Source organism: Pelmatolapia mariae, linkage group LG23 (genome assembly GCF_036321145.2).
Source record: "Pelmatolapia mariae isolate MD_Pm_ZW linkage group LG23, Pm_UMD_F_2, whole genome shotgun sequence".
Taxonomy (NCBI): domain Eukaryota; kingdom Metazoa; phylum Chordata; class Actinopteri; order Cichliformes; family Cichlidae; genus Pelmatolapia; species Pelmatolapia mariae.
This window is the reverse complement of record NC_086246.1, coordinates 31346344-31487480: the sequence shown is the minus strand read 5'-3', so window position 1 is coordinate 31487480 and position 141137 is coordinate 31346344. Positions and strand designations below refer to the sequence as shown.

At 41.0% G+C, this 141137-nt stretch overlaps 8 protein-coding genes across 13 annotated transcripts in view; 2 read left to right on the top strand and 6 right to left on the bottom strand.

Annotated features, from left to right (window-relative positions):
- The first annotated feature begins 4458 nt into the window (after nucleotides 1-4458).
- prozb (protein Z, vitamin K-dependent plasma glycoprotein b) lies at nucleotides 4459-13088 on the top strand. Its single transcript, XM_063466534.1, has 8 exons — nucleotides 4459-4540; nucleotides 6177-6340; nucleotides 6724-6748; nucleotides 7012-7188; nucleotides 7309-7440; nucleotides 7527-7597; nucleotides 7677-7809; nucleotides 12108-13088. Exons 1-8 carry the CDS (start codon nucleotides 4459-4461, stop codon nucleotides 12941-12943), a joined length of 1620 nt encoding a protein of 539 aa, XP_063322604.1. The 3' UTR covers nucleotides 12944-13088.
- A 257-nt stretch (nucleotides 13089-13345) lies between these two features.
- Nucleotides 13346-17721, bottom strand: pcid2 (PCI domain containing 2). The gene is made up of 15 exons (XM_063466542.1): nucleotides 17627-17721; nucleotides 16436-16502; nucleotides 16264-16353; nucleotides 16087-16160; nucleotides 15936-16001; nucleotides 15797-15838; nucleotides 15660-15714; nucleotides 15132-15235; nucleotides 14939-15014; nucleotides 14702-14843; nucleotides 14497-14597; nucleotides 14259-14332; nucleotides 14056-14181; nucleotides 13640-13763; nucleotides 13346-13546 (listed from the first exon to the last, which is right to left on the bottom strand). The coding sequence occupies exons 2-15, from the start codon at nucleotides 16469-16471 to the stop codon at nucleotides 13457-13459; spliced, it is 1200 nt and encodes a 399-aa protein (XP_063322612.1). The 5' UTR covers nucleotides 16472-16502; nucleotides 17627-17721; the 3' UTR covers nucleotides 13346-13456.
- Nucleotides 17722-20057: 2336 nt separating this feature from the next.
- Nucleotides 20058-34388, bottom strand: LOC134620390 (T-box transcription factor TBX19-like). Its single transcript, XM_063466552.1, has 8 exons — nucleotides 34117-34388; nucleotides 30077-30353; nucleotides 24970-25104; nucleotides 24080-24141; nucleotides 22119-22177; nucleotides 21703-21861; nucleotides 20305-20452; nucleotides 20058-20226 (listed from the first exon to the last, which is right to left on the bottom strand). Exons 1-8 carry the CDS (start codon nucleotides 34386-34388, stop codon nucleotides 20058-20060), a joined length of 1281 nt encoding a protein of 426 aa, XP_063322622.1.
- Nucleotides 34389-40828: 6440 nt separating this feature from the next.
- sft2d2b (SFT2 domain containing 2b) lies at nucleotides 40829-49895 on the bottom strand. 2 transcript variants are annotated; one of them, XM_063466583.1, is made up of 8 exons: nucleotides 49692-49895; nucleotides 47810-47899; nucleotides 47637-47722; nucleotides 47413-47494; nucleotides 46152-46187; nucleotides 46004-46062; nucleotides 45894-45923; nucleotides 40829-43479 (listed from the first exon to the last, which is right to left on the bottom strand). In XM_063466583.1, exons 1-8 carry the CDS (start codon nucleotides 49758-49760, stop codon nucleotides 43443-43445), a joined length of 489 nt encoding a protein of 162 aa, XP_063322653.1. In that variant the 5' UTR covers nucleotides 49761-49895; the 3' UTR covers nucleotides 40829-43442. The 2 variants fall into 2 exon arrangements, with proteins under 2 accessions (XP_063322653.1, XP_063322654.1); XM_063466584.1 differs by lacking the exon at nucleotides 46152-46187.
- Nucleotides 49896-49947: 52 nt separating this feature from the next.
- si:ch211-207l14.1 (uncharacterized) lies at nucleotides 49948-55488 on the bottom strand. The gene is made up of 4 exons (XM_063466567.1): nucleotides 54681-55488; nucleotides 51783-52007; nucleotides 51596-51694; nucleotides 49948-51162 (listed from the first exon to the last, which is right to left on the bottom strand). The coding sequence occupies exons 1-4, from the start codon at nucleotides 55089-55091 to the stop codon at nucleotides 51055-51057; spliced, it is 843 nt and encodes a 280-aa protein (XP_063322637.1). The 5' UTR covers nucleotides 55092-55488; the 3' UTR covers nucleotides 49948-51054.
- A 698-nt stretch (nucleotides 55489-56186) lies between these two features.
- On the top strand, nucleotides 56187-68638 carry LOC134620352 (zinc finger protein ZFMSA12A-like). 5 transcript variants are annotated; one of them, XM_063466493.1, is made up of 12 exons: nucleotides 56187-56294; nucleotides 57369-57571; nucleotides 58432-58500; nucleotides 61200-61292; nucleotides 61384-61482; nucleotides 61565-61688; nucleotides 61778-62078; nucleotides 62170-62216; nucleotides 63112-63224; nucleotides 63426-63939; nucleotides 65008-65463; nucleotides 65574-68638. In XM_063466493.1, exons 1-12 carry the CDS (start codon nucleotides 56291-56293, stop codon nucleotides 65786-65788), a joined length of 2238 nt encoding a protein of 745 aa, XP_063322563.1. In that variant the 5' UTR covers nucleotides 56187-56290; the 3' UTR covers nucleotides 65789-68638. The 5 variants fall into 5 exon arrangements, with proteins under 5 accessions (XP_063322563.1, XP_063322562.1, XP_063322561.1 ...); XM_063466492.1 differs by having other exon boundaries at nucleotides 61197-61292; XM_063466491.1 differs by having other exon boundaries at nucleotides 58432-58512; nucleotides 61197-61292.
- Nucleotides 68639-68784: 146 nt separating this feature from the next.
- On the bottom strand, nucleotides 68785-109192 carry LOC134620373 (prothrombin-like). Its single transcript, XM_063466531.1, has 15 exons — nucleotides 109120-109192; nucleotides 108352-108432; nucleotides 107723-107814; nucleotides 107610-107634; nucleotides 106641-106706; nucleotides 106458-106572; nucleotides 105716-105852; nucleotides 101422-101715; nucleotides 101217-101333; nucleotides 100931-101054; nucleotides 72573-72740; nucleotides 72323-72496; nucleotides 71557-71735; nucleotides 71250-71320; nucleotides 68785-68940 (listed from the first exon to the last, which is right to left on the bottom strand). The coding sequence occupies exons 1-15, from the start codon at nucleotides 109190-109192 to the stop codon at nucleotides 68785-68787; spliced, it is 1872 nt and encodes a 623-aa protein (XP_063322601.1).
- A 31589-nt stretch (nucleotides 109193-140781) lies between these two features.
- The window catches only part of LOC134620372 (prothrombin-like), a 9616-nt gene continuing 9260 nt past the window's right edge, over nucleotides 140782-141137 (bottom strand). Inside the window, exon 15 of the mRNA XM_063466530.1 lies at nucleotides 140782-140937. Coding sequence (XP_063322600.1) covers nucleotides 140782-140937 — 156 coding nt within the window. The remainder of the gene's footprint in view (nucleotides 140938-141137) is intronic.

Below are 141137 nucleotides of genomic sequence, written 5' to 3'. Positions count from 1 at the left end.
TGATTCCATTAAAGGGACAAACTGTCACTAACATGGCATATCCATTGAAACTTGATTTAATAATTTTGTTGGTCAGTATGATTAAAGTGAGAATGGAAAGCATGTCTGTGTCTATGTATTCTTTACAAGTTGCTGACAGAAATTAGCCTTTGAGCTGAATTTTAAAAAACTTTCAGCAATATAACAATAATATAGCAATAGTTTGAAGCGTGATGTCCTTTTAAAATCACACTTTTTGTTTCCTTTTGTTTTTCTGAGTAAAGCAAACAAAATGGATCTAGCTCTCCTACCTAATTATAGGCTAATCTCCAACCTTCCTTTCATCGCAAAACATCTTGAAAGAGTTGTTGTAAAACAGCACAAACAATCTTCTGTAGAGGAATGGTTTATCTGAAGCGTTTCAGTCAGGTTTCAGAGTAAAGAAACAGCTTTAGTGACGTGTTACAAAACTCTATGGCCTCTGATAGTGGACTCATCTCATCCAATTTTTTCATGTAAATGGAGAGTCCTCTTAACACACTGAGGATAATTATGGAGTTCCACAGGGTTCCGTGCTAGGACCAGTTCTTTTCACATTATACATGCTCCCTATTAGGAAATAGCATAGCATAGCATACATTTTCACTGCTATGCAGATGATACAACTATCCATGAAGCCAGATAACACACAAAAATTAGTTACTTTGTCTTAAAGACCTGAATGACCTCATTTTTCTGCTTCTAAATTCAAATGAAACTGAGGTAATTGTATAAATATTAGAAATGTGATGTCTCCTCAGATGCTTACTCTGGATGGAATTACCTTGGCCTCCAGTTACACTGTGAGGAATCTTGGAGTTGTTTTTGATCGGGATATGTTCTTAAAAGCACATATTAAATAAAAATGTCGGGCTGCTTTCTTTCATTTGCACAACATCTCTAAAATTAAAAACATCCTGTCTCAGAGTAATGCTGAAAAACTTGATCATCTTGATCCATGCTCAATCATCCAGGTAAGTAAATCTCCAAAAGTTGATTCTGTTCATCTGGACGTAGCGTTTTTCAGTGGGAGAAACGTTTCGTCACTCATCCAAGTGACTTCTTTAGTCTCAGCCGGCTGCAGGTTTCCCCAATCTTATAAACAGTACATTTGCATAATGACTGAAACCAGCCCACTGAGGGAACAATGGGCTTGGAGGTCAGTTCCTTCATCATAATTATGCAAATTCTCATGACCATTGATCAACAACCACTGATCAAAGGCCAGTGATCAATGGCCATGAGTACCATTCACAGAAAGTTGGGGAATGGCTGCAATCACAGCATTGTAAGATGGTGAAAAAAAAAAGGGAAAGACCATCTCTGAATTGAGGAGGGGGCCTAAGGGTACATCTTTCACCATCTTACAATGCTGTGATTGCAGCCATTCCCCAACTTTCTGTGAATGGTACTCATGGCCAATGTTCCCTCTAATTTTTCATGTGTCTGAGCGAACACACAAACTCCCTGAGCGATCCCTTGGACCACTGTGAGCAACAGCAGACGTGTGCAATAATCAAATTACAGCATTTACATTTATGTTAGACTACTTTTAATTAACTGCTTTAACCCACTTACAATGAAAATTAAAAAAATCTTGTTCATGACCTGTGTAGTATGTTAACACTATTGGAAGGAAAAATAACTTGAACTCCAATTTTGAAAACACACTTTTTCTTTTCTTTTTTTTTATAAAGCTCTGACTTGTATTACGAGTCTGTGGTCTGGGAGAGAGTCTGTAACTCTCTGTCTGCAACATACAGTATATAATGACCAATGTTGGGCAATTAATTATATAGTTACTTCTTCAAAAAAGTAACTGAGTTATGCAAACAACAACGGTTTTTGCAGCTGTTTACCTAAAAATGCAGCCAAGGCGTTTTTAAATAAACATTTCAAACTATTTACAGAACAATCAGCTGTTCTGCATCAAATTTGATGCCACACAAATTATTTGTGCCACTCCAAAAAATAATTTCTGTCCACTATGAGATAAAGGAGAACAACAGCCCTGATATTTGCAGGCCTGACAACAGGAGATGTATCACTGCTGTAACACCTGTAACATTCAGCAGTCGCCTCATTGTTCTGACACACCAACAAAACTATTGACTACACTACACACTAACTACACAAGATTTGCGCTAAACGTCTCAAATCTCTCACATCTCAAACACCGCCGTCACTCCTAAAACTTCCCGCCGTTTCTTAACAACTAGATGCCACATTGCCATATAATTTTTTGATTGGTCCACATGGTACTTTTTTCGACCAATAGGAAAGGGTGGGGTTTTCTGGTTTTGTCTTTGCTCACAGGCTTTCGAGCCTTTTTTCTTATAAAACGCCGTTTTTACCGTTTCTTCCCGCAGTAAATATAAACAACGACAGTATTCAGGAAGAAAACCAAACATTGCAGATATTTTTATCATAACTCTGGTTTTATGTGGCCTATCAACACAATTTAAAAACTGGTATAAAGTCCACACTTTTTCCGCCAATTGTTCCGTCTGTCCTGCTCACCTCTCCAATGGTTGGACACGTTGTCATTAACGTGGCTTCCACATCAGCCACGCCACTTTGCTAGCTAAAACACCGGTGTCGGCACATAAGAACGCTGTCATAGCCTGTCAATGACGTTGATTAGCTGCGTATATACGAATGTGAATCGCATCATTGGCTGGACTATGGGATAAGATGACATCGTTGTAATCCCATACAGAAGCAGCCAGTCACTTACTGACTAACACTGCAAAACAGAATTGTTAAAGTTTTAATTTTAATTTCAATTCAGGTTAGATTTTTTTTGTGCGCAACGCAGATTTTCTGTGCGCAGAGACCGTGCCAGCAGTGCGCAATTGCGCACGTGCGCAGCTTAGAGGGAACATTGCTCATGGCCCATTGTTCCCTCAGTGGGCTGGTTTCAGACATTATGCAAATATACTGTTTATAAGATTGGGGAAACCTGCAGTCAGCTCAGACTGAAGAAGTCACTTGGATAAGTGATGAAACGTTTCTCCCACTGAAAACACTACATCCAGATGAACAGAATCAACTTTTGGAGAACTAGCTGATCAGTTCAGGCCCCATCTTATCGTAATTACCTCATAGCACCCTATCACTCCATTAAAGCACCTTGATAGCAGACTGCGTGCTTACTTGTGGTCCCTAGGATATTTAAAAATATAATAGGAGGCAGAATCTTCAGTTTTTAGGCCCCTCTTCGGTGGAACAAGCTTCCAGTTTGGATTCAGGAGACAGACACTATCTCTATTTTAAAGATTAGGCTTAAAACTTTCCTTTTTGACAAAGGTTATGGTTAGGGTTGGATCAGGTGACCCTGAATCAGCTGGGGCCTTCCTATGATGCACTGTTTTTTCTTCACTCATCATTTTCACTCATTTTGTACATTATACACTTTGCATTTAATCATTAGTTATTATTAAACTCTGGCTTTCTTCCTTAGTGTTTCTTTTTGTCCTGTCTCCCTCCCCTCATGCCCAACTGGTTAAGCAGATGTTTTTTTCGGTTAAAGGGAGATTTTCCTTTCCACTGTTGCCAAGTGTTTGCTTAAAGGAGGTTGTTGAAATGTTGGGTTTTCTCTGTGTGATTGTAGGGTCTGGTCTTTACCTTACTAGCACCTTGACTGTTGTGATTTTGCACTATAAAGATAAACAGAATTGAACTGAATATGATACATGTTTTTACATTTCAAGTAATCACTACTCTAACAGAACAAGCATTACTAGATGGTAAGTAACAAGATCAAATTGCTTAAACTTAACTGTTATGTCCTAAATAGAAATTTAGAGTAAAGATTTCTCCAGTGACTCTGCTGGAGGGAAATGAAGTTGCAAATGTCATAAAAAGCTAGTTTATTTTGGATAACATTGGTGTTTCTGCTGAGAAAAACAGTCATTTTCTTGCATCAAAATTTTAAGTTGTAAACCCTGATAAATCTACTACCAGATGTACCAGATATACTAGATGATAAACATTTGTGATGAAATCTATCCTCGTTTACCCCAGACAAACAGACCTGCAGACTGTTGATCGTTCAGAGGTCGGACCTTTTGTTTGTTTTGTGTGGTTTGAACAGAAAGGCCAGAGTCCACCTCAAGAACAGAGCGTTTAGTGAAACTTGTGCCGTCTTTTAACTCTTTATAGAATCATGTGAATAAAATGTCAAAAAACAAATAGTTTTATAAGGATTGGATGTTTATATGAACATAAAAATGCACACCAGTAAAATGACCTGGGACCAGAACGACATCTTAGTTTATTTCAGGCCAGATATAAATGAACTCCATTTAACAGACTGTTAAAAACATGATACAATTTCTGTGAGGTTTGTGCTGCTGTTGTGAGTCACTAGTGTGTATATATGTGTGTGCGGACATGTGTGTGTGTGTGTGTGTGTGTGTCAGTAGTGCAGTCAGTGTCATGGCAGTCAGCATCATGTCAGCGTCTCTTCTACTGTTCTGCCTTCTTCAATGTTTCCTTCAGATCTTCAGTCAAGGAAAAGGTAAGAGAGTGACCTTTGACCTTTTGCTGTGTTATTGTTGTTCCTTAGTTGATTGACAAAAACATTCAAGTGGTATAAAAATACTCCAAGTAGGCACAGAATTTAACTACATTTTTACTGTCAGTACAGTTATGATATCTATTATGTATCCAATGTTACAGGTGTTACTAATACACAATAATTACCTCTAATTGTGTCCCAATGACAGCTTGCTACAATATTATTATAACTTTGGTTACTTAATGGTTAAAGATATAAAATATAAGTACTACCTTAAACAATATAAAAGAATCTATTAATATTGTGACTTTTACAATTATAACAATAACATTTATTCTTCAGCACAGTCTGAACTCTCTTAGGCAACTTTCTTGTCCTTCCTTTAAGTAGTCTTCCGGAATAGTTCTCCAGTTTTCTTTAAGGACATTCAAAGCTCTTCTTTGGATGTTTCTGCCTTTTGTTCTTATCTCTGTTGACATGATCCCACACTGCTTCAATAATGTTGAGGTCCGGGCTCTGGGGAGGCCAAACCCTGACTGATTCTGGTACACTGTTTATATTCAGATGCATCTCTCAGATTTGGTGTCAGGCTTTTGTTAGAAGTTTTTCCTATTTCTTACGGACATGACCTGACAATTTTCTTATTTTTTGTTCTCCCCTGAAACTCTATTAGATATTAGCTGAAGTGTACAGGTAATAGCCTTTGGAAATCACATTTTCATCAACTTTTATGCTCATCAAACTGTTTTACCCTCAGCTAAAGAAACTGAGACTGTCAGGGCTCTGTGTGCGGGCAGGCAAGGATGAGGACCTAAATGCAGGACTCGTGGAGACAAAATGGCAAACGCAAAAACCTCAGCTTTATTGCTGGCATGAAACAGAAACATAAACCAAACCATGAAAGCTATAACTGGACCACGCAGGCAAATCTGAGGGTACGGCACGACAGAGAGCAAAGGAAAACACAGGGCCTATATACACAGAGGAGTAATCAGGGAACAGGAAACAGGAGGGAGACACAGCTGGGAGCAATCAGGGCCAACGAGACAGGGGGAAGCAAAACTAGACTCACTGCACATAAGACATGGACCTTCAAAGTAAAACAGGAAACAAGAGACAAATCACCAAGATGCAAACTTGACACTGAACAACACCTATAATAATAATCAAAACAGCACAACTAAAGAATCAGAACATAAATCATAATACAGAAGAATACCAACACATAAGAAACTGAAAATGCTGGGTCAAAATGACCCAGAACCGTGACAGAGACAGCTACTGAGTTTTTTTGACACTGTAAAGATACAGTAGGTTCTTGGCTAGTAGATGCAAAACTGGTTCATTGCCTGAGTTAGGTGGCTTTTTATTCAAAGAAACATTTTTGATTGACCTTCAGAAAGCCAGGAAAACAACTGCTAAAGGCCAATTGAAGACTTTTCCAAGACTTAGTACTGTAGACAAAAATGGTCAAAGTAACTATGACATCCATAATCATCACATAGTTTCTAAATTATTTATTTTTTCCCTGTTAATGTCACTGTTTTTTGTTTCAGCAACAGACACCTTATTATTTATCACATGGTAACCTAACATATCGGAGCCCCCAGCCTTTTCAGTGCTCTTGTGTTTTCAGTGTTTCGTTCAGCTCCTGAGGCTCACGCCGTGTTCCTGCGCCCTAAACGGGCCAACTCGTTCATTTTAGAGGAGATCCTACAGGGCAACTTGGAGCGGGAGTGCTACGAGGAGCAGTGCAACTTTGAAGAGGCTCGCGAGTACTTTGAAGACACCCCAAGGACGGTTGGTTTAATTAAAAGAGGGAGCTTTTGCGCTCATTTCTACACCTGTTTTTTTACTTTTAGATTCCAGTATACACAGACTAAAACAATGTGTTTTAGGTTCTGATTCTTTAGGGTTCTGGCTCATTAAAAGACCACCTAACCATTTTTGATTTGCATTTTTTTTATGTTTGTGTTACATTTGATGTTCTCTATTTCTTTTTAATTGCCCCTTGGGATGCACCCAGAGCTGCAGTCTTAATCCTGAGCCTGTTTATGTCATATTTGAAAATTTGAGCATGTTTAATGATCGTCTTTAAACATACATAGAAAAAAGAGAAAAAACAAAACAAAAAGAGCATTGCTTAATTCCTCTCGGATTCTAACTTTTTTGTTTGTGTGCAGATCACTTTCTGGGCTGTTTACTCTAGTGAGTATCTACTTTAAGCTAAACTACATGTGATTAATTAATGAAAAAAAAAATTAAAAAAACATTTACTTTCCTAGAAACTAGAAACTGCAGTTTGATAATTAAAATGTGTTTAGAATGTATTTTAATTATTTTTTTGTTGATTTACTGTCATCAAATTTATTATTTTAAATGTAAATATTTGATTTAATAGTTTCACAGCAAAAATATAAACATTTATTAGTTTACTAAACACTAGCAGTTTCTGTTTTTGGTCTTTGGAGGTGGAAACCACTGCTTGCGGGGTCCCTGTCTGAATGGAGGGAACTGCACTCACAGTGTGCGGGGGTTTACCTGCTCCTGCAATGCCCCTTACTACGGTCCACTCTGTGAATTGAAAGTACAGGATGAGGCATTACAGACAATAACGTCATCCACAGCACAGCAAACCAAAACAGCAGGTCTGACCACACCTCCATAAAAGGACGGGAGATCAAAACTCATGGTGCATTAATGGGAATTAAGAAATATCAGACCATCACGTATAAAAGATGGTTCTTTGTTTTCCAAATCTGTCTTAGAGATATCTAAGTGTCCGACTGAGAGTCCGACTGCTTGTCATCAGCTGTGCACAGTAACCTACGAGTCCTTCCGATGCTCCTGCATGTCTGGATTCAAGCTGCACAGCGACGGACGGAGCTGTCTGCCAGAAGGTTGGATGCTCCGAAAAACCACTAGACTTTATGAGACCAGTTCAAACTGGTGAGATGAAGTTTTATTGTTGTCTTTGTCTCCACAGTCGAGTTTCCCTGTGGAAGACTTCCTGAGGAAACTCTTTCCATGTGTCACCATGGTAACTGTCCCTGGCAGGTAAGATCTTCTGGTACAGTAAGGTGTCAGTCTAAATAAATCCAGAATAATAAATAAAGTGTCTGTTTTCTGCCACCAGGTGTCTCTGCTGAACAGCACACTGCAGAAGTTGTGCAGTGGTGTGGTGCTGGGTCAGCGGTCCATCCTTACCTCTGCCCGCTGCCTCTATCAGGACTCAGAACCAAAACCCTCCAACCTTTATGTGCTTGCTGGTAGGAAAATGCTATCACAATTATTGTTATCACACCATGATAACACTGTAATAACTACTACTAAATTAAAATATAGAAAGGGCGATGTATAGACATCAATTTCTCATCCATTCAGAATAAAAATCTAAAAAAGTGACATCATTTCATTTTAAATTTTACTGTTTTTAAATTTGCTTCCATTACTCAGAGTTTGCAAAAGAGCAGACATCCTGTACTTAAGTAGAAGTACAAACACTAGTGTTGAAAAATACTCATGTAAAAGTAGAAGTACTGATTCAACTTCTTTAATCAAGTAAAAGTGAAAAAGGGGCGGCTCTGAAATGTACTCTAAGAAAAAAAGTAAAAGTAGCTCTTTGGAGGACGTTCTTTTGTGCAAAGCTAACTGAACCATGTGCTTTAATAAAGTATTAATAAAATATTGTCAGTAGGGCAAGAAAAACTTTATTATAGTCTAAATTTTAATTCTAATAAATGTATTCAGCCTGAATTGCTTAAGTACAACATCAGCAGAGGAAAATGTAAAAATACATATTTCTATTTTCTGTTGCATATATTACAGAGGGTGACTTTGGCTTTAAAAGGAAAGTATGGTCAGGGGTTAAACTCAGATTAACCAGGTGAGGAAAATCAGTTGTAATTGGCTCAGTGTGGGGAAAAGAATCGCACTTTAACTCCTGACACATCAGTTTGATGTTAAAATTGTAGGGAGTAAAAGTAAAAGTAAAAAATTGTCAGAAAAACGTATTTGACATATTTGAACTGTATATATATTTCAGGCTGCAAACAGGATGTGCTCACAGACAATTTGCCCAATTTTTAAACAAAACAAAAATAAAAACATGGATTAAATTCTATCAAATGTTCAAATCACTGAGGACAATATTAAACCCAAACCAAAAAGTGGAAAAACTAGCCCTTACACACATTAAACCCTGAATAAGCAATTGTATGGGCTCAAAATGTGGTCATAAATATTTTGTACTTGTAAATCAGTTTTGTACTTGTAAATCAGGATTTGTATGTGTAAAAAGAATTTGTGTGTGCGTAAAAAAGATTTGTGTGTGGACTTAGCCAAAAAAAACCCCTGCAAGTTACAAGTACGAATTTTGACCCTATTTTTCTTCCTTTCATCTGATTGGTCAATGTCATGTCAATCACAAATGTAATAATCCAATCAGAGAACAGATGGGTTTGGCTGTCGGAGGGGCGCTTTTTTTGAACTGCAGGTCCTTGAAGGGAATAAATGCCCTTTTACATGCCAACCCAGCGTTTTCCTTCATCACCACGAAGGAAAACAGTCTGTGGTCGTCCGAGTTTGGTGATTTTTGTGTCACAGGTCTACGTGCTTAATACAGGGACTTCCACAGCCTTTTCAACAGCGCTGCGGACCGCGGGGGCGGGCAGTGTTTTGGAAATGACAGTCTTCATTACAAAGCTTTCTTTGTTATGAATTAGCATACATGTTTTTATTGAACATTTGAAGAACTAGCAAAAAAAAACAGAAACTCTTGTAGAGGACATAAAGTCAGAGATAGAAACAACAAGGAGCAGGTGCATCTAGTACAGGTAGAGCTGCTGCAAAAACCCACAGAGCCCAGCAGCCAGCGCAACAAATTCTGGATCCTTTGCTTTTAGTTAGCATTAGCAGCACATCCTGCGTCTGATTTGAAAGGACTTTTATGCTGCGCACTGTGACTCACAGCAATAGTCCCGGGTCAGCCCTGACTTTGTGTTTAGTAATGGGATTTCCGGCTCTTTTTAGAGAACCGGCTCTTTCAGCTCGGCTCACTAAAAAGAGCCGGCTCTTTCGGCTCCAAACCGGCTCTTCGGGTTGTTTTGTTGCTTTAATTAATTTATTATTAACAATAATATAAAATTATGCACAAAAGGAATTACTAATGTAAAAAAAAGTGGTTTTATTTATATATGTTTATATATAAATATATACGGTTGCCCCTAGAGACAAAGCACGTACAAATTCCAAAGCACATTTCTAGCTTTAACTGAACTTCCAAAACAGAGCTACCTAGATCACTTAAATTACACAGTTGAAAGCATATGTGTATTGTTTGTGTATTTATACACAAGCACTCATATATATTCAAATAATTTAAAAAAAAATGTTCATTTACCTGTTACTACCACACACTAAATCCGGTCGTTGGTACTTGCTGGCTTGTGTAGCCACTAGGTAACAAAAGCTCAACACTGCACCTAGCATCCTGGAGCACTTCTGTTGTGTTTTGTACATGTTTTGGAGATTTTACGTGCTTTTGAGTTTTTACGTGTTTTGGAGTTTGTACGTGCTTTATCTCTAGGGGCCACCGTAAATATACTTTTATTTATTCACTCCACATAAAATGTAATAAATAAATCATATAATACAAAAACCAACTAGTCACAGTTCAACTTTTAACTATTTAAATTTTCAGCTTTTTCCTTTTAAACAAATTTAAAATGAAACAACACAAAACACTGCCAACCACAACACAATAAAATATATTACAATATGAAAACAAAAAGAAGATGCATATTCTCTGTCATATGGGCCTGCATGAATAAACTTTCTGAATCCTTTATCATCCACAACTGAAAATAGTTGTGGATGATTACTATACCTTTCTAATGTGACGTTGTTGTCCCTGGCTCCCTTTCTCTGTCTCTCCCTCCCGCTCTGTTCCTGTGCTACTGCAAGTGTAACCACCGCCCCTCCCCCCTCTGCCCAGTGCAAAGCACAAGGCTCGCATGCGGAGTGAAGCGGAAAAAAAGTGCGAGAGAGAGGGTGAGAGAAGGAAAAAAAAAAAAACCCACGGCTCGCGATAAGGAGCCGGCTCGCGTCGTTCACGTCAAAGATCCGGCTCTAAGAGCCATTTCGTTCGCAACTGACACATCACTATTTGTGTTAAACTAATCCTAAAGTAATGATGGTATTTCTAACCACTGACATACCACAACTTTATCCTTTCAACAGCTGCTGAAAGTTAGCGACCTAGCTGCTATCGGATATTTATATAGAGATCCTCCAGCTTCAAACTGTATTACCCTTCAAGGACCTGCAGTCCAAAAAAGCGCCCCTCCGACAGCCAAACCCATCTGTTCTCTGATTGGATTGTTACATTTGTGATTGACATGACATTGACCAATCAGATGAAAGGAAGAAAAATAGGGTCAAAATTCGTACTTGTAACTTGCAGGGGTTTTTTTTGGCTAAGTCCACACACAAATCTTTTTTACGCACACACAAATTCTTTTTACACATACAAATCTTTTTTACACACACACAAATCTTTTTTACACACACACAAATCTTTTTACACATACAAATCTTTTTTACGCACACACAAATTCTTTTTACACATACAAATCTTTTTTACACACACACAAATCTTTTTTACGCACACACAAATTCTTTTTACACATACAAATCTTTTTTACACACACACAAATCTTTTTTACACACACACAAATTCTTTTTACACATACAAATCCTGATTTACAAGTACAAAACTGATTTACAAGTACAAAATATTTATGACCACATTTTGAGCCCATACAATTGACATACTGACAAATTAATGCAGAGTATGGACAGGTTTTGCACCTGTGTTTCACTCTAGAAACTATATTTCAGATCAGATGAAGACAAATTGATTCAAAAGGTTTCAAAAGCCAAAGCTGTCCATCAGAAATTGATGGTTGACTACCAGCTATCCCAGCTACCATAGGGCGAAAGGCAGGGTACACTCTGAAAGGGTCGCCAGTCTGTCGCAGGGTTAACACAGTGAGCCACACAAGCATTCACACTAACATTCACACCTTTGGGCAATTTTGAATAATCAATTAACCTAACCCCACTAGCTGCATGTCTTTGGACTGTGGGAGGAACCCGGAGCACCTGGAGAGACCCCACACAAACTCCACACAGAAGGGCCCGGCCAGTCGAACTCGGGACTTTTTTGCTGGGATGCAAAAGTGCTAACCATCATGCCACCTGCATTCATTCATATAAAAATCTTTGGCTGTGGCTGTACTTTGAGAGGTTTATCCGTTAATAATTCATTTTTTGAGCTGCAGAGCGCTGTGTGCACACTGCTGAGTAAAAGGCACTGGTGCGCTCTACACTTTTCATTTACATCATGCAGTTCTTTCTCTATCCATTAAAATTAAGTTATTGCAAAATTATTATTTTCTTGATAAGTGAGCAAAGTTACAAAGTTACAAATTCAACAGGGGACCAAATATTTATTTCCCACAGTGTGGATCAATTCATTTCTTAACTAATTTCCTTTGTCTCACAGAGAAACAGAGGACGCTCTTCCCAGTCAAAGCGATGTACCTTCACAATGGTTATCATAAAGATCACCATGAAAATGACCTCGTCCTCATCGAGCTAGCTGACTCCATAACCTTTAGCCCCAGCCTCATCCACCTCTGTTTGCCCACCAAAGACTTCAGCGAGAATGTCCTGATGCATTCTGGGAGGACTGGGATTACAGAGAGTTGGGAGATCAGCAAGAACCAGAAACTGGTCTATATGACGCTAGACGATTGTCGCCGTGAGCTGAACATCCCGCATCCACTAAGCAACAAAATGTTCTGCATGAGGAAGCAAAATGAACCATTAAAGTACCGAAATGAAACACAAGAGAGCCCAGGAGCTCAGAGACACCCTAATGTACACCTTGAGATTCCAAAGAGAGGCCACAGGCATCAAAACAGACCTTTAGGGAACCAGATTGGAGTCCAGGGAAGGCTTCATGGGCGCACGGTGAATAGGCTCCAGAATCAAACCCAAAACACTAACCACAGGCTGCTGAATAAAACAGCAAGCTACAATCACACTTCAAAAGCTCTGAATTTTGAGTCCTCGCATGGGGTCAGCAGGTCAAATTCGGAGCCCAGGAACAGGCCATGTGGCGGGCTGATGCCAGGGTCGCCTGTAGCCACAGTAGAGCAAGGCACAGTGTTCCTGACCGGGCTGCTAATCTCATCACCCTCTGAGTGCGAGGCCAGCGGCGGTGGTTTGGTGTTCAGCAAACTGTCTCGTTACCTGAGCTGGATCCGAATGAGGCTGGAGGTGATCGAGAAGTTAGCCATGACTCCCCAAGTTAGACAATATCCAGAAGCTCGCTAACAGATCGCCACCATATTTAAAACTCTAAAACCGACCCACCTGTTCTTGGTCACTTGTAATGTTTTTTGTTTTCTTCTTTAGGTACGGCAGCTCCCTAAAGAAACTTTCCTCCCTGAAAACTTTGAACATAAAACAGTTTTGCTATGAGTCTCTTGTCCTACATTCAGTTTTTTTTTCCAAATGGTCACAACAAAAGCACAAAATTGAAACTTTCTGCTGCTGCACTTCACAAACATTAAGTCATGAATAATATTTGTATTTGAAATGTGTAAATTAAAATGCTTTTGAAAAAACAAATTCCAGTCTCTTAATCTCGCGGTGATAAAAGTTCAGTTCTGCTTAAAATAAAACCTTTGACACCCACAATTCATAGCAACAAATGTAATAACCAGATACAAGCTCTACAAACCAACATCTGGTTTATTCGACATGTTTTTAAAGTACAAAATAAAGAAAATATGAATTGAGTGAGTAAAGTTTCCAGGAAAGCAGCCCTGTAGGATGTCTCATAGACTATGAGACAGAGGACAGAGGAGGGAAGGGATTCTGTTTGCTGACCACGAGCTTCTGGTGCTGGTGGGAGATGTAGCCTTTGATGTGACCCTGGAACACGACAGGAAACACAGAAGAAGAGCTCAGCGTTTATTTGCCAGTTCACCTGAATCTAAGTGGCTCTTTATGTTCCAGTTTCCTCACCATGTAAATGAGGTTGGCCAGGATACATTGTACCTCGTCGATGTCGACATCCTCCACCTTCATCATCCTCAGAGCCACCAGGAAGGCATCCAGAGGCAGCTGGTGAGTCCTCAGCAGCAGGTACCTGCAGACAGAAATCAGTCAGGGTATGGTTCATGTTTGCAGAGATTATAGAGAACATTATTTGCTATTAGCCATTTTGTGATTGAGATTACAGAATAAAACTATAAAATCTGAATAATCCACAAACAAGGCAAAACTCCTAAACGAGGTGCTAAGTTTGAGGTTTGCTCTCAAAAATGAAGGGACCAATCTTCATAAACAAAAAAACATCAAAATAAGTAATACGTCAAACGAATTTGATTACATTTCAGTTTGTGTGTGTGTGTTGGTAAAACAGCTACTGAACCACTCACACTTTCTTGAAGAGGTTCCTGTAGGTGATGATCTTCAGCTTCTCCAGGATGAGGAAGATCCCGCAGCGGATGAAGAAGGTCTCGTGTTTGGACAAAGCCTCATTCAGCAACAGTAAGTTCCCTTCACTGACACAAACATTTACCTGTGAGCCCACATGACGTGATGTCACTTCCTGTGATAATGCCCCTGCCCCTCTCCTTACCTCACAGCTTTGGTAACATCAGAAAACTGCATGAGGTCATACTTCCTAAGGAGTTGATGAGTTGGCATGTGACCCTGAAACACCAGCAACAACCAGTTACCCTGGGAACCATTACACTGCTCCCATGATGCAACAGTCCTGACAGTCCTGAGTGTAAACTGGTCTGGACTTTCTAATCAGGATCTAAACTGGTGTAAACCCATTTTACCAAATCCAAAAAGGTTCTAAAGTTTCTTACCAGCAACATCTTGACAGGCAGCAGGTAAATGAGGATCATCCTCTTGTTCTTCTGGCTGGATCGATGACAGTGATCAAAGGCATATGACAAGAACTCCTCGGCTACAGAAACAAAAAATGATTTTAACTGTAGCCCAAACCTGAATCATTTAACAATTTCAAATAATGTTTAAGTCGACACTGCGCCATATCTGTAGCAGTGTTACCCAGTTTGAAGTCACTGTCGAACATGGCTTTGCGGCCCACGTAGTATTTGTAGGTGACCTTCTGAGCTGGACTGTAGTCATTCTTCAGGTTGGAACTATCAATGGCTCTAATCAGAGGTTTGCACAGGTGCAGCTTATTGATCTGCAACACATAAACCTGCAGCTATAACCAATCACCAAATCTCCATCGGTGATTCATAAACTGAGTGTTTCAGTCACTAATTATTGAGTTTAGACCTTGAAATAAATCTTGAAGAGCTGGTTGCTCAGAAACATCATCCCCCACTTCTTTGAGTCCTCAATACCTGCACGACTACCAACATTGAAAATGTCAATATTAACAAAGACGTCCATTAAACATGAAATATAATAGTGCATAAAATGGGAAATCTAATAAACGCATACACAGAGGAAGCGTATATTTACTGACTTGTCACTGGCACAAACTCTGAAGCAGCTCATCAGCTGCTCTGCTGCTTTCTCCAACATCTCGCTAGGCTGACCTTTACCCTTCTTCTGTAGCTGCTGCTCTGCCTGGACACAATAAAATTAAAACCCACTTTCAATAGCTTTCAATCACACCTGAAGGTTTTCACCTGTAATTTCCTGGTCCTGTCTCTATACAAATTTCTTTACGTTAGCTGTTTTATTTGCATTTTTAAAGGAAAGTGGTTACATTTTTTATTTTCTTACTATAAATATAAATATAATACTGAGTACTCCTCATTTCTTTATATATTTTGCTGGGAAACCAGTGCAAGCGTACATGGAAATATAGCATATAAGGCAATCACAGGGTTGTTACAAATCTAACAAGGTTGAAAGTCAATATTTGCAAAATCTAAAGAAATGAGTTGAGGCTCAAGACTTTTGTGCAGGACTGTAAATAAACACACATATATGGATGAATTTGACTACTGAACAGATCAAAGAAAAGCCAGGTTGAAATGTTAGTTACGTTGTTGGCGAATATCCGGAGGTCCAGAGTGACAGCAAACATCACGGGCAGAGCCCTGAAACAGAGGGCAGTGATGGTGCGTTCAAAGGCAGCACATTAGAATCAGCTTCAGTCTGCTACTTTGAAACTGAACTCACCAGTTCTCCTCTTTGTGGGACTGAAAGGCCTTCAAGAAGGACGTGAGGAGTCAAGGAGCTGATCAGACTGATTAGTGATTATTTACTGAAGGTGAGATTGTGTGATTAAGAGACCAAAAAGTCACTTTATGAAGGATATTGAACAACGAGCGTCTGGAACTTGTAGGCTTCAACAAAGTCATGGTTGGCTACAGCGTAGGTACACCTGAAACACACACACAGCCATTTTCTTTCACCTTTATGTCCTCACAACACCACTAAAGCATCACCGTCTGATCCGTCGATCCCACCTGAGGTGAGCTGCGACCATCTCATCGTACGGTGGCTCCAGAACCTGCTGACACTTATCCTCTGGACTCGCCAGCTGTAACACACACACACACACACACACACACACACACACACACACACAGGTGAGGCTGTGTCCTAGCAACATTCAGAGTTTATGCGAGGCAGCAGTGGCTGACCTGGAGACGGGGGTTGGCAACGTGCGGGTGTTTGAAGGACAGCAGCTCAGCACAGAAGGAGCCCTCGCGGTTGTCGATGGCCTCGTAAACCTTCAGGAGGAAAATGAGACAGATTCCAACCAAATTACATAAAAAATGTACATTTCAGACACAGTTAAAGGTCAGAGGTTACCTGCTGCAGGTACTGGTTGATGGTGATGTGAGCCATGAAGGCCTGCTGACCCAGCAGCTGTCTGAACCTGAAGAGAAAAACCAGTTTAACTTCACTTCAGTTTTCACTGTTATTCATGTTATGAAACAAACACACGTGATGATCTCAAAGCTCCAGCACAAATGAAACATTATTGCTGCACAGTTTGGCTGCTTGAAGGGTCAACTTCAACTTCAGCACAGTAAGAGTCACCACAGCAGATCATCGTCCTTTGTCGCACCAGCCCTCTGCATCCTCCTTCACTACATCCAAGACTCTCCTCTGAGGTCTTCCTCTTCTTCATATTCAACAATCTTTCCTAATATATTCCCATCATGATTGACCTCTGGCGCTCCTGGTAGCCTTTCCACTTACTCACTTGTACACACATTTTATCAAACTCCCTTCTCTCAGATCTCTCCCTTTACCTGGACTAATCTGTTATGGAAATCTCATTCCTTATTATCTTTATGATGTTTGCTGATCAAGATTTTTACTCCTAGTGCCTGGGACCAGCACTAGGAGTAAAGTGACTTGAATTACTTTGTTTGCATTAATTTAAATCAGGAATAATTCAGTTTTATTTTTTTCTGTGGAATCGTTTGATAAATAAACACAAGAATTATTATTTTTTATTTTTATAAATAATTGTTTGATTTATTGATTTTATAACACGTGTTTTAAGTTCAGGTGGGTCTAAATAAGTTTAAATATAGAGCGCATAAGATTATTCAATTAAATTTTCAATTCAAGTCAATTTTATTTATATAGCACCAAATCACACCAACAGTCGCCTTGATTTGTGACCATTATATGGTCACTATTTTCTTTTAGTTCATATTAGCTTATGATAACTCCTCTTTACAACCTGCATCCACAAACACTTTTAAATTTAATATCGGAGGCGGATTTTTATATTAAAAAAAAAGAAATAATGAAGACACAGAAACAGAAAGTCTACGATCTTATTTTATTAAGCTCTTAATAAAATAAATAAAAGCGGATTTCTCGCCGGGTTTCTCTGTGAAACTGACTCCAACCAGGCAGCAGCTCTCTTTTCGCTTTAATTCCTTTGTTTCCGGTTAAAATCCAACGTTTAATCGCAGCTTCCGGTTGATAACAGAGAACAAGTAACAACACAAACATAAAAACGAACAACAGACAACTACCTACCTTCAAAACAAAGATTTAATCTGAAAATAAGTCCCAAATCCACTATTTGCGTCCATTCAACTGATGCACACCAGAACAACGTCCGGGTCTTTGGGGGGTCATACTTCCGCTACATTTCCACAATAAAAGGCTATGATTCAAAATAAAAGCATTACACTATACCAGCTATCACGACGTATGGTCAAAAAAACAACCAAATATATGTTTTTACATATATTTTGACATGCATTTTACAAACATTTTGACATGAACCTTCTTCTTTATGAAATTGATAAAATAAATGTTTAAAAGTGGGCTCAAGAACCAACACCTGGTCTGTAGATCAATATATTATCAAGTCTCAGTGACGACTTCCTCTTTTTCTACTTTTAAAAAACTGACATAAAATGACACTCTCTCTTAAGTCTTTATTGACACACAGCTGAATCACAACCTCTCTCTTTCTGCAGCAGAAAACAAACAAAAAGCAACAATGAGAGCAGAACAATTATTTGGTGTTTTTGCTGACTGTATGTTTTAATTTAATTAATTTAATCTTGAAATTATCTTTTACTTCTGCTTAGCAGCAACAGATCCGGAGAAACAACAATGAGAAAGCAACATCATCAACAACAAAGACATGAATATTTTACCTCTGACTCCAGAGGGCACCATAACACCACAGAGTTTGCAAGACTTAACATTGATTTGATTTCTTTTAACACTTTGATTCAGCAAATGATATAATGTTGATTTACATGTGACTTGATGAGCAAGTGACAGCCACTAAAAGTCCCTGCTAGAGACCTTTAATATCTGCAAGAAAAGGAAGCCAAATTTACTGTCAGGTAAAGGGGAATAATTTTAATTTCATTCTCTATATTATATACTGCAACTCTTCAAAAGTCCTAAATAATGCTCCGGCTCTTTAAGGCCCTCCTCCATATGAAAGCTCACTTCTGTTTGATTTCCCAAAATCTGGAAGAGAGCTGAGGGGCAACACCTAGAGCCTGTGAGCAGTGATGCTGGAGACAGAGGATTCAGAGCAGTGTGAAGTCTCAAAAGAAATACTTTTACATAAGTTTACTTCATTATTTTTAACTTTAGACAGGTTTAATATGAACATCTGACACTGTGACATTAAATACATGACAACAAATCATGAAAAGCATAATACATCTCATTTAAAGTCTTAGCATGATTTGCTTTTGAAAATAAACCACATTTATCTTATACTTATCTTATCTTATTCAGCCCATCAGTTCACCTGCTGAAATAACCTGTTTTAGCTCCTGTCTCTTTAAGGCCCCCCCTCCCTAAATGCCCTCTTCCTTTTGATTGGCGAACTTCTGGAAGCCTGCAGAAAATTTGAAATTTCATAAATTTTAAATTGAGTATAAAGAAGAATCTGAAGCCCAGGCTTTTGGCTAACATTTCATTTACATATGTTCATCTCACTGTTTTACATTTTTATTACCAATAAATAGGGGGGGAAACCCAACAGTATTGGTTTAGTTTAAGTAACCAAAAGAAAATTTGGCTGTCAGTAGATGCTTACTAGAAGACATTAGCAAATATTTACCTATTAGATTTTAAAAGTGGCCCCCAGTGCTCATTAGATTGCATCAACAACCAGCAGGTACATGTAACCATTTTATTTACAGGTATTTACTGGTTAGCTGCTAACTAAAATGGTTGCCACTAACTCAAATAACACCATCACTCATATGTAGCTGCCAGTTGCTAACCAGTATCTGCTACTTACATGCAACAAAGGCCAGCAGTGATTACCTTTATCTACTAATAGCAGCCACTAGCAGCTGTTAGGTCACAAAGTCTGTCATAAAGAAGGTGCTGCACTAGAAAACCTCCATAAGACTGTTTTGGTCACTAACAGACTGCTATGTGTATAAGAGGCTCCAACTTTTACTAGTAGGTGACCGATCTCTGTTTCCAATTTCACTAGTGGGTTATGAACTCTCGATGAGTATTTGCAGATAAGTTGGCTTATTACATGAAAACTGTTAGTCACTGCGGCAATCTGGTACCCGCCAAAGCAACTTTTAGGAGGTGTTTTGTGCAGCACCCTCTTTGTGATTAATTTCACAAAGCAACTGCCAGAAACCACTCGCCAACTGGTTGAAGACTACATATTTTTGGGGTTGGGGATCTCTATCCCTATGTGATTGTAGCCACAAGCAGATACAAGTAACCATTCATTTTGAAATGATATCTATACAAATAGTCATAAATAGTTACAAATAGTGTTTAAAATATATATTTTTTATCAACTGCATGATATGAGTAGCCATGAAAGCTTACAGTACTCTATGTACAAATAACCAGCAGCTGTCACCGAGGTTACTAACAAATAATCATACTGAACGGTTACCACCAGGCTTCTAGTGTGTAGTGCGTTATCACTGATTAATTTGGCCAATCACATCACATTTCAGAAAGAGTGTGTGGGACCAGGCGGCCATCCAGCCCCGCCCATCCGAGTGTGACTAGGAGGCTGCATGAGTCCCTCGCTGCTGATTGGTCCATGGTGGAGCCCAGCGCAGGGTGAGTGGGAGGGGCTGAGCTCGCTGCATCCAACTGTCCACAGACAAGGGTACTGACTGAAAACACACACAGACAGCTCATTTAATCTGAAAAACCAGTACATTTACCATTTAAAGCTGTGAGATGGGTTTCACCTGGAGCTGTGAGGAGGAGGAGGCTGTGATGAAGGGGCGCTGCTACTCAAGGGAATGGAGGCAGAGGAGGGTGAGGAGGAAGATGAGGTGGGACGAGGGGAGGTGCTCCATCCATCAGATATCACCTGAACACCTTCAGAGAGACACACTGAGAGCACACAAAGAATCCAGAATTTAGAAACTGCTGTTCATTCAATATTGAGTAAAATATTGAATAAAAAACAAAAGACTTAAACAAAAGATAGCATTTTGAACACAAAACAAAAATCTGTAAAATGTACTTTTTTGCTAAATAAGAGTAAATATATACATATATATATATATATACATATATCTATATATATATATATATATATATATATATATATATGTATATAGATATATATATGTATATATATATATCTATATACATATATATATGTATATATATATATCTATATACATATATATATATATATATGTATATATATATATATATATATATATATACGTATATATATATATATATATATATACATATATATATATATATATATATATACATATATATATATATATATATATATGTATATATATATATATATACATATATATATATATATATATATATGTATATATATATATATATACACACACACACACACACACACATACATATATATATATATATATATATATATATATATGTGTGTGTGTGTGTGTGTGTGTGTGTGTGTGTGTGTGTGTGTGTGCATATTTCTATATTCATGTAGATGTCTGCAGGCAAAAGTTTGTATATAAATATTTAAAATTAGCATATAAGTAAATCAAAATAATTTACATTGTGTACTAGTGTATATAAAGGTATATATGTATATAAGTAGTTATAGAAAGTAAATGTTCACTGAATATTCAGAAAAAAAACCCCATATAAAATATTTACGTAAATGCTTATTTGTTTATCTGTTTAATACAGTTCATTAATCGTTAAGAATTATGTTTTTAAATCATAGTAGACATGAAGCAAATTTGTATATTCATGACAAAAAGAGATGTCTACATGCAAATGTATGTATATAAAAATTGTAAATGCTTTATATTGTAAACATTTAGCAAATAAATAAATCATGATTTTTTTATATAGTTATAAATGAACATGAAACTACATGTTTATACAGCACATGTTTGTACATATAGTATAATGTATAATGTAGTATAATGTCAGTGTAAAATGTCATCATTATTTCAATATAGTGAAAATGTTCTGCTGTACAGTTTTACATTAAAATTGAAAAAAGTAAAAACAAATATCTGTGATAATTGTAGCCAATATGAAATCCCTCTGTAATGTTAAACATGATAAGAATTACAAAACTTTATTTTTGGACTTTCTACAAACATTCACAAAAACTCTGTTACCTGAGGAGTGCGAGCGGTGGGGCAGGTAGGCAGTGGGGTAAGGCGTGTGTCTCCCAGGGTACCCATGGTGTTTATAACCATGGTGATGATGTGATGTCAGCGGGAGGCTGCTGCCATAAGGAAAAGCACCTCCTCCTCCAGCTGAGCACAGCGACCAACCTTACACACCAAAGCACACACGCAAATATCTGTTTACCTAAAATGTATCGATAGTTTGGTTTTTTGTGTCAAGAATAGCAAGAAATATATACGTACACAAAAAATAAAAGCGCAAGAAAAGTAAATGCTCAGAAAAACTGTTTATAAAAAAAGGAATAAAACATGCTGTTAAAATCAAACACATTCATAGATTCATAAATTTCATACCATGGAAATAAGATTTTAAATTTTGAGGCTATATAAAGCTGTGAACTCACAGGACTGAATCCCAACACGGCCCTCTGATGACTCAGGCAAACTCCGCCCACCTGGGATCCTGAGGAGGATAAATCAAACACAGCCATCAAGACAATGTGAGTTTGTGTGTCTGTGTTCAGATGTGTGTGTGGTTTATATTGTATAGAGTCTCTCACTTGACACCCTCTCTCCAAATGAGTGAGACGGTGGAGTTCATAATGACTCTCTAATCGCCTGCTAACGCTAACTTCCTCTGTTATCCTGGTGAGAAATGCTAAGCGTTAAGTGTAAAGTGTCAGCAGTCATTGCAGGCACATGGCTGTGGTGTAAAATATCTCTGGATGGGACAGAAATCTGACTCATCCACAACTACACACTCATTATATATGACATACTAGATCTCACAGCTATTGCATTTAATCACAAGTTGATTTTACAACATCATTTGTTTTTGTGGAGATTTTGCAGTGATGTTTGGGTCCCCTGATCACAGTTTTCTATCTCAGTGAGTAAAATATAAGCTTAAAGTGAAGTATGTCTTTATTTCCACCTTTTACTTATTCAAAATAACAAAAAATGAAAAGAACTGTCTACAGATTTATCACGATGTTTAGTTTGGGAGCTGAGAGCCTGACCTCTTGAGGTCAACCACTTTGGATACTGAGGTGTGTTTATCACCACTCCAAAGTCAGCTGAACCACCCTGAAGCTCTTCGGTAGTCAAATGCCCTTTTACTCTTGCTAACAATCCTTCCAGCAGTTCTCCCGCAACCTTTTCTTGGTACTGAAAACTAAAAGGCACAGAACATTTAAGATGGTGCATTACCTCTCTTGTCATAAATACTACCTACATTTTAATTTCTATGCAGATGATGTCCAACTTTATTTATCTATGGTGCCAAAATTATTAGTTAAACTAGAGCCATGACTTAAGGACATAAAGGCCTGGATAACCTTTGAATGCACCCCAAACTGAGGTTGATGCACCTGGGCCTAAAAACGTTATGTCTAACCAGCAACTTACTCTGAATGACCACATACTTTACATATGTCTCAGAGCTATACTGAAAGGCTAGTCGACTTTGCAGAGGTGAGAGCACATTTTTGTTTTCTTTTAAAGACCACTTTGCACCACCAACCACATGAACAGGTGCCCTGCTGGTCCAATTCAGTTTTAACTCCCTGCTAGTGAAGACAAAACCCAACCATGATGGATAAGCTATAGTTGGATCTATTTTTAATGTTATGTGTAGTGCAGTGAAAGCCTTCTGCCATGTGCTACCAGCATGCAGGAACTTTGATCAAACAACTTGGCCAGCGTGACATTTCAGGAGCTGTTCTACTTCTGTAGAAGTTATCTGGTGCTTTTAACGTGAAGCATCTGAGTTTTGAAAATTGCCGTACAAATAACTCTTGCTTTCTTCATGATAATTACTTGAAATGCTCTGAAAATCTAATATGAGAAACAGGACATTTTTAACCCTTGTGCAACCCAGCTATCTTAGCAACTAAAAAGGAAAATTACAGTGAAGTCATCATAGTCATCCGTTGTTACTTACATGGTCTGTTTCTAACTCAATCTGAAAAAAAAAAAAATATCTGATTGGCAGAAGCGTAATACTTCAAAGATTTTGTGTAGAAATGCACAAAATATTTAGATTACTGAAATATCTAAACACTGTCATAATGAGATACCTAATTATTGAATATATACCAGCAAAAGGGCTAATAAATAAAAGCCTACTGTGTTAAAAATGTTCATATTTCACAGCTTTCCATTCTCCGTGGCACATTAATGTGGAAAATCCTGTAAAAATCTATGAAAAGTTTAGGAGGCTAGATTTATGTTTTTATAATTTAAAATATCACAAAAGAACATAGAAATACACTATATGGCTACTGGGTCTCTTAAAAGATATAACCAGTTTGAAAGTCAGATTAAAATGATCGGATGCTGTTGTTGTGTTGCTGTGCAGTGTTACCTCTCTTTGGCATCCAGAAAGGCTTTAGCGAACGGGTTGTATTTGATCTTTAGGGCTGTGATCTGCACAGAAAACACAGAAACATCCACATCCTGTTACGTTATTTTACACTCGAGAATAAACAGAGCATCTCAGCTGTGAAATGTTAAATGACTTGTATGCATAACAATCCATTTATTGGACAGAGGCTTCATCTTTCATTGATCTGTTCATTTCCAAGTAATTTCTCAATCAGGCTTCTAGATGAATATCCATTTTCATGTCCACTTATTGTATTATTTCACAGTTCTGTTTTCATTTGAATAATTAGTGTGTGTTCCCAATCTGTTTTTATTAACTGTGATCTCAATAAAATGAGAGAATAGATTATTAATAACCTGAACGTGACCAACTAAGTAAGGGTTTGCTGTTGTAACATTAAAAATGGAATATATTATACCCTTAAAAACTGATTCATCTCATTAAATTAAACAGATTCAGCTGGTAAAAGAACTCTGAGCTTTACCTTTTTTTTTTAACTAAATCAGACGTCTGAGTTTTACCTTTATAAAAAATTTCATACATTTGTATTCAAATGTTTTTTCCAATTAAAAGATGTTGTGTTGTGTTTCTAATTCCGAGTCTGCGTCCCACAAATCCATATTTATTAAAAAGGTAATTGAAAAAAGAAACACTGTCCAATATTTCATGACACTTAACCAGCATTAAATCTGGTTAACTGGAATATTTTAGCAATTTTAGCTTGCTGGTGTTAGCTTTAACTTTGATATATCAAAATCACCTCCAATTTTTCAAGAATTAGAACTAGTATAGCTGTGAAACTAGTTCTAGTTCACACCAAAACACAAATGAAACACCAAATGATATTGAAAAAGGAACATGTTTTGTACCTCTTCATTCTGGTAGGCAGTGACGGCGATGAACTGTGTTTCTTTGAAGGAAACGTTAGAAACCAGTCGATGGCGAGAGCCAACACACACGATGTGGAGCTGAGGTTCATACTTATGGAGAGAATTCAACATAATCTGGGAAAATGAAGACAATTATTTCTACATTTTCACATTCATTTATAATTATTTAGACCAAGATTATTGTACATTTTTTCTGCACCTAAATGCTTTTATCTAACGTTCATAAACACTCAAATGATGCACCAGATACAACTCTGACATGGCTGGAATCAGACCCACAGACCTGACTGAAAGTTGACCTGCTCCATCTCCTGGGCCACAGCTTTTCAACCCTCTGTATATGTTTTCATACCCATCTATCAGGGTGGCTCTGGTTCAGGAGGGGTCATCTACTAATTGGAAACTCAGTGATTCAATCCCCTGACTCCTCTAGGTTGCCTGTAAAAGTATACCAGAGTTTCCCTGACCCATCTAGTGGTTTTTCATTCAATATTGAGTAAAATATTGAATAAAAAACAAAAGACTTAAACAAAAGATAGCATTTTGACTTAAGTCAAAATTTCTTTTGACTTTATTCTTTGTATAGAAAAAAAAATATGCTTGTACAGATGCATGGGGGGCTTCTATAGAGAAAGCACTCTGAATGCTCGAATACAGTGGAAAAGCACTATGTAAGTACCAGTCAGTTTATGGACATTTGTACCCAGCCATGTGTTTTTATACACTGCTCAAAAAAAAGGTCTAATGAGATAGGCAGTTGTTCTATGAAAGCTGGACAGGACCATAGAAGATCCTTAACCCATCTGGTATCTACTCCTTTGTGTGAGGAGCAGGGTGAGCACTGCCAGAGCCGCAAAATGAGTTCCAGCGGGTCACTGGTGTGACTGTCTTTGACCAAACAATCAGAAAAAGACTTCAAAAGGCTGAGCTGAGGGCCCAGTGTCATCTAGTGGGCCCTGTGTTCACTGCTTGGCACCTTGGAGCCTGATTGGCACTTGCCATTGAATACCAGAATTCACAGGTCCACCACTGGTGTCCTGTACTTTTCACAGATGAGAGCAGGTTCACCCTGTGTACATGTGACAGAAAGGATCCAGAGAAGCTGCAGAGAACGTCATGGTGTCTGCAACATCATTCAGCACAATCAGTTTGATGGTGGATCAGGGATGGACTGGGAAGACAACACCACCCTGATTGCCATTAGGTATCGGGATGAAATCTTTGGACCCACTGTCAGACCCTGTGCTAGTGCAGTGGGTCCTGGGTTCCTCCTGGCGCATGACAATCCATCCATCATCACATTAAGAACATTTCCCAACATTATCAAGCATACAAGCATGTGGGGGGATACAACACATTCATCATTTATCAGTATAGTGTGTGTACTTTTGAATCAATTATATACAGTAGCTTGCAAAAGTATTCGGCCCCCTTGAACTTTCCCACATTTTGTCACATTACAGCCACAAACATGAATCAATTTTATTGGAATTCCACGTGAAAGACTAATACCAAAGTGGTGTACACGTGAGAAGTGGAACGAAAATCATACATGATTCCAAACATTTTTTACAAATAAATAACTGAAAAGTGGGGTGTGCATAATTATTCAGCCCCCTGAGTCAATACTTTGTAGAACCACCTTTTGCTGCAATTACAGCTGCCAGTCTTTTAGGGTATGTCTCTACCAGCGTTGCACATCTAGAGACTGAAATCCTTGCCCATTCTTCTTTGCAAAACAGCTCCAGCTCAGACAGCGTTTGTGAACAGCAGTTTTCAGATCTTGCCACAGATTCTCGATTGGATTTAGATCTGGACTTTGACTGGGCCATTCTAACACATGGATATGTTTTGTTTTAAACCATTCCACTGTTGCCCTGGCTTTATGTTTAGGGTCGTTGTCCTGCTGGAAGGTGAACCTCCGCCCCAGTCTCAAGTCTTTTGCAGACTCCAAGAGGTTTTCTTCCAAGATTGCCCTGTATTTGGCTCCATCCATCTTCCCATCAACTCTGACCAGCTTCCCTGTCCCTGCTGAAGAGAAACACCCCCAGAGCATGATGCTGCCACCACCATATTTGACAGTGGGGATGGTGTGTTCAGAGTGATGTGCAGTGTTAGTTTTCCGCCACACATAGCGTTTTGCATTTTGGCCAAAGTTCCATTTTGGTCTCATCTGACCAGAGCACCTTCTTCCACATGTTTGCTGTGTCCCCCACATGGCTTGTGGCAAACTGCAAACGGGACTTCTTATGGTTTTCTGTTAACAATGGCTTTCTTCTTGCCACTCTTCCATAAATGCCAACTTTGTGCAGTGCACGACTAATAGTTGTCCTATGGACAGATTCCCCCACCTGAGCTGTAGATCTCTGCAGCTCGTCCAGAGTCACCATGGGCCTCTTGGCTGCATTTCTGATCAGCGCTCTCCTTGTTCGGCCTGTGAGTTTAGGTGGACGGCCTTGTCTTGGTAGGTTTACAGTTGTGCCATACTCCTTCCATTTCTGAATGATCGCTTGAACAGTGCTCCGTGGGATGTTCAAGGCTTGGGAAATCTTTTTGTAGCCTAAGCCTGCTTTAAATTTCTCAATAATTTTATCCCTGACCTGTCTGGTGTCTAAATCCAATCGAGAGTCTGTGGCAAGATCTGAAAACTGCTGTTCACAAACGCTGTCCATCTAATCTGACTGAGCTGGAGCTGTTTTGCAAAGAAGAATGGGCAAGGATTTCAGTCGCTAGATGTGCAAAGCTGGTAGAGACATACCCTAAAAGACTGGCAGCTGTAATTGCAGCAAAAGGTGGTTCTACAAAGTATTGACTCAGGGGGCTGAATAATTACGCACACCCCACTTTTTAGTTATTTGTTTGTAAAAAATGTTTGGAATCGTGTATGATTTTCATTCCACTTCTCACGTGTACACCACTTTGTATTGGTCTTTCACGTGGAATTCCAATAAAATTGATTCATGTTTGTGGCTGTAATGTGACAAAATGTGGAAAAGTTCAAGGAGGCCGAATACTTTTGCAAGCCACTGTATATACATACTGGTACGGGAATTTCAAGTGTCCCTTTAATTCTTTTAAGCTGTATATTCATTTTTCCATCTTTACCCATTTACACATATCTAAACATTTTTATATGTCTTTCTCAATTTGTACCTGTTCGTATCTCGTATCTCTCTATATCCAGTTGTAATTGTCTGAAGCTACCTCTATCTGCTACTATCTATCCACCTTTTTAGAGGTTTTCAGTCATCTATAATATTTTTATATGCTTTCGCCCAACTATCTATATTCATTAACACCAGTTTGTACTCATCTATAATGTTTCCATTTCAATTCAATTCAATTCAATTCAATTCAATTCAATTCTATTTATATAGCACCAAATCACAACAGCAGTTGCCTCAAGGCGCTTTATATTGTACAGTAGATCGTACAATAATAGATGATCGTACAATAATAGATCCCCCGTCATCTATAATGTTTCCATTTCCCCCATACCTGCTTGTGTCCATGTATATTATTGCCCATTCATAAATATAACCATCTATATCTGGTTGTAACTGCCTACCTCATTCTATCCATACTTCAACATTTCCTATCTGACCTGCTTCTATACAAAGATACCAGCCTGTTTAGTTAATATCAGTACTTTTTTACTGAAGTCCATTCTCTCTGAAGAGATCACATGCCTCACGGTAAAAACTCGGCTCTAAAAGTTTGAAAAAGTCCAAACAGCTCTGTACTTTTGAATCAATTAACAGAAAACAAAGGTAAGTGTAGTTTTGTCAGTCAGTCAGTTTGTCAGTTTGTCTGACTGCAGGAGAGTTTATGGAGTGGAGCCATCTTTGTCTTTTGGCCAAAACACTCTTTTATCCATCTGTCTTTTCTATCTCGTCCATCTCCCCATCAACCCCCCCCAAACCCCCCTTCCCTCGCTAACGAGGCCCAATTAACCAATCCGAGTTCTCCGGGCGGACACACAAAAACAAACTGTTTTCTATTCAGATTGAGAGGCTGGCTTCAGATCTGACCCCGGCGCTGTGCGTGTGCTGGCAGTGCCCACATTAGCTGGAGTGTGTGTGGGCTCTTTTTGAATATAGTTTACCTCTCTCTCCCTCGTCCATCTGAAGCATGATGGGTAAATTAATTTCCCAGTAAAAAACATAATTACCATAATGTACAAATAAGCTGAGCAATTATTTCATTATGGCCGAGCTCTCTGTTCCAACTCTGCATTACTGCCCGGTGTGTGCGTGTCATGTTTGGACAGGGATAATGGGGTAAATATAAACAACATTATTGCCAATTTTGTAGTGCTGTGCACGTGTGTTTGTGTTTGTGTGTGCGTGTGTGCGCATGGAGGCCTCTAAGAGTGCTGAACAGCTCTCGACAGGAAGTGCATTAAACTGCTGCTGGCCAATTAAGAGCTGTTTATCCTGTTCCCGTGGTTACGAGGGGGCGAGCAGGTGAAGTGAGCGGAGAGAGGGACTGAAGTGGCTAATTAGAGGCGGTAGTCTCTCGCCCACTTCAATACAATACAGAGGGAGGGAGAGAGAGAGGGAAAGAGACGGAGACTCTTGACATGAAGAGCAGGATAATGGACTCAAGAAGAAGAAGAAGACGGAGATGCAGAAGAAATATAGGAAAAAGTGTGGTAAAAGTGAAAGAGAGGGAAAGAAAGAAAGAAAGAAAGAAAGAAAGAAAGAAAGAAAGAAAGAAAGAAAGAAAGAAAGAAAGAGAAGAATGAATAGTGGAAAATTAAGAGAACAAAAAAGAAAGATTGAAAAAAGAAAACACTAGATTAAAGAGAGGAATAAAGTACTGAAGAAAAAAGGAACTACAAACAAAACAAAGAAAGCAAAAATCAGCAGAACAGAAACAAAAAAGAGAACGAAAGAAAGAAAATGAATAAGAAATCACAGGAAAGAAAAAAACAAACAATTAAATAAAAACTGTGAAAATCTGAAAATATATGAACAGACTGGATAAAAATCAAAGTATGAATGACTGCAGAAAGAACAAGTAAACACACAAAGAAAAATCAATGAATGAAGACATGCAGATTTTCAGGCTCTGTTCCACCCACCTGTCCTCCTCCGTTCACCTTGTTGGTGAGTTTGACCTTGTTGAAGGACACGGCCGCTTTCATCCAGTGAGCGCCGAAGTTTGGAGAGTCAGGGTGGATGTAGATGCCACCGTGGCCCCGGCCTTCGCTGCGGCTTTCCGCCCGGCCGGCCGCCACCCACTCCCCATTTACAAACTTCCAGCGGCAGCTGTCAGCTGGGACGAAGTCCAGCAGGAAGGAGTACATGGAGCTGGGGTCCAGGCCAGAGACGCTCACCTTCAGGACTGGGAACATGCGACTGAAGAGAGACACACAGTTTGATTAAAGGGGAAATTTTATGTTCACTCACAGAACCCAAAATAATAACAGAATTATGGGGCCGATACCAATTTTAATGAATCTTTTCTTACATTATATTATAAGTTTATACATAGATTACACACATTACCTGTACATGTGAATGTATCTCTATGAAAGTTTTATTGAAGCTGGAAGATGATAAAGTTATTGTAACATACATTGCTGAACATTTAATCAACAAATTAGTCAGCAACTTATTATAAAGATATGTTTTGACTTTGCTCACCACCTGCTCAGCTGTGGGAGCTGTTCTGCTATTATGTGATTGCAAATCTGAATTTACAGTTTCAGTTTCATTCTTTGGTTCAGTTTTTTTTTAAGTATAACCAACTATAATGATAAAGTTATTTATGTCGACCTGAAGATTGTCTGACATTTTTTCTCTTTTAGCTCCATTTTTGGTCACCACCAGCACCTCAGCTAAATATCCAGGTTTTAAGCTGCCAAATGATCCACAGCATTTTGTTTTGCTTTGTTTTATGTTTTGGACTTTAGATGAAATTAAATATATACACAATATAACGTTTCATATAATGAATACATTTACAAATACAAAATTATTGCAACTATTAAACTACATACAGATCAAACTCAAATATTGGGAATTTGTGGATCTGTTAAAAACATTCCAGAAGCCAACAGTAAATTTGAATAGTTCTATAAAATGTCTGTGATAATTTATCACAGTCCCACATTTAGTTAACAGATTAATTTTTAAACTGACAGAATTTTCAGCTGCACTGATGCACAGATAGTTGTTCCTTGTAGTTTCTCAGGAGTGAGGACTTTCTTGAGCTTTTCTAGGAAAATAGTTCAGCTTTGAGAGTTGGTCAAAGAAAACATGTAAGAGCCAATTTTCAGAAATTTCTGTCAAATTAGAGATAATGATTTATATATAACACATATAATTGTTGGATGGAGTTTTAAAAGTAAACAGAATCCAAAAAAGTCTGGTACTGCAATTTTTTGACAATTGCGCCAAACAGCTGAAGGTTGTATAAAGGCATTTTAACAATACCAGATTTTAAGGGCTTTAGAGAAAATGTCTATAATTTTCAGACTAGTTTTTCTCCAAAGAGCCTCCTGACACTACGATTCCACCCCCATTTTATTCTCTGAATATACCTTATTCTCTATTTTTCATTCTGACTAGTTGACAGCGGTACAGTCAACAAATGCATTTCTTTGATAACCGTCGATAACAACTGATGACTGATTAGAAAAATCCTCTCAGAGCTGAAATTTGTTACAGGCAGCATAAACTATGACAGATTATGATAACCAACCATCTCTGCATGTGAATATAAATTTATCACCGTATGTTAAAAATACCAAAGTTTCCATCCTTCTAAAGCTGCTTTCAGACAAACAGTCGGCTCTCCAGCAGTAACAGCAGTTGAAGTGGCGTCCTGCAGGTGTAAATGGAGTGTTTGCCCACCGCAGGGCGCGACTGGTCAACACGCCTCGGCTTGGCACAAAAAAAACACAAAATGAAACACACAGAGGCGATGATAACAGCTGCTATCGAGACTAATGAATAACCCCGGTTAACAGCAGCACTGATCGGGAGTCAGCTTAAAACAGGGACACTCTGTGTTAATGTTTCTCCATCTCTGTGGTCATTTTTGCGAAAATATTCAGAAATCAAGTATCTTCTAAAACGAGCCATTATTTGTAGAAAAATGGGTAAGATTATGTTTTTAGCATCACAACAAAATAACAAATCTCTGCCAAACAAAGTACAAGTTGCCACATCTGCTCAGAAGAACCACCAACAAAACTCAATTTAGAAAAAAAAACATAATTTTTCAAATATTTTCTTCTTCAAGCTTGTTTCTCTCATAAAGCCTGAATTGTATATTCATGCTCAGAAAGAATATGGTGTATCTTAATGCCACTGAATTGAACATAATGATCTTTTAATGTCTGATTTTTCTGTTTCTAAACTGGCTGACTAGGAACAAAAGTTGATTAACTCTCATAAAAAATGTTAGCATGCTACTGTATCATTCATTGACTGCTGATGCCAATGAAGTCATTAACTTATTATCGCAAAGTCACAAGTTGAAGCACTAGAAAGTCCTCCTATGTTACCTTCACAGGGTGTAACAGAAATGCCAAGCTAAAACTGTCAGAGTAAACTTAGCAGCATTATATGGATCATAGCTATTTATAGGGCCGGTTGTACCTGAAAGGCTCAGTTTTTTTTTCGCACTGACTAGTTGAAAGTTGCAAAGAACTGTATCTGTGTTTGCTAAATTACATTTTTCATTTGCAGACTTTCCTGACAAGAAAAAGCAATTCTGTCAGTTTAGCAAAAGACTGAAAATTGCCTTTTCATGATTTTCTAACATGTTCGTTACTGAATACTGACTATGAAGACAAAAGTTACCAGATATATAATGATCGGTTTCCTGTTGGCTATCAACCTGATGTCTGTTGACAATATACTTTCAGAAACGTACTTTATTGATATTACATTTAATACATTCTATATCTAGAATGTATTAAAGACCATAAGTACTGTACTTATTACCTCTATAACTTCAGAAAAAACTTCTCACAACTCCTAAATTATATCTGGACACTCTCAAAGCTATTTATCACTTCTAAAAGGGCAAACTCTTCTGATTTTCTTCTGAAAAGTCTTACAACACAATTAGAAAACATTACTAATTGCATCCATAACTTCTCCAGGACATCCACAGAATCAACAAGGACTACAAATATCAAATGTCAGTCTCCCTAATTGCCTCCAGAGCTTCTTGTGGACTTCTGAAACATCCAAAAGTATTTGTGGAATACTTTTTGGAGTAACTTGTTGATTTTTTAAATTTGTGGAAATCTCTTCAAGACCTTCAAAATCTAAAGAATCTCCCCCAAAGACCTAAAAAAATCTCCTTAATTAACTCAAAAACTTCTATGAGACCTCTACAATCTCAACAATGGCTATCAAAACCTCCTCTTGTGAACACCTCTAACCCAAAACAAAGAGACACCCGGTATCTCAGCTGGCTAATTATGAAGGCTTTGTTTATGAGAAAACATGTTAATGTGTTTTTTCTATCAATACAGAAAAGTGGGTGAGGTGGCTGCAGCTCAGGAGGAAATGTAGGTCATCTACTAATTGGAAGATTGGTGGTTTGATCCCTGCCTGCTCCAGTCTACATGCCAAAGTATCCTTGGAGGAGATACTGAAGCCCAAGTTGCTTTTTGATGCAACTACCAGTGTGTGAATGTTAAAGAGAAAACGCTTAATCTTAGAAAATGTGCTTTCATGAATTAGTCAGTATAAATGAGATATGTTCTATAAAGCACTTTATAGAGTTCTCCAGTAGAGTTGGAAGGTGCTGCAGAAGAATCAGTTTATTTACCATTTACCCAAACGCCCTTGAGCTTCACATGTTAATCAGCAGTAAGACTCAAAAAAGTAAAAATTACTTAACGCAAAGTTCTGATTTGATGTCTCTAATTGAAATGCATTCTGAGAATCTTTAATTCAGGTGTTTATATCCAGCTATTTTTGTTTATTTAAGAAACTTCATTTATATTGTAATTTGTTCACCTTTATATTCTGAAGCTGTAAATAAACTTTTGTTTCCACTACCAGGTGCTTCCTGAAAAACTAACAGTTGCATTGAAGGAGTGAAGTTTGTTCATGTAAGTTTGTTAATTTATAGCAAAAATCTGAGAGCAGTTACCGTCCATTCTTGGTGACGATCATCTCGTTAGTGATGTGCTGAAATTTCCTCCACAGCTCGGCGTCCTCTAACGTCACCCTCAGTTCCCTCTCTGTTGGATCGCCCTTCTCCCGGCCGGCCTGCAGCTCGCTCTCCACAGCGCTCAGCAGCCGCGACATGCAGCGTTCAGCCGAACCGGGACTGCACATCGACCCACCGGCACCAGTGGCACTCTGATCTACAGATGACACTGAACCAGAACCTCCATCTTCCTGTAACCCCTCCACCTTCATCTGCAAACCCGAACAAAGACAGATTCCATCGTGATGAGTTTTACACTTTTTATAACATTAATTTCACTTAAGTAAAGATGTTTTGATTATTTTTTAGTCTTTAGAAACTTGACAATGCAATCTGATCCACCTAAATATTTTTATTTTACTAATTTAGTCCACTAAGCGTGAATTTTACCACAAAGTATGATTCCTGTCACAATAGACTGAAGAACACAGCAGTACTTCAAATAATGGGTAAAAAACACACAGGTTGTATTTCTTCATATCATCTCTTAGAGTCTATTTTGTTGACCGCACTGAATCTCAAACATGGTATACATTATGTTTTATTTGATATAATCATAGGTCTGATTTCACTGAATGTTGAAGACCTCACAAATTCTTGATGAGTTTCTCAATTTTTAAAACACCTTTTGACATTTCAAACTACATCCTAAATACAACTGATGACTGAAAATGATCAGGACCAAATCATATAACCATGATTTTATATAATTTCTTAATAACACCACTTTAAATTACACCAACCCTCAAACGATCAGATTATGCTTCACTGCTGCATTTAACAGGTGATTAGTAAATCCCACTGAAAACAAAATTTTCAGTCCAGTCCACTTTGAATTCATGCTACAGGTTTCCATTTTTTTTCTAAGCCACATAATCAGTTTAACTGAATGAAAATAAAAATAAAAAAATGAGCTGACGTTATTGTCATTGTTGTAGTTAACTGGAGGATGGTGTCAGCTACCCGATAAACCCATATTGTTCCTGAAAATTTCTGCATTTGAAAATAATAGGCTGAATGCAGGTGGGGAATTTCTGGACCAAAGAAACGCAAAAAATAAGCTCATTTTAGGAAGCAGTTTATCTGTTGTTTATTTTTGAGGCTTTTAAACAAGCAACATTGTTTGATATGAAAGGAGCAAATGAAATGTGCTATAATCTGATGTTTGATTGTTCAGTTTAAATGAATCTGAATTAAATAAAAGGTTTATTTATTTTTCCAAGTTGTTCTTGAATAGAAACCTTCTTTAACTGCATCATTTAATTTACAGTGGGTTCACAGACTGAAAGTGACACAAAGGGGTCAACAAAATTGTAAAGTCTTTTACTTTGTCAGTCAGAAGCATCTGCACACCATTTGTCTTTCAATGAGACTCTTACTTGGCTTTTAGTATGGACCTGGAAGGAAACGATGCCTGAAATAAGAATGAAAATGACTGATTATAAACTGAAGGATAAAAACTTAAAACACATACCTTTAAACACCATCAGTAGATCGATTTATTGTATTGTCATGTCCATTTATGCACAGTTATCACATGCAAATTGGGCAAACAGAACTACTGATTTCTTTTTTAGGGTTATGGATTTTTTTTTGCCTCAAATTGCTACATAGTTCACAGCATAGCAGTATATTTTGTGCATAGCTAAATCTAACATGCCATCTGTACACTTTTGGCTGATGGCTTGAATGAACACTCTGTTTCAAAAACAGGACGTTTGATCAAAATTTTACCAACAACAAAACCCAAGATTGTGAATAAGAAGGTAAAATTGGCTTTAAGAAAATGTCAGATATTTGGATACGAAACTTTGAAAACCTACCAGAAAGAATTTACTCTGCAAACAATTAAAATATAGATTATTAGAGTGCAGAGTCTACCAAAAATCACCTCTGAGATCTGTGGATTTCAGCTGGTTTGTTTTCTTTTTTATTCAAAAGCTTCCTTTTCTAGCTTTTCTTTGTCCGCTCAGACAGCAGACGCTCCAGCAGAGAAAACACACACAGGATAAAAGTGGGGATAATAAGCAGAAGTTAACAGACATTTAATGGAGTATAATTTTTCTGTTAGTTTATTTTCTGTCTGTTAACACTGCTGCTGTTGTTAGTAACCACTTTAACCACAGGACCTTTTAAACCCCACTGAGGGTGATTTAATACCTGCCTCATGATCAGAAATAGGAAAAAAAAATCAATATTGTCATAATTTCCCAGTTCTAGTTAATAATAATAATTAGAAAATTGACCAAATTAACCTAAGATTTGTTTGAAAATGTTTTGGGGAAAGAAAGACTTTCCTATTTGTGTCAGTTTACACCAGGACAAAGAAACATCCAGGACCTTTTCAAACACTCTGAGGTCTGATTTCAGGTTTTTAAGACATGAAATCCCCTGTTTATTCTTTAGCTCTCTTTTTAAAAAAAATGCATTATTGCTATTAGATTAGGACCTTCAATAGTTAGTAAATATATAAAAAAAATATATATATAATATTTATATTTTGGCTCATTTAAATGCAGGTTTAATAGAAATTACAACCCAAACATGTTAAGAAAATTATTTTACATAGGTGCAATTACTGAATTTGACAGAAAGCATATATACATCTCTTCGCATTCACATTTTCACTTATGGTAAAAATTTCTATGTGATACACAATCACGTCAAAGAATTTGTATGATTTATTTAAAGATTTGAATGTTTTAATATTAAAAATAATTTCAAGAAACAATATTCAAACAGCTTCAGACTATTTATCTCCAGTGAGTAAAAAATATAATCCAGTGTAAAGCGGACTTTTTTAATGATACACACATCCCTGTATTTAAATCTGTATTTAACTTTGATGTAAAAACTCCTAAAAATATTTTTTTATTTCTGAAAGGAAGTATTCAGTCTACTTCATATATTAAATGTATATGTAAATCATTATGTAATATTCAGATAATGAATTGTTAATTCTTGGTGATTTCAAAGTAAACACTGTTAACAAAAAAGGGGAAAAAACAAGCAAAAAAAAGGATAAAAACAGATGACAAATACATTTAAAATCCTAAAATAAAAAGCACATGAATGATAGCTGACACAGTTTACTGCCCACATCTGCAAAAACACACAAAAAAGCAAAAACTTACTTTTTGTTTAATACATTTTAATTCCATCAGTTGCAAATTTACCCAGAAATTCCTTGAAATTCCTGGAACAAAAATCTTGGAATTGTCTAACAACATTTCTACTTGAGCTTAGTTATAATGGACATCTCTGTAGGTCAATAATAGGTGAAACTACAGGTGTATAAAAAGCTGATGAATATAAACTTACCTGTGGCACCGGGCACCGAGCCGAACAGTTGAATTTATCCTAACGAGGTGTTTCTGATGAACAGGGAGACGAAAGGATGGAGGTTTGACTGTGATGTGAAGCCGCTCAGCATCTGACTGAACACATCACAGTCAGTCAGAGGGCTTCAGTCTGACTACACCTCGCTCTGCATCTCTCTCTCTCTCCCTGTTACACACTCACACACGCTCTCCGTCTCTTTTCCTTTCAAACACACAGACGATTTACCTCACTCGGCCACTCACACTTAATCCACAGAGTGTTTAACTGTCCTTTGAATTATAAAAACTGCTTTCAGTAAAGGTGAGGAAGAGGGAGTGTTAAAAAATAGCAAACATAAAAGGGACGAGCACAATGATGAATCTAAAAACGAGCACAAATCTTTAATCTAACCTGCAAACTAATGCAGGAACAGGTGGATGTAAAATGGCAACCAACCTCCATGTTAAGATTTTTATAAATGCCTAGAAGTGGATGAGAAAGAGTAGAAAACAACAGCAAAGCAGGAGAAAGTGAATAAAGTTGAAACACTGGCCTTGTAGTTTGTTGAAGCTGTGAGAGCAGCACCTTTATTTAGAGCAACTTTGGAGCAGATTTGAAGTTTGAGGAGAACAAATCAAGCGTGAATAAATTATATGGTTGCCCCTCTCTAAGCCTGGTTCCCTTGGAAGTCTCTTCCTTTTATAAGGGAGTTCTGCCTTCCCACCATCACCAAGTACTGACCATATAGGAATGTTTGAATGTTTGGGTTTTCAAGGGTCTAAAGTTCAGCCTTGTCTTATTTACAGTGTTAACAAAAGTTACTGTTGGCTGGTCCATTGCCCCAAGGGCTCACCACAGCAGGCATATGCATGTTTTTTTCACACATCTCCATTTAAGGCCTCAGTCAGAGACCAGTGGCTGACCCCCTTGCAACCACCATTCTCCAGTTAAACATGCATATTCCCAGAATGGTTAGTGAGTGGTTGCTGGAGGTTGAAACAGTTTGCATGGATGATGTCGATTTATCTGCAAACACCAGCCGACTACTAGCCGCCCGGTAGGAAAACAGAAAAAAAAAAAAGTGTGACAAACTGAAAATGGAGACTGTTTATCTTCAAAGCTGTGTCTTACTGCTGACAAGCAACACAATTCAAAACAGGCAACTTTTATTTTGACAAGCAAACTTTCTCTGTTTTTGATCTATGGCTCTGTGGTTTGTTAGTGTTTGCAGACAAATTGGCATCTTCCATGGGGAACTGTGGCAAACTGTGACCAAAGCAATCACAAGGTCTGTGCTGCAACACCATACACGTTTTCTGCAACCATTTTCACTTAACAGCCAAAAACCACTTTCTCATCGATCAGGGTATACACAGTACATGATGGTAGTTACCAGGCAGTCACCTTCCAACCTATAGGCCTTTGTGTCTGATTTCTTTGCACATTTACGGAAAACAGAAATCTCTCACTCACAAAAATATTCAGACTAAAAAATGTAGCTACTTACTTATCTAGAAGCTGTCTGAAGTCCATCCATGAACCTTGCAAACAGATCGCTCTTTATGAAAATGATGTCTCTGCATGTCCAGAACGTGAGCTCTGATACTGGAAGCTCTGGTTTCTGTTTGGAGTTGGAGTTCTATTAACAAGTCACATTGTACTCTGCTTATGTAGAAAGCAAAAGTTTCTACTGGCTTGATTTCATTTACATTTATCACATTTACATACATTCATTAACAATGGATATTGAATAGAAAGCAAGGACTCAGATAGCTGCTAGCTAAACCACCTGTGGTTTGTATTCACCTGTGGCTTCTACAGGTGAATACAGCTGATGGGCTCCTAGATTGGTGAAACTTTGGTTTGATACTTGGTTAGTTGATGATCTTGATAATCTAGTATTAGCAGATGAATGATTTGTGTCATGGCTGCTCCAGTCTAGTAGCCAAAGTATCCTGTGGCATGAATGCTCCTGATGTGTTCATTGGACTTTTATTGTTAGATAGAACATAGTTGAGACATATGGAAAAGTGCTTGCGTTAATTAGACAATGTGAGGTTGTTAAAGGCACTTTTTGCTCAGGTAGATACAAGAACTATTCCACTTACGATGTAGTAACAACTTTGAGGTGAGCACAGTGCCAACTGGTATGAACAATACTGCTGAATAACATATGAGGGCTGGTACTTTTATCACAGGATTAATTGAAAAATGCTGGTAGTAAAGCAGCTACTCCTTTGTGTTGAAAGTAGCCATTTGAGGTTGTTCAGTCATTTGACACCTGAATTATGCTTCACCGGTAAATGTGCATGGATGCATGGATGGACAGGAAATCAACACTGTAAACGTCCACATAACTCGACGTTCATCTTTCAAAAACTCTTAAGTCAAGTTGGACATATACAGCACAACTTTAAATAAAGCTGAACTACGTTGTTTTAGTAAGTTATTTGTTCTACATTAAGAGGAGAACGTTAACTTTATTTATTCATCATGAAATGCACAAAAAAGGGGTTGGAATATTCTCTGAACAGTTTCCTGAACATGACAACAGCCGTCCATTTAATCAACCAATTAATCACCTAAAACGAAACAAGTGATTTCAGGCGTCACTGGACCAATCGCCTCCCTGGCGCACGTTTAAATGTCATATGACAGTGTTGAAGAAAAACACCAGAAGCTGTTGAGAGCAGCATGTAATGGAGAATAGGTCAGATCCAAGTGGGGAACATCTGGAAAGACATCCGATATCTGGACAGTGCATGCAGCCTGAAAAAGGGAGTGTGTGCGTGTTTTAATCAGCAGGCAGTGAACGGTGGAGATTACAGGCTTTAGAGACTTAACTGGCAAAAAACGGGGAGGCAGGTAAGGAGAGAAAACACACACACACACACACACACACACACACACGTCTGGTTTGCTATTTTCGTGGGGACATCCCATTGACATAATGCTTTCCCTAGCCCCTTACCCTAACCCTAACCATTAAAAATGAATGCCTAACCCTAACCCTTACCCTAAACCTAACCATAACCTAATTGTAACCCTGACAGTAAAACCGCATTTTGAGTGTGAAAATTGCTTTCAACCCCGAGGGGACCTGGATTTTGGTCCCCACGGTGCAGAAAGTCCCCACCAGGATAGTAAAAGTCTGATTTTGGTCCCCACCAGGATAGTACGAACCCGTACACACACACACACACACACACACACACACACACACTTTTACCAGTTCATGAAGGGAAGTTTTTGTGTTGAGCTGAATGATTTTCACGTAAGCAGTTTCTTAAATACAGAAGCATTTATTGAAATAAAATCAGTAACAATTTCACAGTTATTCTGCCTACGGACAAAACACAAATACAGTTTACATATATTTAAAGAGTTAAAGTTGCACTAAAACATTTCGGCTAAAAATATTTTAACCTCACAACCTTTAAAAGTGAAAATGCAAGTTAAATAAAGGTGGCCTGATCTGCTCTATTCCTATATTTAAATCGGGGACTCTACTTAAGTAGATCTGCATGATTCAGTTCAAACTAAACCTGAAGAGGAAACATCCAGAGCTGTATTGTTAGAAAACAAAGTATTCATAGCTGTCAAAGTCTTTACTTTTACATAGGTCTATGTCATTATTTGAAACTTCAGCCATATTTATTATGAGGGTCTGACGCTGTCATGGAACAGAAAAAAAAAGAAAAGCAGGAGAGGACCATGAAATCCATGACCAGTGTTTAAAGCAGCCTCCAGCATCTAAATTTCAGTCACAGCTTTGTAGTGTGGTTAAAAGGACTAAATGACCGTCTGTAAGGCAACACAAATTAGGAAAACTAAATTCTGAAGGGTGGATAAACCCAAAAACAGCCGTTCCAAATCTCAATGAAACTAAAACACATCTGGAAAAATTTAATGGAGAGTGGATTTAAGTCATTTTAACTCTTTTTCAATGAAAGCATTGTTTCCTCGTCCACACTGAAATAAAATTAAATGTTGGACTGCTGTTATATCTGCAAACTCCGGGTCCAGATTTGAATCTGGGAATGACTCAAATGAATGAAAGCGTGGACGAAGAAAGCAGCTCCTTAAATAAAGTCTAGAGGATAAATATGAAAGCATTCACTCTTGGATGAGGAAAAATGTGCAAACCAATTTAAAAAGAAGCAGATAACCAAGTTCAAAGTGAGACGAAACAAAAGAGATTATGGTTTTTTTCACCTGAGAAAAGGTTTGTTCTAACACATGAAACTCTATGACCAAGATTTGGTATTAAAATCATGTAATCCCGCAAAAAATAAAATATACAAATTACAGTAAAGAAGAAAACACTTTGACTTTTAGGCAAAACGTCCATTTAAAAAGTAAAATGATCTAAAGAAAAAGTGAGCGCACACCGTGTGGCGACAGAACGCTGATCCGTTTATGTGCAGCTGTGCTGGAAACACAGCAACGAGTACCTAACATTTGATGCTCCTGAACACAGTCGTGGCCACTATGGAAGCTTGTTTTCAACACTGAAAAATAAATTATTAATAAATCGAAAATTAATTGCAAGTCAAAATTTCAGCTCATTAAGAAGTTGAAATTTAAAAATATGCAACTCTAGATTTTGAAATAATAACTTAGAGCTGCCTGTGAGGTTTTTGGGGTTTTTTTTGCAGTTATGGAAACGAGCTTCCACAGGCCAGAGTTTGTTTCTTTCTTGCAACTGAAGCCAAAAAAATTTAAAAATCAAATCTGCATCGCCCCCTGGAGACTTGCCAGTAGAAATTCAAACTAAATATCTCGCAATGGTCTTTTTGTGAATGGAAAACTTAAGATGGGAATCAGATGAGCTGAATCAACAAAACCATACTGCACCTGAAATGTTAATTTGTTCAAATGTATGTAATGACTTCTTGCCACAGATATTGAGTTGGAAAGTGCTGTGATAACAACTTCAGGGAAATTGAAATTTTAGGACAAAAAACAAAAAAACAAAAAACAAACAAACAAACAAAACAGGAAGATGTGAACATCAGTAACACTTCAAATCAATATTAAAATGAGAAGAGAAACATGTGGGACCTGGTTTATCTCACATACTAATGCAGCTGCTTCACTAAATTTTAAACTCATGTAAGAAAATACTGAGTGTTTCTTCTTGAGTTTTTATTTTTTAAATAAACATTTATTTTTGTCTTCAAGTCTTTATTGTCAGGAGAGCAGGTCAGACTCAAACCCTGGCCTCTGCAGTAGACATTTGGTATATGTCCTTTACTCTATATTAGAATAAAAGATTTATAAGGGGTTTACTGCCTGTTTTGATTGTTTGAATTATTAGTAATATGATTATCTACATAATATCCCCCCAAAAGCAAAGATTAATAAAGTTTACACAGTTTAATCATGTTTAGGTGATTTTTCTCATATTTTAGCTTAAAAAGATTTACTCAAATATTTTACTGATGATTAAAATCATTGATTTCTGTTGACTAATTTGCTAAACAAAGTGAAACTGTCATATTTTGATCTCAAACCCAGACGTCCAGCTCTACCAAAACAGTTTGATAATTATTCACTTAAGAGAATAGTTCAAGTGATAATAGAAACCTGTTCTGATCATTTGTTTACTTCTAAATTAGTTTGTAATTTCTAATGAAAATATTAATTCTTTAATTAATGCTTTAAAGTGTTAATGTGTTCATTCTGAGAATAATGTTCGTTCAGTGAGTGAACACTTAGATCTGCGTACAGCCGCATTAGATGCTCTAATAAACTGTTACTTTACTGCTGAAAATAAATAGAAACCAATTAAAGAAATTCAGGCACTGTGAACTCTCCAGCTGCATTATAAACTGTTAACAAAAGCCTAACATAAACGCACCACTACCACCATTAAGTATCCTGTGTCCTGATTGGTCAGACAGATAGTGACTCAGAGGGGTGGAAGAACAGGGCGGGGCTTCCTAGATGCATAGTGAGAATAATTTTATGATGGCATCTCTGAAAATGAAAGAAGGAGAAAAAAAATTACACATAAAAGCATCGCAGATAAATACAAATGAACAAAACTACGCTGAAAAAAGTCCAGAAAAACCCCACTTTATTTTGCTTCAGTGCTTAAATGATCAGGTTCTGTCAGCAGCTATAATGACAGAGTGAATGAGTTTCACACAGGAATACTTTATGGCTCCATTAGTGTTAGTCATAGCTGTAGTGTTTCTTTTATCTATAACAGAAATGGTAACATGATCTAACATGAATGGTACTGGCTGTTAAAACAAATCTGGAGTTCCACAAAGCTCTATCCTGGGGACACTACTTTTTTTTCCCTCCACACATGCTTCCTTGTAGATCAAATTACAGATGACTACAAAATCTTATTTTGCTGTGTTTCTACTTACAACTACTTATTTATGTAAAATGGCCCACCACCAGGCTTATGGTTAAAAAGGCTGAATAGGAGTAATTAATTAATTAATTAATTAACCTTTGATGCACTTTTCTGAACTAAGTAGTTTCTGCCATAACCCCGCATTTCAGCCCTGCTTACAAAACAAAATGACTGTGTGTGCATCAGACATTAGTGATGCATAGACAAGCTTAACTATCTATGCAGCTGTGTTTGGAAAAAGCCAGAATAGTTATCAAACCACATCTTTGAGATATACTGACATGTCAAAATGCATCTTTAAGGGTACAGGGGAGGAAAGCATTAAAGAGGCTTGTAGAAATGGTTTGGATTAACCTTGCTAATTCAATTTGCCCCATGCTGCATTTTGTTAGAGACATGATAATTGCAAGTGGGTTAAAATCTACCTTAACAAAAAAAAAAAACATGGGTAATTACCACTGTTAAGTTGAGTATACAGAAAGGAAACATTGTTTTTAAACAGGGTACAGGCTGCACATTAATATGACCTGCATTTACTTAATAGCGAGCATGAAAACTGAAATTTTAAATGCTGAAACAGAAATACGAACCTGACATATAGAACAAAATGGTTGCAAACAACCTCGCTTCACCCTGGATCAGGATTTCAACGTTGATCAGAACTTTATGGAAAAGGTCTTTTGCTCCATGAGAAAAAACAAATCTCATGGACCTGCACTTACAAAATTCCTTGAAAAACTGGTGAAGTCCGATTTTCAGGCAAACTGAACATATGTTTGACACCATGCAGTTTGCTTATACACCACATACAAGAGTAATATCCTGCCTCTTTCTAACAGTTGGAGGAAAAAGGGGTTTGTGTTTGACTTCAGCCACATATTTTAATCAGATATTTTTTTGAATAATTTGACATGAATAGAAATATTGTGTGCAGGTCTTGAGTTTTTAAACTAAGGCCTCAGCCAAGCAGGCTTGAAGACCAGTCAGTGAAAAATGTCTGACATGCAGACATTCCTGGCATTAAAAACCTTAATGTGGTTGCTTTGATTGCTAGCATATTGCTGCAATTGCCCATAGCTTGCATGGTAAATGGACTGGTTCTTATAAATCGCTTTTCTACTCTGCTTGAGCATTCAAATCATTTTATACAACTTGTATAAATTACCCATTCAGACACACATTCATGGACAGTATCTTGCCTAAGGATCCTTTGGCATGCAGACTGGAGCAGCCAGAAATTGAACCAACCTTCCAAGTGGTAGCTCTACCTCCCATGCCAGCGCCAGTGCAAATGAAAGATTGAAAGTGAGCCATCTACATCTTCAGTTTCAAAGTAAAAGTTGTACTTTTCCAAATGTCTTAATTGCAACTTTTACTTTTAAGGGGAATGGTCTCCATTTTGAGTTTGCATCACAATTCTCTCGTTTCACTACTTCTACTTCACTGTACGACTTCGTACAGGGAGTTTCAGAAGGTTTATAAAGTTCTGCGCAATACGGCATAAAAACAACTTTGTTCCGGTAGCCATGAATCAGAGGAACAAATTACAGCTTTTATACAGTTTATGATAGAGTGTGGATTATTTATTATTCATTCTTCTTCATTATGTTATGCTTATCTGTTGTTTGAAAATGGATGACTCACCTACTGCAGACAAAGTTTATATGCAGGCACAAACAAAGTAATCTGAACCTGAAATATTATCATGGCTATTATCAACATAAGTGTCCGGTGCTTTGAATGCTCAGTAAGAGCAGAAAGTTAAATTAAAAACTTTCTTTTAACCAACCTAGTGCTCTTTCCACAGAAAGGTCAGCTACTGTAAAAAACTTGCTAGGAAACATTTCTACAATCAGAAATTTCACAGCAGCACACATGTATGTATGACAAGTTATTCACTTTAAAGGTTAATACTTTTTTTATGCCTTCGAACAAGCGAGACTAAAACCAAACCGCCTGTCGCCATCATGTTTTTATCTCCCGAGGAAACGTACACTAGTGAGATCAGGTGTGTTTGTCTTACCTGGCGAATGGGATGTATGAGAGGCCATACCTGTGGGAAACAGCAGCAGCAGTCAGAGAGGTAACAAACAGTAACACGTGTGTGTGTGTGTGTGTGTGTGTGTTTTCTACCAGGTGAAGGCCAGAAACTGCAGGATACAGAAGAGCAGAGCGAGGCCGTTGTTCTTCCACTGCAGAGACACAACAACATGAATCAAACACAAAAACAACACAACACGACTCGCTGCATCCAAACGTTTCATCGCCGTTTGTTTCTCACCCAGAACGCAGCACAGAGCGTCAGCACCAGACACACCTGCAGAGAGAGACAGTTTCACTCAGGTGGAGCTTACAGGTGAGTTTCAGCTACCTGTCGTTCATCAGGACGTCACGTGGCTTTTCCTGTAAATTCCTGTAAACTCAGTTTTTGGAGCATGCTTGGACAAATTATGAGAGAAATCAGCTTTATTAACACTGACATAGCAAAAATGATTCACTCCGTGATTAAAAGATTGAATTGATCTTCATCATCTTCAGCTGTAACTTCATCTTCAGCCCAAACCTGGATACAGAGATTAGACACTTTAAACTAGATTTCATCCACAGTTAAATTTGCCAACACAAATGCAAAAAACAAAACAAAAACAAAAAACAGATGAAAGCTACTTTAAGCTGCTCCCAGATTCACAGCAGGTAGATCCACATGTTTGATTTACTGAATAAACCTTATGGGATATGCCTCTCATCCCACAATTGAACTACCTGTATATGTAAACCACTACGCTACAGACCCAGTAGAAACCTTAGAGACACATAAATAAGGTAAATGCAAATGTGGATAAAAAAAATGACTGAAATGTAAAAGTTATACAGAGAGGTTTTTTTTTTATTTTTTTTATAGGAAATCTGTTTTTACATGCCCTCTACCACTTATCTTACCTGTCACATTAGTCACACTGTTTGGTCAGGTTTTTATTTATCATTGTTTTAATGGTGTTTATTTTCAATATTATTTCTCTATTTTTGATTGGTTTTGTTGATTGATTTCACTGTGTTCTAAAATACTCCTGAACGAAAACTAGACTGCACTCTATAGTTGTAATAAATTGCAGATCGACTGGTCAGGGACAAGAATCTGCAGATTTCCCACAACCTCGGCACTGACTGGGGACCAGTTCATCCATAACCCCAACAATCAGGTATTTTTCCAAGAATCAGTATCGGGCTTGAAATCCTACCATCGTGACAATCCTAGCTGGTCCCCTGCTGTTTGTGTGTTCAGTTTCTTCCATCACTGTGTATTTGAGAAATTCCTCTAATTAAATCAACATGAGGACAGAATAATGAAAATCTGGACTTCTTTAAGCTTCGTGAAGATGTCTCAACTTTCATCCAAGAGCTGAAGAAACTTCTTGGATGAGAGGTGAAATCTTCACAAAGCTTAAGTGAGTCCAGTAGCTTTCTTTTCAAGCTCCTTAGACTACCTTGATCTGGATGACTGAGAAACTTACAGACAATAATGAAAAGTTATTTGTTCTCACCAGCATGATGATGGTGGCGAGCACTCGCTCTTTAGCCCACATGGTCTTCAGCTGCCGGCATGGACCCATCAGGAACATGGTGCTGAAAAAGAAAAAGATTTCGTCAGTCAAAGCTCTGATTTCTACCACTAGGGGTCGACGTTTCCCTTCATAAAAACACTGAAGTCAATACCGGCCCTAAGTGATGATGGGTAATGTAGTATCAGGTTAGGCCTGCTTATTACCTGGACAGAGCGCAGATGTTTCCCAGACTGTAGAGGACAGCGAACACAGCGAGACCAAAGCCAGGGACCCACAACAAGCAGGTACCCTGATCAGAGAAAAACAGGAAGTCACCACAGCAAATCTTTTTTGTCATGGAAACAGTAAACGCAGTCCAGGAGCGTCATTTACTCACCAGGATGGAGCACACGACTCCTAAAACGAAGCAGATCAGGAAACCCTTCACCCGTGTCCCCCAGGACAGGGTCGATGCCTGATTGGCTCTCTGCACAGAATTTGTCGTCATTAACATCATGATGATCTCACAGACTAAATGTTTGTTACTGATGTTTATTTTTTGGGTGGTGACTTTAGTATTAAAGGAGTTTAAAATGAAGATTGTATATTGACTCAGATTTCATGAAATTGACATTCAGAGTCTTTAAGTTATTTTCTTTGTGTCAAAGGCAAGTAACTAAAAGCTTTAAAGTGAATGAAGATTAATAACAGCTGTTACTATTGTGACATTAAAGTGTAATATCTCAGAAACATTGTTCAACTAACATTTACTCTTCTTCAGTTAACCAAATTTAAACGGTTTTAGCATTTGTTTAGTGCAGGCGTGTCTAACACGGCACCAAAGTGTCCAATTCGACCCACTGGACGCTCATTCATTACTCCAGTTTTTCAGTAAAAAGCACTTTTGTTCATTTTGTGGCGATGCTTGATGAAATGTTTGGCAAGTTCAAAACACAAAAAGCAGCACAGCTCTAAGAGTTATATGGGATTTTGTGATTTTTGAAGATTCATCACAGTTAATTGCTGAATACTCTTATTCCAGCATTGACGTCAGCCTTTCATGACAGTGTCTGTACGCTTCACATCTCATTCTCATTCAGCAGCAAAAAAAACCTAAAAAAAACCCAACTGAGGTAAAATAACCTTGCCTTATTGGATAAAACAGACAAATTTTACCTGTTACTTAATTATTCAGCGAATCACACATCTTAAAAAATTGCAATAATATTGTATCGCAGGATTCCTGTTGATTCCCACCTTTAGTACCCAGGTTTAAAATCTCAGTTTTTCCACCTTTGCTGAGTCTGAAAAGGGAAAGGGACTCCTCATTAATCCTTTCAACTATTAATTTAAAAGATGATTAAGTGGGGAGGGTGTGGGAAAATGTGACACTTTAAACAGCTGCATATATTGACAATAGACTCAATAACTGTGGAAAACTGAGCTGTTTTAATTCTCAGGCCGTCAGGTGGATGAGGTGACAGGTGTTTTACTCTAATTTAAGGTTAGAGATTTTTTAAACCCTGGTTATGGTTCATGTGAGCGTGAGCAGAAACTTCCATATATTCTTTAATGAGGGAGGTTTGTTGTATATATTTGAGCTTATGTGGCCTAGCAGCTAAAATGAGTGTGACAGCCCTGGTTCATGACAGCAGTGGTAGTCTATCCAACAGATGTCAATTTGATGATAATAAAAACACAATCCCGCCCCGAAATGCACATTTGCGAGCCTCTAAGTATTTCAAATGTGGAAGTTATTAAAGCATTGACTTCCTTAAGTTACAACTGTCAAAGTTATTAACTATCAAAATTAACTTTATTGCCTTACTTCTAGTGCAGTTTTATGATTTGTGCAGAGGTTAAACGGCAAGAAGCAGTTTCGCCTGAATTAACTATACTTTACATGAACATTTGTTTTTATCTTATAACACCAAGTATGCCGAATTAAACACTATAGGTTCTTCTTCGTTATATATCATCCATGTAATGATATCTATCAGACAGTAACCGGGACACTGAAGGAAAATTAAAATCGGTTCACTTCTCAGCCATGTTCTGCAGCGTGTTACTTTCTAAAAGCGCTTTTACGAAGGTTTACTCTGGATGAACATCACATATAATGTTTTCCCCTAGAGGTCCAAGTCAGACTGGATCTAAAAGTACCATTTTGAAGTCTGTGAGTTCACACCTGGCTGAGTTATATCTGCAGATTCTGGCACTACGTCCGTTTTAACAGGTTAATTTAGCGAAACCAGCTAACCGGCTAAAAACAACATCACCTCCAGTATGCCGCTCCCATCTGCGTTCCCATCATCCTGCCCGCTCAAAACCTTCTTCAATTTATCCATGGACTCCTTTTCTTCTTCAATAAAGGCGATAAAACGCTTCTAAAATTTCCAGAAGCTTCCTAAGTGCTGGAAGTTTCAGGTGTTTTGGGGCGGTGAAGTCACACAAGAGCACATCAACAGGTGCAGCACTTCCGCCTGCAGTACCGCCCCTGGCCACAACGCACACAAAGGAGGCGCTGTTTCCTTCAGTTCATTTATTGGTAGAGTTCGTTTAAAATTGATTACAGAGATAACTGAGTGATTATCAGCAAATAAAATATAGGAATATTCACACCAAAAGACAAATAAAATGACAAAATATAGAACAAGAAAAAACAAATAAAAACAGAGCATAACAGACTAGCAGAAGAAACTAGAAGAATAGAATAGAGAATAGAATAATCCTTTAATTGTCCCACAAGGGGAAATTTGGTTGTATCAGCAGCAAAAACACACATATACAAACAGAACAGGACACAGAACAGAAGCACAATTTTTACATATTTACATCATGGACAATAGTTACCAGAGCAGAGTACTGTACAGTTATTTAAATTAGCGTACACATAGTGTGCAAACGGAGCAGGATACTGAAAGATGTTTAAATAGTTAAGAATATTTAGAATAATTAGAAAAGTGCAGATTGTTTATTGTACCTGTGCATTAAAAATTAGACATGTAACTTCCAATAAGTTAGTGTATATATAAGCTGAGAAAAGTAATGTGCAAGTTATAACAGTAGAAGTTGTTACAGCGCTGATGTAGACATCTGTGTTTGTTGGGAGCAGTTCTGATTGTACAGTCTGACGGCTGCAGGGAGGAAGGACCGGCGGAAACGCTCCTTCATGCATCTAGGATGCAGCAGTCTGTCACTGAAGCAGCTCTGCAGTTCAGCAACATTTACATGCATGGGGTGGGAGACTCTGTCCATCAGAGATGTTATTTTGGCCAGAGTCCTGTTCTCCAGCTTCAGCGTTGGTCCTTTACTATATGTTTCTAATTCACTATGACTTATTTGTATCACACTGAGATGATATGGGTGTTAAAACAGGGAATACACTCCCTTATTCTCAGGATAACCTGGTTGTTGAAACCAGTGTGGCTCAAAATGGAGACAAATAAAAGACAGAGGATGTTTCCTTATATAAATACTGAGTGCTAATCTTTTTGTCTTTTAATCTATTGAATAGCGTTTTGCATCAAAAGTCACACTCCTCTTCTGATAATATTCTGAAAGACAATGATAAATTCACTGCGCTTTAATAAAGCGGTTATCCAATAAAGTCCAGTTTAATTTATGTTTTTCTTGGTGATGTTAGGGGATTATGACCCTGCTGGAGCTCCAGTAAGATGGCTGTGGCATGGACACCTGAACTTGACATGTTGGACAGCACTGTTTCCTCCACAACCACTCCTCGATACACTGAGGAGAGAGAAGGCATGAGAGAGTATGTTACCATCATGGAGTCCTGGAGCACCAGCATCTAGAGGAACAAGACCATTGGGTCAAAAATATGTCTTTGTAGTGGTTGCATCTTTTTCTCACTAATGAATGGCCTAAAACATCTCAGAGGAAGACTGGACTAACATGTCTTTTATTTCTTACAAAATCTTAAAAAGGGGGAAACTAAACTTGTTTTAAACCTATTTTAGTGACTCTGTCATTGTATGAGTGTCTGCAGTCATCTACTTGACCTCTTCAGTGTCATCCACCTTAGACAGGGCCTTCATTGGACCTCTATAACCCTTCAGGGTCCATCTGTCTGTGCTGAGTTTACTTGTGACCCGTCTATGGTTGCCCAACTTTAAACCCAAGAAAAGGTTTATGTGTTGATGTTGTTGCTGGTATGTGCTACCTCTTTGTGGAAGGTGTGTGTGCACTGTAGCTCTCTGGTGCCGCCAGCGCCGTTATTTAAGTCATTATGACAGATCAGACACACACTATAAGCATCGCTCTGCAACACAGAAACAATTAAAGTCACAAAGAGCCTAAAAACACAATTTAATTTTGTCTTATAAAAATCGGGAAGTGCGTCTACACACCAGCGACATGACGTTACGTCTTCTGAACTGTCCCCGCCTCTCAGGTGGCACAACCTCGGGGATTGTGGGTATGAGAGATTGCCTGCGCTCTGAGGTGGGCACAGCGGCTTCCATAGGTGATGGAAGAAGGCGGCGGGAGGAAGAGCGACGCAACAAAACCCTCGCCGTCACCGGAGCCTGAGTGGATGAGTGGAGACGAGACAGCTGCATGGCCGACAGAGTGGACTGAAGACAGAAGATCAATCAATTAATCAATCAAACTTCATGCAGAGAGCATAAATGCTAAATGCAAATTTACAGTCACAAAATGCTGAATATGAACTGCAAATATAGTATATAAGATCAGAAAGCAAAGTAAGAAGAAAATTATGACTAATAAAGTTAAAAAGTAGACATTAAAGTCAATACTCACTATACAAAACTGAAGGATGATTTAAAAAACTGAAATGTCAGTGGGCTGCTTATAATAAACATTTAACTCATTACTCTGTAAATATTTGCCTTCCTTCTTTCCACAGTTTTATTTCTTTGTTTCTAATTTTTTTCTGCCGTTAAAAAGAGTCTTGAACAAACAAAAGACTCACTGACCCAGTTATCCCATTAACATAAAACAAACAAGAACATGTACCTAAAAGCTCCATTAGCACCTCTGAGAGTCTTTACTTCCCTTATAACCAAACTGCAAGGCTGAAACTTAGAAAACAGTAAACAAGACATTGGTTTATGGATGACAGAGATCATGAGCTGTGAACACCCTGAAGACTGAAAGTATGACTGATATAAACTGATACAACTGTTTTTTAATGGTAACTGCATACACCATTTCCTCCTGATCATCCCTCACTATAATGCTATGAGAAAAGGAAAGAGCTAGATCAAAAGGCTTGAAACAAGATATCCATCAGTCTCCTACTCGCTAGCCACCTCCTCCAGCACCTCTGAGGAGGGACCAAGGTGAATCCAAGACAACTTGAGGACAGACCATCTCCAACTTGTCCTAGTTCTTTCTTCTGGTTGCAAATACCTGAATCACCTCACCTATGAGGCATCCAGGATGCATCATAACTAGATGCCCAAACTACCTCAACTGGCCTTTTTCAGTGTGCAGGAGTAGCAGCTCTGCTCTGATCCCCTGTCTCAAAGGGAGACCACAGACATCAAAGGGAACTCGTATTGTCTGCTTCTATGTGAGATCTGATTCTTTTAACTCTTTTTTTAACTGCAACAGACAAATACAGTGTCACCTCACTGCAGACACTGCACCAATCTGACTGTCAATCACGTGCTCCTCTCTTCCCTGACTTGTAAACAAACCCTGATATAAACTCCTTCACTTTGGGCAGCAACTCACTCCCAATCCATAGTTGGCACTCCATCCTTTTCTGACTGAGAACCATGGCCTTGTGGTCACGTCTAACTTCCAAACACAAGGTAGGGGACAATGAAAACACTTAGCTTGAGGTCTCATCACCAGACAGTACAAAACAATGTTTGATGTCACACTGGCTATGTTCATCCTTTATTATGAATAGTCACAGTCTTGTGTTGTGAACCCATTACAACACATTATTGTGAACTCACGGTCCCTCCAAGAGAAGGATGAAGTCACTTTGATTACTGGCAAAATTTATCTCTCTCAAAATTATTTGATGATGACTTGATGATACATCAAGACACACGTTTCACGATATTCCAACAACATGAGTAGGGTTATCTTGCACTGGATTACAAATTTCTAGAAGTTGTTTGTGACATTAACCCAAAAAAGCACAGAAAATGTAACCACAGTTAAATTAACACATTGGTTAAAGGGCAGACATTCTTAATGCATAATCGGTTGCCATCCACTGGAATCTATTTCAAAAGAGCAAGCCCGGCACATTCCTATGATGCTCTCTTCCAGTTATTTTTCTGGTGATATGTGATTGTTGTATTTTTCAGGGTAAATTATATAGTGGTGCAGAGAAGTTAATGGCTGTGTTTACCTTGTGGGATGGACATGAAAGGTCTCCATGGTTGTCTGTTGGGTTTTTCTGTTAGCAGACTAAGGATTTGTTCAAGTTGGAGGCAAATTAGATTAATTATTAGGTTCCTGCCAGGTACTCTGCTAGTAGCTCTATGGATTCTGGATACAGTCTGAATACACCAAAAAATAGACCTCAGCTGGGAAGCTAAGGCTTAAGTGATGTTTGCCAGATATCATCCCAAATTGCTCTTACCCAGTGTGCTCTGGGACTGCCACCAGGAGCACACTTCAGCAGGAATTTGCATCAGATGCCCACACCAGTTTTCAGACTGAACTTCTTCTGGTAGCCTGAGCACTATATCTTATCTTTGAAAGCAAGACCAAAGACTGCATCAAAAAATCTTTGGCTCCAAGAATTTCCCAAATTCTTTAGAGCCTGTGGACAAGATATTGTAATGCATGAATTCAATTCTCATTACCTTCCCCATCATGGCAAGACGGGAAGCAGGTCATGCACAAGTTAAAAGGAGCGACTGACCACTGTATCCCAATTAGACCGAGTATCCACACAGCCAGATGGCCATGACCCTGTGGACTGAATGACTCTTCCCAAATGATAAAGAAGATGAACTGTTTCCTGACCTTGAAGACAGCACTTGACAAAATGAACAAAATCTCAACAAACAACCTATTACTGTCTGCTCTTGAGCTTAGGACTGTATCACTAAGGAATGTTTCCAATTTTTGAGCATTTAAAGAACTTCTTGTGCTTAAGTTCCTGTGACTGACGACTAGTCCAAAAACAACATTTGAATTTTAATTATGGCTCAGCATATCAAAGAAGGCAAGCATTAATGACTACCCCTCCCTTTGACCACACACTACTGCACTTTACAGTTGGTCTGGAGTTGTACAGTTACTGGTGTTCTTACCGGACATGGCAGTGATGCTCGGCGGCCCGACTTTACCGCGGCCGGAGGCTCCGGGCTGCTTCTGCTTTTAAGTCTTCCTCCCTCTGACTCGTCATCTTCATCTTCTTCCTCTCCTACTTTACTCTGCTGTTCCCCTCCCCGGTATCGCTGCATCCAAGCGTTGAATATCCTGGCATCTTCCTCATCATCATCCTCATCCTCTTCATCCTCCTGCTGTTCCTTATCCTCTGCTGTTAGAGCAAATGGGTCCTCCGGGTCCGAAAATACTTCAGCTTCTTCTCTGTCAGGATCCATTACGAGGATATGTATGTTTACCCTTGTGGTGCAGAACGCTACAGCAGCAACAAACAGACTGTTTCCTGATAAAACTGTGGTGTAAAAGCTACAAGCACACTTACAAGCTGTGACCATGTGAAAGCTGGCTCAATGAAGCTACAGGTTATACAGATTATAACCAGGCATGCCAGGCTGGCTTAAAATAATGCTGGGTCAACTTAAAGCAAAAATATGTTCTTAAGTCTTGGTTGAAAGCTACAATAAATTATTTAAATGAAGAAACAAGAAACAGGCTCATTTCCAGCATTTGGCAGCCAGATGGCCATAGAGGAGGCCAGCAGGAGCCGAGGAGCCTCCAAGGAACAGGCCTGACTGTCGACCTCTCTCCACCCCCGCAGATCCATCCGAAGTCCACACAAAGTCCGGCCTCCAGCTCTTCCACATTCACTGCTGGTATTGTTTGTGTTTTCTGTATTTCGAGCGTCTCTTTGCTCTCTGTGCTGCTCTGGCCTGAAGCCTGTTAATCCATGTACTGAAATCCAGGAGAGAGAGCAGGGAGATTACTGGACAGGCTTACAGGATCTGTGTCACTTCACTGCACCCCAGCTCTTTATTGATTAATGGTGTAATCAATCTGATAAATGTTGGAAACCAGTACCAGCCCTGCGTGTTTTATTTTGGCTTTTAAAAACATCTAATTAACAATATAATATCTTATAACAAATATTTAAGATGGAACATCCTGCACCTTTATCAATGCACTAAAATGTATTTAAATATATATTTTAAATAAATGAAAATGCCTCATATCAGTATTCATTTGACATTTTTTAAACATTAATTGTAATATTTATTTAAATTACAAACAATTTAAACTAAATTTTTTTTTAATTGTTAAAAAATTTCCTTTAAGGTAATTATCAATTTCAGATTTTGGATTTTAGCTGATTGATACAATTTAGTCCTAATCATGATTTTTGCTCTCTAACTCTTTTTACTATAGAATTAAATACAATCATATTAAATAAATAAAGTTTCTCAACTTGTTCAGGAGTGAACCTGCTGAGGAGGTAAAACGAGGATAAAGTCTATTCTTAAGCGCAAATAATGACCTTTAAGCCACACCTGATCCACTCACACCTGGATCACGGACGAAAATAAACCCAACTTCTACGCACGTGTGCACCGGATATGTTTCTTTGGCTTTTCAAAAAAGGTTCCGGTATAAAGGGGGCGGAGCCGTCGGTAGCTGTATTGTAAACAGTTAACCGTTAGCCTCTGTAGCTAACATTTTGGAAAACATTGGGCTTACAGTGAGTGGGTTTGCACGCGGAATGGGTATGTGCTTACTACTCTGTTCTCTTATCGGTTATTCTGGTGCTCTTTAAAAATAAATCAGGATTTTTGTCTCTTTTGTTAATTACCGAGCGATAGCCAGCTAGCACCAACTTGTGCGCATGCACCCATACTAACCAAACTCTATGCAAAGATTTTGCTCTTTAAATATGTTCTCAGTTTTTGAAACGTTAATCTTTATTGATTAGCCTCTAACAGCTGATAATAAGTCGATTGTAGCTACACTTTAATTCGGCGTATTTGTAACGCTTTAAGCGTGGATTGCTTATGATAAAAGTCGTATATATCACTGATAGACTGGGCAGATGGCTGCTTGTATTTTAACGGTATTTAAACTGTTAATTAGCAGCAGTTTGGCTGTCATGTAAGTCACTAATCCCTATATTGCCAACAGTGCATTCACAATAGTAGAATAAGCTGTAATTCACCAACACACCAAGCTGATTGATATTTAACGATCACCAATGGAACTAAAGGTAAACATGACACTCTAAGGTCTAAATAAAGCTATATTATATCAAACTGTGCAGATTTAAAACTATATATTGTAATTATTTAGATGTGTTTAGTGCGGTTTTATTAAATGCATTCAGTCGATCATAAGCATTGACTTTTAAAATACTGAGATTTTTTTTTTTAACAGAGTTTGATAGCTTCTTTTGCCAGGCAAACTCCCAAGTTACATTTTTCAAACTTCGGAATTCTCTGGTTTAATCAGAAGATCTTCAACTTCCTGAAATATTTTCACCTCATTTGTTTACTGATAACAGTTTGTCTGTTTATAAATTGTAATAATTATCAATCTGATTAGGGTGTGGCCAAAGCGGCACACCTTAATGAGCCTTTTTTTTTTTAAATTTTATATGGGCACATCTCTAATTTACCTGCCCTGACAAACTAACGTCTGTTACATTGTGAGTTTCCTACATATTGTTACAGTTGCATTAAGTAAGAATAACATTAGAGTCCTGGTTGGTGTGCGTGCATCAGCTCCTGACACTGACCCAGATAAGTGATGCTTCCTGCTCTGACATGTCAACCTGTCCTCTCCGGCAGCTTCCCTCCTCCCCCTCTCCTCCCTGCGTCTCCTCGTCCCGCCTCTCCGCCTGCTAACAGCGGCAATGTGGCAGGTCGCACGGCACGAAATAGTGAAGCATTATGGGATGCTGGAGGACTTTGTTTCCCTGGTGACTGAGGCCATCCCGCAACTGCTGACGGACAGACAGAGGTGTCTGCTGCTGCTGGCTCTGAGGGCAAAGGTTGGCGTTTTGCAAGGAGAGAATGTAACACCTGAATTTGAAGGTTTCATGAATTATCCAATAGTTCCCTTTTCCCACCTGTTTTTAACACATTATGTTGGCTGGATAAGGAATAACAACTTTAAGTGTTAATTAAATTTGTACGGCATGACCACACATTTCAAAAGAAGTTACATTACAGATGTAGAGAAATGTGCCTCTCCTTCTCTAAAATAACTGGAAAGATGAAGGTTACCGTGACAAAGAAACTAAAATAGGACCACACCTGATGTATGTGATGTATATGTCATGCATGCTGTACAACATCTGAGAGAGGAGCATATACTCTGTGTACCTGGGTATTAGTATAATAGCAACAAAGATACTGATGCAGTTTTCATCTCCAAGTGACCTTCAATATTAAAATAAATAAAGCTTCTGAACAAGTGATGAAATAAGTGTCGGAAGTCTCTATCAAGACGGTTGCATACTGGCTAGACTTTACTTAAAGGTTCCTCTTGTGCTGCAGAGTGCCTGGTCTGTAGTAGAAAACCCCCAAAGTCCCCAAAATGGTTTTATATTAACATTGATAGTTCCTAGTTTCCACAGTGTTTAGAGAACGAAACAGTTACAGTTCATGCACAAGTGTTAAATAAGCAATGTAAATGTAATAAATAGGGGTTTTTTTTCTCCATGGTGTTCCTCAGGGTTCTGTTCTTGGTTCATTTGAATTTCATTTGAGTTATTTTATAGTTAGGTATATCACTAAATGTTAAAATCTAAACTTTAAACAAAATATAGTGTGTTACTTTTCCTTTTTAACATTGAAGGGACATTTCAGATTATGTTGTTTTTTGTTGTTGTGTTTTTTGTTTCTTTAGGTCACGTTGTCAGAACCAAAATCAGCTGCCATCCATTCCCACCTAGACAGGATCCACTCTGAGGCAACGGTGAGACCACAAGTAATTCAGACTACGACTGTGTCTAAAAATTATTTTTATTCAAACTGTTTCCTGTGATTTCAGTAAAGGATTCAACATGAAAAGTCACTTAACTGGAAGTAATTGATTAAATCCTTTATTTCATGACAAAAGCAAAAGAAAACCAGGTTGATAGTTAGTGTGTGTGTCTACAGTACTTGAGCTTGTTAAATGTTTGGGCAGCACTAAATCGGGACCTTTCACAAAAAAATAATGACTTGAAATTCTCTCATTTAATACCAAAAGCAGCTCTTTGCTCTCTGTGCTGCTCTGGCCTGAAGCCTGTTAATCTAGGTACTGAAGCCCAGGAGAGAGAGCAGGGAGATAACTGGACCGGCTCACAGGATCTGTGTCACTTCACTGCACCCCAGCTCTTTATTGATTAATGGTGTAATCAATCTGATAAATGTTGGAAACCAACACCAGCCCTGTGTGTTTTATTTTGGCTTAAAAAAAATTCTAATTAACAATATAATATTTTATAACAAATATTTAAGATGGAACATCCTGCACCTTTATCAATGCACTAAAATGTATTTAAATATATATTTTAAATAACTGAAAATGCCTCCTATCTGTATTTAGTTTACATTTTTTAAACATTAATTGTAATATTTATTTAAATTACAAACAATTTAAACTAATGAATTTTTTTAATATGTTAAAAAGCAGTGAATCATTAATGCAGCACATTTCAATATTTCCTTCTTTAAATGAATTGCTATGATGTTTTCGTGCTGTCAGCCGTCCATATCTAAACTTCGATTGTACAATTGGTCTTCATGACATTAACCATGTCGTTGTTCTCCATTATCAGTTGAACTTCTGCTGCCTTTCATGCAGTCATGTGAGAAAATTAGGGCACCCCATTAAATAATCTGCTCTTTATTAAGAAATGTTCACATATCAATGTCCAATCATGTTTTCATGTTACTGGAAAAGAAAGTGACTTAGTTGCAATTAAACAACAACACCACCAACAAAAAAATACACATAAAAAAAAAAGAAATGTGTATTTTAATGGAGGACAGAGTTAGGACACCCTACCCCCTAATAACTAGTGTTGCCCCCTTTGGCTGATATAACTTCAGTGAGATGCCTTTTGTAGACTTTTACCAGTCTCTGACATCGATCAGAAGCAAGTTTGGTCCACTCCTCAATGCAGAATTCTTTCAGTTATGAGATGTTTGAGGCTGGTATGTACAGTCTGTTTTAAGTCACCCCACGTGACATGCAACGTCATGTTGCAGTGTCCAGTTCCACTTCAGCTTTAATGTTTTTTTACAGATGGTTTCACATGTTCTTCAAGCACCCTCTGATACACAGAATTCATGATGGATTCTATGATGGTGAGCTGGCCAGGTGCTGCTGCAGCAAAGCATCCCCAAACTACAATACTGCCACCTCCATGCTTCAGTTGGTATGAGGTTCTTTTCTTGGAAGGCTGTATTTGGTTTATGCCAAACATGTCTACTGTTCTGGTGTCTAATTCAGTTTCAGACCCATCTGTCCAAAGAACATTATTCCAGAAGTCATGGTCTTTGTCTACATTCGCTCTGGCAAACTTCAGTCTGGCCTTAATGTTTCTCTTAGAGAGCAAAGGTTTCCTCCTTGCACACTTCCCATGAAGCTGTGTAGTCTCTTTCTGATAGTAGAGTCATGCACTTTCACGTTGACAGTAGCCAGAGCCTGCTGTAGTTCCTATGATGACATTTTTAGGATTTTTGATGAGTTCTTTGAGCGTCTGCTCTGCGGGTGAATATGCTTGGACGGCCAGACCTGGGCATGGTGGCAGTTGTTTTGAATGTCCTCCACTTGTAAACAATTTTCCAGATGGTGGAATGGCTGATGTCAAATTCTTTTGAGATCTTTTTGAATCTCTTACCAGGCTCATAAGCGGACACAATCTTCTTTCTGAGGGCATCAGACAGCTCTTAGATCTCACCATGGCGCTCACTTCAACACTTCAACAGTCAGGAGACCACCAAACTAAATCTGAGGTTTAAAATGGCAAGGCTCCTTTAAAATGATGGGTAAAGATGTACTGATCATGTGCACCTGACGTGACACACCTGTGTGTGATTTTAACCATTTTAAGTGGGATAACGGGTGGGGGTGTCCTAATTTATTCCTCACCAGAAATTGTCTTTTAAATTACATTTCACATAAAGTTTTAAAAAGGCTTTTCTTATTTTTAATTGTTTAATTATATTATTTGGATCCCTCAGTATCATTAAAATTGATATTAAATATCCATATGTCCAGATATATTTTAAAATTTACAGGCTTTCATAGGGTGTCCTAATTTTCTCACACGACTGTATTAGCATTACCATAAGAAAACTATGGTAATGCATACCATATACCGAGACATTATTTTAGGAAAAAATATTTAATGGTTTCTTCTTGTGCTCATTTGGCCAAGAATTAACAGCTAGAATCAACAATGGAAACAAATCTTAGAAAATGACAAGAAATAAGCAGAAAAATTATTATTAGAAAAATTATTAAGCAGAAAAATGCTTGGAGACTAATAAAAACTAGCATCATTAATGATAGGACCACTCATAAAATAATAACTAGAAAAATAACAGTAACTATTGGCTGATGTCCTCAGTTGTTGCTGAAAATAAAAGTTTCTTTTTGTGTCTCGTCTGTTCTCTCAGCAGCTGGATGAAGACGTAAGCGAATGCTGGTCTGCTTTGTTGACACTCACCGACAAATTGACAAAGAGTCCAGACAATTCTCAACGCCTCCTACAGGTCAGAGCTGCCACCTTGAATTATCAGCTTCACACAAAGCTTCATTATTCAATCCGTCCATCATTCACCTCTCTCTGTGCTTGTCTTCCAGGAGGTGTTTGACCAGAGGTTTGACTCCGCCCTCCAGTCCCTCATATCTGACTTTCTGTCCAGGATCGAGCAGCTCTTTCCTGTTCCCGACTTCAAACAGGTGATCAGTGAAACCTTGAACAGTCAATCTAGTAATTCTGCTGTATTTCATTTTCATTTATGTGGCCATTCATCCATCTCAGGCTGCCTCCTGGTTGGATGCTGCCCCCTCTGGGCTGGAGGACTGTCTGCAGAAGGCGGACAAGGATGATCTGAGGGAGCTGCTGACCAATCAGAGCTCTTTACAGGGACAGGCACTGGCGACAGGTAAATAAGTAATCAAGAACTAATCAAATTAAATGAGAATCAGACTCAGTTTTGCTGATCTTTAATGTTGTTGTTTTTTTATTTCTTAGTCGGTTGTGATACAGAGGAGACCCTCCTGTCAGTGTGGTCCCACCCCCTTTTCACTAAACTGATCAATCCCAACCCTCCTCCACCTGAAACGGAGATCCAATCAGATGTGCTACCTGAGGTTAGTAGCCCCTTGCAGCTGGACGTGGAGCTGGTGAAGGTGGAGGTGGTGGTGATAACAGAGGACGAGCAGGAAGAGATCGAGGAGACTGTGATTGGTTCAGAGCTGGAGGCGTCCAATGAGAGCTCGGCAGCAGTCAGCAATGAATGTGCAGTCACACCTGTGGTTGTGGAGGTGGACAGGTGAGACCTTTTTTTGTTTGTTTGTTTTTTAAGTAATCCTGGATCCCTCAGAGTCCTCAGAGCCAAAATATAACCAGCTTTTGCCTGACAGGTTGAGGGACTCATGTGAAGACATTATCAACCAATCAGAAGACACAGGTAACACACACACACACACACACACACACACACACACACACACACACACGTAGATATAAGCTGTGTCCCAATTCCTAGGCCACATCCTTCAGCGGCCGCATTTGTAGGCTGTTTAAATCACAGCCATACTTGAAAGATGGGTCGGGTGTATCATTTGTGGCCCAAGCTATCCCAGAATTCATAGCGCGGCCTAGCCAATTCCCGTTTCCAACAATGGCGGCAGCTGCTTAGTTTTAATATGACTCTTTCTGGGTCACAAAATAAACTTTTAAGATATTTTCAGGTGAGAATGTAGCTGTGTAAACTTCAAATATTTGCTTGGTTTATTGAGACATCACATATTTGCAAAAGCGCTCCGACGTTTTCTGAGACGTCTGTTACCCACCAGCTCGATAGCTGACCGGGAGGTCAAGGCTCACTAGAGCCGGTGAGAACAGTGGACTCCAGCACATTGTTTCTAGACCCTGCGCAGTCTTTCGCTACTCAGGTTAAACATGATATGTAAGTTATTAAATAACTTTAAAAAGTTATTGTTTGGCTTTTTTCAGTGTTGTTTGTTCCTGAGTAAATCAGTTTGGCTGAGATTAAAGTTATAGTTTTCACACAGCTGAATAAATGTCAAACAGTAAACTGATTAAACAGAAATGTGAGATGGTAGAGAATGTTCTCCAATGTCCTGTTATAATTTAGATAGCAAGGAGCAGACAGCTGAGAGTACTGAACTCCACTGAGAGAGCTGGTGACGCAAATCTGAAGGGTAGACCGTCCTATTTCACAGGACCCGGCCCACGTAGACTGCGAAGGCCGGGTCCTTCAAAGGATGCAGCCTAAGAATTGTGACAAAGCTATAGAAACTGAACCAAGTCATTAAAGCTTCCTGTCTTTCTTCAATCAGATCTCTCCTGCTCAGAGGTCACAGCTAATGCGCTGCACAGCATTTCCCACAATTCCCAGCGTGTGGCTCACAAGTGTCCTCAGTGTGGCAAATGTTTCATCTACCGCTCACAGGTAGTGTGTCAGTGTCTCAGTGTGGCATGACAGTAATTATATGGTCACTGTTTTGTTTGTTTCAACAAAAAAAGTATCTTAAAATAAATCAATGATACCACACATAAAAATTGAAATACATTTATTTATTTTAGATTAAAAATGCATATATATACATCATATATACATCACTCCCTTAGATGTTTGTCTGACTGTCTGCAGGTGATCCGACACCTACGCACCAACAGGTCCTGCGGTTCAGCCTTAACGACATCGGTGCTCGAACAGACTCAACCTGGCGGTGCTGACAAAGAGCTCCGCCTCCCTCAGAACAGCCCCCCTCCCCGTCCTGTCAGGTCTCTGTCCTGCTTCCAGTGCAACGCCATGTTCAAGACCAAAGCCGAGCTGCTGTCGCACCAGCGCACACACCGGGCACGCCCCATCTACCACTGCGTCCAGTGCGACAAGGAGTTCCACCACCTATCCAGCCTGACCAATCACAAGCAGACGCACCTGGACAAGGGAGGCTTCACCTGCAGCCGGTGTAACAAGGTGTTCGAGTCGGCCAAGGAGAGGGACGCCCATCGGCTGCAGCACCGGCTGCCCGACCTCACCTGCACCATGTGTGATCAGACGTTCAGCTCACAGACGCGACTGCTGCGACACCTGCAGACGCACTCGGTGGAGGGGGCGAAGCTCCGCTACAACTGCCGCTTCTGTGACCAGACCTTCTCAGGTAGACCACTGAAATCGGTGAACCCCACTAACTCAGAGCCCTTTCCATTGACCTCTGCAGCAGATCTGGATTTGACAGCTCAGCGAGGCGGCTGTGTGTGTTTGACTCACTCAGTGAGCAGCAAACAGCAGGTTTACATCAAGTTCATCTGAGTCAGCCCTCTGTTTAAGATGTTTCTGGGAAAAAGGATGACGGTGGAACAAAACATTGCTGTTGAGCTGCTGCTCTAAAACAGTCAAGAGTCTGTTGCTTTCATTAGTTTCCTTTATAATTATTTTCCATTTCAGAGCTACAATACAATGTTAAAAAACGAAAAGCCTGCTTATCAACAACCGTCATCATCTGAAAATGTATTTTCCAAGAAAGAATAATTATTTTTCATCCCATTAACCCTGAAGCGACATAATATATAGCCCTCGAAATAATTGAGCGCTATACTTTTATTTTTTTACTTTTCCTCAGACCTGCTCAGGTTTTGCAGTCACATGATTGTTAACCATGTACTGTTTACTTGCCCGCTGTTTTCGATGCGTGACGCTATACAGCCCCCCTCCCCCGGTAACCACTGTGTGCTACGGAAAAAAACATGAAAATAGTCTCAAAGAGGTATTACACAGCGAGTCGTCAGTGTTTTGGTCACTAGCAGTTTGCTGCCAGCTGCTGTAAAACAAGCACGTGAACAGAGCCTATAGAGAATTTGTAGAGCTCATCTTGGGAAAGGAAAACATTTTCAGATCATAATCCACTTTGTAAAAGCAGCTGCAGGATTTAAGAAAGGGTTTCATTACATCCAGTGTGGCAGCTCTCGATGCACATCTGATTTTTACGCAAAAAGGAAACAACACAAGCTTAATGAAAAAAATGGCATTTATACTCACTGTCATTTTATTAGGTACACCTTATTAGTCCTGCATCCAGTCCTTGTTTCTTATTTCTGTGTCGCGCAGATTGAACAAAGGTGATGAAAACATTCCTTAGAGATTCTGATCCATACTAACACACATCCATGATGTGAGTCTCCTCTTCCCAGAGGAGGTTAAACGCGTGTTTAAATGTTTGTGTCTCCAGGGGTGACCCAGCTTCGTATCCACCAGCGCACACACACCTTCCGCTCGTACCAGTGCGACCTGTGCAGCAAGACATACGGCTCGCTCACGGGCCTGCAGTCCCACCGGGCGACCCACACCGCTGAGAGCCGCTTCCTGTGCTCGCAGTGCGGTAAGCGCTTCAAGACCCGCGACGGCCTGGAGGGCCACCTGAGGACACACACTGGGGAGCGGCCCTACCGCTGCCCCTACTGCTCCAAAGACTTCACCGCGCTCGCCGGCCTCAACGTGCACGTGCGGCGGCACACCGGGGAGCGGCCGTACGTGTGCACGGTGTGCGGTAAAGGCTGGCCATCTGGCGGTGACCTCCAGAAACACATGAGGACGCACACGGGCGAGCGGCCCTATGTCTGCCAGGACTGCGGGAAGGCCTTCTCCATTTCCTGTCACCTGACTGAGCACCGGAGGATACACACAGGTAAGACAGGAAGCTGGTCACATGATCACGGTACACAAAGATATGCTGTCGAAACTCCAGATGCTTTTGTGCTGGTTCTGAACCTGACCGCCTCTCGGTCTGTTTTCCAGGAGAGAAGCCGTTCTCGTGTCCGGAGTGCGGGAAATGTTTACGGAGGAAGTTTGACCTGAAGAAACACATGTTGTCCCACAGCAACATCCGTCCCTACGCCTGCACCTTCTGCACCAAGAGCTACACCCGCAAAACTCACCTGAACAGACACCTGCTCACACACCGGACTGCCGACGGTGAGGTGGCGGCAGTGCAGGTGGCCGAGGAACCCTGAGGATGTGCTTAAATCAGAACTGTGTGTGCGTTGTACGAGTTTCATGCGTTCATTCCTGCAGTGAGTGAATCAATCGCAGATTCCCGAGTCTGAGTCGACTTGTGGTGATGCAGTTTGAGGTGGGAGCAGGTGATCTGCGTGGATCTGATTTACAGGCAAAACTAACAGCTGAAAACAACAGAAAGCAGTTCTGCAACTTCAGCTGATGAAGCGAGTTTGATTAATTCACATTAATTCACAAATCAAAGAAACTTTATTTTGAATGTTTATGAATATTTTATTTGTATTTTACTTAAAACATTTTTACTGATGTGTTTTTATTGACATGCTCTTATTTACGTTTTTCTTAAATTCAAACATTTTTATTTTACTATAAATGGAAAAAATCTTCCAATGTATGAAAAATGTAAATGACAACACAATCGACTGCTCACCTAATACACAAGGTCAAAAATCAAATAAAGTTGAAAACACATACGTATTATTTCATAAAAGTATTAATTAATTATTAAAAAACAGTAATTAGGTAATCATACTCAAGATTTATAGAAATAATAATAAATAAATACTAATTAATAACAATGAGCATAATAAATATTTTACATGACATATTTTTAATATTTTGTGAATGACATGAAATATGAAAGTAAATGTTTCACTCTTAAGTCTCGACTAAGTTAGCAAAAATGTCAGTAATGTATAAATAAATATTAGAGTATAAATTTTTTTAATGTTTAAAAAGGTAAATATAAAATACATGGAACATAATAAATTTTTAACATTGCAGGTAAAAACTTGATTAATTCAAATTCAGTATCGATAAAGTAAATTTTCTGGTCTCTCATTTTGTATTGAAACTAAATTTCACTCAGTTTCCAGCTGTTGGTCAAAAAATGTCAGATTTTTCTAACGTTTTACAAAGAAAATTCTAATATTTGCCGCTCAGTTCACAGCTGCATCACCGCAAGCTTTACTGATGAGCAGTGAAGCTGAATACGCTGTCCTGTTAGTCAGCGGTCCCCAACCTTTTTTGCGCCACGGACCGGTTTATGCCCGACAATATTTTCACGGACCGGCCTTTAAGGTGTCGCGGATAAATACAACAAAATAAAGCTAGTACCGGTCCCGAAAAAAGAGAATTTTTCATAACACACGTGAAAAGACCCAGGAAAACCGAGTTAACGATAAAAACGATAACAAAATAACGCTGAAAACCAATAAAAACCCTGAAAACCATACATTTCACACCTGAGCCTCAACTCGCGCGGCCTGGTACCAAACGACTCACGGACCGGTACCGGTCCGAGGCTCGGGGGTTGGGGACTGCTGCTGTTAGTGGAGTAAGTCCAGGGTCCGTTGCTTCAGGTTCTGTTGGTAGTAAATATAATGAATGACTGTTTTCTTGTACAGTGACACGTTACATTACTACATCACTAATCTGTTAGTTTCACATTGGTGGGAAGTGCTTACACTAATAGGATAATAAAAGGCCATTTTTTCATGATATGAACTTAAAAAGATGTTAAAGTGTTATTTTGGTGATCTTAAACGTGACCCGGTGAACCCTGTGGACCCCGAGGTCAACTGGAGCATGTTAATGTTTACTCTGCTGTGAAACAAAGTGTTAAATCAATTTGTGTCACTGACTCTGTTTACATGTACAAAAATTGTTCCAGCCTATGTCCTTAATCTGAAATATACACCAAACTACAAACCTCTTTGTTTGTCTATCTGTAGTTGGTATTATTATGTGGTATAACAAGATCAACTCAAACAAGTTTTTAAAGTTTTCAGCTGTCTGAACTCAGCCTTCATTTTACAGTCCTCCAATAGTCTTCTTGGAAAGTTCAGTTTTTCATGTTTATACAAAAAAATCATTGTTTTGTATTGTGCTTTAACTCTAGTTGAGCACAGCAAAGAACGGGGCTCCACCTTGTGGCACTTTTCAGCAATTGTGCTCTACTTAGTTAAATTATAAAGAATGGAGATAACTAAATCGGGGAAATTAAACAACCAAAATCTTGTCTTCTCACCCAAAACAGTTAGCCTCTAAGGCAGGAATACGCACACAATCTGAAACACCAAATCTGAGTCTAAATAACAGAGCATCTTCAATGGGTCCCTTATCCTGCCAACAGATTTTAACTCCCATCATCTTGGACTGCAGCTTGCGATGCAGGTTCATGAGGAGCTTCTCCACCTCTGTCAGGCTCTGATCTTCAACTGCATTCCCAGATGTTGGAGTTTTAGTCCATCCAGCTGCAGACTAAGGAGACCTTTTGGCCTTTATTTGGCAAATGTTGGAAGGAACCACAAGTTTCTTAATCTACTTCATCTGTTGACCATTTTCATGGTCAACAGATGAAGATGATTCAGGAGTAAACAAACATAATGAGAACACTTTAGAGCCTCTGTCATGTATGAATAAACAGTACAGGGATGTACAGTGCAGCTATAACCTCTGTTTATGTTAACTGTTAATCTGTTGGCTGGTTGCTACAAACTTCTGGAAAAATCTCCAGAGGAACTCCTAAGATCACATTGGCTTATTTGGTTAAATGGTCAGAATGGGAAATTCAGTTTACACAGCGTCATTGCCTTAATAAATTACAGTATTATCAACATATCACACATGTGTTATGTCTTTGTAATAAATCCTGGTTTAGAATATGTTGTTTATCAGAATAGTAATGGACTATGAGGCCATGCCTGCCACTGTAGTGACTGCTGTCACCTTAAATGTAAAGATGGCTGTTTGTGCTATCTTGTTTGTATCTGAGCGTGAACTTTGACCTCCTTCTGCCGGTTTGATTTTCTATCTTTGTTCATATAAAAGCTGCTCTGATGGGACTTTAACTCTCTGACTCTTATTGCTGCAGGTCAAACCAAGGCTTGAATAACACCAGAGGCCAGGGTACAATGCGATGACAATCTTTATTGGGGCCATGTTGCTTAACAGGGTTGAATGTGAAGTGATTGACGTTGATGGTTTGTGTCTACTCATCATCGCCTCCTCTCATCTTTTCAATAACTTTGCCTATCCACCTGGTCATCCTGAACAGGTGAGTGTAGAAGTTGTATTTCCCATCGCGATCGCAGCCCTCACTCCATGACACGATGCCGATCTGATACCAGCGGTTCTCTGCCGGGTGCTGCACAGGAAGACAGTTTCAAAATAAGACTCATTGTTTGCAAAGGCAACTGTTCTAAATTCTCAGATTGAACCTTTTGTAAATGGTAGAAAGGACTTTTCAGAGCTGAAAGAAAGAAAAACTCAGTGTTTATCTATAAATATTTTAACTACTTTTTTTCTCTTTTTAAGCAAAAATGCCAAACAACACTTAACTGTGAGTACGTATTGCTTTACTCTATATTGTAAGAAAATAAATGAAGATTTAGGCTGCCAATTAGGCATATCTGAAGATTACATAGTTATTCAACTTCTTGTTACTATCCGCCCTGTCTAGAGTTGGCAAAAAACTCTGCTTTTTAATATGTTATATTGTTGTTATGAGAAGTATCTTCAAATCTGCCTTTAAGTTTTAAATTCAACTTTGGACAATAAAATTGATGACGTTCTGGGCCGATGTTGAAGAAACGGTTTGGGAACCCTATGTTTAAAGATCCTGCCAGAAAAAAGGCCATTCCAAAGAACAACACAAGTATGTTTCATATGGGACTAAACAGCTGTGTAGCTTTAAGAAATTTGCCCAATATGCCTCACCAGCTGGGAATCCTCACTAGTGAATAGTGAGTTTCAGTTCCTACCTTTTGGATGAAGGTTTCTGGTGCCAAAGTGCCCAAAGGGTATTTGGCACGCAGACAGGGATCAAACCAACAACCTTCCCATTAGTAGGCGACCTGAACGTGAACTGCATAACGTTACTGAAACAATGCCAGAGAGAATGTGTGCCGTCATCGAAGCTAAAGGCAATCCAGTGAAATATTGGTGTATGATTGTGCAGTGTATATGTTTTAACACTAATATTAATAATAATAAAATCAGTGTTGTGTGGCACTTTTCAAAACCTAGTGATTTAAAGACCACAAAAATAATTTATAATCAACTACATGAAAGAAATACGGAGATAAAGCGATAAATAAAATCACATAATAAATCCTGAACAAACTGTGTGAATCAAATCATCATAGGTGTCCCAGACAATACACATTTTTCCTTTGAAAAATGAAACCTTTGACATGGAGTTATCATCTGGTCTCTAGGCCTGTGTGACTCCGAATTTAGTTGGAGAAAGCATGGCTGTATGACTTTGGCACAGGTCAAACAAAGCATTGGTAATTCCTAATAAAAACATTTAGCATTTTCAGTAATTTTATATATCTGGGTTGTGGTAAAACATATTATAGCCATAAAATACTGTTAATGTCCAGATAGATTTTCAGGAAATGTTTAACATTTTTAACGTGTCAAGAACAAAAGTCTAATTACACTGTTGTTCAACTTATGACCAAGAAATCATTAATTTTGGATATAAATGTTAATTTGATTCTATATGTAACAGTTAATCCACTGTGTACGTATTTTATAGAATAGAATAGAATAGAATAGAATAGAATAGAATAATCCTTTAATTGTCCCACAAGGGGAAATTTGGTTGTATCAGCAGCAAAAACACACATATACAAACAGAGCAGGACACAGAACAGAAGCACAATTTTTACATATTTACATCATGGACAATAGTTACCAGAGCAGAGTACTGTACAGTTATTTAAATTAGCGTACACATAGTGTGCAAATGGAGCAGGATACTGAAAGATGTTTAAATAGTTCAGAATATTTAGAATAATTAGAAAAGTGCAGATTGTTTATTGTACCTGTGCATTAAAAAGTAGACATGTAACTTCCAATAAGTTAGTGAGAAAAGTAATGTGCAAGTTATAACAGTAGAAGTTGTTACAGCGCTGATGTAGACATCTGTGTTTGTTGGGAGCAGTTCTGATTGTACAGTCTGACAGCTGCAGGGAGGAAGGACCGGCGGAAACGCTCCTTCATGCATCTAGGATGCAGCAGTCTGTCACTGAAGCAGCTCTGCAGTTCAGCAACATTTACATGCATGGGGTGGGAGACTCTGTCCATCAGAGATGTTATTTTGGCTTTATTTATTACTATGTGTTAATTAAAACAATGCCCTGAATTTTTAGCAGATTAAATTAATGTATATGTTTTACATTAAACGTTACAAAGCACTGAACAGAACATAGTAAAATCTGTTTAAGTGTTAATACACTGTGTTTTACAGTGCTACTGTATCACTCTGTAACTGTCTTACAGTGCCTTCACTTCTGTGTGTTCCCGTGCCGTCGGTCTTATAATTTATTTAACAAATATTTTATTAAACATCTGCTTGAAATATAAACCAGATGTTATCTAATGATAAGAAATGGTAGAGGAGACTTAATCTACCATTAGTTGTTCTTCTTTCATTGTGATTCTCACCTTCATCACAAAAGGTCCACCACTGTCTCCCTCACAGGCGTCTCCACGATGGTTTTCGTCTGGTTTATAACCTGAAACACACAGAGACTGTAATTACAGAGAAACTATGACACCTTCAGGAGATCCAGGATCATCCTGAGAGAAACAGACAAATTCCATTCAGTACAGCCGATGAGACGGCAGCATCACTCAGCACACCAAGGGTTTATTCAGGATCAAACAGTTGGACCAAAAATAAGCCAGAAATAAAATATAAACAAGCATTTTCTTGTTGAACAAATGTGGAAACTCTTTTGTTTTGTTTTACCAGCACAGAACATGTTGTCTGTGATCTTGACTGAAGTGGAGTTGCGGCAGATGTTCTGGTCCACTATCGGTAGGTGGATTTGCTGAAGGACTGATGCTAATTTTCTCACTGCAGGGTTCCAGCTTTCCTTCAGGCTCCCCCACCCGGTAACTCGGCCCTTAAAGCCTTCAGACATCAGACTGCCGGAAAAAATACCAGTCAGATATCTCACAAGGCCTGTCACCGTCCATAGTATAAACCTCACTGAACCAAAGTGTCTCTGACCACAGTTCTTAATAGCACCCTCTACTGGCACAGTCTTTGCATTACTTTAGACTTTCCAATAAGACAGAAGGAATCTGTGGGATCTGAAGAATCTTTTATCCCCCTGCAGGATAACTGGAGAAAAGGAAAATCGATATCTATGTAGAAATAGCTATGTGACCAAGTTTGAGGACCTGACTTGATTTAATCAAATTGTTGTTTACTCAGTACTTTAGGCAAAGTCCTTGGCACAATAATAAACTGTGTCGATACCTCCCCAATTAATATTTCTAGCAGCATTCAACACCATATGAACAAAATAATCTCTCCAGTGAGCTCTATGTCGGACCCAGAATCTCCCCCATATGGAAATGCTCCAGATCACATGACAGAACTGGAAATTTAATTCTCCATTCAAGACACATTTTCACTTGTTTCCTTTCATTTGGTGGGAATTATAATTAAAGAATTTGGTCTGAACTTGTCAACTTGTAATTGGTTGAAAATGTTGCGTTTGTCTTACAACTTGGCGACCGTCTTGTTGGGCAGGCAGATAGGATGGATCTTATCAGTGAATATGACCGGCCTTCTCATGTGCAGCAGAGCGATGTCACAGTTCAGGTTTTCCTTCCAGTTGTACTTGGGGTGGACAATGATTTCATCAATTGCCACAATCTTCTCAATGTTACGCTCAAACCTAGAAAAAGGTTTAAATAATGTCAACAGGCCTTCAAATGAAACTAATGATAATTAAGACAGACACGCCTTTTTACATGTTGCTTCTGTGTTTTCCCAGGCGGGCCAGTATATCGTTGACAGTGAAGTTCTTGTTCCAGGGTGGGTAAAGGATGCAGTGAGCTGCGGTGAGGATCCACTGATCACTGATCAGACTGGCTCCACACAATAACTCCTGTGGGCTACGCTTGTACAGCATCACCTGCCTGCAAACAACAAAATTATTTATTGAGTTAGAAATATAAGTTGAGTCACAAACAGTTTGTATCTTAATGGTTCTTTTATTTATTTCTGATTGGCAGGATCCCACAACCTTTTTTCTTTTATTGATTAATTGTAGTGAGTCAATTTTTCTTGCTCGGTGTGTTTTCTAAGGACATTGTCAAGATTTAAAAGCTATTGATGTTTCTTCTTTCCGGTATATTCTTGGCAAAGGAGAATCTTCATTGGATGTTTGCTCTGACAGTTCTAATGGGCAGAGTGAGGCCTGTAGATTCTGTTGGATCTACAGTGGAAAAAACTTGAGCTGTTCCAGCTGTCGTTATGGAGAATCTAAGTTTGGACAAATCTATGGACAAGCTCGCTGAGTCGATTAAAAGCCAGCGAACCATGGACAATGGACACTTGTTGACTGCACCACCCTTCAGGAGCTTTCGAGCAGACAGAAACACCAATCTGAGTGGGAAGAACAAATGTGTCAGGATTGCACTGTTTGTGAGGGGACGGATGTAATCTCAGATATGTTCCTGCAAACAGAACATTTATTTGGCCTCAATATTTAACTGCTCACTGTGGAATGTATACATATTACTAATTTGTCACTTACCACTGTTTAGATTCCTCCATCAGCTGACACAGAGGTCACCCAAATGAGTACGGTTGTGGTGTATGGCTATGCATAATAACTGGAAGACCTGGCCCACCCTTTGCATCATAACCTGGGCAGGCAGCATGACTTTCAAATCTGTCTCAGCTTTTTTGCAACAAAGAAAAGATACTGAAAACCTTCCCTGTCTCATACTTTTATTTATTTGCTTGATGTTACTTAATGTAAGTCTTTGAATCAGCGAGGCCTGCAAGCACAGACCTAACAGAGCCCTTCACTTTTCTCATTCTTTCTTCTGTTTTCCTCATTCTTTCTGTTTTGACCTTAAAGGATTGACCTCAACAGTGAGAAAAGCTCATTGTTGGGATTGGAGAGGTCTTTCTGGCTTTGGTCTTGCAACGTTTAGTGTAGACAGACAGCAGGTCAGGAAGCTCAGAGCAAATGATGCTGATGATGATGATGAAAAAGCTTTATTTAGCACTTGCTTTTGGCTGAGCGCATCACTCTTTCAAGATCTTGTCTTACCTGCTTGGTGCTGTTCCCATACCAGGTGCAGATGTTTCACATCAGGATGCTCTTGATGGTGCAGGAGTAGAAGTTAAGCACCCTCAGTGGCAGATGGAAGTCTCTAAGTCTTCTGAGGAAGAAGAGACGCTGGCGAGCTTTCTTGAACAGGGTGTTGATGTGACATGACCATGACAGGTCCTAAGTAATGCGGACACCCAGGTACCGGAAGCTGTCCACTCTCTCCACTGGCGCACCGCCAATTATCAGGGGCTCATAATTCTTTGCCTGCTTTGTACTGAAGTCCATAATCAGCTCCTTAGTCTTGCTGAGGTTTAGCAGGAGGTTGTTCTCCTGACACCACTTCTCCAGGTCTATAATCTCCTCCAGGTAGGCCTTCTCGATATTGTCAGAGATCAGGCCCAACACAACAGTGTCGTCTGCAAACTTGACAGTGGAGGTGGTATCTGATGTCGCTACACAGTCATAAGTAGGGATGGGTATTGATAAGATTTTCACGATTCCGATTCCATTTTCGATTCTGTTTAACGATTCGATTCTCTTATCGATTCTTTTTAAAAAAGGAGAACACTAAGGTCGATTAGCTTAGAACTTTGTTTTATATCTTCTCTTTGTACAAGATAGAAATTTAGGAGTAACATGGCCTTACAAACCCAACAGTGAGATCTTAAGAGATCCACAGCCTATGGCTCTTCAAAGTGGTGTCACAGGGTCCCCAGGAAAAAAAATTGTAAATGTAAAACAATAAAATAAATATTCTTCTGTAGCAATAGCAAAGTATAACATAAATTATTCTGTAGCAATTACACAAGAATGTCCAGTAATGTCCCTGCCTACAATTAAACACATTCGCTTACCGAAAATCGGGGGCATCTGCTGTGGCAAATAGATGCAAGCCTTTGATCACAAACTTAGTCACTGCACGGTGACACTTGTCTATCCTGGCCTGAAAGGAGACGCTAACGGTAGACTGCAGCGACAACTGCCAGCATCTGAACCAGCCAGACTCTGTCTGTCTCTCTCATCATGGTCACCTAAATGCAGCGCACAGTAATGGCAGGTTTTGTAATAAGGCAGATCTCGCTAACATAATATGCACTGTTAGTTGATTATTTACCTGCCGCATTAACGGGAGAGGACGTGCAAACGTTACCGCTGCTGCTGGGTTGAGAGTCCGGAGCGGAATTAAAAACACGACATTCATTTAAGGTTATCGCGTGTTTTGTGAGCAAATGCTTTTGCATATTCGTAGTGTTTCCTTTCTTAAATGAAATAGCTACTTTGCAAGTATTGCAAGTTGCCCTGTTGCCATCCGTTCTTGTAAAGTATAACCAAACTTTTGAGCGTTTGAGCTGCTTAGGCGCCGTGTTTCCTGCCAGGTAAATGAAGCTCCACAACGTGGTGACGTCATTTGGGGCGACTGGAATCGATAAGGGAATCGTTTGCAAAAATGGCAAACAATACCAAGGAATTGAAACAGTGGGAACCGGTTCTCAACAATCAATCAATCAATCTTTATTTATAAAGCACTTTTCATACAAAAAATGTAGCACAAAGTGCTTTACATGGTTAAAAGCAGACCACCCCATATGGGCAGAAATCTGTGCCATCAGAAACTGAATTTGAATTTGAATTGCTCAGATTGAATCTGAATTGTAACTTGAATAAATGCTTTTGAAAACTGAATTTGAATTAGTCTAATTTGAAATTTAATTTATGGTTTGAAAATGATCATCACTAAATTGAAATTGAATTTTATATATTGAAAATGAATTGATTTGCTTTGAAACTGCATTTTATCCTTTAAAAATTCAGCTCTCGAATAATTTCAGTTTCACTCTCACCATTCAGTTTCAGTTCTACAATTCAATTTTAGTTCCAAAATTCGGTTTTTTGGAACTTACATCCGGTTCCGGTTCAAGAGTAAACGAGCGCAGATTAATAGAACTACGTTTTACCAGCGGGCCGAAAGTGTTACTGACGGGAATCTACAGCGTCTTGAGCTGAATTAAGACTTCAGAAGTCATTCGTCATGTCGAATGACCAGCGGATAAACTCTCAGGTTGGTAATAAATGTATTACATGTATAAGAACAAGCGTCATGTTAACAATTGATAGCCGTACAGTAACTTTTATGCTTATTGTAGCTGTTAGCTAAAAACGCTAATTTAGCGTAGTTTGCCCTGGATTCAGCTTTGACAAACAAATATGATCGACTGTTTCTAGTAGAATTCCAAAGTTGTCATCTTGTACCCTGTCAGAGCCCTGTATGCTTGCAGAGACCCCTACAGTAGGGAAACATGCAAAACAGCGTCCAAACCTTTGTATTTTAGCTTTATTTATGTCTTACACAGCATCCCAACTCTTTAGCTAACTTAATAACTTTAGCTAAAGTGAATAGTTAGTCTAATTCATTAGTGCAGCATTACTGGATCACCTCTGTTTGAAGTGATATGATATGATATACAACTCTCATTGAAACAGCAAACTTTGTAAATAAACAAACAACACTTCTCATTCTCTAAACATTTGGCCACATCTGTAGATTACACTATCAGTGCTTGTTCACTCTTGACAATAATTACATTTCTAAATTCTCTTTGTGCATTTACAGGTAAACAATATCTAATATTTTAATCTAAATGACTGCTTTGTCTTTGAAAAGGTGAAGAGCCTGAGGCCGGTGACAGTCCAGTTCTACTCCAAGTACATCCTTACGGTGGCTCACAGGACAAGGCTACATTCCTGTCCTACCAGAAGAGAAGAGAAACTTCAGAGTCTTCATGCAGTTCAACCACACCTGTCATATTCCGTATGACAGGGGTCTCAAACTCCAGTCCTCGAGGGCCGGTGTCATGCAACTTTTCCATGTGTCCCTGGTGCAACACACCTGAATACAATTAGTAGGTCATTAGCAAGAGTATACTTGAATGCATGCTGAGGTGGCAACCCCTAACCCTACCTACTCAAGTAAATTTAAGTAAATATATGTATTCGGAAACATATACTTCTAAAATACTTTTATTGCACCATGTTCATTCACTCATGAGCTGCTGTAACGTGAATCAAATGGCTGAATTGCCAACTCAGCATGCAGTCAAGTTCTATACTCTTGCTAATGACCTACTAGGTGTGTTGCAACAGGGACACATGGAAAAGTTGCAGGACAGCGGCCCTCGAGGACTGGAGTTTGAGACCCCTGCCGTATGGTGTTCATGCAGTTTTCCACCCCACAGTTACAGCATGTCTGACTGCCTGTTCAGCACATGCAAAAATATATGATGAGTTTAAGCATGTGATGACAAAGGCCTTCCATTATGGTGTTTGTCATCACATGTCACAGACATCTGGATGATCATTTGGAATAAACAAAAAACTAAAAACTTGTTACTTCATCTTTTATCTTTATTATTATTGTTCTTATTTGACATTTTTCATTGTTAGGCATTAGGTTTATTTATAGTAGTCCTTTCCAACTTCTTTCCCTCTTCCATGTTACTGTGTCAGCATCTATTTGGGGTTGGGAGTGGAACAGAAAGTAAGGAAATCCAAAGTGCCATTAAAACCAGGAGAGGTTCTTATATTTCAGAAGAAGGGATTAATTCAAAAGAACTGACCTCAATGCCATATTTTATTTAGGAACCCTAGAGAGCACTTTGCAAAATAACACATTCTTATAATTTCACCCTCAGACGAGCCAAGCTACGACTGTCAGGGAAGTTGATGTAGGTACAGAGCATGTGAGGGTGGTTAAGTCTCTTGTCTAGATGAAGGCACAAGACGGATTAATGGCAAGGCGTAGAGATTCAGTATCTTCAGTCTTCAGTGGACACTGCATTTCTGGCACAAAACACCTGTAAAAGAAGGTCGATTTAGGAGGTGACCCGACAACTTCAGCCTGTCAAACATAGCAATGGAGCAGTATGTTTTAAAAAAACAAACAACTAATTAAGCATGCACTCAGTACCCTAAGAATTATTATGATAGTTAAACAGTGATAGTTGTATATCATATCATATCACTTCAAACAGAGGTGATCCAGTAATGCTGCACTAATGAATTAGACTAACTATTCACTTTAGCTAAAGTTATTAAGTTAGCTAAAGAGTTGGGATGCTGTGTAAGACATAAATAAAGCTAAAATACAAAGGTTTGGACACCGTTTTGCATGTTTCCCTACTGTAGGGGTCTCTGCAAGCATACAGGGCTCTGAGAGGGTACAAGATGACAACTTTGGAATTCTACTAGAAACAGTCGATCATATTTGTTTGTCAAAGCTAAATCCAGGGCAAACTAGGCAAAATTAGCGTTTTTAGCTAACAGCTACAATAAGCATAAAAGTTACTGTACGGCTATCAATTGTTAACATGACGCTTGTTCTTATACATGTAATACATTTATTACCAACCTGAGAGTTTATCCGCTGGTCATTCGACATGACGAATGACTTCTGAAGTCTTAATTCAGCTCAAGACACTGTAGATTCCCGTCAGTAACACTTTCGGTCCGCTAGTAAAACGTAGTTCTATTAATCTGCGCTCGTTTACTTTTGAACCGGAACCGGATGTAAGTTCCAAAAAACTGAATTTTGGAACTGAAATTAAATTGTAGAACTGAAACTGAATGGTGAGAGTGAAACTGAAATTATTCGAGAGCTGAATTTTTAAAGGATAAAATGCAGTTTCAAAGCAAATGAATTCATTTTCAATATATAAAATTCAATTTCAATTTAGTGATGATCATTTTCAAACCATAAATTCAAATTTAACTTATTCAAATTCAGTTTCTGATGGCACAGATTTCTGCCCATAACCCCACCCCACCCTCCCACTCACTCCCCACATTCTCATTAACATAAACGATCATGAATACACACAACCCCCCCCCCCCCCCCCCCCCCCCCACACACACACACACACACAGACAGACTCGCACACTTAAAGAGTAAAATTGGGCTGGGTACGCATTAGCCAAGTGAGGAAACACTATCACAGGGAGCCGTCTGCACCGGGAGCCGGTCACAGACCGCAGCCTCCAGGCTGGGCACACAGCAGGAGGGAGGCAAAGAAGCCCCCCAGCCAGGCTGAGAGGACCCACAGAGCCCAAGCGGCCACGGTCGATCACAGCCCCGGTGCAGAGAGCCCCCTCCGAGGAAACACTGGAGATATGACCTAATAAGAATATAAACAGGATAAAGAGATAAAATAAATAAGAATGGGATACAATATAAATATAAATAGAGTAAGAAGATAAAAAATGAATAAGAATAAAATCAATAAATATTAGGTAAAACCTAAACTAATAGTATAAATAGAATAACAGCATAGAATAAATAAGCATAAAATAAATAAACGTTAGGTAAAAGCTAAATTAAAAAGGTGGGTCTTGAGCCTGTTCTTAAAAACATGAACGTTCTCTGTGACCCTGAGCTCCTCCGGCAGGCTGTTCCACAGTCAAGGACCGAACCACTGAAAAGCTGCCTCTCCGTGAGTATGTGTCCTGACTTTAGGGACAATCAAAAGGCCAGTACCAGAGGACCTCAAGGTCCGCGAGGGTTGATATGGTAAAAGCAGATCTGAAAGATAAGAAGGCCCAAGACCATTAAGACATTTAAAAACCAATAAAAGAACTTTAAAATCGATCCTGAAACACACGGGGAGCCAATGCAGTGATTGTAAAACCGGTGTAATGTGGGCCTGCCCTCTGGTCATCGTCAGCACACGAGCTGCAGAGTTTTGTAAAAGTTGTAAGGGTGAAATATTCTTTTTGGGGAGACCAGAGAGCAGGGCATTACAGTAATCAATGCGACTGGTAATAAAAGCATGCATCAGCATCTCCGTGTTGGCCTGAGAGAGAATAGGGCGGACTCTGGCTATATTTTTTAGATGATAAAATCCAATTTTGGTTACATGTTTAATATGTGGGATAAAACCCAGCTCAGAGTCGAAAATAACACCCAGGTTTTTCACTTGTAGTGAAGGGCATAGTGAAAATGCCTGTAATTTAGACAAGAGTTTCTCTCTCTGACCCTCAGGACCGATGATTAAAACTTCAGTTTTGCCCTGGTTAAGCTGTAAAAAGTTTTCTGCCATCCAAAATCTTATATCTAAAATACAGTTAAAAAGGGCATCCATTGGTCTGGTGTCATCAGGAGACACGGAGATGTACAGCTGCGTGTCATCAGCGTAACTGTGGAAGTTCACTCCAATGCCTCCTGATGACACCGCCAAGAGGGAGCATATACAAATTAAAAAGTACAGGGCCTAAAACCGACCCTTGAGGCACACCACATGTCATTTTATGGATCTTAGAGGAGCATGTATCCATACACACCATAAAAGTTCTGTCTGAGAGATAGGAAGTGAACCAGTTGTGTACAGCACCAGAGAGGCCCACCATGTGTTTCAGTCTGTTTAAAAGTATAGCGTGGTCTACTGTATCGAAGGCTGCGCTTAGATCCAGTAGCACCAGGACTGAGAGCTTTTGGGCGTCCCAGTTACATCTAAGATCATTTAAAACCTTTAGGAGAGCGGTCTCTGTGCTGTCGTTCACCCTGAATCCAGACTGAAATATCTCTAGGATCTGTTTATCATTCAAAAAATCATTAATCTGAGTAAAAACAAGTTTTTCTAAAATTTTATTTAAAAATGGTAAGTTGGATACAGGTCTGTAGTTATTAAAATCATTACAATCCAAATTGCTCTTCTTCAGAAGGGGCCTCACCACCGCCATTTTAAAGGCAGCAGGGAAGACACCCAACTGAAGAGAGCAATTCATCATGTATAAAAGCTCAGCTTCAAAAAATCCATAAAGTGTTTTAAAAAGTGGAGAGGGGATTGGATCTAAAAGACATGTGGTGGGTCTCACTGTGGAGAAAACTTTCTTAAGGTTCTCAGCATTAACCAGGACAAAGCTGTCCAGTGTCTCCTCAGGTACAATCGAGCCCTCAGATGTGTTTAAAATCATAACACGAGAAGATAAAATATCACATCTGATGGTGTTGATTTTTCCCCTGAAGTGGTCTGCAAACTGCTCACAGAGCGAGTCTGTGGGGGTTCTTTGGGAGCTGTTAAAATCAGGGTTAAATAAATGATCTATGGTGGAGAAGAGGACCTTGGGATTATTTTTGTTAATACTGATTATTTTGGTGAAGTATGAATTTCTTGAATTCCTTAGTGTATTATTGTAAATTTTAAGTTGCTCGCAAAGTATTTGATAGTTGATTTCATTTTTATTTTTCCTCCATCTCCTTTCTGCTGCCCTGCAATTTCTTTTGAGTGTTTTGACTTCTTCGTTTCTCCAGGGTGATACACGTTTTACGTTAATCTTTTTGGTGGTGAGTGGAGCAACGGAGTCAAGACTTTTCTTCAGTTTGCTGTTAAAATGATTAAAAATGAAATCACAGGGTGCAGGTAGAATCACAGGGGGGCATTCGTCTAAAACCCTGGTAAAATTTGCAGCCACTTCAGGGGTTAGATAGCGCCTCCTCACAGTTCGCACCGAGGTCTCCCGCTGAATAAAACCGGTGATTTTAAAAAACACACAGTAGTGGTCAGAGACAGCCAAGTCGACAACAGAGGACACACTGGTGGACAGCCCATGGGTGATGACCAGGTCCAGAGTGTGTCCTCTGTTGTGAGTCGGCTGCGTGACGTGCTGGGTAAAATCCATACAATGAAGAATGTTTAAGAATTCTTTTGATGTAGAGTCAGAAGGATTATCTATGTGCAGGTTAAAATCACCGGTTAGAATTATCATATTATATTTTGAATGTATGTTTGTTAAAAATTCTGAGAATTCCTTGATAAAAGCAGCACTGTCTTTAGGTGGTCTATAACAAGAGAGGATCCACTGGCACAGTGATGAGCTGAGTCCTAGATCCTTCAACTTGGTGAAAAGCTTTAAGGGAATTATTGTCTTGAATGCAGAACTGTAGTCCATGAACAGCATCCTAACATAATCCCCTCTGCCAGTGTCCAGGTGGCTCAGGGATGTGTGAAGCAGGTGTGATATGGCATCGTCTGTGGAACGATTAGTCTGGTTTGCAAACTTAAGTGGGTCAATGGTGGCAGGAAGTGAAGAAGTGATGTGGTCTCTTACCAGTCTCTCAAAACACTCCATCACTGTTGATATTAGTGCTACTAGGGCTGTGCGATAGGACCAAAATCTCATATCCCGATATAAGACATCTATCGTCCGATAATGATATAAATTACAAAAATTTTACATTTTCTGTAAATTCTGTGAATCTCGGGCAGCTCGACTTGCGTTGTAAAGGCCGCCATTTTCTTTGTGAGTATTTATTACACAGCGTGCTGCGGAGAAAAGCCTGTTCTAACGTTTGAGTCTAAGGTTTATTTTATTTATTTATTTTTTTAATATTTTGTTTTAATTTTTTCAGCATAGAAAACCCCATCAACGAACAAATACAGCTCAGGCGCTGAGATGATAGGACAAGAAATAGCACAATAATAATAATTAATAGAGAAAGACAAAAAAAGAAAGAAAACATTAAAATTAGAACTACCAGTATCCATAATGAATTAAATGTCATGAATATGCAATAAACAGGGAAATTGCAGTGCCATGGTACATGTTTATACAATGTGAGCTTTCTCAAGGTGAGTACAAAATGGAGTCCAGAATTTTGAGAAAACATTTGCTGCAGGTGTTTGCAGGTATCGAACTTTTTCCAGTTGAATGACTGATAACGTCATTGAGCCAGACACTGAAGGAGGGAAGAGCATCGGACTTCCATTTGATTAAGCCCTTCTCCTTCCAAACATAGTAGGATTTATCATCCCAAGGAGGCAAAAAGGCATGGTTATCACATATTGGTGCCTGCATAGAGGAGTTTGGCAGTTCAAAAAAACCCTCTAATTTGGTTTAAAATCCGCACAGATTGCTTCGGAACAAACCCCAGTTTCTTAAGACTCTCAGCCCTCCCTACTTTTGAGAAAAGCAGGGCCTCTAGAGAGGAGTCCCTTACAATGTCAGCCTCCATTTTAACCCAAAGGGGGATGTTGGAATTACCAATATCTGGGGATGTCTGGTGCCAGAAGGTCAAGGCTCTTAGATTTGCAGCCCAGTAATAATGTTTAAACATTGGTAAACTCAGACCTCCCTCCAATTTGGATTTTTGTAGATGTAGTTTTGAAATCCTAGGATTCTTGTTGTTCCATATGTAAGAAGTAATAATTGAGTCCAACTCCTTAAAGAAAGAGGAAGTGAGATAAATAGGAAGATTTTGGCAAAGATACAGAAATCTAGGAAGAGAGACCATTTTTATGGAATTTATATGACCGACCATAGGGGAAGAATTTTTCATGACTCGATGTCATGCTTTAATGTTGATAAGAATTCAGCAAAGTTCAAGCTAAAAATTAATTTGGGATCTTTAGGAACAGTTAATCCAATGTATGTGAGATGGTCGTTAACTATTCTGAATGGAACATTACAAAGAAAACTTGGCAAACCGGTTTTAGATAAAGGTATAAGTTCACTTTTAACCCAGTTAATTGTATATCCTGAAATTTTGCCAAATGGGGTGAGCAGATTAAGAAGAGATGGTACAGATTCTTCTGCATTACGCAGGTATAATAGTACATCGTCTGCATACAAACTAATAACAGTTTCAACCCCTCCGACCAAGAGCCCTTGTATTTTTGGATGTGCTCGTATCTTAATCGCAAGGGGCTCTAATGCCAGAGCAAATAGAGCAGGGGACAGGGGGCAGCCCTGCTGAACAGAACGCTGCAAAGGAAATGGCGCCGACCTCTCTCCATTTGTGAGAACTGAACAGATTGGATTTGCGTATACTAATTTTACCCAAGATATAAATACTTGGGTAAAATATAAATACTCCAAACCCAAACTTCCGTAATGACTCGAACATATAAAACCACTCAACCTGATCAACGGCTTTGTGTGCATCAAGAGCTAAAATTGCTGCTCCTCCCGAACTACCATGGTCAGAATAGATGGTGTTGAGAAGACGTCTAACATTGAAAAAAGAAAGTCTGCCAGGGATAAATCCTGTTTGATCAGGGTGAATAATGGAGGTCAAGTTCTTGTTCAGTCTAGTTGCTAAAATTTTGGTTATCACCTTTCGATCAAAATTCTGAAGAGCAATTGGCCTGAAGTTAGCAGGATCAGAGTCATCTCTGCCTTTCTTCAAGATTAACGAAATATTTGCTTCGTACAGAGTTTGGGGTAGTACGCCCATGTTTTTAGAATCACGCATCATCCTAAGCAAGAATGGAGCAAGACCATAACAAAATTTCTTATAAAATTCTATGCCAAAATCGTCAGGGCCTGAAGCCTTCCCAGATGCAAATGACTTAATAGCAGCTAGAGCAGGGCGATATGACCAAAAATATTTATCACGATATACATTTGAAAATTTGCGATAACGATATAACTGATGATATAATTGACACTAGACAAAATACTTTACAACTCCTCAACTTTATTAGTGCAAAAAAAACATCAAGGTATTTTCACTTAAACGAGCAGCTTTTTTAAGTGCATTAAAGCTATATAAAAATTTAACAGTGCAAATGCAAATTTCTTGCTGACAGTTTAACCAAAAGGTATTTCCAGTGGAAATTGGCCGACATATCCTCAGCATAACCATGTATAATATCCACAAAACTTAAAAAGAGGTTATACACACACAATACGGTAATATTATGTTGAAGCACAGTACGTATCACTCCGCAAGGCTCCTGCCTACGATAGCCGTAATGGTCCCACAATCCATCAAGCGGTGCGGCTTCATAGCTTAGCAAAGTCGTACTGAAACATTTGACAGATTTTCGAGCGCCGTGTACCACATAAAATCGTTTCGAGGTCAGTAAACACAACCAGAATTCATACATAAGGCACACGGGATTATAAGGGGCACTGTCGATTTTCAGAAAAATCAAAGGATTGATTTTAAGTGTGCTGTATTTTCCAAACAACACAGTAATAGCGACGGCCCACTAGCGTGCTCTACCAAAAATCAAAAATAGTGCTTTGTTGTGTATCTGACGGATGAAAGCCAAACCAGTTCCACACCACTGAAGTTGCAGCATTTTTACAAACCAATTCTGGTTCATCCCTTTCATTCAACGATCCCCTTTCGCTCTTCTCATTCTGCGTCGCCGGCATGTGCGCATGTAAACAAAGGCACTGCGCATGCGCGTTTTACCCATATTCTATCGCGATATGTCATTTTCCTATCGTTGCCCAACATTACACTGGTATTACCGTGAACGGTATGATATAGCCCAGCCGTAATAGCAGCTACCACTTCTTGCAATGTAAAGTCCGAATCGAGTTGATCTCTGGCAGCTTCATTTAGCCTAGGCAGACTGAGAGAATCAAAAAAGTCATTTAAAGCAGATTTTGTTAAATTCAGCTGGGAAGAGTACAATTCCTGATAGAACTCTCTGAAGCGCTTCTTAATTTCTATAGGGTTTGTTAGAAAAGCACCCGATTTGGATCTTATTTTGTGAATTGCTCTCGAAGTTTGTGTTCCTTTTAGTTGTTGCGCTAGCAATTTACTGGGTTTGTCTCCTATCTCAAAAAATGTTTATGTTTCAGCTTCAGTAGTAGATTGGTAACCTGGTCAGTCATAATTGCATTGTATTCGTATTTGAGTTTTAATATTTCTCTGTAATCCTCAGGTGATTTAGAATTCTGGTAAGCCCTTTCTAGACGAGGAATGGCACTATTAATTTCAGAAAGTCGCTTCATCTTCTCCTTTTTGAGGCCTGAGCTATAGGAAATAATTTCGCCATGTCATTTGAGTCAAGAAAATCCTTGAGTTTGGGTGTAATTAGGGCTGCCACGATTAGTGGACTAGTCACGATTACGTCGACTATCAAAATCGTCGACGACTGATTTAATAGTCGACGCGTTGTTTGAAGCTTTGTAAGATCCCAAAAGACGCAGAAATAAGTAGTAGGATTTAAGAGTGTAATAACGGACTGAAACAGAAGATGGCAGCACTGCATGTACAAGGATGCCAGCTGCCGTTAAACCCCGAAGAAGAAGAAGTAGCTCTGTCCCAGAATTCATAGCGCAGCTCAGTTTCCAACAATGGTGGCAGCTAGTTAGTTTTAATATTACTCTTATTATTCTTTCTGGGTCACAAAATAAACGTTTAACATATTTTCAGGTGAGAATGTAACTGTGCAAACCTCAAATATCTGCTCAGTTTATCAAGACACCACATATTTTCAAAAGCGCTCCGACGTTTTCAGAGACGTCTGTTACCCACTAGCTCGATAGCTAGCCGGGGGCAAGGCTCACTAGAGCCCGTGAGAACACCGGACTCCCGGCAAATCGTTTTCAAACCCACCGCCGTCTTTTGCTACTCAGGTTAAACATATATAAGTCACTTAGGTAACTTAAAATGTTACTGTTTGGCTTTTTTTTTTAGTATTTTATTTGTTCCTGAGTAAATTGGTATGGCTGAGATTAAAGTTATAGTTTTTACACAGCTGAATAAACGTCAAGCAGACAACTGATTATCAGAAGTGTGAGATGCTCAAGAATATACTCCGGTGTCCCGTTACATTTTAGATAGCAAGGAGTTTATTAAACTTCACCAAAACAATCTGCAAATTTCATTAACATTTAATAAACTATCATCTTGTCTTTATTTTTAGTTAGCACATACCTTAAACACTTAAACCTGTAAGCTAATGATAGTCATATAAGAGCAGATGCTGCTGGTGCAATAAGCTGTACGTTTTATGTCCAATGGATGCATGATCTGATTAGTCGACTAATTGCAAAAATAATCGGTGACTAGTCGACTATCAAAATAATCGTTTGTGGCAGCCCTAGGTGTAATATATTTAATAAACTTTTCATCACTGAGAAGGGTTGGATTGAAACGCCAGGAATAGTTCTCTTTAGGCAGACTAAGACTCAATGATATAGATGTGGGACTGTGATCAGAAATCAAAATATTATGATATCTGGAATTTGAAATTTGTGAAATAAGGCTTGAACTGACCAAAAAATAATCAATTCGACTGTAGGATTTGTGGACGCCAGAGTAAAAGGAGTAATCTTTATCAGTGGGATGTTGAAGTCTCCAAATCTCTACTAAATTTCTAGCTTTAGAAAGATTATTCAGAAGTCACATAGAGGCAATCTCTGGGGGAGGGCGTGATGACAACCGATCAAGGTAAGGGTCTAAATAGCAGTTCCAATCTCCTGCTATTACTATATTTGAGTCAGTATCATCCGGTAGCAAGTCAAACACCTTTCTGAAAAACATAGGTTCATCTGTATTTGGACCGTAAATATTTAGTAGGGTTAATGGGAGTGAAGCTATCATCCCTGAAACCATTATGTATTGTCCCCAAGGATCGTTGATTACAGATTTTAGTTGAAATGGGACATTTTACTTAAATAGTATTGCTACCACCTGGCATGTGATGTAAAGGGTGACTGATATATTTGAGATATCCAGTTACATTTTAAAACATGCCGCATTGTAGATTTTGTGTGGGTTTCTTGCGGAAAAATTACATCTGCACAAAAAGAGATTTCAAATGTTTAAATACTTTACCCCTTTTGACAACTGAACCAAGCCCTCTAACATTCCATGATACAAGCTGCAAATCCCTGTTTCCCATTTATATACTAGCCTGTGACCTAGCCATTATAGTGGGGAAAAATGAAAAAAGAAAAATGATAAGGTGTGACATTGTTCATACAAAATGACCGAAAGTCATAAACTGGCAGCGATGAAACTAGTGCACCTGAGCTGTAGAACAAGAACAAATCAAAACATAACCCACCCCTTCCCCAAAAAACGCGTCCCCTGGAACCTGATGCATAACAGCCCCTCTTCACTTCGAAGGGAGCTGCCGGGCAAATGGCAAGATATCTTCACACCCACCACTCAGAATAAAAACATAAAAGTGCTGTGTATTACCACCAGTGATGGGAATAACGGCGTTACAAGTAACGGCGTTGCTAACGGCGTTACTTTTTTCAGTAACGAGTAATCTAACTAATTACTATTCCTATCGTTACAACGGCGTTACAGTTACTAACAAGGAAACGCGGTCCGTTACTATTTTTCAACAAACAGACGGTTGACGCTGTGTTCAGCTTACCGCATCTTATATCAGCTGCACGGAAGTAGCTGTAAGTAATCTGGACGCTACAGCTTTAAGCAGCTGCGCGCTCCCGCGGACAGCAATCACGGTCACTGTCTAGCACAACACCTGGAGCTCAGGGGGCAAAACAATCGCATGAATGCTGCTGTTTGACTGAGGAAGAATAAAGTAGTCGTGGTAAGTCAATCACATGACCACTTAAAGACAAAGCAACAAGGTGATATATCCCAGTTTTAAAATTGTGTTGATAGGCCACGTAAAACCAGAGTCATGATAAACAATATATACGCTGCGTTTTTTCCTGTTTCGTCACGTAAGGACAGCGCTAGCAAGCACTCTCTGCTTATGAGCAAAAAAACAAAACAAAACAGGGGAAGTTTTAGGAGTGACGGCGAGAGAGAGAGAGAGAGAGAGAGAACAGAAAAAGAGAGAGAGCGAGTTTTGAGATGTGAGATTTATGACGTTTAGCGTGTTTGGAGTGTGTAGTTAATGTGTTGTCTTGTGTAGTTAGCGTGTAGTGTTGTGGATAGTTTTGTGTTGTGTGTCAGAACAATGAGGCGACTGCTGTCTCCAGGTAGAAACAGGAGTGATACACCTGCTGCTGTCAGACCTGCAGGTATCAGGCTGTGATGTTCTCCTTTGTAGTGGACAGAAAATATTTTTTTGGAGTGGCACAAATAATTTGTGTGCCATCTTATTGAAGAACAGCTGATTGTTCTGTAAATAGTTTGAAATGGTTATTTAAAAAAGGGTAAAAGGTAAATGGATGCAAATAACTTTGTTGTTTGCAAAACTTGTGCATAGGATTTTAAAATTGACAATCAATATTTGCATTTGAAGTTATGAAATATGATTCATTAAACATGTTTATGGTTGTTACAGTAAAAATATAACTTTTTCTACTCTGATTTTATGTTTTTTGTCTGATTTTAGATCAATTCTGGTTATACAGTATGACAAAATGAGAACATAACTGTAAATTCAGGCACGTGAGGTTGTGCTAAAAAGAATGATACAAAACAAGGCAAAGGAAATAGTTTTTAAAGGTAATATGTGGAGGGAAAATCAAGAGTAGTAAAAAAAAATGGCCAATTATACCCTGGACCCCAGAGGGTTAAACGTTTTTTGTTTTTTTTAAAGTAATGCAATAGTTAATTTTCCAAGTAATTAATTACTTTTAGAATATTGTAACTCAGTTACTAACTCAGTTACTTTTTTGAAGAAGTAACTAGTAACTATAATTAATTACTTTTTCAAAGTAACTTGCCCAACACTGATTACCACCACCATGTAATAGAAAAAGCAAACATCATTCACTGAGAAAATGTTACACCAGTAAGGATGTCTCATCTAAAGTTGTTGGTATAATGTACTTGAAAGTCCAAAGCCAGTTCTCAGCATGGTGTCTTTTAAAGTTAGAAGTCTTAATATTGCTCAGGCATTCCTGCAGTCAGAACTAGGGGTGGGTTTTAATAATCGATTCATCGATTAAAATCGATTCTGGCTTGGATAACGCGAAATCGATTCATTAAAATCCTGAATCGATATTTTAATATAAATTTAGGTAAGTGGAGTAAGTAGAGGTAAGTGGAGTAAGTAGAGGTAAGTGACGGAAGGAGTAAGTAGAGGTAAGTGACGGAAGTGACGGACGTGACGGACAAGGTAAGCGACTCATGTTGTAACTGACGTCAGACGCCGGAGATTTTGGCGGAAAATTAAAGCGAATGGTAGTTTAGATTTGAATAAATTCCTTTAAGCTTCAGTATAACCAAATACACTTATCAATTGTCTTATAACTAACAACATTTGTCTAAATCATCTCCAACACCCTGGAGAACAACGGGGAGAGTTTAGAGGCTCTCCAAGATTACATTGATCAGTACTTCCAGGATCTCGTGATGAAGAAGGCTCAGAGTGCAGCTTCCCCGGCCAAACCTGAGACGCCGTCGTCGAAAAGACTTCGCCCGGCAGATTCCCCCGGCACAACATCGCCAGCCGGCAAAGATATTGTCGACATACTGGAGTCAATTGACCAACGACTGTCCAGTTTCGATGCAAGGCTGTCCTTGGTGGAGATTCTTCACCGGGAATTTAAATCCTTGCGAGAGTCCCTGGAGTTCAGCCAGCAGCAGGTGGAAACGCTCGCTGCTGAAAATGCCACGCTAAGGGAGTCGGTGAAATGTCTCACAGACAATGTTACTCAGCTAAATAGAGAAAATAAAAAAATAAAAGAAACAGTTATTGATCTACAAGCTCGTAGCATGCGTGATAATCTGGTATTTTCTGGTATTCCAGAAGCCGCTGGAGAGGACGCGGAGACCACGGTAAAAAGCTTCATCAAAACCCACCTGAAGCTGCCCGAGGACACGGTGAAGAACATCGTCTTTGATAGGGTGCATCGCCTCGGCCCCATTCGGGCTGCGGCCAGGAGACCACGTCCTATCGTGGCCAAATTCGGCCACTACAAACAAAAGGAACAGGTGAAAAGCCGCGGCAGGGAATTAAAAGGAACGGACTTCAGCGTGAACGACCAGTTCCCCAAAGAGATCCTGGAACGACGCAGGGTCCTCTTCCCAATCCGACGCAGCTTTATCCAGAAGGGCTCCCGCGCTGTCATCGCTGTGGACCGGCTGTACGTGGACGGACAGCTCCACCGCGACCCCGACATCACTCCGTGGCTGTATTAACTTCACACCAGATAAGAATCCGCTACACCCTTTCCCCACCCACTCACACTAACTTGCATTAACATCTGTTTAACTTACTAGTATCAAATCACATCTTAGGTGTGATTTCATAGCAGAATTAACACCGTCACTCTCCGTCAATGGTTTGATCGGAATGTTTCCGGATTTTTTTTTTTTCTTCTCGTTTTTTGTTCTCTTTTTTCCCCCTCTTGTTTTTATGCTGCTCACCCTTGTCCTTGGTTTCTTTCTTTCTTTTTTCTTTCTTTCACTGCTTCGATCACCTGCTTCCACACTCATCCACAAACAACATCCTTTATTTGGACACATACGCACAGCACGATCACGCACAGCCATGCGCTCAACGGCAGCACATTTACATCAGACAGCGCACACAGTCGTATAGGATACACACACTTAAACCAAGCGTACTCATATTAGTAAATATGCACACACATAGTCAGACTCAGGGAGCATCTCACCACACATTTTTTCTCTCTCCCCCTCTTTTTATTTACGAACAAGTGATGTATTCTCTCCACCTGTCTAAGCGACACACACAGCGCACACCCCTAGTTATACACAGACATCTATGGGTGCACTAAGATTCGTTACATGGAATGTAAATGGAGCTGGCTCCAGAGAAAAGAGGTTAAAAATATTTAACCAACTCAAAAAACTACAGGCAGATGTTGTCCTTTTACAAGAGACCCACAGACCTCTTAGAGGTTCGAATGAACTTAAAACACCTGAGTTTCCTAATGTGTTCTCAGCTTGTTATAATTCTAGACAAAGGGGAGTAGCAATTTTAATCCATAAAAAAATTAATTTCACAGTACTCGATACAGTTATAGATCCAGAGGGCAGATTCTTAATCATTAAACTATCTATACTTGATAAAAAGCTATGTATTGTAAGTGTATATGGTCCAAATGTTGATGATCCCTCATTCTTTCACGGTTTTTTCAGTGCACTTAGATGGCACACTTGTTCTTGGAGGCGACCTCAACCTTGGACTAAATGAAGAAATGGATAGGCTCAATACAGCAGGAACTCAGCGTAATTGGCAGTCCATAAATATAATCAAACAGTATATGAGCGACTTTGGTCTTTGCGATGCATGGCGCTCCCTTCACCCCACCAGTAAGGAAAATATTTTGTTCTCACATGTCCATCACTCCTACTCTCGTCTGGATTATTTTTTGGTCAGCAGCTCACTGCTGAGGGACATTTCAGACACTGAGATTCACCCTATAGCTGTCAGCGATCATGCTCCTGTATCTTTAACACTAATGCACAAGAATAATACTACGCCTAGTAAAAACTGGAGATTTAATACATCACTGCTTAAAGATGAAGACTTTATTAAATATTTTAAAAAAGAGTGGACTTCATATTTAGACTTTAATGACACTCCCGGAACATCAGCTTCTGTTCTATGGGAAGCAGGGAAAGCTGTGATGAGAGGTAAAATAATTTCTTTCTCATCACATAAAAAGAAAAAAGAAAACAAAAATATCCAGGAATTAGAAAAAACCATCAAATCACTAGAAGAAGCCTATGCGTCCGACCAAGATCAGGAAACATTGAACAAAATACGCAAAACAAAACTAGAATTAAATGAGATAATTGATAAAAAAACAAAATTCTTAGTACAAAGACTACGCTTACAAAATTATGAACATGGTAATAAATCCGGTCAATTTCTAGCAAACCAGCTAAAAATAAATAAAGAAAAAACAACTCTATGTGCTGTTCAAGACTCATCTGGGAACACAGTATATGACCCGAAACAAATAAACAACATCTTCAGGGATTTCTATAAAACGTTGTATTCACCACAAATAAACCCATCTAAAAAGGAAATTGATCAGTTTTTAGACAACATAACTCTCCCAAAATTATTAGACTCTCAAGCAATGGCATTGGATTCGCCACTGACACCAGGTGAACTCCAGGAAGCCCTGATAAGTATGCCCAATAATAAGGCTCCAGGTCCAGACAGCTTTCCTGCAGAATTCTACAAAGAATTCTGGACGATTTTAGCCCCAATTTTTTACAGAACGCTGTTGGAAATCAAAGAAAATGGCAGACTCCCATCAAATATGAATTCTGCAAACATTAATCTCCTGCTAAAACCAGGCAAAGACCCTGTATATCCCTCAAGCTATCGTCCAATATCCCTTATAAATGTAGACTTTAAAATAATCTGCAAAGCTCTCTCGAAGAGACTAGAGAAAATAACCCCCCTCTTAATTCATCCTGACCAAACTGGTTTCATAAAAGGTAGGCACTCATCAACAAATACACGTAGATTACTTAATTTGATAGACTACTCATACAGTAAAAACCTTGAAACTACAATATTTTCTTTAGATGCAGAAAAAGCGTTTGACAGAGTTAACTGGAAATTTCTATTTGCAACTTTACACAAATTTGGTTTTGGATCTTCTTTCATCAGCTGGTTAAAAATATTATATAATTCCCCAACAGCTTGTGTCAGAACAAATGACCAGACATCCTCCAGCTTCTGTCTCCTGAGGGGCACCAGGCAGGGATGCCCACTCTCCCCTTCACTGTTTGCAATTTTTATTGACCCACTAGCAGCAGCAATTAGACAGAATTCAGTAATTAAGGGCATAAAATGCAAGAACGTGGAACATAAAATCAGCCTTTATGCGGATGATGTGCTACTCTTTCTCCAAAATTCACAAACCAATATCTTTGGGGTGATTGAATTGATAAACTCTTTTGCAAGAATATCAGATTACTCAATTAACTGGTCACAATCTACAGTCCTTCCGATTAATTGCTCCTTCCATAATTCCTCTTCTACTCCACTGCAATCGGGAAATATAAAATATTTAGGTATTAATGTTTCTCCCAAGCTTGCAGATCTAACTAAATTAAACTATATCCCACTGTTAAAGAAAGTAGAAGGCGATCTGGCTAGGTGGAAATGTCTACCCATATCACTCATGGGAAGGGTTGCCGCTATAAAAATGATGGTCTTACCAAAAATAAATTATTTATTCTCAATGATCCCAACTAAACCGCCATAAGATTGGTTCAGATCTCTAGATTCATATATGTCCAAATTCCTTTGGAAAAATAAGCCCCCACGTATAAGCTTAAAAACACTACAAAAGACCAAGGATAAAGGAGGATTAGAACTACCTAACTTTCAGCACTACTTCTTAGCCAACAGGCTCCAATTTATCTCAGGATGGCTAAAACATACCCTCTTAGATGAACCTTGGCTAGATGTAGAACAAGCACTTTGCAATAATCTAGAGATTTCAGATCTACCATTTATCAGCTCAAACATTCAACGACATGAATGCTTCAAAAGCGTCAACATTAGCTCCTCTCTGACAGCATGGTGGGAGTTTCTGAAGTTGACAGAGTCTTCATTAATCCCATGCAAACGTACACCTATCTGGAACAACCCTGACATATTACAAAACAATAATATGATAAACTTTTCAGATTGGAGTGGTAAAGGAATCAAATATTTAGAACATATACTAGAAGGAACAGAATTTATTTCATTTGACAGACTAGTTACACAATATGGGATCAACAAGAAAAGATTTTTAGAATATCAACAAATTAAATCCATAGTAAAAAAGAAATTTAAACCGGGTCAAGTTGAACTACAAACACCACCAAGTGTGGTTCAATTTCTTACTCTTAAAACCCCCAAATTACTATCCAAAATATACAGAATGCTTTCTAAAATAGATGAATCAATATCACTTCCTATTGCAAAATGGGAAGCGGATTTATCAGTTAACTTAGACCAAAACTTCTGGTCTCAGATTTGCTTAAAAACCTTTCATCTAATTAGAAATCCCAGTCTTCAATTAATTCAATACAAAATACTACATAGAGTGCACTATACAGGTCATCGGATGTTCAAGATGGGCTTTACGTCTACCAACAACTGCTCACACTGCCAAACCAATTCACTGGACAATTATATCCACGCTCTTTGGTTCTGTCCACCAGTTCAGAAGTTTTGGCGTGAGATATGTGAAGACTTATCGAAGTGTCTGAAATGTAACATTCCAACTTCTCCTTTAGTGTGTTTGTTGGGCAGCTTAGATAATGTCACTTCAGAAAAGAATATAGCCCACATGGTTTTCACTGCCCTATGCATAGCCAAGAAAACAGTCCTCATGAACTGGAAAAATAAAAATAATCTTAATTCTAACCAGTATAGAAATTATCTATTAGATTACATTAGTCTTGATACAGCCTCTGCCACCACATCAGATCAATTGCTCTGGGCTCCTTTGATCAGCTCCATCACCTAGTGGGGGTGGGGGGTCATAGTTTGGTCCCACCTTCACTGTTGTGATTGGTGTGGGGGTAGGGACAGGCTTAGGGCGTCGGGGGGTTCCCCAGGAGCATCTTCCTTGGGGGGCTCAACCCGGGGTAGCGGTCATGGCCAATTAAGGGCTCTGTTGGCTCTTAGGTGACGGTTTCCTCGTGGCTGCGTGCAGCGGGGCTAGGGGAGGGTCTGTGCTGACGGACGTGGGTTACTGACCTGGTAGCCTGGCTGCCCCTGGGTGGGTCCGGGACGGGCGTGAGGTTCTGGGGGCGCTCCGTCTCTGGGCTGGGGCCCTGGCCGGGCCTTGGGGGCTCGGGTCCTGGTTGGTGTGTTGCTGGGGTTGTGGGCGGGTGGGTATATGGGGGCCCAGTCCTGGAGCAGGGCGCCACCAGTGCATCGAGCCACCTGGGGGACTCTTCAACTGGTGGGGGAGGTTGTCACATCTTGCAGGAGCTTTCCTCTCCTCAGGAATTCTCTCTGCAGGAGGGGGAGATATAGGAGAGGTGGAGGAAGATCTCAGCCTGGGCGTCTATTGTCTTGTGTAGTCTGGAAGATGAGTGGATGATGGGGTGGGTGCAGTTTTCTCTGTAGTGGGGTCGGGTGGGCTGTCCCGGGCTCTGTGGGGCCGGGCGGCGCTGCTGCACTGGGCCCTGGTCCGGATGGGCCTGGGCCCCCTTTCCCTGGTGGGTTGCAGGGCATGGGGGTGCCTACTGGGGTCAGCGGGGGAGCTGGCCCCAGGGAGGGGTCACTTGCCCCTCCCTTTCTTCCCTCCCCATCTCCAGCTGCCTCCCTCTTCCCGCTCCACCACAATCACCCACACATCCAGGGCCTTGGGGTAGGGGTGTGTCACCAGGGTGCAGAGGAGGCATCCCCCCCCTCTGTCCCCTTCTGGCTCCCTCTGCCTCAATTTTATCTCACAACTTAGACATTCACATTACTCACACTCTCATAACACATACATATAGGATCTTGGGGGTGGGCTCACAACACGGACTCCAAATTACCATCAGGGTGTACACCTCACCCCTGGCGTCGTTGCCCACCTCTCAATTTTAAATACACGTAGACATTGAGGGCTATCAGGAGGGGCTATGCGCTTACCTGCTGCTCTCTGGCAGGTAGCTCCATGCCCTCCTGGGTTTTAATTGCACCTTAGAACACATATACATCAACACTACATATGAGCGGGTAGAGGGAGGTTTGGAGTCTTCTCACACCCCCGGTCTCTGCGGCCTGCTACAGCGGGGGGGCTAGGAGGAGGAGTTGGCCGTCCGACTGGGGTCTGGTGTGTGGGGCCTCCCTGCTGCTGCGGAGTCGGGGCAGTCTGCTTCTCCCCACTGCAGGGAAAAGGGTAACACCACCTGGGTCTGGGTGCAGTTTCCCCCTCCAGGGGCAAGGGTACCTAGACCCGGTTCTTAGAGTACGCTTGGGGAGTGTGATTGTGTGTACAGCGTCTCTTTATGTCTGTCTCCACGTTGGTTGAGTGTGGAGTAATTGCCTATGAGAGCATGAGGGTGGGAATGGATGTTTGTATTTGAGTGTGCCTGTATGTCTGTGTCTATATGTCAGGTTGGGTATCAGACGCCACCTCTCTGGGGACATCTCAGGCCCTCCAAGGTTTGGAGGCCTATCTCCCCCCACCACTTCCCCTGCCGGTGGCAGACGCCCTCAGACATCGATGCGTTGGTGGTTCTTTGTGTCCGGGGGTGGGCGTCCGGGTACACACAGGCTCACTCCTTGGTGGCTGCTTATCGGGGCCTGGAACCTGGGGCTCGCTCGGGCCACTTTGGGGGTGGGGTGCCCTCGGCCTCTCGGCCTGGGGCTCGGTCACTCAGGCACAGCTGGCTGCCGGCGGAGCTCACGGGCACGTCACTGCAACCCCCCCTGGCTTCTGCTCCGCGGCTGCTGAGTGATCCCTCATCTGGGACTCTCCTCAGCTCTTTCTGGGACAGTGGCGCGGCTGCCCCTCTGTTGGTCTTCCTTGGTCTCTTGTGTTCTGGGGGCCTCTGGATGTCTGGAGTTTTGATCTCCTCCGTACCTGCTTCATGCCCTGGAGGATGGGACTGTGGCTCCCCACACCCTCTAGCAGATCATTACATTAAGGAACCTTTTAAATACAAGCGCGCTCATGCTCACAGGTGTACACACAGGTGATCACACACACAAACTACACCCTTTTTGGCTCCTACCTCAAAGCACACTGTGCGCTGTCGATCTTACGTGCTGCACAATAATGTTTAATATTAAGTATTTAGTGTTATATTCCCATATATCATTGTGATGTTGTTTATTCTATTACTCTCGTTTTCTTCTGCTTGTTTTCTTTTTTCTTTCTCAACAGGTGATCCAGGTGATCGATATATGTATTTTTTGTCTGCTTATTTTGTTGGTTTTTGTTTTTTGCCCTTTATCCCCGTCCCTCTTCTCCGCTGTTTTTTTTTTTGTTTGTTTTGTTTTTTCCCCCCTCTTTCTTTCTCCCTTTTCTTTTCCCCTGTCCTGTATCTAGCAAGTAAAAAAAATAAAATAAAATAAAATAAACAATAAAAGGTAAATCAAATGGACCATTACGGCAAGGCTGGGATGGTCCATTTGGTAAAGTAAATCCGTTGGGCATCTTTCTTCGCCTTTAGACAATAATTCTGATGGCAAAAGAACCAAACGGGACAGGTTTAAAAAGAAGAAAAAAAAAAAATATATATATATATATATAAATTTATTTTGCCCGAAATGCCAGAATCTCAGGTGAAACCTCACAAAATTTCAACAACCACCAAACAGCTAAGACAGTAAATGAGAGCAGGTACACGGATTCTGCACAAGGACGTAAACACACAGCGCGGACCCGCGGATCAGAATCAGTGAGATGTTGCCTTTCTCACCCGACGGCACGGACACGGTCGGGGCTGAAAGCCGACAGCTCGCTGATTCTGATCTATCAGCGGGTCCGCAACTTGTGTTCACGCCCTTTTTGCGCTGATTCTAAAGCTGTTAATTTTATCTCTCTCCAAACAATATTGACCAAACCAGCAGCAAAAGAAGATCCAAACTACGCTTCACATAAACTTCGTCATGAATTCACTCTGACTTTTATTGTTTGGCTTCCACCACGATAAAATCACACTTCATGCACAGCTCTCTCTCTCCCTCTCTCTCTCTCTCTCTCGCTGTACTTCAAGAACAGTTTCCCGTCTAAAAATCTGTTTTCTGCATTATTCGCTTCCTTGTTACGCACAAGTCTACCGTTGTTTACAGCGCTGTCGGCCGCTGTTTTTTTTTTTCATTTTACTTACTTCCGAAAAGAAAACCTAATTTCTGCCATTCAATACTGAACAAATTTAAACTTTTTAAAATTATGCAAAATGCTTAGCCGTGTCTCTAATAAAACCGCTGTAATGTCAGAGGTAACGTTCATATGGTTTTCTTTCGTTTTTGATGTACTGCAGAATATTTTTATAAAATCCCAGGCCAGGAAAACCACCTTCATGTTTTTCTGTGTTTTATCTTCAGCTACTTTGACACAAAGGCATCTGCTGTGACGCTCACACCTTTGATAAAGTCTTGCGTGTGTCAGCTTCCTTTTTATAGATACAAAAATATGTAAATGTACTGATCTGAATTATAATATTCCTGACTGTCAAAATTTCCCAGATTCAAATCGAATCGAATCGAATTGAATTGAATCAAATCGTGGATCGAATCGATTCGGGACCTTGTGAATCGGAAACGAATCGATTCTAGAAATCAGTGACGATACCCAGCCCTAGTCAGAACCACTAAAGTTACCTGACACTGAGACCTTAATTTCTCATAGTCGACCCGTGTCCTTTAATGCAGCGTGCTGCCTCATCTGCGTTGTTGAAGATTGACAGTGCTTGTCCGTCACGCCAGTATACATAGAGCCCTGCCGGATAACGTAGTGTGTGCTTGATTCCATCGCTGCGCAGGGTTTGCATCACACCATTAAAAGCGCGACGCTGGTTCATCACTTCGTTGGTGTAGTCTGGAAATAACATCACCTTGTTTCCTTTATACTTGCAGCCTTTTTGCATCCTGCAGGATCATCTCCTTCTCCTGAAAATGAATGCGGGCCAGGATAGTGCGTGGTTTAGCACCAGCAGTTGGTTTCGCTTGTAGTGCGCAGTGTGCACGATCAACTTTTATCGGATGTGGAAAGTGCTCCTTTCCCAGCAAATTCGGGATAAGCCTAGAAACAAAGTCAGTGGGCATACCTTTTTCCTCGTCCTCAGGTATGCCGACAATTTTGACAATGTGTCTGCGAGAGCGGGCCTCTAAGTCCTGGAGTTTGGTTTTGAGTTGGTTGGCGTGCTGAGTTAGGTCCGAACATTTGGCTTCTAGCGCTTCTATGCGCTCGTCCAAGGTACACGTCGCTTGTTCTTGACTTTCCATGCGGTTTTTCATCTCTTTCTGCTCCGAAAGGAGCGACTGAAATCTAGCCTCAAAAGTATCAAACCGCTCATCAATCTTAACCATTATAGACGTGGCCATTTCCCGACACATCTCCTTGCATAGGTTGTAGGTTCTGTCTTCGTGGGGGCCAGCCTCTGGTTCGGTAGCGCTACTGGTGCTAGCATTAGCCCCGCTAGCGGTGTTGCTAACATAGCCCTCGATGGTTTTATTCTTGCTCAGAGGGTTCGTTTTCGGTCTCATTGCGCAAAAATGGACAGTGTAGATCAGCCTGGAAACATTCACCCGCAGAAAATATCCGCCTGTGTAAGAATTTATGGTGGTTTTTTCAGTAAAAATATGAGTTTCGGTGGAGAGCTCATCTACATCCTACCGCTGCTCACTAGCACCCCCTAAGGTTTATTTTTTAGCACCTGACGGCTCTTTTTTGCTTCTCATCCGTAAATACTCTGCATATTCTTTCACGTGATTCAGTTTATTTTGAAAAGCCTCAACAGGATCTTGAGCTTCATTGTGAAAGGTTTATGTGGAAAATAAACAAGCAGACACGCGGTGGTTTTACCGTCATTGTTGCTAATGACAATGCATAAAAACAGGCGCTTGTCCTGTAGTGTGGTTATATTAAATATAAGAGAAAGAGAGAACTTTAAGAAATGTAATATAGCCACTACAGTGACCATCAAAACGATGAAAAAATATTGCCGTAAACAGTTTATTTTGCAACACCATGAAACAAACGATAGCGTAAAATGAAACAATAGATGTTTTTATATCGTCATCTGATATATATCATTATATCGAACAGCCCTAAGTGCTACTGGACGATAATCATTGTGGCAAGCGGGCTGTTGTTTCATAAAAACAGGAACAACGATGGACTGTTTGAAGCACATGGGAACCCCTGCTTGGGCCAGGGAGAGGTTTAAGATCACTGTGAACACCAGTACTAGCTGGTCAGTGCAGGCTTTCAGGACTCAACCAGGGATTGCATCTTGTCCTGCTGCTGTTCACTCTCCTGAAAGCTTTCTGTGAGGAAAGCTTTCACCATCTATTGGTTACCATCAAACACACTTCACCACCTCTTTTCTTCCTCTGTGCCATTGTTCTGTTCATTTGTTCTGTGGTAGACCGAGAAAGTATCGCTAGGTTCAGCAATGTCTCGGTGAAGCAGAGGATGATGCAGTCCCAAATGTGTCTCTGGAACTTGACTCTGGCCCTGAGGTCATCACGCTTGTTCTTGATGGACTGAACATTGGCTAGCAGTATACTGGGCATGCAAGCCCCTAGCATATGTTAATGTTTTTATGTTTTGGGTGCTATAGCACTGCAGTCTCCTGAATTTTGGGATAAATTAAGTATATCTTATGTTACTTTGATAATCTCTTGATGGGAGTCTGGTCTGTTTTGACAGACATCCAGAACAATTTTGTCAATCATCCTTAAAGTCATGTTGTTTATCTAGTGTCATTACCATGGAGCCGAGGCCACTTCAGCGTCATCATCCTGAATGATACGACACCATCTGCCGAAAAACATGCATGCTTCATTTGCATCTGTTTTGTTCTTCTTTTCAAACCAGTGACGCTGTCCACAATCTACAGCACAAGAAGTAAATAAAAACTTTGTTAGATGGTGAAACACAACAAAACTATTAACAGGCTAGATTGATCACTTGCTTCTTGAATTGTTCTCTTTCAGCTTTTTGGGGTACAGTGATTACCTAATGCTTGCTGTCACTGCCCATTAAGTGCACTCACCATCCTCTCCTTGTCCAAACGTGCGAGGACTGAAAAGGTTTTTCCTGTCCTGACCTAAGACGGAGCGCTCCCTTTCTTCGGTCACAGTTGTTTGCTCAGGCCCTAATAGCGGATCCTCTGCAGGAAACAGGTGGGCAATTGGAAAGGTAAGGGCCGGGTAAACAGGAGGATTTATTTAATAGTGGATTGCAGGTTTTTACTCTACCACATAGCTGCAGATCACAGTAGTCCATTGTTATATTTCCAGCAATCCTGACATAGCACCAGGGGCCCTCAAAGTCACCGTCAGGATTTCGGCACTTGTTGGTCTGCAGCTGAACTTCAGGGATAAACTCTTTGTCCTGACCGAGGGTTTTTACCTCCGGTAATGACCATGGCAGGCAGGTGTGACCTCCTATGGTAACACTTAGGTCCCCATTGTATTCTATACCATAATTGGGCAAGCACACTATAGGTTTGTGTGGTTTCATGGCCACAGTGGGTGGGACAAAGTCTTCACCTTTAACAAAAAATAAATAAATAGAAAAGACAGATCAGCTGATGGAACTTGGAGCTTAAACTACAGAGAAATATAATCCTAGATTGTATATGATCCCTGAAACACTCCAGGATGTAAGATGAGTTCAGCAGTGATGTGGAAACCAGAGACTGTGGAAGAAATTCAGTGACTTGTGAGCAGCTCATTTTAGGTGTTGACATGGCTTTCCAACATTACTAGCACAAGAGTTTCAACTTGCCTAAAATGGTGCAAGAATATTAATTATTATCATTTGTGACACAGGACCCCGTGAACATACATATACACGCACTGGCATCAGGTTGGATTAACAGTCCTTTTTATTTGTGGCAATGCAACAACCGTGGCGCCAACTCCTCTGCAGCCCCTATCAGCTGCTTCAGCACCACGGTGTGCTGCTCCGCCTGGTTGGATTAACAAGGGTGGATTAACAATCATTTTATTTGTGGCAATGCAACTGTGGTTTTTAGCCTTGATCAGCTCAGGACGCAGACACTCCTTGCTCATTGCCACACACTACTCTCCTGCCTGACTGTCACTATCAAAAAGAGCAGACACACAGTCAGTTAACCTGTGAGGTACACCTGTTCTTCCCGCCTCTGTGCCACCCTACGAGCTCACTGAAACCAGAAACCATCGCACCTCCTTTTTGGTCTTGGGGCACGAGCATGATGTTATTGCTGCTGTCTTCTCTACCTGAGGGCGCATCTGCTGGCCCCCCCAAGTGGTACCCCAGATACTGTAACTCCCTCCGTCCAACCGCACACTTCTTCGGGTTGGCCGTGAGCCCCGCCTGCCTCAGGGACTCCAGGACCGCGGCCACCCGCTGCACATGCTCCGCCCAGGTGTCACTATAGATGATAACATCATCCAGGAAGGTGTCAGAATATTCAATATTCCAGGTATTGTGTGGCCGCAATACCCGGTCAATGAGGCACTAGAATGTGGCCATGGCTCTGAACAAGCCAAACGGATTGGTACAAACCACAAATTGGTACAAACCGTACAAAGTGAAGAAGGCAGTTTTTTCCCGGGACAGACACGTGAATCTGCCAGTAGCCCTGCCAGTTCTTAAGTGTCTCCAGTGCCAGCGTGAAAAATTGGGCAATGCCCAACAAAGAGTTCGTTGACCCGGGGCATTGGATGCACATCAAACCGTGACACTTCATTCAACTTAAGATAGTCGACACAGATCCGTATTCACCCATTTTTCTTCACCACTTCAGAACTATGGGGTTATACCACCCACTGTGAGACTCCTCCTATTACTCCCAGCTTTAGCATCTCAGCAAATTCCTCCTGCACTAATTTTTTTCTTTGCTGCGGCAGCCTGTAGGGCCGTGAACGCACCATCACGCCAGGCTGCGTTTCAAAATGGTGCTCTATGAGAGAAGTACGGCCGGGGAGGGGGGAGAACACATTGGCGAAGCACGATTGCAACACTGCAACATCCGCTCTCTGGGCCTGTGCAAGATGGTCGTCACAATGGACGGAGGCAGGGATGGTGGATTTTGGCACCTTCTGCCCCAACTCATCTTTCTCCTTCACCAGGCTCACCAGAGAAGTGGTTTCACCCTCTCTCCAGGCTTTAAGGAGGTTGAGGTGGTAAATCTGTGTGGCTCCTCCCCTGTCCGACCATACTACCTTATAGTCAAAGTCCCCCACTCACCGTGTGACCATGATGGGTGCTTGCCACTTGGCAGCAACTCAAAGGGAGAAAATCCCGTGGAGGCCTGGCGCACCTCCAGCACTGTGAACAACAGAGGGTCTAATGAGCAATCCCAATTGCATTCATCCTTGTGAATTAACTTATGGATCATATCATGGATTTTAACGTTTTTATCGATTTTAACGTCTTATTCAGCTGATCCACCAACCCATCGCTCTGAGGGTAAATGGTAAATGGCCTGTATTTGTATAGCACTTTACTTAGTCCCTAAGGACCCCAAAGCGCTTCAGACGTTCAGTCATCCACCCATCCACACACACATTCACAAGCTACATTGTAGCCACAGCCACCCTGGGGTGCACTGACAGAGGTGAGGCTGCCGGACACTGGCCACCGGGCCCTCTGACCACCACCAGTAGGCAACGGGTGAAGCGTCTTGCCCAAGGACACAACGACTGAGACTGTCGGAGCCGGGGCTCGAACTGGCAACCTTCCAATTACAAGACGAACTGCCAACTCTTAAGCCACGATCGCCCCAGGGTGGTAGATGCTAGTCCGAATAGATTTAATGCCCAATAATCCGTGTAGTTTCTTCAGCTGAGACTGAAGCAGTCACTTGGATGAGTGAAGAAACACTTCTTCCACAGAAAACGCTACATCCAGATGAACAGAGTCAACTTTTGGGGAATCCGTATAGTTCCTTTAGTGTACGAGACATGAACAGTGTGCCCTGGTCAGTCAGTATTTCCTTAGGAATACCGACTAGGGAGATAACCTGAAACAGTGCTTGTGCCACGCTCCTCACGGAGATGGTGCACAGCAGCACCGCTTCCGGGTATCACGTCGAATAATCCACCAGGACTAATACGAAGTGATAGCCGCATGCACTCCGGTAAAATGGCTTGATGAGGTCTATACCAATACGTTCAAACGGGACCTGCATTAAGGGTAATAGACGCAAAGGTGCATTTGGAATAACCAGCTGGCACTCTGGGCATGATGCACACCATCAGCGCACATTGGCCCAGATGCCAGCCATTATATGCTCCACAGTTTTTTCACATCCCATGTGCCCTGCCGTGGTGTGGCACCAACAACTGGGTGTCTCATTTGTGCAAGCATTGCGACTCACTCGATAAAGCCTATCGTTCCGCAATTGGAAATGCAGGTAAGCCCGCGTGGCCTCAGAGCTGACCAGGTGACCAACAATATCCATCACTTGGTTGTAGGCTGAGTGTAGGGTGTCGTCCCGAGACTGCACCAGAGGAAAATCATCCGTGGGCCACACCACCGGAGGTGGTGGGACCTCCGTAGAAGGTCCCGCTGACCCCTCCCCCCCGGGGTCAATGTTGGACGACCCCGCACAGGCAAGGGCTAACTGCCGCCCTTACTCTATGCGTTTTGCCCTTGTACTTTAGCAGGGCAGGGCTAGCTCAGTAGGGTAGAGATGCTGCCCTATGATCTGAAGGTCGGGGGTTCGGATTCACAGAATGAATACCCTGAGGTACCTCTGAGCAAGTTACCGTCCATACACACTGCTCCAAGGGTGCTGCATTGGTGGCTGCCCACTGCTTCACTGGGTGAATGGGTTAAATCCAGAGGAGTAATTTCCTTATGGGGACTACCACATACACGTTATTATTATTAGCAACAGCGACACTACAGAATAACTTGTGAATGTCACCATGCACACATTTCACGTCCACCCACTCTGCTTCCAACAATGCCCCAGGGAGAACCAAACTTTGGTGGACCAAGGTCTACATGTAGCCCATGTCCACCAAGTTGTGGCGTATACCCCCTTGACACGTGACGTCAGTACGTCCCTCCTGGACCGGGGGTGGGTGCTGGAGCCGCGGCGACGAGGAACACCTGGCCCACCTCCATCATAGGACATTCCCACCATAGGTCCCCGTGCCGCCCACATTTCCAGCACTTCCAACAGCGGCAACTCCTCTGCAGCCCCTATCAGCTGCTCCAGCACCACGGTGTGCCGCTCCGCCTGGTTGGATTAACAAGGGTGGATTAACAATCATTTTATTTGTGGCAATGCAACTGTGGTTTTTAGCCTTGATCAGCTCAGGACACAGACACTCCTTGCTCTTTGCCACACACTACTCTCCTGCCTGACTGTCACTATCAAAAAGAGCAGACACACAGTCAGTTAACCTGCAAGGCACACCTGTTCTTCCCGCCTCTGTGCCGCCCTACGAGCTCACTGCGTCAGTCCTCCTCTGCAGCGGGCCAGAGACCACACCTCTGCCACATCATTGTATTCATAATCTTTACTCAGTGGCTGTAGCAGATACTTGCCACATATTGGTACTCTGCAGGTTTCTTTCTGGACAGATGGGTCTTTGGTAAAACACCAGGGTCCTTCTGGATGACTATCAGGGTTTCTGCAGAAATTCTCCTTCAAATTGCTGCCTGGCTCTGAAGCATTATACTCTCTGTAGACAGATAGGAAAACAAGGAATGAATTAATTACCCAAGTGGAGGAAGAATCCCAGTGTGTTGTTCTCCAGTTTGGAGAGAATGGAACCAGAAGACTGTCAGACTGGCATTATGTCTGCACTAATGTGGATGCTGTACTGATCTACTGTAAAAACAAAACTGTAGATTTAATGGTTCCTATGTCAGTGAGTTATGGGTAGTGATGAAAAGAATGAGATTGTGGACACAAGTGAGGGTTTAGCTTTAGATATAAGGTGAGGACTTGAGTCATTTGGAAGGTAATCAGGGTAGGAGTCAAGGGAGGAAGTTGCGGCATCTGTCCTAGCAGGACATTTGCTCTTCATTAGTTCATTCATTTTGTTTATTTCATTGATTACTGAGTTATGACTTGGGTGGTTAATCATTTTTGTTTTACCAGTTAGTTTGTGAGCTAGCCCCTTTAAATATGACTAAATTAAATGTCCTTTGTGTTTTTCTGCTTTTGCCTAGGTAATGAGTGATGAGCTGCTTTGCTTTGGTTATTTCTTACCTAATTTAAGAAGCTCCTTAGTTAGTTTCAGGACTGTAATTTTTGTTTTTATGTGGGGAATTGCTCAATTACCTAAAGATAGGATGTGGAAAGCCGTGTATCCAGTGTTGACACAATCTGCCCGACTGTGTGATGCTGATGTCTCCTTCGTAGTTCACACCATTATCCTGAGCAGAAATACACTGACCTAAGGACAGACACACACTCTGTGTTAATGCACGCTAGTTAACTGTTTTATATTGCATTTATATTCACCTTTTATGCATGTTCTGATGAGATAGATGTTCTTTGCTGTTCTTGACATCTGAGTTCCTTTACAGTCTGCAGAACAAATAGACAGACACAGTGAGATGATTGTGTGCTCCCTTTGTGTGCTGTTCTTGACTTTGTTCGTGTTTGCAGTGCAGCTCACAGCTGAAATAACTCTGGTGTACAAATAACATGAAAAATTAAACTCTGCTTGCATCCAACTGCGCAAAGTTTAACAGAAGCAAAAAAAACTTAACAAGATTGAACAAAATCAAATTAATTCAAACCATGAGAAAGCATAGAAACACTCAACGAATTCTAGGTTCTATTCAGAAACACAACAAAGCTAAACTGGACTAAAACAACCATCCATCCATCCACCCACCCACCCACCCATCCAAACACCCACCCACCCATCCGTCCATCCATCTATCCAGATAAACACAAACAACTCTGTTTTAGAGGGGTGGACACAAGTGTCCTTGATTACTCTGGTGGGGGGAAGCAGTGCGCTATCTGCAGTATGTATAGTGCGGCTAGAGCGCTGCTGATTTCAGCTAAGGATATTGTGGGTGTTGCAACGAATACTTTAAGGACCTCCTTAATTCCACTTCTTCCATTGAGGAAGCAGACCGATCACCTTGGTGTTCCCTGGACAGTGGAGGAGGTGGTCGGAGAGAGGGAGGTCTGCCTCCGTGACCAGGACACGAAGGAGCAGAAGAAAATGGATCGATGGATGAATGTTTTGTTTTATTTTGTCTAAAAAGAATATAAGAATTTCCTCTGATACACTGAATGACTTTGGAACTGTTGTTTCTACAAAACAAGAAAATTGAAGAAAGAAATGTTTTTCTTATTTAATATAATAAAATATAGTTATGGAAAATATAGTTTCCCTGTAATTAAAAAAAAATCATACCTATACTTATCTCTTAGTATTAAATATATATGATGTTTAAATGCAGTATATCTCACCCAGGTATTTGCTCCAGAATTTTTCCTGCAGGAAGAGAGATTGTTGTGCAGTTAGACTTTGAACTGTCTCAGAACTGTTAAAACTTCTGACGCAGAGAGAAGTAAAGACATACTGCTTCAACTGGCTGCTTGAACACCTCTCCGGCTTCTTTGTGGTCACAGATTTCCTCCACACACTCTCTCTCCAGGTCTGATGTGAAATAACCTTATATGATATGAAATAATTAATTGTAGTGAGTCAATTTTTCTTTCTTGGTGTGTTTTCTAAGGACATTGTCAAGATTTAAAAGCTATTGATGTTTCTTCTTTTCGGTATATTCTTGGCAAAGGAGAATAATCCACATTTTAACACACTATGATCGTGAGGCATCAATAGACACAAACATAGAGAGCACCTGTAAAACATTTTGTGGTCATTTTGTGTCTCTTCACAGTAGTTTGTTGTCTCTGCTTGGCTCTTTTTGTTTCTTTTTGATTTGCTTTCCAAAATAAATGCTAACATTCAGCACAGTCTCTGCCCACCTCCAGTCAACAAAGACTCAAAGCTAATATTGTTCCAAACTTGCAGCGCAGGAGAGAAATAAACCTGCTCCCTATACACACATTTATTTTGGTCAAGTAGATTTTATGAGTGTTTCTTTCAAATGTTTGTTCAATTCAGTAGACTCAGCATCATATGAATGGTCAAGATGTCAAACAATAGCAGATGTAATAATGAGGATAGAATCCGCTGTTTGGTCACCTGCTTTCATCTCCTCAAACATCTGATTGGCTCGTCTGTTCCGGACCAAAACCTGTGATGCGAGGTGGCTGCTGAGAAAAACTACAACAAAGATGGAAAATCAGTTAAACCCTTCCAGCATTACCAACATGACACTATATTTCTTCCATAACTCAGCCTCCAGTTTAATTTAAAATCTGTTCTGTAGTCACACAAATGATCAAATGCAAGATGACCTGGGACTGTTGAGCAGCTAGAATCCTCTATCAGACAAAAATGGGACAAAATTCCTCTTTCAAAATCACATCAGCTGCTCTCCTCATCCCTGATGTTTACATACAGTTGATAAAGGAGAGGAGAGCTATACACAGGTAAACACAGGCCTTTCAGATGTGCTGCTGCCATCAAATTCAACATGAGGTACGGTTTTTGAAATAGCACATTTACTTAGCGTAAACATTTCACATGTTTTCTAAGTTCTATTTTTTGATAAAATATATTTTTGTCTGTTTTAATATAAACTTTTTGGGATTGGATTTACACAAAAATGCATTCTGTGGTCCCACAAAATGCATTTTTCTCCTTTTTTTTCTTTCTAATATCAGTGAAGATTTTATCATATTCAAATGGCACAATATGCATTATAGATGAATTGCTACGTATATACATACATATACATACATATATTCAAACCAAAGTACAATTTTGATCTAGATTATTCATATTACTGTTATTGTACACACTGCAAATACCCTTGATCCTACATTAAAGAGGAAAGGAGTTCATTACCATGGTTTGCTACACAGCTGTGCAGGAGAAACAGCAGCAGAACAGCAGCAGGTTTTGATGTTGGTTCCATCATGATTCAGACCTCTGAGCAGAACCTCAGAACCAGATCCAGCAGTACTCAGTGTGTCCTTCTTTGTTTGTCCGTCTCTCTCTCTCTGTCTGTCCTCTGGAGGGGGGGATTATGGACCAAAGGGTCAAAGTTTGAGCCAGACTGATAAGTCGGTTATGTTTAAAACTACATGTTTACTTTTTCTCAACAACTCGAGTCCTACTGTGAGTTAATATTGCTGTAGTTTAACACAACGGCTCTGAAACTATACATGAATTATTGTTTGGTATTAAAACATATGAAATTCATATGACAAGTCACAATTTACAAAATAAGAAGTCCCTAAAAAAATCTTAAAATGTCTTGATTTGGCCTGTACCATCATTGGGACATTTCTTACATTCGAACACCTGCAGTGTTTTTGATCGTTTAATAATAATAAAACCAGTTGTTCTGGTCTTTCATTACAGGCGAAAGCTATCACCTGGCAGTAGATAGATTCAGTTATCATAGTCTTGGGTTCCTGAAGTCAGCGAAAAGATCCATCGTTCTGTCCAAACCCATCATACACAAAAATTATTCAACATTTAAAATAAGATTTTATTTAAAATGTTAGGTCAAGTTCATTATTGGAGATGACACAAACCCTACTCCTATGGGCTGATTTGGTTTTCTCTAAAATACAAGTATGGAGTTAGGCATCACCACTCACAGTTAATATGCACCAATGTGTTAGGGCTACAATGGGTTTTTGTTTTGGCCATGTGCTCAATAAGCAACGCTCCAGAAACTAGATGTTACATTTCAAATAAATACTCAAATTTTGACATCAGACTTTCATTTGGGTGTGGAAATGGCCCTTAGCTCTTTCACCTCCAGTAAGTCAATTTTTCAACCACAGCAGGACATCAAGAAAAGACCACCATCAGTTGTTTTCAACGTCTGATGATTGGTGACTGGAGATCAGTTGAAGGTCATATCTCTCACCAACAGGGACAGTCTCCAACCCTTCTCAGAACCTCAATATGTCAATCAGTTAAGAAAATGGCTGGATGTTCAGTTTGCAGTAACAGTGATTTAGAAGGAATTCGTGTAATTCCATGATCCCATCAGAAGGTGCAATTTGTACTGCTGTCAAAGATTTGCTGTTATATTCTGTGTGAAACTACAGCTTGGAGTACATACACACACTGCCATTACTATTTAGTCCCACACCTAAAGATAAAGCAGCAGCCATATTAGGAGGATTTTAAAGCAAAAAAGCTTTGGCTGTTGTTCTCTTTTGAAAAAAAAATACTATGGCAGCTTATTGCTAATGTTTGTTTGTTTTTCAGAGTTCTGAGTTTTTCTCTGTGTCTTCTTTTAAGTCACATATAGTCAGTGAGGTATCATTCTGAAGCCCAAACCCAGGATAAAGAGGTTCAGTGAATGTGGTGTTGAAGGTGTGAATGTGGTTGAGGCTGTCAGAAGAGACTCTGTAGAAGGACAGAGTGCCAGCAGCAGCATCTGTTACGAGTTCAAAATATTGGGGATGGATACAAGAGGAAAACCAAAATAACAACACTGGTCCGGCCGGGTCAAGTCAAAACGATGATTTTAATGAACACACGTGTGGGAGACAAAGACTGCACGCAGACAGCAAAACTCTCTCACCGAAAACCGCACAACAATAGTTTTTATGAACATCAGGGTATTAGAACGCCCCCTCATGCGTAAAGTAGGTACAATACAATCAATGTTGACAACTTTTAACACATTGAAAGAACATCTTCTTCCCGAGGCCAGATCCTTCCCAGTAATCCGTCCCGCTTATCCCCTGGAACAAACCGTCTCTCCTGCAAGCACAATCAAACAGCTACAAGGCCTTGCAAACTGTTTTCTAAATATTTGAACTCTCCCCTTCACATGAGTTTAACTACTGCTTGTGTGTGTGCGTGTGTGCCTAGGCCTCAGCATTCACTCTGTCTATAAGGACAAAGACCAACTCTTCATGTGTGCAATAACCTAACTGAAACCATACACGTGATATGTTCAATAAATGTTCTAATCAAATGTCACTATTCAAAGCTTAATAAAAGAATATAAATGAATAAAAGATAATAATAAATCACATAGTATATGTGTTTTGTAAGCATGTTCTTTCTATAGCTCAAGATCCATAACACAATAGATTGTTCGGTCCTCGCGCCGAACAAAGTTTCCGACCCTCCACTAGTTGATCGAGCCCCCCTCATTGGCAAGCACAAAAATACAATGCATGTATATGAAAATAATTATCACTGCACCTGTAATAGAAAATGTTAATATGGGATTATGACGATACCTGTAATAGGAGTTGTAACATAAGGCCGACAGCCTAAAGAAATTCTTTAATGCAATAACAATTAATGATGATAAGTAAATGAAGTAATGAGTAATTATTGCCAATCCACACTACTTAAAGGTTAACAAAAGATATCACTAAATAAAAGATCATAAAATAACATGATGTAAGTGTCTTGTAAGCGTGTGCGGCCTTCTACGCTCTGAGCCACTTCCCTCAATAGATCAGTCAGACATCCCGCTGACTGTAGCTTTTAACCCTTACTGACTTGAGCACAACTCCATAATAAGCACCAAGCGGCAATATGTATAAAGATGATCATGGTAACACCTGCAACAAAACATTATATGATTATACCAACACCTGTGAATAGAAGATTAACATGAGGTTATAACAATCACTGTCATCCAAACTTTAATGTAATGTCAATAGCTTCAATAAATGCTTTAATGCAATGCTTATTATATGATTCTGATGCAATGATAAAATAACAGTAAAATATCTCTTCTCAATTTGTACTGCTGTCAAAGATTTGCTGTTATATTCTGTGTGAAACTACAGCTTGGAGTACATACACACACTGCCATTACTATTTAGTCCCACACCTAAAGATAAAGCAGCAGCCATATTAGGAGGATTTTAAAGCAAAAAAGCTTTGGCTGTTGTTCTCTTTTGAAAAAAAATACTATGGCAGCTTATTGCTAATGTTTGTTTGTTTTTCAGAGTTCTGAGTTTTTCTCTGTGTCTTCTTTTAAGTCACATATAGTCAGTGAGGTATCATTCTGAAGCCCAAACCCAGGATAAAGAGGTTCAGTGAATGTGGTGTTGAAGGTGTGAATGTGGTTGAGGCTGTCAGAAGAGACTCTGTAGAAGGACAGAGTGCCAGCAGCAGCATCCAAATACACTGCTACTCTGTTAGAGACAGAGGATGAGGAGGGGAGACGACTGAATGTTACACTGTTGTTGTGGCACAAAGAGTAACCATCATGAAAGCAGCCCAGGCACCAGGACTGATCATTCCTTCCAAGCCATGAGTGGTTTTTGTCTCCTTTCCTTCTGATTCCTTTATAACTCACGGTGATATCAACCCTTCGTCTCAAATTGACCTAGTAACAACGACCAGTCAGACCATTTTTACACAGCAGTTGAGGACGGTCAAATCTGTCTGGATGATCAGGATATGACTGATCCTCTTTCAGATGGGTTACCTTCCTGTTGTTGTCAGATAGTTGGAGTTTTCTGTTTACTGTGTTTGTGTCGATTGTGAGTTGACAGGAATCTGATGGAGAAAAAGACGCAGCAGCTGTTAAGCTGTATTTTAACATTTATCTGATTAGGTACATTTTGTAAATTGCCTGCTTCAGGAGAAAGTGGGTAGTTGTGCCAACTGGCATAAGTCATCCAACTGGTTGTTTAAAGAAGTGATGCTGACATTCTGGAAAATGCTGGGTGACCAAGGAACTGATCAAAAACAGAATACAGAGTTCCCTCGTTTATTGCGGGAGTTACGTTCTAAAAATAACCCGCGATAGGTGAAATCTGAAAAGTAGCCAGCCTTATTTTTTTTACAATTACTATAGATGTTTTAAGGCTGTAAAACCCCTCACTACACACTTTATACACTTTTCTTAGACAGGTGTGAACATTTTCACATTTTTCTCTCTGTTTAAACTGTCTCAAAGTTCAAACCTTCGTAGAAAAATAAGTCCAGTGTTATAGAATGAAACCAAAGATGAAACCCTCTTTTCAGGTCCAGAACATGGGAATAGAGCAGCTGCGAGAGAATTCAACATTAATGAATCAATGGTACAGAAGTAGAGGAAGCAATAGGAATCTGGTGTGCCTTATGATCCAAAAATATGGTAACTTCTACCTTCTTATAGAATGTCCAGAAGTCCAACTTTTTGTGCGATGGTTAGCGTCGTCCTCTGGCTTTTGGGTGCTACCGCAGGTGCCTTTGATGGTGCAAAACGTTTTGTCTACATTGTTGTGTTTGTTGGAGAAAACGTACAAACATACAGTACAGCACTTCAGAGGTACACTGCTAGCGATCGAAGATTTATGTAAATTTGACAAGCTGAATGCATTCTGTACTGTATTGTTTTCTTCCTGTGTATCTATTGGTGTTCCTGTTGCTGCCTGTACCTGTTGATGCTGTTATCTGCAGACAGATTCTCAATGATATCATTCTTGATATCCTCGACTGTTTTCTGAATAGTCACTGAGCTACTTCCTGTTTTTGTCAGCAGTCCTTGTAGCAGAACTTAGTTAGTTTTTCATGAAAGACCCAGGAGGAAGTGGAGGAACAAGTCCAGATGTCCATTTGGACTCTTTAAAGTGTTGTCCACAGCACTCTGAAATAAATGTGTCTCTGCAAATTCTCTTGATTCATTCTTTTTGGAGGGCGTTTGTTTTTCCAGAAGATTGACTCCAGAGCAGAAGGTCAGATGAACATGAAGAGCAGCCAGAAACTCCTGAACACTCAGATGGACGAAACAGAAAACCTTGTCCTGGTACAGTCCTCTCTCCTCTTTAAAGATCTGTGTGAACACTCCTGAGTACACTGATGCTGCTGTGATATTGATGCCACACTCTGTCAGGTCTGATTCATAGAAGACCATGTTTCCTTTATGCAGCTGCTCAAAAGCCAGTTTTCCCAGAGACTCAATCATCATCCTGCTCTCTGGACTCCAGTGTGGATCTGTTTCAGCTCCTCCATCGTACTTGACTTTTTTCACTTTGGCCTGAACCACCAGGAAGTGGATGTACATCTCAGTCAGGGTCTTGGGCAGCTGTCCTCCCTATCTGGTTTTCAGCACAAAAAGCAGCTGAAGATATTTTTATTTCAATTTTTTTTTAATTAGACCAGGGTTTTTATGATGTATTTATTACTGTATTATGTTTTGTTACCGTTCTTGTGAAGCAATTTGTGATATATGTCTGTGAAAGTGTAAAAATTGTAGTGTATAGTGTATAAAGTGTATAATCAGAATCATCAGAATCAGAATACTTTATTGATCCCTAGGGGAAACTATGTTGGTTACAGCGCTCCAGTACAAACAGTAACAAAAACCGACAGTGTTATGTTTAAGGTCCACGTCTTGGTGTCAGTATTTTCAGTTTTATGTCCTCCCCGCGCTGTCATGTGTAATTGTCCTCAGCTGTGTTCCCCGTGTGCTTCCATTTCCGTCATTAATGAAATGGGGAGCACTTGATGAGGGAGCCAGTGGAGGAAAAAGGTAAGCAGGGTCTCCCCTCTCCACCGCCCCAGCCCCCTGCGCCCCCTGCTGAGTGTGCTCTGCCACCGTGTTTGGGAAATTTCCCAACTTTCGTGGTTATGGACGTAAGTATGGAAAAAGAGGACGGCACGGTGGTGAGGCTCAACTCTGGGACCATTAACTGTGATTATGAGCCGACTAAGCGACCTAGCCCCTCGAACAAGATTCCATTTAAAATCTCACCAACGACTTTTAGCTCGGGCCAGAACAACGCCACGTTGGGAATGGCCACAGGAGGGGGCCTTAAGGGGCCATCGCTGGGAGAGGCAGGTGAAGAGGGAGAAGAGCCAATTCAGTTTCGAGAACTATCCACTCCAGCTCAGACACAGAAGGAGGACAGAGGGCGCAGTCCAGCACAGGAGGAAGAAGAGAGCCTGGATGTATTTAAGAGTCGGCTACAGAATTCGAAAGGAAAAGGGGGTACCCCGGCTGTGCTCCCGGTCCCTAAGAAACTGGTAAAGAAATTAGAGGGAGATCCGGAGCGAAGGAGTCGGGAGAAATATCAGAAGGGGTTTACTCTGGCAATGGAGCGGGAAATGAAAAAAAAAGATAGAGAGTGGGATGACGATTCGTGGGGCGGTTGGGTGACTGAAGAACCTGAAGAGTATGAAGCATTTTATAGGGACGGAGAGAACGACGTGAGGAGGAAGAGCGAGGACTAGAGAAAGGGGGTTGTCGCATGCACCTGCGCAGCCAATCCAAAGGGGGAAAGGTCCACTGGGGCACCGAGAGCGAGGGTCCTGGACAGCGCCCCATCGAATGGCGGTGATAGAAGGTACAAGCCTTATAGTGTGGGAGATGTTACTGGTTTGGTACAGATGCTGCCTCCAATGACTGAGGGAAGGGCAGCGTGGCTGAGACAACTGGATAAAGTGACTTTAGGCACCCAACTGGCTCTGGGAGACTTCAGGGCCATAGCTAGAAGATGCATTACTATAACAGCGTTAGAAGAGGTGCAGGTAATGGCAAGGGTGGTAGATCTTCCTGACACCACACCTTACTGCCGTGTGCAGGAGAGAGTGGGGAATGCTGTCAGGCAGATGTATCCAAACCCAAATGCTTTGGCAACTACTAAGTTGGAGTGGAAACTGGATCAGAACTCCAGAGACTATATAGAGCAGAGCAAGGAGAAGTGGCTACAGCAAACTGGCCACAACCCAAATACAAGGGGTCTCTATCAAGAGTGGTTCAAGAAAGCAGTGTTGGAAGGAGTTCCAGAGGAGGTGAGAGAGAAAATTTTGGATGACCCTGATTTAAAGGGGGCGGATTCACATCGCTGGGAGACGCACTTGGTGCACCATCTTGATAAGTATAAACTGGAGAAAGAGAAAAACAAAGGTGATCTAAAGCAGGGGTAGGCAACCTTTCTGATGGCGAGTGCCATTTAAAATTTCCTCAGAAGTCAGAGTGCCATATGATTGCATTAGCAATAAATTTAATAACGCTCTATATGAACAGTTACACAATTTATAGAACCACTCTACAGAATTATATTTGTTTGCAGATGTTGGCAGCTATCAGCGAATAGTTATCAGCTATTTTGAAACAAAAAAAATACACTTTTTATCCATAACAAGAACTCCATAACAGCAAATGAACTACAACAGAAAATACAAATGCTATTTATGGTCTCCTTACAACTATGACAAGAAAAATAAACTGGTCCAATATGGCATGTTTGTTAATACAGAGATACACATGATAATGTGATCTCTGGTCTCCCACTCAGAGACCCAGGTCTCCGAGTGTCCAGCATTCAGACGGCTACCTGAGGACACTCATGTGAGAGAAAATCTGCTCACACAGATATGTAGAGCCAAATACTGTCAATAAGGCCTCTGCAATGTTCTGAAGAAAGTTAAACTTGTCAGGTAGTGATGTCCAGCAGGTGAAAATGCAAGCTCCATGAACATGCACAGCTATGGATTCCAGCTGCTTCAGTGTTGCATTAACTGGCATTAACTCAGCCAGTTAATGCGAGACAAATCTAGCTGCTCATTAAAGATTTCTGGTTTGATCAGAAAATAAAACATTGGTCCATACACCTGAAAGTCCCAAAAACGGATTGTGTCTCGAGTCTACGGATGTATCCGTGTATTTCCATGGTGCTGATGCTGTGCTGAGCGGAAAGTTCCTGAAGCTTTTGAAGTGTCGGAATGTGGAAAGCTAACAACGTCCCTCTCACCGGTAGGCTAAGTTATTTTTAGCCAATTACAAGTTGAATCTGGTAGTTGAGGTTTTTAGCTAAGATACCGTCATTAAGAAGCGGCACAACTAATGTGTCTATGCGAGCTGATTTGCGAGCTTCAGATAATTATTTAATAACAGCCAGACATTTTAAATAAGAATAAGAAAGTATTTCTTTGTGCTGCCCTTTCCCTGTTAATGCCCTACCTGGCCCCCCTGGCAAAACTTTGCTAGATCCGCCCCTGCACAGTTACCAGCTGTCAGCTACTTAGAAAAGGATCCTGGTGTTATTTGTCTCTCAGAAACAGTTCATAACTTCCCTTCAACTCATTCATGTCACCTAAAGGTAAACCTGTTTCTCCATCACCTGTTCAGCTCTGATGATTCAGTAAGGACATCTCCTGGTTTCATCTTCATGTTTCCCTCTCAATACATATCCAAACCGACATCATGACCGGCGGTTTCCTCTTTCTGGCGCAAAGTGGGCGATAAACAAACAAAAGAGAAAAGCTGATCAGCTGATCATTGATCAGTTTCATGATTAAAGTAGCAACAGGAGAGAGAGGGGAGAGAATGAGAGAAGAAGAAGAGGCAGCTGTGCAGCGTAACGACAGAATAAATCCACCTTTGTGTCTTTTTCCAGATAAACTGCGTCCCTTCTCAGCTCGACACGAAACGCATAATAATTTCTCTGAATGCGGGACGATTCCGTCTTTTAACGGGACGGTTGGCAACTCTACTAACTAACCTTATGAATAAAATAAAGTTCACTCTCAGTAACATCATAGCACCGACCCAGCTGTATAGAAACTCTGTCATGCTAGCTAGTACACAGTCCGAGTTATTGTAACTGACTGTAAAAAGTCAGCACAACGAAAATAAACTCCACCTAAACTTGGTTTATATCTGACCCAGATACACAGCAGGTCATAACTTCTTACCTGAAGTTCAGTTCACCTGACACTCGGACTGGCGGCTGCCTCGGGTCTCTCCTCCTCCTGCCTCCCCTCTCCCTCATCCACCTGCTGCCCTCCACCACTGTGGAATCTGTGGAAGCTCCGCCATAGCCACCACCAAACAACTGAGTTATTTTTACACACCGGCCAGCATGTCGCCAATCCACCACTACAAAAAAAAAAATCATCGGGCCACCGAGCAAATGCCCGGTATGCCCGATGGCCAGTCTAGCTATGGTCATGCCATCAGTTAACCCTTCACGTGCCAACTGTGGCACGTGTGCCTAGGGTTGCCGACCCCTGATCTAGAGGAACTTGAAGAACAACTATTGAGGTTGAAAGTGGGAGAAGCACAGCAACATGTTGTAGGAAAAAAGAAAGAAAGGAAAGCCGCAAAGGTGATGGCGGCTCAAAGCAGCCACCCTTCCTGACTCTAACTGCCCTGATTTTTACTCTAATAATTATCTGCTGAATCCATGTCCAGGACACTATGACGGACTACAAGCCGCACCCGTGCCCAGCTGGGGTGGTAATATAAAAGTAGAATGGGAGGCAGCGCCTTCGGTTTTCAAGCCTCTCTTCTCTCTACACAATTTGCTATTAGTATCAGGGATCTAATAATTTCAACCATGATGATTTCTGTGTGCACAGTAAAATATTTTAAGCACTGAAAATATGCATATTTAGCAAAACTATGTTAAAACATTATTTGCTCTATTTAAAAGGGTAAGGGTAAAATAACTTTACGGCCCAAAACAAATATTAGAGGAAAATTATGGTTTGCCAGTGAACATTCAGGTGAAGATTATACCTTTTGGCTATGAAGAGACAAATCCAATACAGAATATATGCCCATAAAAACAAAATGCTATGGCATGACATATCAGAGGAAGCCATGTTATTTCATGTAGATGTGAGGAAGCAGTTTAAGAGCCTGAATGCTCGAAAAGCCCCTGGCCCAGACGGTGTGTCTCCTGCCACCCTCAGACACTGTGCAAACGAGCTGGCCCCAGTGTTTTCTGGCATTTTCAACTCCTCACTGCAGGCATGTCATGTGCCTGTCTGCTTCAAGTCCTCCACCATAATCCCTGTCCCCAAGAAACCTAGGATCACTGGACTAAATGACTACAGACCTGTGGCTCTGACATCTGTGGTCATGAAGTCATTTGAGCGCCTGGTTCTCTCCTACCTCAAGACCCTCACGGCCCCCCTCCTGGACCCCCTGCAGTTTGCATACAGAGCCAACAGGTCTGTAGACGACGCTATCAACATGGCTCTACACTTCATCCTGCAGCATCTGGACTCCCCAGGAACCTACGCCAGGATCCTGTTTGTAGACTTCAGCTCTGCCTTTAACACCATCCTTCCAGACCATCTACAAGGCAAGCTTTCCCAGATGAATGTGCCTGATCCCATCTGCCGGTGGATCACTGACTTCCTGACGGACAGGAAGCAGCATGTGAGGCTGGGAAAGAATGTCTCGGACTCCCGGACCATCAGCACCGGCTCCCCTCAGGGCTGTGTTCTTTCTCCTCTGCTCTTCTCCCTGTACACCAACTGCTGCACCTCCACCCACCAGTCTGTCAAGCTAATCAAGTTTGCAGATGACACCACCGTTATTGGACTCATCTCGGACGGGGATGAGTCTGCCTACAGAAGGGAGGTTGAACGTCTGGTGTCCTGGTGCAGCCACAACAACCTGGTGCTGAATGCCCAGAAGACAGTGGAGATGATTGTGGACTTCAGGAAGCACACAGCCCCACTCCCCCCCATCATCCTGACTGACACCCTCATCACCTCTGTGGACTCATTCCGCTTCCTGGGTACCACCATCACCCAGGACCTGAAGTGGGAGCCCACCATCACCTCCGTCATAAAGAAAGCCCAGCAGAGGATGTACTTCCTGAGGCAGCTGAAGAAATTCAACCTGCCAACACGGACGATGATGCAATTCTACACCGCAATCATCGAGTCCATCCTCACCTCCTCCATCACCGTGTGGTACGCTGGAGCCACTATCAGGGACAAACAGAGACTGCAGCGTGTTGTGCGCTCTGCTGAGAAGGTGATTGGCTGCAAACTCCCATCTCTGCAGGACCTGTACACCTCCAGGACACTGGGGCATGCAGCTCAGATCACAGCTGACCCTTCTCACCCTGGACACAGTCTGTTTGACCTGCTCCCCTCAGGCAGGAGGCTCCGGTCCATTCGCACCAGAACCTCTCGCCATAAGAACAGTTTCTTCCCCTCTGCTGTTGGACTCATGAACAATAACCATATGACTGTTCCCACCACTAACACATGACCCTACACTGTGTTCACTGCATCATTCCATGTTTGGCACTGATCACCACCTGCACTCATGTATATATCTATCCTCTTAGCACTTTTAATTCTTATTTTTATGTCTATTTAAGAGTTGTATAACAGTATGTTTGCACTAAGTACCGCAGCAATTTCCTAATGTTGTAAACCTGCTCAACATTTGGCAATAAAACCCTTTCTGATTCTGATTCTGATTCTTAGCATTTCTCGCAAACTCAAGCTGGCAGGAGCTTCCAGTCATTTGGGGTAGCTGCGCTTGAGCAAGAGTGGGGGTCAAAACCCCCAAACATCAGTTTCACAGGGATCAGGTTAAACCCGGCCTCCTCTGCTCTATGATTGACCGAAGCAAGAGCCTGCCTTTCTGAAATTGATTTATTGATTGAGGTTTTTCTCGTTGGTAAAAGCTAGGGCCACCTCTATTTGAAATTACTTTATTGATGGTACGAGTGATGGTAAATTCGATTCTTTTTACTGAATCGAGTTTTAATGAGTCACTCACCAAAGTGAATCGGGTTTCTTGAGTCATTTGAGTCACTGAGTCAGTTGACCAGAGAGTGCAAAAATGTATATTTTCACTCAAACTTAATTTGTTTATCTTTTAATGCAAATCCTACTGCTAAGATGAATGATTGTAAAAGAAAACAACTATTTTCTTTAGAGCAAAAAAGAACAAAAAAATTCTAAAGGGAACATTAATTAATTTTTATTTTATTTGTATTTTCCTTAAATGTGTCAAATATATATTTTCTCATCTAAATGTCCACTGAGCTGTGAGCCAGGGGGGCGATAAAGTGCCTTAACATTGGTTGCCAACCAAGAAGAAGAAGAAGAAGCTGTGAGCCAGGAGGGAGGGGGTGAGTCAGTGGCTGTGTCCCAATTCAGGGTATGCACGCTTGAAATACGCACACTACGTGTACTACGGTGCGTACTATGGGCATTTCTCAATATGCGTACTTGTGCGTACTTGCGTTCTCGTGTACTCGTGATACGTCATCAGTCGGAGACCAAGTACTGTTCCAATTCGAAGTACGCATCAAGCCGAGAACGCGAAAAAGTCCCGGATGTGTTCTCGCTCCGCCCGTTTCATCGAGCATGCATTGGTGTGGACTTGGTACAGCTAAATATCCCAGAATGCATTTCGTCCAGAACAGCGGACTCCCGGCACATCGTTTTCAACCCCCCCCCCCCCCGCCCGCGGTCTTTTCGCTACTCAGGTTAAACAAACCCCAGCAGCTGTCTATTGTATTAAATGTCCACTAAAATAAAAATAAAAGCGTTCTAACATCTCACCTGCTTGTTTTTATTACGGTATGTACACGTATGTACATGTACACTATTTTTATTAATAGAGGTTTCACTACTGAGGTTAAAAATGATATATAAGTCACTTAGATCACTTCTAAATGTTAATGTTTGGTTTATTTCAGTGTTTTATTTGTCCCTGAGTAAACCGGTTTGGCTGTGATTAAAGTTGAGCTTCATAACATGTTACTCACAGTTAAATTAAGAGGGGACGGCAGTAAAAACTCCGGACCTGTGACATCATCACGTACGCTGGTGTTCCAATTGTACAAATCACGAGTCCGTGCTCGCATTCTCGGCGAGTCCGTACTCCCGTGCGTTCTCGGCCAGTACGTACTCGCCGAGAACGCGAGTACGTACTCGCGTACTTGAGAATTGAGAAACGGCCTATAAGTATGGGAAGTACGGAAGTGAGAGGGTTGTGAAATGGGACGGTCTAGCCCTTGTCGCGCTGTTCAGGGTGCCTAGCAACCATGATACTAACTGTGAGAAACGTGTCATACAGCAGTGTGTGACAGAAATGAAGGAGAAAAAATGTTTTGTTGGTCCTGCATTTTTGTCATGACATCACTTTGATTAGTTGAGTATCTGAGGCTGAGACCACGGGACTGTAAAACATGATAGTTGGGCTTCATTTCTGTACTGAACAGTCATTTCAATATTAGTTAGTAAATAACAATCAGCTAATGTTGTTCATGAGACTAAAATCATCTCACTGTGGTAATGTAAATATAATATGGCCAATATTATATGTATTGTCAGATTGATTATATATACGTATATATATATATATATATATATATATATATATATATATATATATATATATATATATATATATATATATATATATATACATATATATGTATATATATATAACATGTTATGAAGCTCATAACATGTTATGAAGCTCAACATAGAGGCTGGGGTCTATCACACCAGGCAAGACCCCAGGTGCAGGCTGTGTAAAGATGCCCCAGAGACAATCCAGCACATAACAGCAGGGTACAAGATGCTAGCAGGCAAGGCATACATGGAACGCCATAACCAAGTGGCCGGCATAGTGTACAGGAACATCTGTGCCGAGTATAACCTGGAAGTCCCGAGGTCAAAATGGGAGATGCCCCCAAGGGTGATGGAGAATGACCGAGCTAAGATCCTGTGGGACTTCCAGATACAGACGGACAAAATGGTGGTGGCTAACCAACCGGACATAGTGGTGGTAGACAAACAGAAGAAGATGGCCGTAGTGATCGATGTAGCGGTTCCGAATGACAGCAATATCAGGAAGAAGGAACACGAGAAGCTGGAGAAATACCAAGGGCTCAGAGAAGAGCTCGAGAGGATGTGGAGGGTGAAGGTAACGGTGGTCCCCGTGGTAATCGGAGCACTAGGTGCAGTGAATCCCAAGCTAGGCGAGTGGCTCCAGCAGATCCCGGGAACAACATCGGAGATCTCTGTCCAGAAGAGCGCAGTCCTGGGAACAGCTAAGATACTGCGCAGGACCCTCAAGCTCCCAGGCCTCTGGTAGAGGACCCGAGCTTGAAGGATAAACCGCCCGCAGGGGCGAGATGGGTGTTTTTTTTATACATACATATATATATATATATATATATATATATATATATATATATATATATATATATATATATATATACATACATATACGTATACACATATATATATATATATATATATATATATATATATATATATATACATAGGATACATTTCACTGTGTGTTATACTTGTATAACTATGCATGTGACAAATAAAGAACCTTGAACCTATATATATATATATATATATATATATATATGTACATATATATGTGTGTATATTTCGTTTGGTCTTGCTTCCCGCGAGCTAGCCAGGGAGCACAGCCGTTTATTAGCCCCAAGAACACTGCCGCGAGCACACGCTCAGCGTGGCCATAGCACAACAACAACAACACACAGGGCGCCCTCTGACCCCGGAAGGCCACACCATCGCAGCAAGAGGGTGTCACCTGTCACCATGGCAACATGACAACAGAACAGACCGTGTAGAGAGTGTGCGTGGTGGACCCAGGCGCGAACACAGGCGGGGAGACGGGAGTGAACTTAAACTGAAAGCGAGCCTTTATTTGGGCTGATGCAAAAGGGAGTAGACAAAACATAACAGGGACAGAGACTGCAACTAACCAAAAACCTAAACTGGAAAAACACTAACCTGACTGAAAGGAATAACTATGATCACTGTGAAGAAGCCGGAGCTGGACCAGGCGGGGTAGAAGCAGAAGCCGGAGCTGGACCAGGCGACGGCATAGGCGCTGCAGGCGCTGAAGCTGGGGCTGGACCAGGCGAAGGCGCTGCAGGCGCTGAAGCAGGGCCAGACGACGGCGTAGGCGCTGCAGGCGATGGAGCTGCAGGTGATGGAGCTGCAGGTGGAGGCTGGACGGGTTCCTCGGGCCCTCCAGCTGACGTGGCAGGAGGCTGGACGGGCTCCTCGGGCCCCCCAGCTGACGTGGCAGGAGGCTGGACGGGCTCCTCGGGCCCCCCAGCTGACGTGGCAGGAGGCTGGACGGGCTCCTCGGGCCCTCCAGCTGACGTGGCAGGAGGCTGGATGGGCTCCTCGGGCCCTCCAGCTGACGTGGCGTGAGGCTGGACGGGCTCCTCGGGCCTCCCGCCAGCAAACTGGACATGATGCTGGCTGGGCACACCAGAGCCGCCAGCGGATGCAGACGCAGGGCTAATGTCAGAAACGGACCTTAAATTTACAATGTCCTTAAGACCATTACATAACCCAGAGTTACTCCTTCTGAAGGGTTAAACACACTTTCTCTAGCCTTGGAGCATGAATTAAACAGAGTATCGGACCAAAAATGAGTTAATTTCGCCACATGAAAAACACAAACATTATTACCCAGGAAAACATTATTCATAAATCCATGACCTGGTTCAATGGTACACTTTAGAACAATAGAAATGTTCGTGGGTGATTCCCACACAGTAGCCCGACAATCATATGGTGCACAAGAAAGCTTGTCGTAGCTTGAGCTCCCACACACTGCACTAAAAGCGGCCCCTGAGACTGGCTCCAGAGTTACATAACAAGGCTTATTGACTACATCTCTGGTTAGTTCTGAAGTAACCTTAGTCTTGAAGGCAGCTGATTCAGACACACTAGAAACCCTCCTAGTCAGATTGCCTGAGATAACACAGCTTATAGGTCTTTGACATGGTTTTACATCCTGCAGATAATTGTTAAAGGCAGAGGTGACAACACAAGCCCTGCCATCATGTAATGGAGGGGATTGCAACTCAGGGTCTGAGTATCCATACCCAGCATACACAGTTGCTGCATTACCAACTGGGGTTAGTTCATAATTACTGCTCTCAGCCCCCAACAGATCTTCTGAGTCAGAAGGCTCAATCTCCTTGCTGGCCCTCTGAAAAACAGTCTGTAATGTCAAACTCTGAGTACTCATGGACTCCAGAACATTAGTTTGTCGAGGAGTAGATATGGAAACAACGCTAGGAACAGACTTTAATTCAGTGTCTTTGACATTGTCCATGTTGTCTTTTAATGCTGCTTTGAAGGGGCTAAGTTCAATTCCCTCTGACTCCCCACCAGACACTGAAGGAGTTTCAGTCCTGACTTGTGCCAGTCTGGCCACAAGTAAAACAGTCAAATCATTGTTCATGGGAGCTTTCACAAAAAGGTCATAACTTGGCCCAAAATCCCACATAGGGCACTCAATCATAACGTGCTGGTGACTGCACTTGCAGGCGGCTGCTGGGCGTCAGCTGTCCTCATCTGAAGTGAGTATACAGATGCAGGACAGAGCTGAGCCTCAGACAGGCTGTCTCCCACACAGGGAGTTGCTTCAGGTACACAAGAAACATTTTCAACAAGATTTCCCACAGAAACATTATTCATATGCTCGCATCCTGATTCTGTGACCTGAAAAGAACTGTCCATGACTGGCTTATACATGTTAAGAGTTCGATCATATAATGGATGAGAGCCTGCCTCAGAGTCCAGTGTGTCATAGCTCAAACTCATATTTTCATCGTCTTTAACACACATAAATTCAAAGTCTTTCTTTTCAGACTTGGGTTCATTAACCTCAGGAGCAGAAAAACATAACTGTAAACTGGCAGTCTTATACTCAGTATTTCCTTGCTGTGTTATGGCAACATAGGCAGAACTTACTTCATTATAGGCCCCAGAACCAGTTGCAGTGTCTTTGTTCACATATACAGCAGAACACACCTGTGGGTCTCCAGCCAGCTTGCGGGCCGGACAGATAGACCCCCCCTCCGAGGACGCAGGAATTACGGCAAGCTCAAACCTGTTAGAACAGGACTTCACAGTCACAGAATTATCCTTAATAGTCTCAGGGTCCCCAGAGAGTGTGTTAATGGTTAAAGTAGTGCTGGTTTCAAAACTCTCTGGCCCCTGGGTACAATTGGTTTCTTCGGTCACAGGGAAGCAACACACTGTCTCTTCAGTCTTGGCCTGTGGCGAGGTTTCAGAGTCACAAGCGGCCCACTCGGCCACATGTGCTACATTAATGACAAGACTGTCTATGGCAGCATGATTTATGTGTTCAGGACTAGTTTTCGGGACATTTACAACCCCACCAGAGCTGGCTATAGCTGGCTTACACACATTTTCCTGGCAGTCACAAGGCGGATAAATAAACTCATCAATGTCTGAGCACTCACCTACAGCCATTACCCCGATCTCTGAGGGATTCGGTGCCTCCAGGTGGACACTCTGTGTCTGTATGTGGCGGCTGCATAGAGCGACGACGCCGCAGACGCCGCTTCTTCCTAGGAGCGGCCATGAGTGCAGCGGTATTAACGGCAGAGACCGACACTTCCTCCTCTGCCCACCTCCTCGCCAGGCAAGCGGCCGGAGAAGAGAAGTCCTCACGAGGGGGTGAAGGTGAGCGGCTGTTCCGCGGTGGGGCGATGGATGGGAGCTCTTCTTCGCGACGGAGCCAGGGCTTCCATCGGAGCTCCTCCTCCCGATAAGCCCGTAACACCTGCTGCCGCTCCTCCTCACCGAAGTCTATGGCTTCCGTCATCCCTGTGCGCCATGCTGTGCGGCTAGACTGTGGCAAAGACGCGGAAGCTGGTGGAATGTGGGCCGATGGCGGGTCAGTGGTGAGACTCAGCATTCCGACTCCGACCGCCTCCGGTTCATGAGGCTGAAATGACGACTCCCGCTCGTGGGGCGGGATCATGGGTGCAGAGGCAGCATTCAATACCCTCTGGGCCAGCGCACGGGCCCGAAGCTCCTCCTTAAGGGGGCCCAGAGACTCAAACTTCTCAATAAGCTGAGGAAACTGGTGGAGCTGAGGCTCTTTCCGGAGGATGGCGTCTATGGCCGCCAACCCGGTTGACACCACTTTGGGGTCCGCGCACCCACAGATGCGTGTCATGATCCGGCTGAGCCACTGCAGACCGTGTGGAGAGTGTGTGTGGTGGACCCAGGCGCGAACACAGGCGAGGAGACGGGAGTGAACTTAAACTGAAAGCGAGCCTTTATTTGGGCTGATGCAAAAGGGAGTAGACAAAACATAACAGGGACAGAGACTGCAACTAACCAAAAACCTAAACTGGAAAAACACTAACCTGACTGAAAGGAATAACTATGATCACTGTGAACAGAATGCTGTGCAGATGCATGGAAACTGTGAACCAAATGGCGTGACGAAACAGACATGAACATGACCTGCACGGAACCTCATCGTGCGGCTGCATGAAAAACAACATAAACCAAATGGCAAACATGAACTGCACAGAATCCTGAAAAACACTTAACTTAACCAGAGGGGAAGTACACAGACGACGCGACAACGAACAAAGGAAAACACAGGGCTTATATACACAGGGTAGTAATGAGGGAACGGGCAACAGCTGGGAGAGATCAGGGCTAGTGAGACAGGGGGAACAAAGCTAGAAACACTGACATAAGATAAGAACATGAACCTTCAGAGTAAAACAGGAAACAAGACACCACTAAACAAAGACGCAGACACGACAGAGACAGACTAAAAACTGAACTAAACCTGCAATAAACATGAGAACACAAAACCTACGAACTAATCCCTAAACAAGAATAACTGAAACAGAGTCATAATCATCATAATAAGAAAAGAATCCAAAATACAAAAACACATCAAAACATAACAACTCAAAATACTGGGTCAAACTGACCCAGTACCGTGACAACATAAATGTCAATAACAAATCCCCGAACAGCCCTGGCCCGCTACATAGCCCCCACCTAAGGGGTCAGTCGTCCCCAACAACCCCATTACCCAACACAAAGTCCTGCAAATGTCCATGTGTCTTCCTTCGGCGCGCAGGCAGATCTCGACCAGCAGGGGAAGAGTCACTCGGATGAGAACCTGGGGTGCCACCAGCATCCCCTGTCCCGGCGGCTGCTGGAGCGGGCGGGCGGTACGGTGAGAGCCTGTCCTGGTGCAACACCGCCACGCGCCCTGGGCCCGGCATGCGGATCCGGTACACCACTTCTGTTAGCCGCCCCACGACTTCCGCCGGCCCTTGCCAGTGACCGCACAGCCTGGGGGACACCCCTCTCTTGCGAACCGGGCAGTAAACCCAAACCTTGTCGCCAGGCACGAAAGCTCGCCCTCGGCACCTGGTGTCGCAGGCTCTTTTCTGTCGTACTCCGGCGCTGACCTGGGCCTGGCGGGTGTGGTCATGAACCACTCGCAGCCGCTCCCTCAGCCTCCTGTAGCAGTCCGTGGCCACCAACACGCGCCAGTTCCCTGCCTCGGGGGCGGGGAAAGGCCCTAGGACGTCTCCTCCCACTCCCTCCATCGGGGCCCCCACCCGATGCTGCTGCAGGGGGGCAGTGGGGCGTTGAGTGGGGCCCTTCCGTGCCGCACAGGAGTCACAGCAGTGCACATGAAGTTCCACATCCCGTCAACAACCAGGCCAGTAGAACTGTCCCCTGAGACGGCGGAGAGTTTTAGCATTCCCATAGTGGCTGGCCCCCACCAAGCCGTGGACAAGCTCGAGGACCTGCGACCGCAGCGACCGAGGTACCAACAGCTGCAGGAGATCCTTGCCCTGTTCGGGGGCCCGCCATCTCCGGTACAGGAGGCCGTCGTGGGTCTCCAGATCGTTGTACTGGGAGTAGTAGGCCTTCACTTCGGGCCCCTGTCCTGACACCCCTGTCCAGCCTGGGCGTCGTGCTGCCTCCAGCCAGGCCCCCACCTGAACCAATGTCGCATCAGCCTCCTGCTCCTGCTTCAGCTGCTGCATGGTCAACGAGAGCCATCCCCCTCCACTGGCTGTGGCCCGAGCAGTAGCCACACCCCGTGCCTCCTGGGCCCGCTCTCCCTGCCGTTTCGAGAGGGGCAGCTGGCGTGGGCGCAGACAGATGGGTTTAGCAGAGCCGGTGTCGATGGTGTGCTGAACCAGCCGAGTCTGCCTGCAGTCTCTGGTTCCCTGCTTTTGACCGCACTGGAGGGCCAAAGTCTCTGTACCAAGAGTGATAGCCAGCTTCGCGGTGTCAACGCAGGCCCCCCAGCGGGTCAGCAGATCAAGGCCGATGATGCACTGGTCTTGGATGTCAGCAAGCCAGAAGTCGTGCACCAGCTCCAGATCCTTCACTCGGACCCGCAACGGTTTCTTCCCCCGCATGTCAGTTCTCTCCCCCGTCACTGTCATCAGCTGGGTGTCGGTGGACGACCAACCCATCACCTGGTGTGTTCCAGGAAACACACCAGGTCGTATTAGGGAAATGGTGGACCCCGTGTCCACCAGGGCCTGGCAGGGCTGGTCCTCAACACAGCAGCTCAGGTAGAGTCCCTTGAGGTGCCCGACTAGGCCCGCCACCGTGCATCGTTCTTGGAGGGGGGCAGGAAGCTGGAGCGGTGGTCCCCTAGCTGTACCGCTCCCCCTCTCATCCCCCTGAGCCCACATAGTTCTGGTCTTTGGGGCGGGCGCCCGGCAGTCGCGCGCCACGTGGCCAGGCTCATCGCACCGGTAACAGCGGTCGGTCGGTCGACGGGGACACCTCCAGGGCACCGAGGGCTGCGGCTGGGATATCCCCGCGACCTCCCCCTCACTGTCACAGTCTGCGGCTCTGATTTGAGGGTAGTTTGGGGGGCGCAACTGCTGGTCTGAGGCATGGCCAGGCGGACGTGTTGGCGTAGTTGCTCTGGGAAAAGTCCTCACAGGAAAGCATGCAGGCTAAGCTCCTCACGGGCTGCTGCTGGGAACTCTGGGTAGCCATGATGAGCATACAGCAACACATCCGCTGCAAAGGTGCCCAGGCTCTCCCCCGGCCTACGGCTCCGGTTGGTCAGCTGCTCCCTGCTCTGATCAGTGGAGTGCCGCTGCCCGAATCGCCTCTCGAGTGCTATGGTGAGGGCCTGGAGCTCATGCTGCTCTGACGGGGCTAGGTCAAGGAGTACCTGCAGTGCATCTCCTTCCAATGCTAGCGCTAGGTATGTAGCAGCCTCTTCATCGCTCCAGCCATTATGCTTCGCGGCTAGCTGTACTTGTGAGAGGTAGGGCTCTAGCGGGGTTAGCCCGTTGTATTTCGGTACCTTAGCTGGCGTTGCAGGCATCACTGCTCGCTGTCGGGGGCCCGGCGTGTCGGTCGACAAAGGCAGCCCATGAAGCACTGTCCCAGCGTCGGTCGCGACGGGCCGCTGCCGCGGTGCGCTCGCGCCGTCAAGACCCGTCGGGGGACTTACATGGCCGCTCGCTTGCTCTCTCTTCAATCGCCCACTTCCCAAGCAGCGAATACTCTCCTCGACGGCTTGCTCCAGCCTCTGAGTGTCTCTCTCCATTCCGGCGAGGGTGAGCTATCCCACTTCTGACACCAATGTGACGAGCTCAGAAAAGGAGGAGACAGAGGTTTCATTTGGTCTTGCTTCCCGCGAGCTAGCCAGGGAGCACAGCCGTTTATTAGCCCCAAGAACACTGCCGCGAGCACATGCTCAGCGCGGCCACAGCACAACAACAACAACACACAGGGCGCCCTCTGTACCCGGAAGGCCACACCGTCGCAGCGAGAGGGGGTCACCTGTCACCATGGCAACATGACAACAGAACATAAATGTTAATAACAAATCCCCGAACAGCCCTGGCCCGCTACAATATATACAGTTAAGCCCATAATTATTCATACCCCTGCCAAATATTGACTTAAAGTTACTTTTGTTCAATATGCAAGTTCTTTTTTGAGCAGGAATGACACAGGTGTCTCCCCAAAGATAATAAGACGATGTACAAGAGGCATCATTGTGGAAAAAAATATTTCTCAGGTTTTATTTATATTTTAGCAAAAAGTATCATGTCCAGAATTATTCATACCCTTCTCAATAATCAATAGAAAAAAGCCTTTATTGGCTATTACAGCAATCAAACGGTTCCTATACTTGCAGACCAGCTTTCTGCATGTCTCCACAGGCATTTTTGCCCATTCATCTTTAGCAATGAGCTCCAAATCTTTCAGGTTGGAGGGTCTTCTTGCCATCACTCTGATCTTTAGCTCCCTCCACAGATTCTCAATTGGATTCAAGTCAGGACTCTGGCTAGGCCACTGCAAAACGTTACTGGTGTTGTCTGCTAACCATTTCTTCACCATGTTTGCTGTATGTTTTGGGTTATTGTCGTGCTAAAATGTCCACTGGTTCCCAAGGCCAAGTTTTTCTGCAGACTGCCTGATGTTGTTGTTGAGAATCTTCATGTATTGCTCTTTTTTCATGGTGCTGTTTACTGTGATTAGGTTCCCTGCTCCATTGGCTGAAAAACACCCCCAAAGCATTAGGTTCCCACCACCATGTTTGACAGTGGGGATGGTGTTCTTTGGGTTGAAGGCTTCTCCAATTTTATGCCAAATGATCACAATGATGCCAACATCATTGTGACCAAATAATTAAATTTTTGTTTCATCTGACCATAACACTGAAGACCAGAAACCTTCTTCTTTGTCCAGATGAGCATTTGCAAAGGCCAAATGAGCTTTTGCATGCCTTAGGAGTGCCTGGAGAAGTGGCTTTTTCTTTGGTCTGCATCCGTGGAACCCAACAGTGTCCGTTGGACTGTCTGGCTTGAGACATTGCCACCAGCAGAGCCCAGATTCACCAGAATGGCCTTGGTGGTGATCCTTGGATTCTTTTTCACCTCTCTCACTATTCTCCTGGCCAGCACAGGTGTCACTTTTGGCTTCCGACAACGTCCTCTGAGATTTTCCACAGTGCGGAACATCTTGTATTTTTTAATAATACTTTGCACTGTGGCCACTGGAACTTGAAAACATTTGGATATGGCCTTGTAGCCCATTCCTCACTTGTGAGCAGCCACAATGCACAGCTGCAGGTCCTCACTGAGTTCCTTTGTCTTAGCCATGACTGTCCACAGACCACCTGCAGAGAGCTGCTGTTTTTCATCTGTTGAGTTGATCAAAACAGCTATTTCCAATTAATCAGGGTAATTGGGATGCTTTAGAACAGCTTTGACTATTTGGAATGGTATGGAACTTTGGATTTTCCCAGAGACTGTGACAGTTTGTAAAGGGTATGAATAATTCTGGACATGATACTTTTTGCTCAAATGTAAATAAAAGCTGAGAAATATTTTTTTTCCACAATGATGCGTCTTGTACATCATCTTATTATCTTTTGTGAGACGCCTGTGTCATTTCCAGTCAAAAAATAACTTGCTAGTTGAATAAAAGTAACTTTAAGTCAAAATTTGCCAGGGGTATGAATAATTTTGGGCTTAACTGTATATATTACAGCAGTGAGCTTGAACTCTGGGTCAAAGATTAAAGTTGCAGTTATTTATATTTCCTATCACCTTAAATCTTCACTCAAAGACAAGTATCTTTGACAGCGTATGTATAGATGTATTATACATAAGAGACAAATATTGTTCGTCTAATATGTTGGCATTATTACATTTGGCTCAATGCTTACATATATGTGTAAAAAGGAAAATGTACGAGCTGTGAAAACTGTTTCTGATAGAATGAAGAGTAGACTGATATATTAAATATTCCTTTATTGGGTGAGAAAATCAGACCATGTCATAACTGCTTTAAGTCATACAGAATAGATATTAGAGCCATAAACAGGCTGACTTCTGCTAAATGGGTGAAACTGGGCAGAAAGTAAACAAACACATAACATCCTTATAGAATATGATGTAACACTATAGATCAACTTACGTCAGAATATATAAAGCATATAAACAATTACAGCAATATGATGCAACAAACACAGCAGTACTACTAATCCAAAATACTCAAAGCTTCATAGAATTGAAACAAACATTTATTTTTAGCTCCATTCTGCTGCTGATACATACTTTAGGTTTCTGAATATTAAACTTGTTGATGCCTTTCATAGTGTGTAACTTGAAGGCCCTGAGTACTTTCTCCCACACTGAAAACACTGGAATGATAAAATGATTTGAACATTACCTAATAAGACTGATTCAGGACAGGCAATTAGTTATTTAAAAATTTCATAGCAGTCCTTCACAAACAGGAAACAGTCTGTCTATTCTCTCCATCGGTCAGCTGCTGCTGGCTCTTCCTCCTCCTCTTCCTCACACACTGCTGAGTTTGTCCTGGTGGATCATCAGGGGTGCAAAGCCTCACAGATGATGTGCAGCAGTGGGTCCCTCAGTCTGTCCTCACTCTGGACACTTGCAGTCGTCACACATGGAAATCAAATGTGTGATAAGCTGCAGGATTCAAACACAAGTGTAACTCATAAACACATGTTCATACTTTTATTCCACAATCAGAGAGAAAGAAAAAGAGAGAGAGAGTGCAGGACAGACAGACAGGTGACAGTCTCAGGTGTATACACTGCTACAAAACAGGAGGACTTAGCGTTTGTGTTATTACGAGTGCTAAACAAAAAGAGTTCCAGATGGTACAGTGGACACGTGTGACTCCTGTGATTAAAGCATCTTTCTTTCAGCTTAACGAGTGAACCGTCAGCTCGTTCAAACACACGTTAAAGTCCGTTTGGCTCGACACCACCGAACAGAGGCAGCAATATAACATAGCTAACATTAACAGTGCAGTGAATCCTGCTTGTGCCATCATATTCAGGACTGCAAACCGAGCAGCATCACTGACTTTCAGCTTGATGTGTTTTTGGATATATGACTGACTTTAATTATCCATAAAATCATCACATTCTCTGTAAGATTAAGGTCAACTATATATATATATATATATATATATATATATATATACACACACATATATATATATATATATATATATATATATATATATATACACATATATATATATATATATATATATATATATATATATATATATACACACATATATATATATATACACATATATATATATATATATATATATATATATATATTAGGGGTGCAACGATACACAAAATTCACGGTTCGGTTCGGTTCAATACTTTGGTGTCACGGTTCGATATTTTTTCGATACAAAAAAATGTTCATGCCTTTTTAATTTGTCATTTATTAAAATTATAAATATATATTTTAACTCAAAAGTACAGTTTTTAAATTTAATGTTGCTGAAACGACAAAGTAATAAAAAAATAAATATCTGATGGAGAAATCCCTCATCTTTGGAAAAGAGAGTTTATTACAGAGAAATGGCTCTTTCCAAAATAAAAGCTATACTATACGCTTCTTCTGGGGTACACTCTCAGCAGCATATTAAACATATCAGGTCCCCATAAGGAGAATCATGTGCTAACGGCTGTCTAAATGACTCGGGTAAAGTCTGTAGCATGCGTGCTTGTTGTTTTTGTCTGCTTCCACTTGTCTTTGCACTAGGATGATGTCGGAGTAAATGTGCAGTCATATTCATTGTGTTCCCACTAGTGCTGTCAGCGTTAATCTGAAATGACGTTAACGCCACAACACGGCAAATCTCCATTAACGAGCTACCGCGGATCGCCCCGTGCGTGGGGCTGGACAGCGTCAACACGTTAACGAGCAAACTGCACTAACGCAGTAGTTCCCACCCATGTAATTGAACACTGCGTGGCACATCCGACATGTTTTACTTTTGTCCATGATGCGCTTACCTTCAGGGTCATACTTCACATGAAGACCAAAATAGTTCCAAAGGCCAGATCTGAATGAGGGTGGGGGAGGTTCAATTTACCATGTTGCAACGAGCTAAGCTTCTGTCTTGCTAGCTTGCGCTGTGCTCAGTGGATCTGCGCTCGACAGTGCAGCCTAGGCGGAGTAGTCGAACGCAGATCCACTGAGCTCTCAACACAGACAGCATCGTCAGAAGAAAAGTTGATAAAATAAATTAAAAATCTTGTATTGATCGATACACATGCGTACCGAACCGAAAGCACTGTATCGAACGGTTCAATATCGATACGAGTATCGTTGCACCCCTAATATATATATATATATATATATAGAAGTAAAGGCTTTAAAACCAAGTTAACGCTGAAAGTACAAACATCACTAATGTCACATAACTTTGCCGACATGTGGCCAACAGTAATGTTTTAATGTTCTTAAACATTCGCACATAAATAAGTTCAGTACTTACTTTTGCCAGTTCACTCTTCAGCCGCTCCCTTCTGCCGTATTTTGCGGCAAAATTATCCACACCCACCGCTGCGCTATGAATTGTGGGATATATGGGGCCACGAAGCGTGCACCGGACCACGCTTGATATTTGGGGAAATCGACGGCGCATTTGGAGTATGCATTTGAAGTACACTTTGAATTGGGACAGCCGTCGTCGCATGGCGGTGACGTGTTCGCACTTGAAATGCGTACTTCAAGCGTGCATACCCTGAATTGGGACACAGCCAGTGAGTGATTCGTAACAGGAAGGGAGGGGGTGAGTCAGTGATTCAGTGATTCGTTCAACTCGTTTGAGCTGTGAGCCAGGAGGAAGGGGGTTAGTGAGTCCTGAGTGATTCGCTTATGCTATGATTCAGCACAGCAAGGGAGGGGGTGAGTAACTCAAATGTGCTGTTAGCATGTTAGCAGAGCGATGCTACTGTGAACCGAGGAGCTATTGTCTTGATGTGAGCTTCTACTCAGGGTTTTTTCTTCCAGTTCAGAGCAGGAATGTTTTTGTTAATAAACTGGCTGTTGTTTATTTCCCCACAATTTTAATTATAAGCTAGATATATTTCTACTAATGGAATTAGTTTGCTAACAGCAACAGGGATGAGTCAGTGAGTGAGTTGCGCTTGTGAATCATGATTCACGAGTCAGTAAAGTGATTCTCGAGTATTGAACGATTCGTTCACGAATCAAACATCACTAGATGGTACATAGGTGGAGTCCCGGCTCGGGGGTTGGCACCGTGAGTCAGAGAGATTGTCAGTTTATCCACACTGGCCGCTGTGAAAAGCTGCACATGTCTATCTTGGGGGTCCTCTCTCCGGTATGACTGTTTCCCTCTGAGTTGGTGTAAGTTTGACTTTGAATTTCCTTTTTTGGATTAAACAAATGCAAATAAAATCTAACAAAACTTTCCATTGCGTATGCAGCCTCCAACTCTTATCCTCACTGTTACAAAAGTGTCATGGGTCTGGGGACCAAGTGCTCATGTGTTATTTTTGGGTGTAATGAATATTATGAGTTCTATTTATCTTTTTGCATTGTTTATAGCTATTTGTTGGTGTGATGTGCTCCAGGTCCCTCGTTTCTCTGTGTACGCGTTTGAGTGTGTGTGCTGTGGCATGTTAATTTTGTTGCCACACAAGGCCTTGAGAGTCTCCCACTTTTCAGCCAAACACACCAGAGATTAATCACTCACCTCTTGCCGATCTGCCTAATCAAGGAGCCCTACTTAAGAGAGCAGTGGCGCAGCAGTCGGCGTGGGGTCATTCTATTAGAAACACAGTTGATTCTCCAGCTCATATGACCGTGTTTTCAGTTATTTTCCTGTTTGAAGGGTTAAGGTGTTTTTGTTGGCTGGTATATGAGAATGTACTCTGCATCTTTTGTTTCCAGGAGAATTGTGGAAATGTTTGGAAAGACCAGCACACTAATGTACATAGGCACCGAGGAGGACAAACACTCACCATGGATTGTCAGAGGAGAATCACTGCATGGGAACTGGGTACGGGCGCATGAAGAACACACAGGTCACAGGTCAATACTGGTCAGAGGGCCCGGTGACACCAGTGTCCGGCAACCTCGCCTCTGTCAGTGCGCCCCAGGGCAGCTGTGGGTACAGTGTAGCTTGCCATCACCAGTGTGTGAATGGGTGGATGACTGAATGCAGTGTAAAGTGCTTTGGGGTCCATAGGGACTAAGTAAAGCGCTATACATTCCACAGATTGTGGATTGTTGGCACTGCTTTCTGGTCTTTTTTTCATTGTAAATAAATGCACTGTCTACATTCAGAAGTCCTGCATTTGGGCCGTCTTTCATCAACACTGACAGAACAATCTCGCCAGAATGGACCCAGCGGACTCAGGTTTCCTCGAGGAGGAGAAAGTGCTCACAAAGCTGTGGGAATACTGTCGGAGCATAATTCATGCACACAAGAGACACATGCAAGTAGTGTTTTTTGACAACGTCCTGTCATCTACTACCTTTTCTATGAGTATTTTGGACATTAAAAAATTAACACAAGTACTTATGGATTTGAGAGCAACTTCTTGTTTTAAGCTGTTTGGTTTGGTGGTCTAGGCAAGGAGGATTCGGCTGCCCTCCTGGGAGCCCTGCACCGGCAGACATTGTCCCCCATTGTCGATTGCTGCTAACTCCTTTGACCCTGCATTACAAAGGAGATGGTGCCCTTACTATCGTCACCCCACTACACGACTCGTTTCTGTGACTTCTGAAGAGTCAGCTGACTCTGGATCAGCAACACAAGATGCCACAGTGGGTAACTCAGACTCTGCCATTTTGGTGAATTTTGTCACTATGAACAAAAAAATAGAGGTTGTAATTTCACCCTGGTGGGAAGTGCCTAGACTAATAGGATAAAGAAGGTTATTTTTTTAATGATTTTGACTTAAAAAGATGTTAATTTCTTATTTTTGGTGATCTTAAACGTGACCCGGTGAACACTGCAGACCCCGAGGTCAACTCGAGCATGTTAACGTTTACTCTGCTGTGAAGCAAAGTGTTTCATCAATTTGTGTCACTGACTCGGTTTACGTGAACAAAAATTGTTCCAACTTTTGTCCTTAATCTGAAAAGTACATCAAACTACAAACCTCTTTGTATGTGGTATTATTAGAATAGTGTAACAATACCACAGGATCAACCAAAACAAGTTTTTGAAGTATTCAGCTGACTGAACTCAGCCTTCATTTTTCAGTCCTCCAACCGTGTTCTTGGAAAGTTTAGTTTTCCATATTTATACAAAACAATCATCTGTTTTGTATTGTGCTATGACTCTAGTTGAGCACCGCAAGGAAAGGGGCTCTACCTTGTGGCACTTTGTGCTCTACTTTGTTAAATTATAAAGAGTGGAGATAACTAAATCAGGGAAATAAAACAACCGAAATCTTGTCTTTTCCTCCAAAACAGTTAGCCTCTAAGGCAGGAATACCCACACAATCTGAAACACCAAATCTGAGTCTAAATAATGGAGCATCCTCAATGGGTCCCTCATCCTGCCAACTAGAGATGTGCAAAACAGCCGGAATTTGTATCTGTATTTGTATTTGTATTCGAGTAAAATTCAAAATAGGTATTCTTTAATTACATCCATTATAATAATTATGGATATGCAGTATTAGTTGATGTTTTTCCATAAATCTAGCAATGAACATGTAACATCATTGAAAAGAAAATAACATAACAGCCATGGCCTCATCCAGGGTTAAACCAACAACTAATAAAATACCATTGCAAACATTATGAACCCCCCCACCACCCGTCCTTGTTGGAGGACGCTGAACAGACAGCGAAACTGACTCGCAGGGGCAGAACATGGCTGTGATGATGAATTGGTGCTTGTGGGGGAGTTGGCAGGCTGTACCAGGAGAGGATGCTTTAAGTGCATGTGATTATCCATGGCAGATGTTGACAGATGTTTGATATCTCTGCGTCTGCTGATTTGACTTTTGCACACATTACATATCACTTTGGTTTTATCTGCAGCACTGACTGTAAAATGCTTCCACACAGAACTTGAGTTCTGTGGAGGACCAAGAGATGGCTCTGCAGCAGCCACACTCTTTTCTATTTGGTTGCCCAAATCCATGTGGGGAGTTTCAGCTAAGTTAACGAGTGACGGGAAGCTATGCTAAGGTTAACTGGCCTAGAGCCTACATCTTGCTGTCTGCAAAAGACAAAGTAACTTAAACGTACCATACAACTCGCGTAAGTGCATACAATTCGACACAACTACACAAGCATTGTTTTAACCTTTTTAACCGAACGTTAATGTTACTCTGTCAACAGCCTATTGTCTAAATTACCGAGCTAACAGAGCTACGTAAACAGAGCAAACACGAGAGCACCCGACTGCAGACGTCAATAATGCAGTGTAATGGAATAATCTACTGATCTTCGCGAAAGTTATAAACTGCCTTTGAAACCTGGTTAAGGTACAAAAAAATCTATTCAACAAAAATAGTGATGCAGTTCAGCCTTTTTTCGCTCAGCCGAGCCTCTCTGTTGCTGTGTGGAGCAGCCCATGTCATAGGGTGACCAACCGTCCTCTTTTCCCCGGACATGTCCACTTTTCACAATCTGTTCGGGGCGTCCGGGGGGATTTTTGAGATTGATAAAAATGTCCGGGTTTTCCTATAGTCCAACAGAGGACCCATATGTGTGACGTCATCCCCAGAGCTGCTGCTTTGTGAGTGGTTGTTCTGCGCTCACAGACGGGACAGCCAGCGCGCAACGCCCCTAATGATGTTTAAAAGATCCCGAAGCGCAAATGCATTTTTTCAGACGAACTGCAAAAGTAATTTCCCTCTTACCAGCCCAGTACTGGTAATTTTTCTTATGCAGATGAGGCCTTGTTTCTGTACCATTATTTAATTCCAGAGGCTTTTAAGTTATTATTTTTTTGCACTTGTTGACTTGTAAAAACCTATATGACATCTTTTATTTCACAATTCATTAACCGCACAGAGAAGGCATCGTTTAAATATGTTAAATATGTTTCTTTAAGCAAGTTCTTCATGAGTGAGCCAAGTGTCCTCTTTTTTAGAAATCAAAATATCTTCACCCTACCATGTCAGTCACCTCTTTCGCACGTCAATCACTCACTCATCTGGGCATGCACTGCGGTCTCACAAGGAAACTCAGCTTTTTGATATAAAGTTTTCCCTTGTTCCCAAATACAAATATTTTTTAAAAGTATTTGTTTGAAATAAATATTCGTAAAAAACGCGTTATTTTTGCCTTTCCGAATACCATATTCGGGTTCGGCTCCACCCTTACTGCCAACAGATTTTAACTCCCATCATCTTGGACTGCAGCTTGAGATGCAGGTTTGTGAGGAGCGTTTCCACCTCTGTCAGGCTCTGATCTTCAGCTGCATTCCCAGATGTTGGAGTTTTAGTCCATCCAGCTGCAGACTAAGGAGAGCTTTTGGCCTTTATCTGGGAAATATTGGAAGGAAAGGACTGCATGTAGCTTGTTAACAGCAGCTGAACTGTCAGAATAAAAGTGAGGGCATTGTCTCAAAATATACCTGAGTGGCGCACCTGAATGACAACTGTGTGGTGAAATGCTGAGATGTATTTATCCAATCATCCAGCTGTTGATGCCCTGTTGTCGTTTTTAACTGTAGAAAGAATTCCTACCACAAGTTTATAAGTTTACCTCTTAGAGTTCCTTAATAGTTTCTATCGCTGCTGTAACTGTAATGCTTTAAACTGAACTTCGGTTAACAGAGCTAGAGTAGCACTGCTGGGGAAACTTGGTGAAGTCAAAGAGACCATGAAAATGGTCAACAGATGAAGATGATTCAGGAGTAAACAAACATAATGAGAACACTTTAGAGCCTCTGTCATGTATAAATAAACAGTACAGGGATGTACAGTGCCGCTATAACCTCTGTTTATGTTAACAATCTGTTGGCTGGTAGCTACAAACCTCTGGAAAAATCCCCAGAGAACTCCTAAGATCACGTTGGCTTATTTGTTATTGCTGCAGGTCAAACCAAGGCTTGAATAACACCAGAGGCCAGGGTACAATGCGATGACAATCTTTATTGGGGCCATGTTGCTTAACAGGGATAAATGTGAAGTGATTGACGTTGATCGAGTACTTGTGTTTACTCATCATCGCTTCCTCCCATCTTTTCGATAACTTTGCCTATCCACCTGGTCATCCTGAACAGGTGAGTGTAGAAGCCGTACTTCCCGTCACGATCGCAGCCCTCTCCCCATGACACGATGCCGATCTGATACCAGCGGTTCTCTGCCGGGTACTGCACAGGAAGACAGTTTCAAAATAAGACTCATTGTTTGCAAAGGCAGCTATTCTAAATTCTCAGATTGAACATTTTGTAAATGGTAGAAAGGTCTTTTCAGAGCTCAAAGAAAGAAAAACTCTATAAATATTTTAACTATTTTTTTTCAATTTTTAAGCAAAATACCAAATAACACTTAACTGTGAGGATTTACTGCT

Coding starts and splice junctions, on each gene's coding strand:
- pcid2 (XM_063466542.1), bottom strand. CDS start 16,471: ATGGCTCACATCACCATCAACCAGTACCTGCAGCAG. Junction 15,839..15,935: donor TTCCAGACGCTCGTTGTTCA/ATATCCTTCATA, acceptor TTGACTCCTCAC/GTCCTTCTTGAAGGCCTTTC. Junction 13,764..14,055: donor AGGAACCTCTTCAAGAAAGT/GTGAGTGGTTCA, acceptor TTCTGTCTGCAG/GTACCTGCTGCTGAGGACTC.
- LOC134620352 (XM_063466491.1), top strand. Junction 61,293..61,383: donor ATTCTCAACGCCTCCTACAG/GTCAGAGCTGCC, acceptor CTTGTCTTCCAG/GAGGTGTTTGACCAGAGGTT. Junction 63,940..65,007: donor CTGTGACCAGACCTTCTCAG/GTAGACCACTGA, acceptor TTGTGTCTCCAG/GGGTGACCCAGCTTCGTATC.
- LOC134620373 (XM_063466531.1), bottom strand. CDS start 109,192: ATGATGGAACCAACATCAAAACCTGCTGCTGTTCTGCTGCTGTTTCTC. Junction 106,573..106,640: donor CATCAGAACATGCATAAAAG/GTGAATATAAAT, acceptor GTCTGTCCTTAG/GTCAGTGTATTTCTGCTCAG. Junction 101,334..101,421: donor CTGTGATCTGCAGCTATGTG/GTAGAGTAAAAA, acceptor TGTTTCCTGCAG/AGGATCCGCTATTAGGGCCT.
- si:ch211-207l14.1 (XM_063466567.1), bottom strand. CDS start 55,091: ATGGTCACAGCTTGTAAGTGTGCTTGTAGCTTTTACACCACAGTTTTA. Junction 51,695..51,782: donor GACGTAACGTCATGTCGCTG/GTGTGTAGACGC, acceptor TCTGTGTTGCAG/AGCGATGCTTATAGTGTGTG. Junction 51,163..51,595: donor CACACACCTTCCACAAAGAG/GTAGCACATACC, acceptor CTCTCTCCTCAG/TGTATCGAGGAGTGGTTGTG.
- LOC134620390 (XM_063466552.1), bottom strand. CDS start 34,388: ATGAAGGTGGAGGGGTTACAGGAAGATGGAGGTTCTGGTTCAGTGTCA. Junction 20,453..21,702: donor CCACCGCTCGCACTCCTCAG/GTAACAGAGTTT, acceptor GTGTGCTCTCAG/TGTGTCTCTCTGAAGGTGTT. Junction 20,227..20,304: donor CCTCCTCCTCACAGCTCCAG/GTGAAACCCATC, acceptor GTGTGTTTTCAG/TCAGTACCCTTGTCTGTGGA.
- prozb (XM_063466534.1), top strand. CDS start 4,459: ATGGCAGTCAGCATCATGTCAGCGTCTCTTCTACTGTTCTGCCTTCTT. Junction 4,541..6,176: donor GATCTTCAGTCAAGGAAAAG/GTAAGAGAGTGA, acceptor TTGTGTTTTCAG/TGTTTCGTTCAGCTCCTGAG. Junction 6,749..7,011: donor TTTCTGGGCTGTTTACTCTA/GTGAGTATCTAC, acceptor TGGTCTTTGGAG/GTGGAAACCACTGCTTGCGG.
- sft2d2b (XM_063466583.1), bottom strand. CDS start 49,760: ATGGATAAATTGAAGAAGGTTTTGAGCGGGCAGGATGATGGGAACGCA. Junction 47,495..47,636: donor AACATCTGCGCTCTGTCCAG/GTAATAAGCAGG, acceptor TTTCTTTTTCAG/CACCATGTTCCTGATGGGTC. Junction 45,924..46,003: donor CAGTTTCTGGCCTTCACCTG/GTAGAAAACACA, acceptor TGTTTCCCACAG/GTATGGCCTCTCATACATCC.